General features: G+C 46.9%; 3 protein-coding genes across 10 annotated transcripts; 2 read left to right on the top strand and 1 right to left on the bottom strand.

Annotated features, from left to right (window-relative positions):
• Window positions 1-22,145: 22,145 nt before the first annotated feature.
• Window positions 22,146-56,648, top strand: LOC149330265 (serine/threonine-protein phosphatase 4 regulatory subunit 4-like). Of its 4 annotated transcripts, XM_089560866.1 has the most exons (20): window positions 22,146-22,606; window positions 23,292-23,340; window positions 24,042-24,150; window positions 26,318-26,391; window positions 26,723-26,829; window positions 30,674-30,781; window positions 30,938-31,059; window positions 34,147-34,257; window positions 37,222-37,379; window positions 41,716-41,835; window positions 44,337-44,519; window positions 46,397-46,573; window positions 47,152-47,251; window positions 48,384-48,503; window positions 49,912-50,033; window positions 52,649-52,736; window positions 53,428-53,473; window positions 54,233-54,310; window positions 55,388-55,427; window positions 55,947-56,648. In XM_089560866.1, exons 1-19 carry the CDS (start codon window positions 22,524-22,526, stop codon window positions 55,389-55,391), a joined length of 1,959 nt encoding a protein of 652 aa, XP_089416992.1. In that variant the 5' UTR covers window positions 22,146-22,523; the 3' UTR covers window positions 55,392-55,427; window positions 55,947-56,648. The 4 variants fall into 4 exon arrangements, with proteins under 4 accessions (XP_089416992.1, XP_089416993.1, XP_089416991.1 ...); XM_089560867.1 differs by lacking the exon at window positions 55,388-55,427 and having other exon boundaries at window positions 24,117-24,150; XM_089560865.1 differs by lacking the exon at window positions 55,388-55,427.
• Window positions 56,649-60,534: 3,886 nt separating this feature from the next.
• Window positions 60,535-74,983, bottom strand: LOC149330264 (uncharacterized). Its single transcript, XM_089559787.1, has 10 exons — window positions 74,863-74,983; window positions 73,957-74,149; window positions 72,179-72,431; window positions 71,016-71,084; window positions 69,494-69,732; window positions 68,191-68,368; window positions 66,544-66,920; window positions 65,166-65,301; window positions 62,687-62,891; window positions 60,535-60,765 (listed from the first exon to the last, which is right to left on the bottom strand). Exons 2-10 carry the CDS (start codon window positions 74,128-74,130, stop codon window positions 60,648-60,650), a joined length of 1,749 nt encoding a protein of 582 aa, XP_089415913.1. The 5' UTR covers window positions 74,131-74,149; window positions 74,863-74,983; the 3' UTR covers window positions 60,535-60,647.
• Window positions 74,984-75,360: 377 nt separating this feature from the next.
• On the top strand, window positions 75,361-134,071 carry Ehbp1 (Eps15 homology domain containing protein-binding protein 1). 5 transcript variants are annotated; one of them, XM_089560860.1, is made up of 20 exons: window positions 75,362-75,586; window positions 76,694-76,722; window positions 78,834-78,962; window positions 80,127-80,184; window positions 80,419-80,568; window positions 81,751-81,932; window positions 86,698-86,891; window positions 94,753-94,883; window positions 97,965-98,156; window positions 99,904-100,133; window positions 103,187-103,584; window positions 104,679-104,821; window positions 105,548-105,899; window positions 110,246-110,299; window positions 113,005-113,051; window positions 116,014-116,140; window positions 117,023-117,119; window positions 132,534-132,607; window positions 132,862-132,976; window positions 133,847-134,071. In XM_089560860.1, exons 3-20 carry the CDS (start codon window positions 78,859-78,861, stop codon window positions 133,926-133,928), a joined length of 2,730 nt encoding a protein of 909 aa, XP_089416986.1. In that variant the 5' UTR covers window positions 75,362-75,586; window positions 76,694-76,722; window positions 78,834-78,858; the 3' UTR covers window positions 133,929-134,071. The 5 variants fall into 5 exon arrangements, with proteins under 5 accessions (XP_089416987.1, XP_089416986.1, XP_089416985.1 ...); XM_089560861.1 differs by lacking the exon at window positions 76,694-76,722 and having other exon boundaries at window positions 75,361-75,586; window positions 104,679-104,809; XM_089560859.1 differs by lacking the exon at window positions 76,694-76,722.
• The last annotated feature ends 4,906 nt before the right edge of the window (window positions 134,072-138,977 follow it).

Genomic DNA, 138,977 nt, shown 5'->3' with positions numbered 1-138,977 from the left:
TTCGAGGACGCACCCGTACACTTGGTGGAGGTGCTTCGATCCCCGTCCCGGTGCTCAACCGAGAACTTAGGAGCGGAACGTTACTCGCACCGCAAACAATGCCAAATGCTCCGACTCAGCCATCGCCGGCCATTCCTCCCACCGTCCTCTGTTCCGGAGTCCAACGCCAGCGCGACCCTTCCCCATTTAGCGGTACGGATGACCAGGACGTCGACGATTGGCTGGCCTCCTACGAGCGCGTCAGCACTTACAACCGGTGGGACGAAGCCGTGAAGTTGAGCAACGTCCTCTTCTATCTCACAGACGTTGCCAACTTATGGTTTCGTAACCATGAAGCCGACCTTCCCACCTGGTCATCATTCAAGGCAAGCTTCGCAGACGTTTTCGGCCGCCCCGCCGTGCGGAAACTTCGCGCCGAGCAACGTCTGCGTGCTCGAGCCCAGCTACCGGCTGAAACATTTACCAGCTATATTGAAAACGTCGTCGATTTATGTAAGCGCGTGAACACTTCGATGCCAGAGACTGACAAAGTTAACAACATTCTTAAAGGAATAGCCGATGACGCTTTCCAAATGCTCCTGGCGAAAAATCCCACCTCCGTCAGTGCCGTCATCGAGCTGTGCCAAAGCATTGACGAGTTGCGCAAGCAACGCGCTTCTACGCGGCAGTCTGATGCGCCTACCGAGTCTTGCTGGCTTGGCCCTTGGTCCCTCGCCTTCGGACCAATCACTCTTCATGGAGCGCATCAAAGATTTTATACGCGAGGAAGTCGCCCGCCAGCTTTCTCTTCTCCATCACGTTCCAGACCCTGTGTGCCCTACTGCCGACCTCGCGGCCTCCCTTGCGCCGACTATCCGCGGTGTTGTTCCGGAGCAGGTCGGTGCAGTCCTGCCATCCAGCCCCCCGCCTCCTCCGGTCGCAGCGCCACTCACCTATGCTGAAGCCGTCACCCGGACACCGGGCTCGCTTGCCTCTCCCACGTATCGCAGCAGCCCTGCCTATTATGCTCCACCCCAGTCCATGCCACTTCCCCCAGCCTCGTTTCCTCGCACACGACGACACCCTACGAACCCTTGGCGCACCGCCAATAATCGGCCCATCTGCTACGCTTGTGGGCTTCCAGGGCACGTCACACGTGTCTGCCGTCAGCGCTTGCCTCGCTCTGGGGAGGCTGTGCATCCGTACGGATACGATCACGAGCCGCCCTTGACCAATAGCTCTTCTGGCTCGTCTATGCCTGGCCCCCAGTATTCTACTCGCCGCTCGCCATCCCCTCGCCACCGTTCAATTTCTCCAATGCTTCGGCGACCGGAACCCCTCCGAGAGGAAACCTACCGCAGTTCCGGAGGCAAGAACTGCGTCTTTTGCGAACTCGCCAAGTCCTCCGTTTCCTCCCGCCAACGTGATTCGGGCGATTTCCGAAGGTCTCCCTGTTCTCGCGCTCGTTGACACGGGCGCTGCCGTGTCTGTGATTAGTGGCTATCTTCGCGGCAAAATTCGCAAGGTGACGACGCCCCTGTCTGACTTTTCGCTCCGTACGGCCAGCTCACAGCTCATCCACCCCATCGCAGCCTGCACGGTACGAGTTTCTGTCAACGACGTAGCATATCTCATCGAGTTTCTTGGGCTGAGTGCGTGCTCCCACGATGTCATCCTAGGATGGGACTTCCTCTCAACCCACCGTGCAGTGATTGATTGTACTCGTGCTGAACTCGCGCTATCTTCCGTGTGTCACGTTTCCTTGTGCGGCCTGCCTGTGATCTCCGCTTAACTTCTCGTAGCTGCCGACACCGCCATACCTCCCTTCTCTTCTGCCCTCGTCCCGCTCCTACCTGACTATGCCGTCACCAGCCCTGTTCTCTTCACACCCACCACAGCTGCCACCCACCGACACCACCTTCTGATTCCTTTCGCCGTTCTCACGATTTTCGATGGTCACTGTGCCATTTATGTCTCCAACCCTTTTGCTTGCCCGTCCTCTCTCTGCGGCGAATGCCTCGGTCGTATCGAAGAACTGGACCCTGCAGTTGCCTACGGTATTCTCCGATCACCGTGCCGGTCTCGAGGTTGCTCTCCTGGACATTTGTGCGACCACGCCCGATCCGCTTCCCGTCGACGTCTTTCAACGAGCCATCGCTGCCGACCTCCCGCCCGCTCAACGTGAACAGCTACTGGCACTTCTCTAGCGCTTCAGCACGTCTTTTGACCTTTCCCAACCTTCTTTTGGCCGTGCGTTTGCCGTCTCTCACGAAATCGACACAGGTACGCACGCCCCCTTGCGCAAGCGACCGTACCGCGTCTCGCCCACAGAGCGCCGCGTCATCCGTGACAATGTCGACGATATGCTACAGCGCGGCATCATAAAGCCTTCTCACAGCCCTTGGGCCTCTCCTGTTGTCCTGGTGACGAAAAAAAGATGGCTCCATTCGGTTCTGCGTGGGCTACCGTCGCCTATACCAGATTACTCGCAAGGATGTTCATCCTCTACCCCGAATCGACGACGCACTCGATTGCTTGCAGGGAGCGGATATCCTCTACCCCGAATCGACGACGCACTGGATTGCTTGGAGGGAGCGGAGTATTTTTCGTCCTTAGACTTACGCTCTGGCTACTGGCAAATATCGATGGCTGCCGCTGACCGGCCGAAAACCGCTTTCGTCACCCCAGACGGCGTGTATGAATTCAATGTCATGCCATTCGGCCTATGCAATGCTCCAGCCACATTTGAGAGAATGATGGATAATATTCTCAGCGGGCTCAAATGGGAAACGTGTCTGTGCTATCTGGATGACATTGTCGTTTTTTCCAAACATTTTTCTTCTCATTTACTGCGCCTCCAGAGTGTTCTCACGTGCCTTACTGCTGCCGGGCTACAACTAAACCTGAAGAAATGTTACTTCGGTGCCACGAAGCTGACGATATTAGGCCATGTCATCTCCAAAGATGGCGTTCTTCCTGACCCTGCCAAACTTCGCGCCGTCGCTGACTTTCCCAAACCGACCACCTTAAAAAAACTTCGCAGTTTTATAGGCTTGTGTTTCTACTTCCGCCGCTTCATCCGGAATTTCGCCTGTATCATCGCCCCTTTAACACAGCTTGTTGCCGGCAGCCCGAATCTATCGTCTTGGTACCCCGCTTGCGATGAAACATTTACCACTATGTGTGCCATATACATATGTGTGTGTGTGTGTGTGTGTGTGTGTGTGTGTGTGTGTGTGTGTGTGTGTGTGTGTGTGTGTGTGTGTGTGTGTGTGTGTGTGTGTGTGTGTGTGTGTGTGTGTGTGTGTGTGTGTGTGTGTCCTCGAAGCTCAGGTCGGAGGCCGTATATGGCCGCTATAAGTGCTATCGCTCTAAAATAATAAAAGATGATCATCATCACACGTGTGATTGAGCCTAGCCGAATATGTTGCGTACGGTTTTCGTACAGGCTGTAAAGTTCGTGGAGAGCTTCACTGACAAGGCCGTGAAGCCGTGCGACGACCTCTACCGACACGTGTGCGGACGCTGGCTGCGCCAGGTTTCTAAGCCTACCAGCTTCATGGCCGACGTGGCTCGCAACTTCAGCATCCTCCGCGCCACGTCGGTCGCTTCCTACGAAAAGCGTTCCGGCAAGCGCGAAGCTGTGCTCGACGCCATCTCCAAGTACGTATAGATTCTAAGCGCGTATGCATTCATTTGTTTACCTACGTGTTTACTACGCATGCGCAATTTTACACACCTTCGTCACATGTAATTTGATGAACATGTAACAGTACCTTTTGCTGGGCTAGTTGGTGTGACATTGTGCTCAGGAAAGTAAAAACAGCGCTAAATTCTACACAAAACACACAGAAAGACGGACAGGACGGGCGCTGACTCCAACTAAGTTTATTGAAAGCGACATTTAGCATATATATAGCCCGAAGAAGGTGAACGCATGCGCATTCCTTACATGGCAAAAACACACACACACATGGACGATAACTTATTTTTTAACAATCTGTGCTCACTTCCTCGTAGGGAGATAGAAGTGGTGCTGACGCACCTGCCACCCCTCTCTTTGATAAAAAAGGCTTCTGCCAGTTCGCGCGCTAATCTATCTTTACTTGTGGTTAGAATTTTATTCTCCTCAAGTCGTGGTACACAGTTCTTTTTATTTTCGTCAATGCAAGAGCGGCAATGGGCGGTTAGGTTTTCGAACGATTCTGATGCGTTCCCTCACGACCTTCTATGTTCCCCGGCACGCTCGTTGACGCAGCGTCCAGTCTGGCCGACGTACACCTTGCCACATGTAAGGGGCATCTCGTAGACCACTCCCGTGGCACACCTTACATAGGGCTTTGAGTGCTTCTTCCCACACCCAGATGTTTCTTTCGCACCGCTGCTAATCTTGGGGCACATCTTGGCCAATTTGCAGGGGGCGGAGAAGACCATGGGGACTCCGTACTTGTTGCCAACTCGTTTCAAATTGTGGGACACTTTGTGCATATACGGTATCACCACTGGCTTGGCTACACCGAAAGTTTCTTTCCGGCGTTGCCCCGGAAAGGCAACGCCGGAAAGAACACAACATGTAACATTAACTGAAAAAATACAGACTGCACTTGTCTGCTTAAGAACGGAAACGCGAAAGCGTTTTCCTTTCTTCTTTCGTCCTCCATTTTTTTCTTTTTGGTCATTATTTTTTATTTTTATTATTTTTATTTTTGTATTTGTTATTTTCTATTTGTTTTCCTTTTTGCTTTTGTTATAATGTTTTTTATTTGAGTTTTTTGTCAAGACAGGACAGTTTAGCCAGTTTAGCCAGTGTATGGATTGTTATGCGGCTAGTGTTGGATTGGCTGTGGATCTGTCTGGTCGGACGAAGGCCAGTGATGTGCCAAGAAATGCTTTCGCATTAAAATCCAAAGGAAACGAGGGGCTGGTTATGACATACATGACGGAAGCTGACAGTCACCGAAAACCATAAAGCACAGGGGATGATTTTTTAAATTTTTGCTATTCATCAATGGGAGATTAATAGAGTAATATTTTAAAAATAATTGATTAGAAAGCAGAAGAAAAAACGACCACATGCAGTCGGTGAGATCGGAACCCACGATCTCCGAATTTCGCGTCCGGTGCTTTGACCAGGGTCGCACAAGCCCCACAGGTGGCAGCACCTGCCACCGCGGGGTAGTGGCGCAAGGCTTAACCCCTGCAACATTTCTCCAGGTGTGGTATGAAGACTCCCAGGGCTCTATGAATGTGTTGTAGGAAATGACGTATATATGGGAATTCACCCGTTAACGCTATCCCGTCATGCCCTTAGAACGGCGCTCAAGTCTGCCCTCCTGTCACCCAGACTTCGCGCACTTTTACGTGAGAAGCTCCCAGACACCCTTAGAGCGTGTGGGGGTACCGGTCTCGGACTCAAAGGAGATGCCCTCGACTCAGCGTGGCAAACTCAGCGGAGACCAGCCACCAAGTGACAAGAGGTTTTTGGGCGTTCGGTGCCCAGCTGGTCGCAAGCCAGAGAATGGGTCGGAGCCAAAGGTTTACAAAACAAAACAAAGTTTATACAGCAATTGAGACGATACAGAGGGTTTCACAAACACTAGTACAAAGACAAAGTGATTAGCCACACAGTGCAACTCGTGCAAAGTGAAACTCGAGAGAGAGTACAATACAAAGGCAATCTTGCACCTAAAGTGCACTAACACTCGAAAGAGAGGCAAACAAACAAAACACAATTTGTTCACCAGGCACTGCGGCAGTCCGACGACCAGAGTTGCACGACGATGCCGTCCCGCAGACTGGCGACCGTTGCCTCGTTGGTCCGATGCTGGCCGAGTGGTGTTTCCCCGGGAGTCGAACGGGCGCGCTTCGATGAAGCTTAAACGGCGGTCCGGACTGACTGTTTGTTGTTGTTGTTGTTGTGACTGAGAGAAGGATGAAGAGGAAATTGCACGGGCCTGCTACTGGCTCGAGCCAAGCCACCACCGCTGCCACGTGCAGATAGAGGAGAGTAAAAGATCAGAGGAAAGACAAAAAGGAAGGAAAAGACGCGGCCAACGCCCTTTTTTATAGGGAACCCAAGCTCAAGTTTGGGAGCGCGACGCCAGCGCCGCAGCGGCGAGCAGCGGAAACTCGGGGCGGCGCCGTAGCAGACGCCCTGCTAGCTTTGTGTGCACGCGCGACGGGAGAGTCGCGCGAGGCGCAATCTTCGCGTTGACAGACGCGGTCTCGGCGAAGCAAAAAGGAGGTAGTACGAAGGCCGTAATGTAAAAACCAAAGCGTATGTACACGGTGATCCACTCTTACCGCGAACACGCGAGTATGCGGCCGCGCTCTTCGGAGAGCCAGTGAGTCTGTCCCTACCATCCACGAAAAAAGTGGCAGACGACGCGCAGGCAAGTCGCTCGCTGCTCGATTGTCCAGCCTTGCGACTGCGAGTCGCAAGCCGCTGAACTAATCGGCGAGACAGTCGAGCTTTTGGCAATGACGCCGTCCGCGGACAATCGAGCTTTCGGCAACGACGTCGCCCGCGGCCACGCCGGGCGACGAGCTGCGCTGCTCCCTCGCTGCGCTGCTCCCTCGCTGCCGTAGTCGTCGCTAAGCCTAACCATTTCGCATCGATGCTGCAGCTGAGGGCACTTCGGAACTGGCCAGCGCTGTAATAAAGGTGCTACTCGCGTCACCGTTTTACTATGTTCACCGTCACATAATAAAACAAAGACGTGATCGATTTCCGTGATGCCTTTAACTGCGGAGCCAGGTGACAACAGGCGAGCAGCACTGGGCCTCAGCAAAGCGGCTTTGGAAAAGAAATATGCTTGTATCGCAGTTATCACTTCTACCAGCAGCTCGGTATTGGCCAACGATCCTCAAAAATGATTCATTTTTGACGTTGCTCTACTCCAGGGTTTGGTATGAACGCGAACAAGCAATATTAGCGTATTTTTCTGACGGCGGCGGCAGGCCGGCCCTGAGAAGAGCGCCGCTGTCGCTGTCATCATGACGCTTATACGACGGCGGTGCACATCAATACCGTCACGACATCCACCTGGTCGCCGTAGTGCATTGCGAATCGCACCGAGCGCGAGTGCAGGAGACGCGGTCAAAGCAGACGAAATTCTCGAAAGCGCGCAAGCAATGTTATTCCGGAGAGTTTTCGTTTCAACCGAGAAGGTGACTCGCAGGTCGCACTTGCAAGTGTGAACAATGGTGGTCAAATGTTTAGGGGGTTCCCCCAAGGTGGAGTAGAATGTTGACGAACTGTTGCCTGGTCGCATGTCCTTTCGACTCGCACGTAAGCGGATCGCCCTGCGCATCGCATGCAACAACTGACAACTACGATCAACAAGTGTCTCGCTTTATTTCGCAGAGCTGATAGTACTTCGCATATTTCGAGCACATAATTATACAGGGGACTTACCTCTAGTTACATGTCATACAGTACGACGTTAATACTCACTCGAGAAACGCATTTTACAGTCAAATGGGCCTCCTCATCGTCGATCGTCTGCTCCACAGAGTAGACGCGACTAATCAGTTTCCCTCCTTTAATTAAGTTTGCATTGCAGTACTGCGCGTCAGTCTGAACGATCGTATTGTGGCTCATGCAGGCGACACATCGCGACAGCGCTGGCGCGCGCACGTGCAAGAAAGCGCGCGTGCAAAGAAGCGTGGTGAAAGCAGCGCGAGCAGCGAGCAGCGCCCCAGTTTTTACTTTTCTCCCATAGATGGCGCTGCCCATCAGGCGCAGCAGCGCCACCCGGCGATGCTTTGGGAGCCTATAGATGGCGCTGCCCATCAGGCGCAGCAGCGCCACCCGGCGATGCTTTGGGAGCCTATAGCCGCGCTTGCACGTCTGTTTGTTCTACGCGCCAGAGTAGGCGCGCACATACACGCAGCATTGGCAGTGCTGTCTCCCTTCCCTCTTCTCACTGGCCGCGCGTCCCCATTGGTCAGAGGTCGGGGGTCGCATCTCGAAGTTTCGAGCGTGCTCTGGAATGGCGCCGTCGCTGACGTCCAAGTGCAGAGGAGGGGGACATGACTTAGTGCACGCAAGGCTACGCCCTTTTCCTCCGGTCAGCAGTAGAACCGACTCGCATGTTCGAGAATCTTCGGCGTGGATGACTCATTCCTTCGGCGCACGCCGTGGCGATGGAGAGAGAGGCACGCGCTCGGCGGGGGCTTTCCCTCTCTCCCGTTGGGCTCGCGCCGGCGAGACGCCGTGCGCGCGGCGGTTTTTCTTTGTTTGTTTCTAAAATGCGCCGAAGTTCGTGACACCTCCATTTTTATATTTTTTTTTATTCTCGCAGGTATTACCGTTCCTGTGTTCAATACTTCAGCGGAAAGCACGAAGTCTCTGAGACGGTGACTAATTTCCTCAGGGTAAGCATTTTAAAGCGCTTTACTTGCGGTGTAACTTAGATTGCATCGAACGATGAAGTAAAGTTCGCCGTCGTGCGACCCCGTACTCTGGGAAGACAACGCGTTTCATTACATTTTGACCTGATTCAAAACAGTGATAATGAGCGATAGACAGGATTAGGCAAGGCTACTTCAACATGGTCTCAGTAAAGTTGTTTTTTGGTATCACTAGTAAATTATTCCAGTGAGAATCGGGTACATAAGAACGGGGATTCTTGGACAATTTCACTGATATAACCATACGTTCCACTTGTAACATGGCTAACAGTTGAGGCAACAAACATCGGATATTTGAGAATGTGGCTTGGTCATCGACTCCAACAAAGTATCTCGGAGTCCCACTAGAAAACTACAGGGATAGTGGCCCATATTGGAGACAGCAGACAGAGCAGTTGAGGAACAAAGCAGAAAAATTAGGGCGAAACGTATGTCAATGTTTGCTTGCGCAACTGCGTCTGTTTTTTTTTTTTTTTGTGCCAGCAAAGTGTGGTATGTGTTGTAGGTTTTGCACTTTTCGAGGGTGGATGTACTAAAGCTACACAGGGTCTTTTCAGTGTTTATTTGGGGTTCATCATATGAGAAAACAGATACCTTTAGCATATCGTGTACCGTGTTACCGTTACTTTTACCGGAGTACCGGGAACCCACCCACCACCAGTCCGCACGCGCTGATTGGTCCCGATACGGCATCTGCGCTCACGCTGCCAGGAACCTGGCGCCATCTAGCGCTCTCCAGGTGAGCTGCTCACTAGCGGCGCATTGGTTCTCGGTACTCCGGGGACGGTAATTGTAACACAGTATACGGTATGCTAAAGATGTCTAATAAGTCGAACGAATCTTAAGCGCCGCGTGCGCTATGGTCTCCTTTCTTTGTCGCACTTATTCTCGCGTCAGGTTGTTAACCGGTTCGTCTTCTTACAAGATGTGGAGGGTCCGTTCCTACGCGCTGTTTGCCAGGCTCGCTTGACGAGAGCTTTGCACCACACCAACAACTGGCGAACGCTGATTAATTTGCTATGTTGTCGGACTGAATGGTCCATCTCACAAATCTAACAAAACATCTAAACAACATCTAACAAAAGCATTTCTGAACGGGAAAGAGTTTATGAGCGCAAGTTTTTTTTCATATATGGTAATACCTTGCAGTTTTCCAATATTAAAAAAATATCGCCACCGTCTGGAAGACGTTGAAGTAACGAGCGTTAGCTGTTGGACCGTGACGTCAATATTCGCACGCGGAAGGTAGTTGTAAAATTTCTACAATGATATTGTAGATAGCTCTACAAGTCTCAATACGAGATGTGCTGTTTTCTAGTTGCTGCCACAGATGGCGCTGTGATCTCAGGGTGGTAGCAGACTCCATGAAATCTCGAAGCGTGATGAGTAGTTGCTGCCACAGACGGCGCTGTGATCTCAGGGTGGTAGCAGACTCCATGAAATCTCGAAACGTGATGAGTAGTTGCTGCCACAGACGGCGCTGTGATCTCGGGGTGGTAGCAGACTCCATGAAATCTCGAACTGTGATGAGTAGTTGCTGCCACAGACGGCGCTGTGATCTCAGGGTGGCAGCAGGCCCCACGAAATCTCGAAACGTGATGAGTAGTGCTGCCACAGATGGCGCTGTGATCTCAGTGTGTTAGCAGACCTCACGAAATCTCGAAACGTGATGAGTAAGAGCTTACGCTCTTAAAATTTTCGTCCAAGACCGTTGGGCAAATTTCTTTCAAAAACCACATTTGTAGGTCAGACCCTGCAATCACTAACTAGGCGTTTTCTTTCGTTTTCATCAGAACCTAAACATAACTCCAACGACGTGGTTCCAGTGGGAGAACGAGCAACCAGTGTTCAAGGAACTTCTCCGCCTGTCAGTGGTCTACCAGCTGCCCAGCTTCTTCCTGGTGGGCATCGAACAGAATCCAGGCAATGCCACTTGGACCATCTACCGCGGCAAGGCATTCTTACATCGCATCACGGACGGCATCCACACCGCAATCGGCGGCCGGAACTCCGCCGATTACTTCCGTGAAGTGCTCAAGACAATCGGTGGGGCCCTTGCCACAGACTGGACCATGAAAACTATCATGGAAATCGACAACAGGACGTTCATGGACGAGTTCAGGAACGAATCTGACGGCGCCGTCCAAGCGCAGCTATTTGGCGAGCTTGTCTGCCACAGCTTCCCTCCAAAGGTCTGGCTGGGGACGCTCAACTCTATTCCGGGAGACAAACCTCAGGCGAACGAAAACACGACTGTGTACGCTCCTTCCTTCTCGAAAACTTGCCAGGACCTCAGCACGGCGCTCAGGAACCCAAACTCCAGGATTCGCCCGCTCTACGCGCTCGCTCTGATTGCCGCCGAAGTCCTGAGGTTCGACTACCAGCTCTCATCTGAAGATATTCCGGACGTGAGTATGCTGGCAGCCACGTGCTACGAGGCGACGCGGTTCGCCTACGAGGACATCTGGGTGCAGGCCATGAGCTCGTTTCTGTCGATGACCAAGGAATCCGAGAAGTCGATCAGTGCTTATTTTCAGTACATTATCAACGGTATATCGAAGTACACCTCATGGATGGATGAGGTAGATCGTTCGACAGTAGAGAAGATGCTCAGCTTTTTCAAACTGCTGAGCTTCAGCGCGGGAGAGCTGAGCGACGAGCAGCTGCGCTGTAGCCGATACGACAGCGAGACGGACGTCTCGAGCGACGACTTCATCCTCAACCGCGTCCGCGTCTACGACCGCGTCGTGGGAGTTTGCTTCGGAAGGAAGAGCTCATTTCCGGCGATAAATTTGAAAGAATTGCAGGTAAGCACGATTTTCATCAGTGGTTTTCTTAGGAAAGGAAATGGCGCAGTAACTGTCTCGCTTCTCGTTGGACCCCTCAACCGTGCCATGAGAGAAGGGAGGAAAGTGGGAGTGAAAGAAGACAGAGGCACGGGAGTGGTGGACTCAGGAATAATTTCGACCCCTGGGATCTTTAACGTGCATGGACATCGCATGGTACACAGGCGCCTTTTTGCGTTACACTCGGGTTCGAACCCGAGTGCTCCGGCTCAGTAGCTGAGCGCTCTCACCCCTGAGCCACTGCAGCGGGTATCGGTGTCCGCGTTTAGCGTACAACAGGTGAGGAGAGAGAGCCGCAACTTCATTCGCATGCCAACCCTTTTTGGGCTGTCTAAAGCGGGAAAGTCATGATTACCAGTAGCATATGGAAATTTAGAATCATGCGGTAGATGGCGGTAGGGTTCTAAAGGGGGAAAATCACGGTGCGCATTTAAGATATGGGAATTTTAAGAAATGTAATATTGAATATGGAAGATATGGATTATGGATCAGTCAGACACGCGCTCTCTGCCGATATCCGTTGACGCGCGCTCGCTTTCGACGCTACTTCCCGACTCTCCGAACTCTCCACTCGCTTAGGGACGTCGCTACGGCCACCTCGTCGCCTATGCCGATGCCGATTTTCCCTTTCGGCTCTAGTCGTGGGGCGGTTCTCGCGCTCGGCCCACTCGCGCTCGGTTTGTCCTCGGATCGCTGCATGCGCCCGAGGCTTCACTCGGCGGCCACTCAGAGACACACGCCACCATTTTACTGAATAGCACAGCCACTGCTAATGCAGTAAAAACGGATCGTACAACGACCCAAATACTCTTATATTCGCCTTCATTCGCCTGTAATGCACCTGCGCTGAGACGTCTAATTCCCGTCGTCAACCTCCCTGCTCACGTGCCGAAAAGAAAACACCTTTTCTCTGGTAGCGAATAATATATCAGGACATGTATTGTCCTTGTCTTCTCTGTCTTTGTTTCCTTGGCGTTGATAGAATCGCAACGGATTCGCCCCAACTACCCCGGGTTTAGGTCTCTTGCCGAAACTTTTGTCTTGTGTGCAGGGCACGAGGCTTGTGGTGGACGCGGTCTCAAAGCTCGTCGTGATTCCGCATATGTTTGGCGTTCCGCCCGTTTACTACGAGAAGCTGGTGGAGCAGTACATCAACTTCGCTCTACCAGGATCGCTTCTGGCTCGCCAGATCTTCCGCGTCGTCCACAATGGCACGGCGTGGAGGAAGCGCACGGTGGAGAAGGTGCAGGGGGCGCGCAAGTGCTATGCGGGAGCGCTCCTCGAAGTTCCACAATGCGCTGGACGACGATCACTTCAAAGAGGTCTTCAGCACTTGGCAGGTACTTAAAGCAGTGTCGAATGGCACCTGGACAACCGCATTTTGCTAAAGAGGACGTCACTCTAGCGGGAAGGACTCCTGGCTTCTCTCTTGGCTGCTAGCCTGCTGAATGAGCCATGCCCGGGGTCGTATCTATAGTCGGATACAACTTAAGTCTGCAGTGAAGCTCCGCCCACATTCAGCCTCCGCTCACAGAATTCCTCCATGAATAATAAGTAATCCACTGTTTAAACATTTCTTGGGACCTAAACAAGAAGCTTATCGCAAGAAAAAAATTATGACCTCTAGAATTTTGATGCATGGATTGTTTAATATAGTCAAACATTAAAAAGCTGGATTTCGTTCACTGTTACGATTAGCCAGCGGAGTAATACAAGATGCCGTGGACCGCGGCCAAGTGTTAGCAACTTTTTTTTAAAGTTGTATCCTACTATAGGAACCATACCAAGCATAGCCCCAACCTTTTCAAATGGCATTTTTCTCATGCTTTGGTAGCTGAGTGCCCTAAGTTATAACTTATACGATGCAACACACCATGAAAGGAGTCAATATTGTCATTGAGCGCTTAATTTCCTGAATAGATGGGTACAAAAGAAGGCTCGTATTTTACCATGGAAAACGAAATAACCGTATACGCTGATAACGCTGGGAATCGCCCAAGAAATCCGGCGACAGGTTTTCATGGCAATGAAGAGAAAGCTACAGGAGTGGAGCGTCTCTGTGTCACAGTGCGAGTACTTCAGATACTGGACCGCCTCTTGACAAGTTGTTCGTGGCGCGATTGCTTCGCTTCGTATGGATGGATGGATGGATGGATGGATGGATGGATGGATGGATGGATGGATGGATGGATGGATGGATGGATGGATGGATGGATGGATAGGAGCGCCCCCTTTGAAACGGGGTGGTGGCAATTGCCACCATGCTCAGCTTTTCTTTATTATTTTTTTTTTGTTTACTGTGTTGGCAATTCTCATTAAGATTCTCCATCACCTTTGCCTACGGTTTCCTACAATTCTAACCTTATGCCACATCTCTGCTTTTCAGTCACCAATCCTCCAATCGCTTTTTGTGACTGGTGTAGCTAGCGCCATCTATGGGTGCTTCGTTAACCGAACGTGTGTGATGAGTAATCACAAACTGCTCTTGCCACGGCGCTTTAACGTTGAAAATGTGCAGTTTATACGAGAAATGTCTTAAATAACTAGTATTCTAATAATCGTATCTCCTGTGCTCCTCTCCTGGCACGTTAGAATAGTCGTCTTCTGTGTCTCCTTTCTGGCACAGCTCTTCAGAATACTCATATGGCGCATTTTGCAGGCCTTCACTATTTGCGCACTGCTTTTGACTGTGTGCGCCAAGGCTTACTGTTTGCTGCTTAAGGCCGATTCACACGACTGTTCGTTCGCCCGCGGCCCGCGCATCACGTGTTCATGCGTCACCACATTGACAGGCGCGCTGTCGGCCGGCGGACTGGTCAAGCAAAAAAATTCAGGTGCCTCTCCCCTCGCGGGAATTAGCGGCGGCCTGTGAAGGTGCGTGCGCTAGCTCTGGCAACTGGGCAAACAAGACGGCCCAGGCCAATGAGGAATTAGACAAAGGGCCGCACCCGCTCCGAAGGACTTACTCTGGAGTTCAATAAAATTTTCCTTTCATTCAGTCGCACAGTCATGGGTCGGGAGAAAAAAATCAGTTCGACCAGCGTTGCCAGACACTTTAAAATAATCTGGCAACGGTGGTACACCCAGCGTGTCGTCTGCTTTTTTGGTGCTTCGCATCCGCTTGACGTCACCGGATCGCAGGAAAGTTTCTAGTGCACCATGGCGTATAAACACGTGATGCGTGGGCCGGGAGCGATCAGACAGTAGTGTGAATCGGCCTTTAATTATTGCTGCAGAACAATTTGCCTCCTGGGTGAATGGCCTAAAGTGGTCTCCGTTCTTTTAAGGCGAAAGCCTTTAATGGCTCATACTGTCGCCCGTTAGAAGAGGGTGTCACAGGTTTGGCAGCGTTTAGCTCGTGTTAACTCGGGACTGAAAATGATAGGACAAAACGAATGGTTGCTTCAGATAGAGGAGGAAAGAATGAACCCAGAAGCCAAGTTTGGTGAGTAGATTAATTAGTTAATTAATTATAGGCAAAAATGTCGAAATAGCGCGGACGTCGATGTAGCCACGGGAACGGTGTGAGGTCACATCTACCGGAAGTCGTCACGGCAGAGTGAAAATTGTCACAGAATGGTCGGAAAAACGTCGGATTTGTGTCAAATGAGATGGAAAAATGTGTAATTAAGCGTAATTAACACTTAAGATCCCCGAAAGATGTTTAATTTGGGTATCGATATAGCCACGGGAATGGTGTGACGTCACATCCACCGGAAGTCGTCACGGCATATTGTCCTCGGCTTTCGCCTCTCATAGTTTCCAAAGTGCCCTCGCAATTTTTTCTTGCGCAGGCTGTCAGGGCTGCCTTCAGTGCCAAGTTGACCTACGACCAACACAGTAGCGGCTACGAGCAGTCTCGCGTAGAGGCCACCAATGTGATATTCTTCAAGCGAGCCTGCCTCTCCCTCTGCGCTTCGGTGTTGGCGCCTCGAGGGCACAATTCGCTGAGCGGGCGTGCGGCCCACGCCGCCTGCCTGTTCGCGGTGGGAACCATGCCGCAGTTCCACACTGCCTTCAAGTGTACAGCGAAGGATTCCATGTTCCCCCTCCTCAAGTGCACCCTTACCTGACCTCGACGCCATCTCTCGGAAGTGCGGTCCGCTTGCAACAATGGTTTACTGATTGCGCGCATTGAGAAACGCTCGTTTAACGCGATATGTGTAAAGAAGAAATTATTTACTTATCCGTTCAGATGATACTTACATAGCCACAAGGGAATTATTGTAAGGGATGGGGGGGGGGGGGGGGGGGGGGGGGGGCAGAGCAGTACAAGCAGTACAGAGAGCAGTACAAGCAGTATTTTACAAGACACTTTGTTGAAAACACATAACGGAAATGAATATGTGAAAGGAAAAAAACAACTGAAGTACGCATGCCCGCGAATTGTTTAAGCACTTTCGATGAACTGGACTGTTTCTCCCTGTTACACGGCTATGTCCCTGTTCCCGGGTCGAAAGTGGGCACTGTAAAGCAGGTGATGTTTTTTTTGCGTAGTTGCCCTGTTTTATCTATGAAACAACTGGTCGCTGTCCATTAGTACAAAACGGAGCCATTATCTGTTGTTGTAATTACGTTGTTTTTTTTTCTGACAAATATCGCCCTCACTAGATTTCTGCCTCCGTATGTGCTTGCACACGATGGAACTTTCTGGACTCAGGACATGTAATATGTCCTTACGGCGTGATAATGCTACGCGTTCTTGTCTGCAAGTTCATTATGTGTGTTTGTCCATTATGAATACCACTTTCGATTTCAGTCGTTGAACATGCTGATAGCACGTGTGAATCGTCTCAGTGATGTGGACTATAGAAGGGCTGAAATTGTGGTCCCTGTCCGTCTTCTTTCCCAGATGATGTGTGTCTTTGACCAATCAGCATTGCCGTTGCTCTAAACGTGTTGAACTCCGTTTAGGACGAAACCTGTATATTAGTTTACGGCAAGGGAGCTCAACCGACCACCCCTCGAAGTTGGCGACATTAGAAGGACGTGGAGGACCCAAAGTTAGGGGTCCCTATACACTGTGCGTACGGCGGCCTTGCAGGGCGCACTCGCGAGAGGTGGGTGAGAGGCGGTCTGCCTCAGCTGAATTGGTTTGTGAATTGCATCTGAAGTGCGTTTTCCGCTCGCAGCGCCATTTCGGCTGAAAAACGAAACTCAGGAATGTCATTCTTCAAAATATATGCTTATCAACATCTTTAATTTCGGCAGCATAGACAAAAGAACTAAGTTAAAGGGACACCGCGATGATTTCCTCAGTACCGGTTAATATCATTACATAGATTCATCATGCGTTCCAGAGAGCAGGGCAAAAAGAATTACTGAAATCGGAGCATGCAAACGAAAGTTATTCCACTCCGAAAATTCGAAATGAAAAGCTCAGACGAAAATGCATTTCACTCGCGCATTTCACTCACCCAGTACCAAGATTGGGCGCTACCAATCAGAACTACGCCTAGCACACACGCAACGGAAGCGTGCATGCAATTGTTGCTCTGTTGGGGCTGTAGACAGCCGCGCATTTTGACGGCGGGGTGACACAACAAAGGAAGCTCCCCGATGTTTCTCTTTCAGTCGCACTGGAAAGCTGTCGGCCGTACCCCCCCCCCCCCCCTCCGCCCCAAACTCGACTCCGTCTCCTGTCCGGCCTTTCTTTTTAGAATTTTGGGCAAGGTGTGTAAACGGGCTTTTTTTTTTTTTCGCTGCCGTCTTGGTGTGGTTTGAGCCAACGTTTCTTGAACAGCGCTGGCCGCCACGAAGGTTTGAAGCGGAATGGAAAGTGTCGCCCCTAGCTGTATTCTTGTTAGTTTTCGTTCGCTTTCTCTGCTTATTTCCAGTTTTTGTGGCATGTGAAAAGCTTTCAGTACTCAGAGGCATAATATTTTGGATCCATTTCGCAAGCATAAAGGAACAATATGCAAACTGGACATACAACCAATCGGAGAGGCAGCGCCCAATCTGGATGCCATATCTCACTTCCGCTGCCGCAAATGGCCGCTGCGTTGCGACACCATCGGCTCGAAACAAGCATTTCTGGCGAAGATTAAAATATCAAATATTACGATTTCGGCGATCCCATTGCGCGTTACTTTGCATACAAAGAATAAAGACCTCATGCTTTATCTACGTCGCAGGGCACCTTTAAGGTCAACGCAGCGAGCCATAGAAAGAAAAATGGCTTGTTTTTAACATCCCAAAGCGACTGCTATGAGTCGACCACCTGCAGTTCTTTAACGTGCACTGACATCGCACAGTACACGGAAATCTTAGAACTTCTCCTCAATTGAAATTCGACCGCTGCGGCCGGGATCGAACCCGCATCCTTCGGGTCAGCAGCCAAGGGCCATAACCAATGAGCCACCGCGGCGGTGGAAAGAAAAATGATAGGTGTAACGTTTAGAGACCGGAAGCGGGCAGAGTGGGTGAGGGAACAAGCTCGAGTTAATGACATTTTAGTCGAAATCAGGAGGTAAAAATGTGCTTGGGTAGGGCATGTAATGCGAAGACAAGATAACCGCTGGTCCTTAAGGGTAACTGAGTGGATTCCAAGAGAAGGCAAACGTAGTAGGGGACGGTAGACGGTTAGGTGGGCGGATGAGATTAAGAAGTTTGCGGGGATACGGTGGTCGCAGCTGGCAAAGGACAGGGTTAATTGGAGAAACATGGGAGAGGCCGTTGCCCTGCAGTGGGCGTAGTCAGGCTTCTGGTGATGTTGAGATAACAAAAAATAATGAGTAAAGCAACGTATTACATGTAGTTCTTCAATTCAGTAGTTTCTAGCCATATTTTTTTCAAGTGAGTAGCATCAAAACGTTTTACATCCTGTGCCTTCTGAAGTATCTTCATGCAACCAAACAACGCGTATTCGTTAAGCCTATAGCAGCTGTCCAAATCAAGATGCAACCTCAAAATCTGCAGAGCTTTAGCTGTGAAACTTTGTAATCCTGTACCTTGAGACAATGTCCGTGCACCATTCATTTGCCTCTAATACGAAAGACAATGATGCGGCAGCGACGAATTGGTGTCATGCGAGCGACCCGTGCTTCGATGGACCCCGCCATGTTGGCCGGCCGGAGGTCCACGCTATTTCGCCATTGCACCCTGCGCATGCGCGCACAGCTAAAGATAAACCCTATAATTATTCATCTCCGAAGGCAAAATAAGCTTCACGATGGAGAACTCAATTTGTGCAGGGCACTTGTGTCCCAAAGTACATTGGATGGATGGAAAAAAAACTTTATTGTTGATAAATTTAAAGTGTTCTTGACCCTTACGGGTCACAAACTGCGCAACTGATTAAATCGGCCTGCGCACGGCCAGGCAACCAGTGGCCTTCACGATCGTTAGGCCAGAATATCGAGGAAGGGAAGTCAGGAGAGGTGGTTCCGTCACATTTTTTGAAGCCGGCTCCCCACTGCGCCCCCTGTAGTTGGCCGCCGTCTCAGCGCGCTTGCGCATGCGCAGTAGGCGTAGAAGCAGACGACACCTGTGCGACCAGCGTTACTATTGGCGGCGCCGTCGGCAAATAGTCCCAGTAGTCCTTGCGAAAGCACGTGACTTCCGGCGCAATTTCTGGCCTGCAGCTCGGATAGCGAGAGAATCTCCTCAGCTTTTCTTCCTCCATGGGCCAGAACAACAAATATGGCCAGAGGTTGTTGCTCTAACGGTGCAGTGTCTTAGCATATCAGACGCTGCTTTGGAGCTGCGTAGTTAGGCTGGACAGAGATTCCTCCGCCCAGTGCAATGCCCACCTTTTGTTGGTTCTTCATCTCTTCAACACCAAAAGCGAACCGACAGAACGTTAAATGCAAGCAACAAAGTAGCTTTCTCGGAGCATGCAAGACTAATGTAATGCATACCTGGGTCAGTTCCGACTGCTCCTCTAGGTTGCGCTTTCTTACACAAAACCACGCACAGCTCTTTACCATGGACCTAGTAGATGTTCTTATAAGAACACCTACTTTATAAAGTGACAATGAAGAGGACTCCAGCTGTAGTTGTTGTTCCGTATCAAAATTGTTGAGATAAAAATGTTGTTCTAGATAAGCAATGCTACGAAAATGTTTTTCGCTGTTAATGGGCCGTGTGTTAATTGGAGCAGTAAAAAGTACTCTTCAAGGTAGGTAAGGTACCAGTAGCCACCGGTTCTAAGCAGTTTGGTAAACAGTCAACAAATAATAAAAGGTAGTAGCGTTGTGACGTGGTTAAACCGAGTAGACGTGCGAAAGCATGTGTTCAGCCTGGCTGGTTCATGATTTTGCTTTGATGGGGCCTCGGCCCGTCTGGCGACGATAGGTTAATTAAGCTCTGATCGAGGTTAAGCTGATCTGATCTCTTCGTGCCTCAGGTGGAAGTTGATGAAGACGATGATACACAATACAAGGCCTCGATATACACGAGGCCTGATTGGCGGCGGCGATATCACAGTGCTCTCGTGTAGTGGCCGGTGAAGCTGATCAGTTCGCACTGCTGGTTAGAAACCCACTCGCTGCGATATTCCTTGCAATATTCATTACATGCAATACCATGTAAAGAAACACAACAGTGGCATTATCACCCGTCTCAACACTCGAAATTTGCCCCGAAAAACCAGTTACATGTTGCTAATTACTATACTGTGCTGTGTTCGAGTGAGTTCGCGAAACCGCCCGAGGTTTAGGTTGTAGTGATCACGTCCAATCACATCATGGAACTCCGTACGCGCAGATAATCGTTTATTTACGCACAAGCCCTCTTCCGCTCTGCCTGATCTCTCGACTGTTCCCTCGACTCTCACAATTTCCACTACTGCAAATGAGGACGAATCAGACATAGACATGCACCTGCTCAATCTCCGGGTTTTTTGTCGTCAGGCGGATCACTGTACTTCTCGTTACCACGGTGATCTCTCGGCTCTTCACGCTTCTTTATCGGGCTACCCACGTGCGCGGCGCTACGCAAACTAACTTGGCAGGCAACGCTGGGGTGCATGGCGTGCCCTACGCAGGGCAATCGATATCTGTGTCTCACTCCACAGATCACGCTTGTCAAGTTGCCGATTAGACAGAAAACGCATCACTTTAAATGTGGATTAATTAGATTCATTTATACCTCTACACCTCATCCCAGCTCCCCCGATCAGGGGACCACTAACCGTACCACGGCAGAGCTGCTGGCACCCATAGCAGGCATCAAAACTAACATTACTCCCAGGCAGGATGTAACTGCTTTTGTAGACCCTGCGTGATAATTTCAACGAAGTGTGGCGCGTCACGCCGGGAGAGTGTAAACATTCTGTCGTTCCAATAGCCAAGTCAGGTCATCCTCCGATATCGATCTCGGCCCTCCTCCATATGTCCCTCACGCCTACGATCTGCAAGCTTTGAGAACGCGTTCTCGCCGTTCGCTTGTCGTGAACTAAACTGCCCCCGTCTTACACCCATACCCGTGCTTCAGAAGGCTTAGCTTAAAACACTCTGTGAACTCACCGACAAGCATGAGGCGAATAGAGCTCTCAAACTGACTCTTCAACTTCATCGATTAAAGACATTTTCCCCATGGTCGTACGTCGGCTGACTGATAATAGTTCTATTGTTTCAGCGACGGTTTCAGCCGCGCATCTACCCCAAGGGTGTATAATGTGTACCGATGCATTACACACTGCACAGCAATCAGTCACCGCTCTTTACACGACCCACCATCCGGATACGCGCACCCCTCAGGCTTTGTAACTTCCCTTCCGCTCGATCCCACATTCAGTACAGTCACCTATACATCGGCCCCCACACCGCTCTTAACGAGCTTAAGGCTATTAATCGCATGTTCCCAACTACACAATCTATTCCTCAGCTCTGCACAAAGTACACATGTCATGTGCGGATACACTGGAATAGCACTTTTGTAGTTTGTTTTCTCACTTTGGGTAAAGCAGATTATCGTATGATCACCCACCAGTCTTTTCTAACGCAGTTCTCCTGGCAAATGTTTTTTTCTGATTTGACCCCCTCACTGCTTCTCATTCCCACCGTCACGCTATGGCATACTCGATGCCTCTATGCTTCATTAAAAAAAATAAATTAGAACCGCTTTCTTACTGCCGACGCCCTTCTATGTTCACAAGCCAGGCAAATTATCAAAGCGGTAGTAAAAAAGCAATGTCTAATGTAATGTGATTTGATCTGCACACAAATCTGTAGCTTAAAATAGCTGAGCGAAAGCTCAGCTTTTTTAGCCTTTACATGCGACAGCCCTTTTTCATCATCAGTAAGCGTGGGGATGACTGTGTTCGTTCGATCAACCTTTTATCAAAAGGAAGGCAGATATCTGAACTGCGCATGGTCCGTCACTACAACGTGAAAATATGACGCTTGAAGGCATACAAGATGTGTTTCCTTTCATATGTATTCAGTCCCGAGTCTGCGACTGTTGTGTGTACCTTCACGTCCTTTTTTTTTTTTTTTTTGCGTGCGCAGTATACTTTGAAGATAATAGCCGAGCGACACGGGTGCAGCTTGGTCGACTCTTTCGGAAAAAGACAAGATTCATCCGGCCATCCGAGCATCCGGTCGCCAGAGCGAGCTTCATGCATGACCCTAATCTAGAGATGTTGCCGTAAATAACTGCACCAACTGAGTCGCCGCCGCACGCTTTCTCAGTTGATTCAAACTGCGCTCCACGCGAACCTCCTTGCCCCAACCATTACGAACCCTCACCCACAACACAACAAAATACGAAGAAAGCCTTCAGCCATGACTTCAGCCTCTTCGCTCATACAGTCCTATTTCGGGCCTTTCACTTAGCTCTTTTACAGTTATTCACGACGACTGAGGGCCTTTTTCTATTGTTTTATACATATTTCCTTTTCGGCTCGCTATTGTCACCATCATCATCATCAGCGTATCTCACGTGCTGCCCAGATGTTTTTTGTTTTGTTGCTGTGCGCCGTACCGGTCGTGTTCTTTTCGCTTTCGCGTCAAGCCAGTTGAACGGGCGCCCGTCCTTGAATCGCTGGCTGCGCGTGATCTACACTTGGGACTCCAGGAAGAACCGCATTCACGACCTTATGCACCTACTATGTGCACAGACGCGGCGATAATTGCAAGTTTGTGAAACGCAAGCGAATATAAAATGCTTGCCGCATCGAAGCGTCGCGCGGGAGTCGCCTTGAGGTCCCGCGTTTCGCTCTCCCTTGCGACTCCGCGGACGGATGCGGTTGACAGCTGGCACAGCTGACGCGGTCTCGACCGTAAGGAACTCATCTTCGTTTGGGACAGTCTATGAACTGCACAACCAACGCTTCAGGCCATGATGCCAGCGAGCGGTTCGCTAGCTCCTCGCGAGCAGTCTTGCTCGTCGCCGCCTTTGATTCTGGTCGACGACGATTGCGGGTAATGTGCTTCTCCCACTTATTATTTGTGTTTTGTTCGTTTGACAGTTTTTTAGCCTGCGAGTTGGCTTCGCGGAAAGCGCGACTGCACCACTTTCTCTCGAATTCCGATCGAAAGTTGTCGACAAGTGATCGATACGTTCAACTGATGATCGTTACAGAGAAGACTGTCTCATAGATACCAGTGCGCAAGCTTAGAATGGTTGGGTTCGTAATTTGCAGCTGAGCGGTCGAGTCTAAACGAGTTCGTATTGTGAGGCGAAGAATCTGGCTGGCGTTTCTTTGAAATGCCTTGAAATCGTCGCCTACTAGCATTAATAGTAGCTGTGTACGTGCTCCTGGCTATTACAGTAAATTCGAGGAGGACGCTTGTCTAGAAGGTATACATTTAGCATTGGTGTCCATTGCTTTACCGTGGTTTGCGGAAACTAAAGGGGCATTCCCTATGATAATCATCTACTGGGGATAGAGAGCGGAAGCCCAGTAAAGAAATAAGGTAAATGCAAGTTCCAAAAACATTTCTTTGACCGTTTCGAAACAAGTGAAACCACTCAGACTTCGATTGATTCCAGTACTCTCTTGAGGCATTCTGTGGCTGGGAGACGTGCCTGTCGTGACAGTTGCAAGTGCTTCATATATCTGTTACACCTTTGAAGCATCTTTTTTTTTTTTTTTTAATTTGGCAGGTCCCCAGATGAACATGCTGGGCAGCCAACATTTCAGCCATCTTCACAGGTATGAGCATTTTGCTCGGCCTCTGGCAGGGCCACCGTATATTCTTTTTGTGAGCACATAATCTTAATTATTTTGGAACGTGAACATGCTTTCAACAGGAGCATAGCGTCGCTGTGCTTGAAATCTGCATTCCAAACATCACGCCTCTATCAGATGCCAGCAAGTTTTAATTATTGGATAAGGCCACTTTTGGCTGCAGGGTTTCCTGTTTTGGTCCTGACTGGTGTTGCCAACACACTCTTGCAAAAATATAAATATGGAGCAAGAAATTAAACGGCTGAAGACTACCAAGGCTTGAGGTTGTGCCTTGCATTCTGAAACTTTCGCACAGCCTCGTAAATGGGGCAAGCAGGCTTGGTGTGCCAGTTGTTTTTTCAGCTCCCAACTAGCTTGGGAAGCTCTGACCATGCATTTGCGTTGCACAAAGCACAGATTGCAGGAGTACCGTGGTACGCCTTGTGTAATGTGTTCCACTGGAGCAGTGTATGCAAGCAGTGTATGAAATCATTCTCATGCCGGAGCTATGAAGGTCGTGATGGTAAAAGGGATTTGCACATCCCTCGGCTATTGATGTAGATAGCTGGCTATCACTATGCTTCGCTTGCTGTAGTAAATATTTTCAAATATGCTTATATGGCACAGAACTCCCCCCCGACCCCCTGTACTGCCATTTGCTAAGTGCTTGCATAATGCTCTTGCAGGATGGCAAGCCTCTGACAAAGCTTCTCGAGGGCAGCACTTTGGTTTCTCAGTCATTTGTCCAATCACTCTTACAGAGTATCCTGTCCAGTGTAGAAAGCAGGGATCCAGGTATGTGCTGTTTATAAGCTTTTCGTCTAGTCTTTAGCTAGCAGTCTAGCTGGTTCTGGAAGCTCTGTTTAATTCACCCTGCTGCATCTGGAATTTTAATAGTTTATACCGACTGTTGCGCAAATCAGAGAAAATCGAAAAAAAATTCTTTCGGCTTAACCGCGCGTTTGTTTGGGCTCAAATTTCGCACTGAGGTTGCATTTAGTGGTCAGTTTTGTTTTATACTACATTTAGGTGGGGTACTTGCCTGATTCGGGCAGAATTATTTGGAAATCCCCATCGTCTGTGGCGACGGAGAACCAAAATCAAAAGATTTCGCAGCGATGGTACGCGTAGCGCCATCTCGCAGCCATCGGAGAAACGAGCTCCCCTTCTAGCCACCATACCACCGCCCTCCGCGGTGGAGAGCTCGTTTCTCCGATGGCTGCGAGATGGCGCCATGCGTACCATCGCTGCGAAGTCTTTTGATTTTGGTTCTCCGTCGCCACAGACGATGGGGATTTCCAAATAATTCTGCCCGAATCAGGCAAGTACCCCACCTAAATGTAGTATAAAACAAAACTGACCACTAAATGCAACCTCTGTGCAAAATTTGAGCCCGAACAAATGCGCGGTTAGGTCGAGAGAATTTTTTTTCGATTTTCTCTGATTTGCGCAACAGTCGGAAGTGGCTTGTCATTGATTTGGTAAGCCTCGGGCTATTTGGTTCATTGCTTGCATGATGTTTCGAACTGTGTGAAAACGATTTCTGATGATGAAGGAAACATACATGACACCTGTACCTGTCTGTGCTGCATGTCATCTTTAGTCAGTGTCCACTTTCGTTGAATTTTGTGCCGCATTTAGACAAATAGCCCTAGATGTCCTTTTTCTATTAGCGAAAACCTAGAACTGGCCCCAGAACTCTAGTCTAGGAGGTGTTCATAGTTATTAAAGCTTTGAATTTTTTGCTAGCCTTTTTTCAAACTGCGCATTTTCTTTACAAATTGATGGAAAACCAAACAAGGCTATTACTCTCTCCCATTCATGGCTTTCGAAGACTACTGGGTGAAGTTGTTGAAAAGAGTCAAATCAACTTGACTGCCATCATTGTTATTTATAAAAGAATGATTGCTGTTTCGCTGTTGGCTCAAAGAGTCCAGTGAAAGTCATGACTCATCCGTGCTGGTCAAAATGATACACTTTGCACCACGCCTACCAACAACATTAATTGATGGAAAGTGATTGGAAGCAACTTTGGCTAAGTTTTTGAGTTTTCATGCCACATGACTGCCGTGTATTTGCATGATATCTGTGTTGTAACTGTTCTTAACATTGATTTCTGACCTTTCTTTTTACAGGCACACGAAGTGAGTGCAAATTAAACTTTTGGTTTCATTTTCATACCATACCCGCTGCATCAGACTTGGGAGAAGGAGATGTGGGTCAAATAAATTTCCTTGCCGAGATCCATTCTAAAGCTACAAAGTTTTATCATTTGCTTCCATATCATGTGCATTCTACAAACACTGTGGTGCCGAATGATACCTGAGAATATGTCCGGCACAAAAATACAAGGCGAATTAAGTTTCTTGGCGATGAAGGAAGTTCTTGCATGTCATTACTTTTAAGTGAGTTGCTGTCAAAATGAACTGACACAGCTCTGGACTAGGGACGTCTCGCTGGATGGTTTGTGTCCTACTTGCTGTGTCTGATGGGTGGGGATCTGACATATATGCAAAGAGTTTGGTTTCCATGTCAACCTTTGTTGCACGGCGCTGGATGTTTCTCACAGACTGGGTATTCTTAAATACTAATACAATCAGTCTGGGATTTACTGTGCATGCCTTCTGTAAAACACAAGAGTGAAATTAGGAAGGTCGTATTTGCTAGCCCAGTTCATTTCAGTTTTTCTTAATCATTCGCCGGTGTGCAGTTTCAGTGCACAAACAGCAGTTCAGACAACTAATTAACGAGCTGTTCTCATTGCTTAGCATCAGCACTTTGGCAGAGATAAAACAGCTCTTGAACAGGATGAAGCAAAATAAGGTACTCAACTCTAAGCTGTTCTTTCTTTCTTCTCCGTCACATTCAAGCGCCATTTTCACAGTTCTTTTCTCCATTCATCACGCATTAAGCAAGCCCCCTTTGCACTTTTTTGAATCAACAGCCTTGTTTGTGTTTCCAGTGGTGGCAAATGCTTGGGCTGACACTCTGCTGGATGTTTTGGAACTACTTCCAAGAGCCACCATTTCTCAACAGGTGAGCGTTGCTTTTTTGCAACGTTGCATGCATGTTGCTAGCATCTGTAGAAAACGCAACTTTTCGTTTCAGTGTAGTTGGAGCAATACGTAACCGGTTATTCCTATTGTTGCAGGATCACCAATGAATTAATCAGTATAATTTACTAGCACATGTTCATACGCACGCTAAAACGTTGGCCATGTGCCACTAGCACGCATAAGTGTATTTGCCAACTTCAGCAGTGAGGTTTCGCTGTTTACACTGACTGAAAAAGATAAAAGGTGTTCTGTCTTGATGTGATGGGTACAGTGTTTGGCCTTGCTGCTGCTGATAACCAGACCTCACGCAGGTGCTGCAAGTTGCTGTGCAGAAAGGACAAGCCTCACAGTCGTCCTTATCTCGTCTCGTCTCTTGCCGGCTTCTGGGAGCATTGGCTGCATTATTGGAACCTTGCCTGTGAGTGCTTGCCACTTTTTTGTTTATCTTTTTTTTAAAGGGACACTGAGGAGAGCTCTATTAATATTTTTTTTATAGCAAAATCCGATAGTTCGGCATGTCATGGCTTTGTTGCCACTTGGCCGGCAGCGAAAGATGCATTTATTTCTAAGAAATTTGGATTCGAAGTTGAAAAAGTTTTTCCCGCCACTCTGATTCAAACTTGGGATTCTCTTATGACGACACAGGAGTAAGTGACGTGAAACATGACGTGCACATGACGTAACGCAGACTCCGTGATTTCTGACGGCCAGCAGTGCGGCCCAGCAGCAGCCGAAAAGAAAGCTACCGCCGGCCGCACGTTGAAGGCATCTATCAGCTATTGCGGCCGTCGCTTCGTTTACGTTTGCACCGGCGTTTTGCCAGCGTTACAATGGATCCCGTTCTCAAAGTCGTCAACGAAGTTCTCGCAAATAGACACCTTTAGCATACCGTGTACCTTGTTACCGTTAGCGGAATATCGGGAGCCCGCATACCGCTGTGAGCCGGCGCTGATTGGTCCCGGTGCTGCAGGAGCGTGCGTAGCTGTCGGGTACGTGGCGCAATCTGGCGACGTCAAGGAGATTTGCGCATGCATTTGCTGCGCCTCAGTGATTCGTGGCTTCTCGTGTCCTAGTGTTACTAGAACTATTGGTTCTAGCAACACTGTTTTGTCCTATGACGTCATGAAGCTTGTACTTGCCGAGTTTGGCCTGTGGCGGCGATACCTGTATTTTGGTTCTTGCTCTTTTCTACGTTACAAGAGCTTTGTTGTCAGTATGAATGGCGTTTTTGTAATCAGGAGCTGGTATTCTGTCGATAGAAGTCAACTTCAATTTCTCCTCAGTGTCCCTTTAATAAGTGTCATTCTTTTGTTCTTGTCTATATGTTTACCGGCTACATAGTGAAGCTAGTCACTTACAAGCGTGCCACTGTCGTAACGCAGTTGATGCTCTTATTATGGTGCTATTATTAGTTACACTAAGAACACAAACAGCTAGATCTTATGTTGGGTTTAGTAATCATAGTATATTGGGTTCTTTCCAAGAACCTGTGAAATTATTATAGTTGTCATTATGAGCTGAATATCAGCACCTTAGCATCTCAAGCATTGGAATTGTGTCACTTCACTAGTGAAGCTGAAAGACGGGTGATTGTTCATCCAGGTTGCTCATTAGTCAGTAGGTGAAGAACAGACTCATCGTCCAATATTTAATTAACTTCCAATTAAGCAAAACTGTTCTTTTCTCAATTCTATGGCATAGTCCTTGAATGTATGCCAAGCTAAATTGTACTCTGAACCGTGATTAAGCCCCTCTTCGGACGTATAATGTTCCCTCTCGTGACTAGCAAAAGTGTGTTGTGAAATACATCATTGTGTTTTGACCTTTTCTCCTATAATGAATTTTTCCTGTTGAAATCAGACCACTTTACTACCATGATAAATTGTTGGTAATGGGATTAAAACTTCCAATCCAGTTATGCAGCTATATCTTCTTTTTTGTCCTTTCCCCACTGGTTACTGATAAATACTTGTTGATCAATCTTCTCAGAAACCCGCACATTTACATTGCCGATCAAAATGTTTAAATGTGGGTTGTTTGCTGCAGTGCACTGAGCTGCATTTTACAATTTTTTTATTTCACAGCACTGGCTCTGAGGTTTTCCAACTTTTGAAAGAAACTCCTGCAAAATTTTGGGCTATCGTTCAGTCCCAAACGCATTTGCAGTAAAAGCCTTGGAATGTAATACGGTTGCTATAGATGTAATGTACCATATTTGCTCACCTAACGAATTCACTCATGCAGTAAATGCATCCCCTACCTAGTTCATGAAAACCTGGAAAGATTGTTATTGACCGTAGTGTAACTTTATTTTTTTTATTTATTTACCTACAGCGCCAAGCGGCATTACAGTGGGGGAGGGCATACATAAAAAAACAAACATAACATAAGCAGTGTCGGCCATGGGAACAAGTCTAAATTGCATCAAAACAAAGAAAAACAAAAACAGATAAAATTTCACAGAACCACGAAATTGAAATGGTTATTATAAGGTAGAAAAGAAAAAACCATTAGACATAATACAAGCAGTGTCTGAAGACAATTTGTTCCAATCGCGTATTGTTCTGGGAAAAAAAGACAATCGAATTACATCAGTTTTTGAGGCAATCTCCCGTACTTCGAAACTTTGGTCTACGCGGTCAGATATATAATGAGGTGCCAGTGTATACTTCGCTCTTTCAATGCCAACAGAACGATGATAAATCACATGAAAAAACTTGAGTCGCAACTTAACGTCGACGGATTTCCAAATGCTCCCATTGTAGTCTTTCTATCAAAGTTTCGGTACAGATATCTTTTCTGTGAATCCCTGACACAAACCGAGCAGCTAAGTTCTGAACCCGTTCTAATTTGGCTTTATCTCGCACCGCTAGAGGATCCCAAATTGTGCAGGCATATTCAAGTATTGACTTAACATTGATTTTATACAATAATTCTTTTGTAGATAGTGGAAAAGACCTGGCATTTCTACGCAGAAGGCCCAAAGCTTTCGCAGCTCTGGATGAAACATAATCAACCTGTTTCTGCCATTTATTTGAGATGTAAAGTAAACACCTAAGTATATGTATTCAGAAACTTGATTTACCATATTTTCCGGTGTATAAGACGCACCCGCCATATATGCAGGCTCTCATCGAAAAAGTTGGTATATAAGGCGCACCCAAATTCACAGTTAGGCTAGCAAGGCTTAATTATGCTTGTGCAACCATCACGCAATGCACCGTACCTGTGAGAAGTTCTTAAGCAACGCTAAGTGATCGAAAAAGGCAACACTCGCGCCATACCCGCCCACGTTTTAGCAAAAAGAAAAAAAAATGAAAGAACTCTTCTTATGTCCATAACAACATTTTATGTTTACTTAAAACCTTCGAAGTTTTCATCTTCGGATGCGCTTTCAAAAAGTATGTCCATTTCTGGAGGCAACACGGCTGAAACATTCTCTTCGCACTACGTACGTACTGCGTACACGGAGCAAACAAAGTTGCAAAGGGTGACTAAAAAAAAAAAACGCTGGCTTGTCATGGCTTGTCTTGACAATGGCGAGAAGCGCGATTGTTGCCATATTATGGCATTTCACATTACTTTTGCTTGGGGCCTCTGAAATGACCGCATGTTTATGATCCGAGAAGTTGTCATCCCCTCCGTTTCATGATAAAGTTCACCTAAAAAATTGTGCATGGGGGTTCCCGTATTGAAGTATTAACCGTGTTACAACCGCGTGATTGGTAGTGATAATTTTCCGGTGAAAAAAAGCTTGAACATGAACTTGAGTAATTTCTGAACTCGCAAAAAAAAACCGAAAAATTCACGTATAAGACGCACCCTTGTATAGGACGCACCAGCAATATTTTTGAAAAAAAGCCGCGTCTTATACACCAGAAAATACGGTAACTTTAAACCATGTAGATTATAGCTGCTTGAGGATTTTTCTTTCTGGTAAATGTCATACAGACAGTTTTATTTTAAGTTTAGTCTCAAATGCCATTTTACACACCATTTGCTGGTTCTGTCTAGGTCGTGTTGGAGAGCATGCACATCACTTGCACCTTTTATTTCGTTGTGCAGTACACAATCATCAGCGAATAATCGCATTTGGCATGCTTAATAAACACACCTCTCAAATTAGCACCAAAGTTTGTTTTTTTTGCCTGACAAAAAAGTGCGTCCATTGTGAGTAAATACGGTAATGGTGAAAAAAAAGTGTCTCTGTTTGTAGTGATACCAGCCTTGAGCACCATTACTGCTTGGTTCTTTTCAAAAAGCGTGCAGAGGGAGCTCCTGCCCCTGGCCGAGACCCTGTGCCAAGATCCCGAACCGGTCGTGCGAGCTGCCGTGTGTCGTCAGCTGGGAGCCCTCACGCGGTCCGCAGGGTGAGTCTGCCGTTTCTAAGTGATCTGCCCAGTCATTATTTTGTTATTGCCGCACTCCTCAGACAAGCTGACGAGCCTTTATCATTTACAAATAGAGCAGGCATATAAGAAAAACCGGGAAACATGTTTGAACACCACATTGTTGTGTTGTTTCAGGCTGGGAATGACCAGACAGTACCTTCTTCCATGCCTTGTGGAGTTGTCGAGCGATGGAGACTGCGCAGTGCGCTGTGCTGCCTTGGAGATGGCTGTCACTATGCTGGGCCTCCTGGATGATGGTTGGTATTCCTCTGGAGTGCCCTTTTAAGCATAAAATGTGTCTAAGCGTACTAAACTGGGCTTCAGATAAGGTCTCACAGATTCTCACACTTGCTCCTTGAGTCTGGCGGTTGTCACAGGTGTCTTCTAATACGTTTCCTCTGATCTTCTGTAAAAGACTATGGGAAAGCTTCAGTCTCACTTGCAGTGACTGTGTCACAGCAGAATGCCAATTGGACGGCACAACCTTCTGTCAGAAGAGAAATCGGCACCATTTAGCATGCTCATAGCTTCAGGTATCAAACGTGCCATTAGACTCAATGGAAACCTGGTGTGCTTTAGCCAGGCTATGGCAATGCGATGGTCGGGCTACTAGCAAGTTACTTACTGCTGTGCATTTCATGTCTAATACAGCTGCAATGAAACCTCATTAATTCGATCCCCATTTCATTGGAATATAATTCGGACAGCCATCAGAGTCCCGCCCAAGCGTTCATGTAGGCCTAGGCGTCAAAAGCTCGTTTATTTGGACAGGCCTGTCCAGTGGCGCCATATTGAGGTGTGGAGTGCTTGACTAGTGATTGTCCAGATTTTCGTCCTCAGGCCTGAACTGCATATCACATTGTTTCTTCTGGCCATCTGACGTGCAATTAGCAACGGTAGATGCGTTGATGATTCACAAGTCACCGTCTGTAGGCTGAGAGAGAGTCCAACCGCAAAGTTTTGTTTTCGGAGCTTCACCACCAAGCCGCGGTAACGGCGGCTATTTATAAGATGATTGCCTAATCACTGATCAAAGGCGCCTTGCCATTCCAGCGCAAATCCTTTGCTTTCCTCCTCATGGTATTTCCGTTCTTCCAACTCGCCGAAACGCGCTGTTTGTGTAGTGGAGTTTGAATGCCACATGTAGCGCCACATACCAATCAATTCCAGCGTTACTTTATTGCACACTGAAAGTAGAAGTCATGGAGACCCTTTCAAATGCTTTTTCCACTCTCTTAAAATCCGAATTAATGAGGTTTTAGTGTATTGCTAGTGCACAATACTCATGGTGTTTATGGGTGTGGATGAACCAGTTGTTCGAATTAAGGTATGTCACCACCTTTGAAAAAGCGCTTTTTTTGGAAAAATGACATTTTTTCTTTTTTATATTTTGGGAATCCCAAAACATTCAAAAATGTTTTGCAGCAAGAATAATGTTCGTATCTTATTTTGTTAAAAAGTTATAGCCAACTTTCGAACAGGTGGTGAACAGTTCTGAAACCGAAACTAATGTGGTTTGGTAACAGAAAATGATAACTCGGCAATAATCAGCGGCGTATATTGAAAATTTTTTGTTTTGTTTTAGTCTGATATGTAAAAGATTACTCAAAGGCAATTTTTAAGGCTTATTTTGTTTTTTAAAAATTGCTTTAAATTTCCGCAAGGGGGATGCATGAGGCTACAAGCGTCTGAGTTGTTTGCTTCGCGCTATCGCTTTGAATGCAAGTGAATTCGTCCTTCAGTGATGGCAACAGAAGTACAGCAGATATTTTGAGGGAAGCAGGCATCGAATCTGGCCGCCACACTCTCCTACCATGTTGCACCAGTGACCATTACCATGTGATGAAGGCCCAACGTCAATCAACGGGTGAGGCAAAACATCTCCGCAAAAAAAGGACGGGCAGCAACAAATGCCAAAAGAGAGCTCACATCAGCTATGGAGGGCCCTAGCTATGAACCTGAAGGATTTTAACTTCCTAGGGCATGATGATCTTCTTTCTACAAGGATTGAAAAACTTTAATCTTGTTTTTCTCAAAACTTTATTTCTTGCACTTTCGTGTTGCGCAAACAGTGACAACTTCGAAATAAATAAATATTTTTCAATGAAACTTTGCACGCTCTTTCCTTTGTTATTAGCCTGTGCAATGAACTAGGATAAATTAAATCGAATGGTGAGTTTTAATATAATCATGTTTTATGTCAAGGAATGCAGGCAAAAATGACACATTTTTTTGTTTTCTTTGGCATTTTTGCTATAACTTTTTTCCCAATTATCAGATGGCAAAGATCCTAGTTGGTTGCACAGAATGGTTAGTTGGCTAAGTCTGCGCCAAAAAGTTTAAAATTCCTGCTCTCCATTCGCTAGTTATGAATGTTTGCATAACAACCAAGTTTGGGCATTTTTTTGTGAATTATTAATACCAGCATGGCTTTTTTCACTCTTTCTTCTTTTTGAATATCATATAAAACGGTGCTTTATAACGTAAATGTGAAATAAAAATTTAATACTCAAAATTAAAAAAATTTTTGAAAAAGGTGGTGACATACCTTAAGCGAGTTCGAGTTAACAAGTGCCCACTGTAATGATGTCAGCAGTCTCCGTCCTGGTTTTTCATTGCTTTACTTTGGTATGCGTACTGTCTGTCACCCGTCAGACATCACAGTGCCGTTCCTTATTGTGAGAACTTTTACAGGTTGTGTGTTTGTGCGTGCCTATACTAGTGCAGATCTGGATCATGAGAGGGAAATAACTAGAAGAATAAGAATGGGGTGGAGCGCATATGGCAGGTTATCTCAGATCATGAATGGCAGTTTACCAATATCCCTCGAGAGAAAAGTATACAACAGCTGTATCTTACCGGTACTCACCTATGGGGCAGAAACGTGGAGGCTAACAAAGAGGGTTCAGCTTAAGTTAGGGACAACGCAGCGAGCTATGGAAAGGAAAATGATAGGTGTAAGGTTAAGAGATCGGAAGAGGGCGGAGTGGGTGAGGGAACGAACGCGGGTTAATGACATCCTAGTTGAAATCAAGAGGAAGAAGTGGGCTTGGGCAGGGCATGTAATGCGAAGGCAAGATAACCGCTGGTCCTTAAGGGTAACGGAGTGGATTCCAAGAGAAGGCAAGCGTAGCTGGGGGCGGCAGAAAGTTAGGTGGGCGGATGAGATTAAGAAGTTTGCGGGGATTTGGTGGCCACAACTGGCAAAGGACCGGGTCAATTGGAGAGACATGGGAGAGGCCTTTGCCCTGCAGTGGGTGTAGTCAGGCTGATGATGTTGATGATACTAGCTTAATACAACTGATTCTGAAAAAGCTCCACTTATCAACTCTTCTGTCCTCAAGCATCGTGCCGAGACAGCTTGGTGTCCCTGGTGGTTCAGTGGAGACGTCGTCCCGCCCGTGAGCTTTCCTTCCTGGCCACTCAGATGGGACCACTGTGCCACCTCCCAGCAGGTGAGGCACTGTTTCATGCCCGTTTTACTGCGTTGGCATCGTGCTCCTCTTTTGACAAAAAGGCCATGGTCTGTGTGTGTGAACCCTCCACCCCAGTGTACCTAGCAGATCGGGGCGCCCTCTGGGGAGCTTCTGTACTGTTAGGTACCCAGAGTGTACCCTCCAGTGGATGTGCCTCACCACAGCCATCGATAAAAATGTGTTTTGTTAACCCTTTGAAGGTTTTTGCCGTATATGTACGGCGGCGGTTTTCTGTCCCGCAAGGTCTTTGCCGTACGGGTACGGTTTCGATCTTCCGTTTGAAATTTTGCGCCAAAAGAACAATGCGTGCTCACTGGGGGGTGCTGCCACCTATTAGGACTTACAAGAAGTGTTTGAATTTTGTGCTGCCTTCTTACGGAGATAAGCAGAACTTATGTCTAGCTTTAGCGCCGCGGCACAGACTGCGGCAACACCCCTTTTGTAGTTTTGGTTTTGCCGCGTGATCGCAACGGAGTCGCGCAAAATTTGAGTTTTCTTTTTGTCAGCACTATCTTGCAGGGGCTGCCGAAGTTGATTTCTATCTTTATTGGCGCTGCTCTTAGCTTGCTTATCACCATTGCTCGCGAGGTATTCTCGCTCTCTGCGGCAAAGTGCCTACGCGGTTTTGATTCCGCCGCGGGATCGCAACGGAGTCGCGCGAAACGTGTTTTCGCTTTTTGGGCACTCTCTTGCAGAGGCGGCGGAAGTTGATTTCTATCTTTATTGGTGCTGCTCTTAGCTCGTTTATCACCGTCGCTCGTGAAATTCTATTGAATATTTTCCAGTTGTGAGTGATGCTGTCACCAAAGTACTGTTCATAATTTTTTTTTACTATTTATTCTCGATTATACCGTAAAAACCGGAATATAGGTCGGACCGGAATATAGGTCGACCCCCCCAACTCACCAATTCTAAAAATGAAAAACATTTTTTTCAATGGCAGAAGTACCGAAAAACACCCTTACCTTGAAAGAAACGCGAGTGTCTGCACATAGGCGACATTGTGTAGAGAGAGGAACTCGAGTGAGACACAGCGTGAAGCCTCGTGCCTGCATGCTCTGCCGAAGCGTGATTGGTGGCCCCAAGAGGGACCGTTGAAAAAAAAAAGCTCCCAAAGGAGCTTTGAGAGAAGAAGAGGAGGAGAGGCGACAACACAGAGAAGGGCACAAAGTGAGCAAGCTACTCCGAGTCGTCAGAGTCGGCCGAACTTGAGTCGGATGACGATTGCTTATCGCTGCCCACGTCCCACAGAGCGTCATCCTCTGTGCCGTCTAGCGCGTTGCTAATACTGCACTTCCTGAATGACTTGCGCACCATCTCTGCGGGCAGAGATTTCCACGCTGACGACACCCAGCCACAAACAGTCGCAAGAGGTGGACGTCGCAGTCGGCCGGTGGGGGTGGTGGGGTTGTCGCCCAGCATCCACTCATTGTAGAGTTCGCGCACTCTATCTTTGAACGGCTTGTTGAGCACAACGTCTAGTGGCTGCAGCACAGATGTCAGTCCACCAGGGATGACGACAAGGTCCGTCTTGCCATCGCCCAGGGCCCGCTTTACGTTGGCTGTAAGGTGACCTCGAAACGCGTCCAGAACGAGCATGTTTGCTCGCTCAAAGAGAGCACCAGGTCGCCGCTTCCACACGAGCCGGATCCACTCCAGCATTAATGATTCCGTCATGAAACCCTTTTCACTAACCCGGACGATGACGTCGCGTGGGAACTCCTCTTTCGGTAGTGTCTTCCGTTTAAAAATGATGAAAGGGGGCAGCTTGTACCCATCAGCTGTGCATGCGAGCATCACTGTGAATCGCGAGTGCTCGTTGCCAGTCGTTAGCAGCTTCACTTGCTTAGCTCCTTTTTCTGAAACTGTACGACTTGAGGGCATGTCGAACCAAACTGGCGTTTCGTCGGCGTTTCCGATTTGACCCATCATGTAGTCGCGTCGGTGCCGGAGTGCAATCACATATCTCTGAAATTCGACCAGCTTATCTTCAAACTCTTCGGGCAGTTTCTGGCACACAGAAGTACGGCGCCGTAGTGCGAAGCCCTTCCTCCTCATGAATCGCCGCACCCAGGATGGCGAGCCCTTAAACTGCGCCCTCGAGAATCCAGACGCACGCGCGATCTCTATCGCTTTCACGCGGATGTGTTCAGCAGTCACAGGCAGCGATCTCGCTTGCAGCTCCCGGACAAACTCCGCAACCTTTTCCTCCAGCTCTGGATAAGCTGCGGTCCGCCCACGAAATGATGTTTTTTTTGGTTGCTGCAGGTTGTAATGCGCATCTTCTGCCTCCGCCAGTATCGAACGCTCTTTTCCGATACTCCAAATTCGCGCTGTGCCGCCAGGTTGCCGTGAGCTTCCGCGTACTCTATCGCCTTTTTCTTGAAGGCTACGGTGAACTGCCGTCGGCTTCCGCTCATTTTGAAAAAAAGGTGGAAAGCAGCGTTTAGGGTAACCAAAATAACTTCGTCAACGGAAACGCAAAATGGCTGTGCCACGAAACACAGCACTGCTGCCGATGGCGATGGCGATGAAGGCTGTTGACTTCAGTAGCCCATTGTTGCAAGACTTCCATAGTTTTTCTGCCAATGACCGGCATATAAGACGGGGGTCGACTTTTCGGCATGGTTTTTTGAAAAAAAATTCGACCTATATTCCGGTTTTTACGGTATGCATTTTGTAGATTCAAGATCCGCAATAAAGTAATTTGACCACCTGGGAAAGTTTTCTTCAAAATAATTCGACCCTCGAAGGGTTAAAGGCAATCTTATCGAAAATTTGAGAGCAGTTTAATTGTACAGTTTTGTGCAGGCCAGTAACAAGAACTTGTTCAATCATCAAATGTATAAAATTACTGCCTGTTTGGATTGGGGCAGTCTTTAAGGGCCCAACGTTGTTTTCTAGATGCTTCTCTGACCTTGTCTCATCCTAAACTGTTTGCAGGGATCGTGGACAAAGGGGGATGGCTTCTGGAACTCTACCGGGAGTTGACTACTATCGGCTTGCGCGAATCCAGTCAGAGTAGCCCTGCCGTCATGGGTGCAAGCGCACGACAAGTCGACGGTGTCCTGTGTCGTCAAGCATGCGCCCGATTCTTTCCAGTAAGACTTGTCTCGAGGCTTTTGATTTGAAGTTTTCTACCCTTGCATCACAGGTCAAGGTAGGGTTCTGTCATTGTGAAATATTTTCAAATATCAGGCCATCACCTTCATCAGATGGATTACACTCCTTGAAGGACTGTGGATTGCACGCTCTCCCTATGCTCCCCATTTTATCCCTGTCCTGCGCTAGCCATGACCATCCTATCCCCAAAAAATATCAGATTGTATGATGATATATTTAATTCAGGCTTCGAATAAAGTAGAACTAATCAGCAACTTTGAATCTTTTCAAGATTTTTCTAAGTACATGAGAGAAGCCAACAGCCACAGAAACCAAGGAGCACAGGGGATTTTTTTTAATTAATTAATCTTTTTTTTTTGTGGTGTTGATCAAGTAAGAATATTACTGAATATGTTATCGCTTAAAGCTAATTGATTAGAAAAGCAGAAGAAAAAACAACCACGTGCCGCCGGTGGGATCCGAACCCACGACCTCCGAATTACGCGTCCGGTGCTCTACCTCTGAGCTATGGCGACGGCTGTCAATTCTTCTGCTTTCGGGGGTATTTATGTTTACAAACAACCTAACCTTGAGAGTGTTCATCAGCGCCACCCACGCTCGTAAGCGGCGGACGTGGAACGTCCTGAGTTACCGCTGGTGTGACGTAGAACGCCATCGAACGCCACCCACGCTTACGAGCGTGGGTGGCGCTGATGAACACTCTCCAGGTTAGGTTATTTGTAAACATAAATACCCCCGAATGCAGAAGGTTTGACAGCCGTCGCCGTAGCTCAGAGGTAGAGCACCGGACGCGTAATTCGGAGGTCGTGGGTTCGGATCCCACCGGCGGCATGTGGTTGTTTTTTCTTCTGCTTTTCTAATCAATTAGCTTTAAGCGACAACATATTCAGTAATATTCTTACTTGATCAACACCACAAAAAAAAAAGATTAATTAATTTAAAAAAAAATCCCCTGTGCCCCTTGGTTTCTGTGGCTGTTGGCTTCTCTCATATTTATAACGAGCCCCTCATTCCCCTTCCCTTGTTTGCTTAATTTCTAAGTACATGTGTGCCAAAAATCACACCTTTCCTTTCTGAGGGACAAAAGAAGCCTGCTTATTAGAGGTGGCAGCTAATTACGTAAACTGTATGTTAAATAAGCTGCATGGCGTATTGTAACTAGTGCCATAATTTGTTTGTTCTTTGACCGTCCCTTTTTCCATTTTTTATACAAGTGAGAAAACGTGACATGTTCCTATACATTATCCAGTACTTTTGAGGTATTTGTTTTCATTTACTGTAAAGGAAAGCGATGTCAGTGTATATAACGTGCTGTTGCGGTATAAAAAAAATATACTGCTGCCATTGAGAAGGGCTGCATTGTCTTCTGGAAGGAAAAAGCCTACTACAGGATGTTTTGACAACAACATTGCAGTTACCTTATTCTAACATGTTCTTGACTGCAGTGTGTACTTAGTTTTTTTGAGCAAGGAAAAAAAAAGAGAAGTATTCACTGGGAAGTTTTCTTTGAGGTCTATTTTAGAAAGCGTATTAGTCAGGCTTGTCTTCTGTACCACCATTATCCCACTACTGATTACAAAATATTAAGGCGAAAGCCTTTAATGTCTCATCGTTGTAAGCAGTAGCTGTCGACAGAAATGTCACGCTTTTCAGTTGGTCGAAACGGTCGTGACATCACAGTGCGCCAATTTCAAACCATGCAACCACTTGAAGGGATCATATAGTGATGCTCCAAGTAAGTGGGACTAAGCTTAGTCAATTGCTTAATTACCCAATTAGCCTAATTAACCTTTCTAGTCAGGCCATATAAATAAATAAAACCGAGTAGGAAATTGGTCGTGCTCGGGAATCGAACCCTGGTCTTCGGAGTGGGAGACGAGCATGCTATCCACTCCACCATGCCAGCTCGATGGTTTGGAATGAACAAAGGTGCGTCTAGTGAATATGGTGTCTTCGCTCACTGCCATCCTCCTCCCTTTCCTTCCGGCGAGGTTTAGGTGTCCACCGAGATATGAGAGACAGATACATTTCCTTTCCTCAAAAACCAATTTACCGATGAGAACCGAATGAGCGATGGCGTTCATGGACTCCTTGGCAGCGCTGCAAGACGCTGTCGCATTCCACTCCTAAAGGCGAAGCTTAAGCGTCATTAATTAGCAGTTAATTAGTAGTCAGGCATTAATCAGTAATTAACCATTAATTAGTGATTTGTCATCACTTGGTAATTAGTACTCAATTACATGTGACGTCTCTAGCACCACAGAAGCAGCGAAAGTGGTGCGGAAAACGCTTTCGCCTCTACGCACTTTAGACAGTCAAAGTGCCCCCTGAATTTTTAACTTTAGTCTGAGCGCATTTTAGAGGTTCAGTCATTAACTTCATGGTTAAAAAAATTAATTTGCACATCTTCAATGTTAGCAATCCATTGCTTGCCCAATATTTTTAGGAGGTAAAATTGTCATTTGAGAACTTTTATGCAGGATAAGCTGGAATTTTTACTGCATCAATGACAGCTCTCTATATTTATAAAAAAAAAAGTATCTGTTACACTTGTGATTAACTCCTATGCTTAGTTATTGTTCAGATTGATTTATGTGTTCTACTTTGTGTCCTGTCTTTCTTGCCAAATATGCAACTGGACTGTTCAGGATGGGCGAAAAGGTAATATTAGAGGTTTTACAAAGCGTGTGTCTATTGCCACAGTATCCCAACATGGTTCCTCCTCTTTTGTTTTTTAATTTCATTGCTAGCCGGACCCTTTCAGACATCGCTTGCCATTTCTATTTTTAAAAAATTATTTTCCACTTAAATAGCCCAAGCAGGCTCTAAGAAAGCTAATCAGATAGTAGTGACATGAAACATCAACTTTTAATTTCATACAGGCATGTAATAAAAAAGGACAGTGGGAAATTGTGTCAGCGAAACCACCAAAATTTGTTAAATATGCTCTCGAGGGATCGTGCAGTCAGAGCATGATTTCTTTTTTTTTTTTTCGAAGTGCACATGTTATCAGAAGCCTTAAATAAAATATTACAGGCTATGAAATCTTTCTGCATGAATGTGTCAAAAGGCATGCTGCCAAGCTGACTGTTATGAAAGATTTTTCCTACATTTGCTAACGCTAATGCAAAAAAAAAAGGCACCTTAGTTGTGATATAAAGCGGTTGAATTAACTTGAATGTAAGAAATCACTGCAAGGCGTGGCACATTCTCAGAAAAAGTGGGTTCATTATGGACAGAGTTGCACGCATAGGGGCTGAGAATTGAAATGCTGCTCAAGGTTGAGTGTTACACAATGTTAAGTATAGTAGCTGGCTGTTTGGGCAATAATAACGACGTAGCAACCTACGGATGTGGTAGAACGACTAGTTCTGCTGTCAAATGAAGATATTTAGTGTTGCTGTTATTAAGGGGGGACACTGGTCTTGAAAAAAAAAATTTTATTAATGAAGTCACAGTTACGAAATCTTCAGGGAATATGTTTTTGTTTTTTTTGTGTGTGTGCTGATTCTAAATATGTCATTTAATTTCATGTAAAACAATTCCTTGAGCACTTATGCACTCTTTATGCTAGTATTTTGCGGAGAGTTTTGAAGAAAATTTGCTGCGGGAAACTCACTGAAATGTGTGCCATCGGGTTCTCTTGACACCAAGGAATACAATAAGGGTGAAATTGTCTTCCTGCCTGTCATAGAACTTAAGTTATAGAGTTTTGAAGTTTTCGCTTCAGAAATGAGAAGGAAAGTGTGTATTCCTGTTTCTGAAGTGGCAGCTTCAGTACCCTATTACTCAAGTTCTATGAGAGCCAGGATGATAATTTTACCCTTATTGTATTCCTTGGTGTCAAGAGAACCCAGTGGCATACATTTCAGCGAGTTTCCTGCAGCAAATTTTCTTCAAAACTCTCCGCAAAATACTAGCATAAAGAGTGCATAAGTGCTCAAGGAATTGTTTTACATGAAATTAAATGACATATGTAGAATCAGCACACAAAAATACATGTGCCCTGAAAATTTCATAACTATGACTAAATTAATAAAATTTTCTTTTCAAGACCAGTGTCCCCCCTTAAGTACCACTTGATAAAAATTGCTAAAATAAGTGTCTTTTAGTAAGTGCCAAAAATTTAAAAAAATGCGGCTTCTCATGACGGTCCCACTTTTGCTTATCCAACAGTGAAATAACAGTGCTTACACTGATAGCATGCTTTTGTTTGGACATTAGCCTTGCTCTTGAAGCGAGGTTGTTTGATTGAGTTGTGTGGCATTTATCACTTTTCCTGATCGGTTTCACTCATGCTCTCTTTGTTTCCAGGACTTTGTACGGCTGGTTGGTGCGGAGTGTTTTGAAACCGAGTTGCTGCCCACATGGAAAGGGCTGTGCACTGATCCTGACATGTTTGTGCGGACTGCTATGTCGGAAGGGATCAGTCAGGTATGGGTTGCTCATATGTTTCGCTACTACAAAAGGGACGATGCAGGAGAAAAAGTTTGTTAAAGACAGACTGGCGAGTGGGTGAAGGACAACTATCTTGTATGCGTTCTTAGTAAAAATCGATTAAATGTGGCTCATTCTGGCTCTGTTTATGGTTATTCTACAGAGAAAAAAAATATTTATTGCTTATAAACTTTTAGCTCAAGTTGGAATAATTTTTTCCCACCGCTTGATTCAAGCTCACGACATTGATGACAACTGACAATAACGTGAAAACTGTGGACTCTGTGATCGCTGGCTGGAAGTGCTTGGTGGCATGATGGAGCCACGGAAATACCTGTACTTAATTTCTCAGCCTTTTCAAGCTTCTGAGAGCTGCGTTTACAGTGAAAGTAGCCTCTTTGCCATCAGTATGTGGTAATCTATCGATGCAGGCCAGCTTTAGGTTATCCGCAATGTCCCTATATTAATTTGAAAACTGTTTTACATTTGCAGTCACTTTCAGTGTGACAAAGAGTGCTATTTTAGAATTATTGGTCCGTGGATGAGCTCTAAATATATGCAAACTGTTCCAGTCTAAGAGTGAAGAAAAGCTGCTGGACGCCGGCATACACTGTAACACGAATAAACCCATGTGGGAGTAAGCTGTCGTCTAGCACACTCCTTTTCATGAAAAGGGGTGCATTTACTCCCTTTTTATGCCTTTCTGTTTAGAGCGTAGAGTCACTACGCTCGAGCATTTTTCATGGGGTTTTAGCAGTTGTACTGTTTCTCATCAGCTCATTCAGTATTCCAGGCCTCGACAGTGTGACATGCTGTCTCCAATAATGGGATGTTTTACTTTAGCTAGATTTCTTCATTCACTCCTTTAATACGTAGGAGTAATATTAGAGGCGTGAAGGGTATTAAATGAGAGAGGGTGCGCTACACAGAAGTTCTACTGAGTGCGTGATGAAATGATCTGTCAGTAGACCAAGTGAAGAACTTATGGCTAAGTAAGGCAGCTGCCTCCATCCATCTCTTCTGCAGGGCACTGCAGTGAGTTGCAAAATTTTTTATTTTTCAAAGAAGTGTATCGTAAATCTCCCGAGTTATGGCGCATCAAAGGACAAAGGACGGCAGACAAGAATTGGCACGCAATTCTTGTCCACCGTTACTTGACCTTTGATGCGCTATAACTCGGAAATATGAACAAAGTCTCTATGGCACTGATGTATCATCATCATGTCGTGTCACATGATGTATCTTCTTCAAAAACCCAATTACCCCCAGCTCAGTGACCCAACAGAATTTTGGCTATTTCGACGAGTCGCGTCCACTGGAGAGGTTGGTTTGCCTGCAAGCTTATCGAAAGCGGAGCGATTTGGGTGTGATGTACCCAGAATTTGTTGGGCCACAACGCCGAGAGTAACCGCATTTTCAAAATTGTAAAAACTGATATGGATATTACTTACGGTGGACTACACTCCTTTCGGTAATTAAGGAACCTAACAGTAATAGCTAAGAAGTTAACAATTCAATATTAGTGAACCAGCCTGCTAGTTAGCACATCCTAGCTGTATTATGATGTACCACACTGCAAACAATGCTATGCCAAAAAAGCGCCCTTCTAACTCAAAAAGCCGATTTCTAAAAATTGCAGAAAATCTTAGGTGAAATACCCAGTACATTGTGTATCGCAAACTGTATTGTGTATGCATTGTGGTAGATGCACTATAATTCTTATTTATTTATTTATTCTTCAAAGGTCCACAACGGACATTACGAGAGGGATGGGCTGACAAAGTGGTAATATTTCGGATATCGATGATCTTCAACAGCAGATTTGGAGTGAACGGGATTGACGATGGTCGCCACTTCGAATGGAAGGCCATTCCAGTCGTTGGCGGTTCTAAGGAAGAAAGGCTGCTGATACGTTACAGTGCGAAATTGCTCCATGAACTCTCCCCATTAGTCTATTTTTCGCTTGCAACCATGATGAACCGTTTTTTTTTTTAAGGCAAGAGCCTTTATTGCCTCATCGTTGTTGACAGAAGGTTGTCAGCAGAGGTGTCGCGCTTTTCGGTTGGTCGAAATGGTTATGACGTCAGAGTGCGCGGGTTCGAAGTAATCAGGTCACCCACGGATGCCTGACGCCCCCTTCTGGAGCAGACGACAACTAATAAAATAGTTGTCATCTGCTCCGACAGGGGGCGTACGGCGTCCGTGGGTGACCACATTACATACCTCATTACTGCGAACAGAGCCATGGATGCAACCGAACTCATTGAAGCAGAGAGAGAGTCGTGCAAAAGAAGCAGTCAAAGTGTGGAGTTGTAATGTGTAGTCAAATAAAGCACTAGTACAGCACGAACAGTCTCGCAGTCAGTGCCAAACAGTGCGCCAGGAAAGGCTTTCGCCTTGCAGCACTTTAGAGAGCCAAATTGCCCCTGAATTTTTTGTTAATTGTTTTTATTTGGATGAAGGCAGCGGAAGAAAGGATGGAATACTTGCACGTGCAGGTGGTAACGTTGCTCAGCGGCCGGGGCATCGTCGGCTGGCCGCGCCTGCTACTCACCGAGGCTTGCGAGTTGCTCGCGGAAGGCCTGCTGGCGGATGGCCTTTCAACCATTGCGCAGGCTCTGTTGCCTCTCCGTGCTTGCTGCATCTCATCGTGTCGGGCTGGCTGTGACAGCTGCTGCACAGTGAGCTGAATTCACCTTCATTGCGTTGTCAAACCAGTCCTTTTATTCCTGAAGCTGAGTCAAACCGTGTGTTTTTTTGTGACGGTTTCAAACCCATTTGCTGGCATACAATAAACCAGCAGTCACTGCAGTAGCTTGAATGCCAACGTCCTGAAAAGTCTTGAAAAAATTATGCACAGATGTGTAGCACGTAGTAGTAGCATCCTAATGATGACACGCGTTTTAGAAAGTGGTACAAAGCTGCCGCTGTGGTTCAGTGGTTATGGTGCTTGGCTGCTGACGCGAAAGACGCGGGTTCGATACCGGCCGCAGCGGTCGGATTTCAGTGGAGGCAAAATTCTAGAGGCCCGTGTACTGTGCGATGTCAGTGCACGTTAAAGAACCCCAGGTGGTCGAAATTTCCGGGGCCCTCCACTATGGCATCTCTCATAGCCTGAGTCACTTTGGGATGTTAAACTCCATGAACCGTAAGCCATAGAAAGTGGTACAAAACTCTTGTCCTTTTTTTTTTAAGGTGGCGACAATCAATAACTTACCCCATGCAAGGTGCCTTCCTCTTTCCAATATTTTTCACAGCTTGCATGCAGCCTCTTCCCGGTGAGCAAAAGCAAACTGTGCTAATTTTCAAACTCGTTTTCACCCATGAGGAAGTCCTCAAAGACTTTTTCTGACATCTAGTGAGCTTTTAGACAAATTAGGCTGCAAAAATACGAGCAGCTCTGTGTAAGATTTGGGCACCACTGAGCTGCAGTGCATGCTAAAGATTTCATTTCAAATAACCACTTATGGATGCAGGCTTCTGCAATGTGAAAAGTTTCCACATGAGAATGATTTTCGCTGTTATTTTTTTCACTGAAGTTGAAAGTATCTTGTGGTAATTATTCGTTCAGAAGAAAACTGTCTATCATAAAGGGAAAAAAATGTTCTTGTCTCCCATGCTTGTAATCATTGTCCAAATTTTATTGCATGTTGCTTTTCATATTTCTACTACCTGTACAAGACCCTACGGAAGTACGGATAGCACAACTAAGGGCAGCTTTATTTTTGGGGTGGTGCGGCGGGGTATATGGGGCTTAACACCCCGAAGCAGGGCATGACGGACGCTGTAATGCAGGACTCTGATGGATTAATGTAGACCAGATGTATTAATGGATTAATGTAGACCCCAGATAGATTAACGTTGATCATCTGGGGTTCTTTAACGTGCGCTAACATCCCACAGCGCACAGGAATTTTTGCATTTCGCATACATCGAAATTCAATCACCGCAGCCAGGATTCGATCCCACAACCTGCGAGGTTTTCGATAGGAAGATAAATATGTTTTCCTCCCTTAGCCGTGGCTGACTGGGCCACACTGTAAGGGAACAAAGGAATGACGCTGGCTAGCATGGAATGGCATTTATTGCTACAACAATATCGCTACCTAGCAACAAAATACGCTAAAGAATCTAAGTCGTTCGACTCTCTAGCAGGGTTACGAGCGAATGCTCACCCAGGCTTGGGCAGGGGAGTAGCTCCGAGGCCGAACTGGCCGAGCTCACGGCAAAATGTTCCCGTGAGACCTCTACCCGCTGGCAGAGCACCGCATCCAAACGTCTCCATGCGACGAGTTCCCAAACCGCATCAAACACGCCATCCATATCGCAGCGATGCAGGCGCCCTTCCTTGTTAGTTAATGCAACTAGAAAGAACTCATCACCAGGAACCAAATCAAAGGGTACAGAACGGGGCGAGTCTCCACAAACCTTGAGATCAGTAGCTGAATGCAAAAGCCTCTGAGGCGTAGTACAGGAGGCCCTTGGGCCGAGCCAGCGTAGCACTGAATGGTTCGGTTCATTTTATTTAGTTAAGCCTTCCTGTTTGGTGGTGTTTTAGGAGGGCCAGCTGGTTCAACTGGTGTCCAGTGCGGAGGCCTGCGTGGAGCATCTGGGCCTGAGGTGGCGTCAAGAAGCGGCCGTCTGGAAGGCGCTTGGCTGCCTCGCGGGTCCTCTCCTTCCACACAGCCTGCAGGAACAGATCACTCAACGCCTGCTGCAGCGGACTCAGGCAGCGGTCAGTGTCTGCCGAATGCCGTGCCAATTTGAAAATTATAGACATTGTGCTGCGATCTTCTCTGCTTCCTTTTAGTTCTTGAGACTATGCATTCTGTTTGAGAAATGTGTGGCATCACATTCTTCACTCGCTCACTCTCTGTTTTATCTTTCCTCTATTGTGTGAGCTCGTTGTAGCTGCCCATCAATTCAATTACGGGATCGAGTTGATCAAGTGGCTCACTAGTTGTGACGGGCAAGTTGCATACAAGTTGGCCAAGTTGTGAAGAACTTGTGCACAACAACTTCTGTAATGTAGGTTGTGGACAAGTTGGCCTAAATTAGGTACCTTGTTCCGGCAACAATAGGCTAGCTGTTGTGTAGGTTGTGGACAAGTTCATTAGGCCTAAATAGGCCACCTTGTTCCGGCAACAATGGGCTAGCAGTGTGCATAGCAGGCAGCAGATTGTGCAACTAGTTGCACTACGAGTTTAAACTGACAAGTTGGCCAAGTTCGGACAAGTGAGCCTAAATAGGTCACTTGTCGACTACCTAAAAAGAGGACTTCGGAAACTTGGGCCGACGCGTGTGTTTTTGCAGGGACCACTACCCTGTCGCATAGCCGCTGTCCAGAGCCTGCTGGCCTTTCTTCAACGCAGCCCCAGTGGCCTGGAAGAATTGATCAAGGACATCATTCAAGGTCAGCATTGCAACAAGGCTGCACCCTAGTCTTTCTTCTGGGATATGATTTCCAAATGCGAAAGTGGATGCCCAAGATTTCATTGCGGTTTGGTTTGAGGAGGGGGGGTGGAAGGCCCCTGTCAGTGGTTTTGAACTACAAATTACTAATTAGAAAAAAATTCAGGGGGCACTTTGTTGACCTAAAGTGCGGTGAGGTGAAAGCCTTTAGCCCGGTGTTGCTGTTTTTCGAGTCTTAAATGCCGGAGACACACTGGAGGGCGTTTGGGAGGCATCCATCTGATTCGACGCCTTTCTGCAAACACTCTCCAGCGTCCTAGACAAGGAGAACTACATACGCGTTGGCAGGAAGTAGCGTAGCCATTAGCATGCTCGGCTGCGGAACGGAAGGGTGGTGGTTCGAATCCCATCGTGCACAAAGATTTTTTTTCATGGTCTGACTAGAAAAAGCGTGACACCTCTGCTGACAACCTTCTGACGACAACCTTCGGTCGACAGCCTTCTGACGACAACAATGAGGCATTAGATGCTTTTGCCTTAAAATGCTCATGCCTAGAGTAAGCACATACATGCAGTTAACTTTTGTAAATCCAAACTCACTGGTTTTTTCATTTAGACTCACTCTTGGGTCCTGTCACTATCAAGCATATAGAAAGGCTCCCCGTGATTTTGAGCTGTGCACAATTTAAACAAATTTTAGGTCCGTATTGAGTTTTAGTCATTGCGAGTCATCTGTAATTTAATATTCTGGTGGAAATGCATAGGGAGACACTTGGAACATAGTGCCTTCTATGATGCTATGTAGTACGTTTGATTCAGGAATGTAACCAGTATACGTGTATAGTATTTGATTGGCTGATAGTGTCTGTCAAGGCCTTGTGATTCACTCGAGCTGGGAATGAGAATGATTCTGGCTTAATCGATTGCCTGATGAAATTTTGTGATGAGGTTGTGTGCAAAGTCGGCCAAGCCGCTTGGGGAAACAGTTGATTTGCTTATTTTATTAGCTGGTAATTGACAACGTGAGGTGCTGTGGTTTCATGGAGCTAGGAATGGCACGCGAGATTTGCTGACTGAAATTGACTGACATGGTGACGTAACAACTGGTGACGTTCCTTGCGTGGTGCGTGCAGATTTGGCACTGGGACGGAGCTGTCGCAGCCGGCTCATGTTCATCCAGCTGTGCTCCGCCACGGAAGACATTCGTGCGCTGGCGCAATGGCGTCTCCTGCAACACCTACACCGGCTGGCTGGTGAGGAAGGGCGCGCGGAGTCAGTGTGTGTTTTGAGCGGACCGATGATCGGAAAATAATCTCAACATTGTGTGATCTATGATTTCATAGAAAAAGGATACATAGATTATACGGTGCCTCATTGTATGTAACATCTGCAAAACAAGATTGACTGACATATTAAAATACTATCCAAGATTGATGAATGTATGACTGGAACATTGTCAAATGATTGCCTGTTCTCAGTGGAAAATTTCTGTAATGAATACTACAATACCACATCACCTGTGATACCCCTGTAATGGGCCTTCAAGGTATAAATAAATAAATAATCGAATGAATAAATTAGTCAGTAAACAATTGAATTGAAATATCTCCGATATTCCTGAGAGGGCTCTGTAATTTTTATTTCACCCGAAGCTAGGCTTTTTAGTTGCTCTCTCAGTGTGGTAAAAAAAAAAAAAACGCGAGGCTGATTTTAAACAGCAAGCCAAGTTGGCATATACTGACAGGTGGTCTTAGGTTTCATATTCTTAGAGTAACTGCAATCTCATTTCAGTTAAAAGATTGTTTTCTATATTGTGCTGCACACTACCACATATAAACGATGTAGTCGGCAGGTTTTCGTCAGCAAAGATACGGTATGGAGGTCTTCTAGCCTAACTTCATGAATGCCTCCTTTTGCATTAAAGGTGCACTGAAGAGGATTCTGAACTTATCTTTTTGCCTCGGGAACTCAGTCTACATGTTCCTAGCATTCTTAGAAACAGTGACTTATTGCCCTGTGTGGCCGATTTCCCCAATTAAAACGAATTAACGTCCGTCTCCCGCCTTTTTTTTTTTAATTCTGCCTCGTACGGTGGGCGGAGTCGACCAACGCGTGGAGCGCCTTTCACCCAGTCCCGTGGAGGCTTTGCTTTCGCTTTATTTTGTTTTCTAGGTTTCCATGAATAAATAGTTTCATTCGCAGATAATATAGCCGCAAAATAAGCCCAAAGAAATAAAAATACACGCGGACTGTTTGCTACTACGGACTACTACGTATTACTCCGCCGATGGCAGAGCGGCAAGCCGCCACGGGACTGGGTGAAAGGCGCTCCCCGCGTTGGTCGACTCCGCCCACCGTACGAGGCAGAATTAAAAAAAAAAAAGGCGGGAGCCGGACGTTAATTCGATTTAATTGGGGAAATTGGCCACACAGGGCAGTAAATCGCAGTTTCTAAGAAAGCTCGGAACGTATAGATTGAGTTCCCGCGGCAAAAAGACAAGTTCAAATTCCTCTTCAGTGCACCTTTAAGGTTGAGTGCTCAAAGAACAGTATATTGTAGTACTTGAAAGTTCTCGCACAATGCGTAGCTTGGATGCACCATTTTGTTGTTTATTCCCACGGATTGTTTCATCAACACTCTCTTTGCATTCACATTTGCAGCTGAGGACCCGGTGGAGAGCGTCCGTCGTGAGGCAAGTCGCTGCCTTGCACAGCTGGAGTCCATCAGGAAAGCCGAACAACGCGTTATCACCTCTCCCCTGACTGGAAAAGACAGGTTTGAGGTGCGAGACACTTGTCTAGCATAGTTCCAGTTTCTTTGAGAGATGTGCAAAATAGACACGCAATAAAAATGCTAACATGATTTAGGTGTGGTAATATACCTTAGACCATAGACTGAAATAACCTGCCATCACACATAGGTACTGGGGTTAACTTAACAATCTTTTCAGCATTCGTTGGAGCAAACCATGGACTTACAGATTTTCTATTTTTGTTGTATTACAGTCGACGACCGATTTTTCGGACTCTCTAGGGACCGCGAAAACGACCGAAAAATCGGGCAGTCCGGAAAATCGAATTTCACCGAAAAAATCACGAACTTATTATCACTATGCCGGAGAAAGCGGCCAATTGTATTGCACACATTCTAAAGCTCCTCATGACTATATTTCGCTGCGCGAAATACCGTATAAACGCGTATAAGGGCCGCACTTTTTTTTTTCCAGATTCGAGGGCCAATTTTCGGGGTGCGGCCCATACACGCGATATGCGGAAAAAATATGTTTTTTTAAGTAAAAACACACCAACCAGGGAATGAGCGACATTTATTCTACGTTCAATCGTCACTCGCGAAGTATTTAGACTCCTGAGCTGGTGCTGCGCTCTGGTGCACGCTCATGCCAAAAGAAGCCGCGCAGCATGTCCGCTGTCAACGCGTAGCCGTTGTTCCGAAATTCCATCATATAGAGGAGCAGCTCTTCTTCCAGTTCAGGAAACTCGCACGGCTTGACTCGGAAAGCACGCTTTTTGCAGCTTGTGTTTCTCTTTTGGTTGCACCATCATCGGACGCACTTCTCGGCCACGTCGAAATTCCCGCCCGCCGCACGCTTACCGACCGCGTTCGAGAGCTAACTCCCAGCTGTGTAGCTTAAGGTGCTTGCTAACGCGCTAAAACTGTGAAGCTCGGCAGCAGCACGCGAAAGCCACTATCACGGCGAACGCGCTAACACGCATGCTAACACGCCACGAAAGGCTGGAGCTGGCGATACTGATGCCGATGTGAACAGCGGAAAATCGCGACCGAGAAAAATGTTGATGATAATGATCACGGCGCCATCCATAGACGGCACTTGGAAGCTCCGGTGCGCGCGTGTGGCCTCCGCGAACGGCGCAGCGCCGGAGCAGATCGCGGCCGCGATAAGATCCGGCGGCGCGCCCGAAGCGCGCTTCGATCGCGGAGGCCACGGCGTGCGCGTAGCCTCCGCGATCGTATTCGCGTTCCGCGTTCGGAACTAAAGACTCGGCACAGATGAGTTCCGTGAACTCAGACTACGGTTCAAGTTCGTGCGGCGGAAAACATTCAAGGACAGTACGAATTCGAAAACACGCGAGCGCAATGTGCCGACTCGCGCAGAATTTCAGCGTCGCAAGAGGCTCCCTTTAAGCTTGAATTTCGTTTTGTTTGGTCAAGTTTTCGATATCTCCTGCAGTCTGAATTAATGAGGTTCCACTGTACACATTATATGGCGGCTTGGGTACTGGCGGCGAGTGCGAACGAGGTCCGAAAAATCGAGTAGTCAGTTGCGGTGCGTCCGAAATTTCAAGCGCTCTTACACATTGGCTCTATGGGCCATGTCGCGGTGCCGCGAAAAAGTCCGAATAATCAAGCATGTCCGAAAAATCAGGCGTCCGAATTTTCGGTCGTCGACTTTGTATTTACTGAGTATTTTATTCTGCGTTGTTTGTTGTTTTATTTGTGTACATTACTAGCTTTATTTCATACTTCATTATTACATGTATTTTATTTCAAGTGCCTGTGCTGTATTTTCATGCTTGTATCCCCCCCCCCCCCCCATCATGTAATACCCTCGCACGAGGGCCCTTAAGGGTATTGTAAATAAATAAATAAATAAAATAAACTGAACTGCTAAGGAATACTTCTCGAATCGTTACATATCCAAATGATACAGCTAGGGCAAAATTAACTCTTCTCTCGGAACACTCCTGGCAACTTAAGCACACAGTTTAAACGAATGCTAAGAATAAATTTACGTTGGCCAGTATTAATAAAGTACTTCTTTCTAATGATAAACGGGCTACGTTCACTGAAAATGGAGCTGTATAAAATGTATAAAATAGCTGTATGAAATAGCTGTATAAAATAGCTGTATAAAATGTATATAAGAGGTGTATAAAATAAAGGGGCTGTATAAAATAAAGCTGAAAATGCATTGAGACAGCTCTTTGTGCACGGATCCTTGAGGCTAAGCTTCACCGCTATTGGCGATGAAGGTGATCACGGAGTCCGTTTTGGTCTTATGAATGGAATGGCGAGAGAATTTTGAAATCCCGTTTTCTCAACAATAATTGTGTCTTTTGGTGCCGGACAAGCATCGACGCAGTCAGAAGGAGCCTGAGAGTCGAACTTTACAAGAACGAAAGCTGAGTATTGTTGTCCGTAGTTAGTGTCTCTTTAAGACTGATAGCTAAGTGGTCTCAAGATTTCAGTCCCACATGTTTTAAACCCAGCCATGCCTTACTTGTCGTCAGAGCCCTGATGCAAGAGCCAAGCTGACTCCGAAATGTTACTTTCTCTTCGCAGATCATCGGATTTGGTTGGCATTTTCTTTCTTCTGTTCTACATTTAGGGTTTAAAAAGAATTCCTGGTCCTTGCAGGGTGCCAGTCCGGGTGTATGCTGTGGAACCTGGCCGGTGCGCCACCGCTCTTCACGGCTGCCAGTCAGTGTGCAGCATTTCCAAACAGGCAAGTCGGGACGTTTGTACCGGTGTTGGCCAATGAAAGACCATGCAGTGGGCTTCCTTTGAGGCAGACTGTGTTAAGCTCAATAATCTGATAAGCTGAACTGTTCGGCGATGCTTTCTTGAAGCATAATACAAAAGACACAAGTCTGACTTTTGATAGCCGTACTTTTATCTTTACACATGAATCTAATGCATAAATTTTAATGCATTGTTTAACACAAACTCTTTTAGCATCATTTTCCATGTTGTGTCATAATTTCAAGCGTATTTTCATTTTTGCGACTCATTTCACGTCATTTTCTGCTAATTCTTTGATAATTTGCCATTCTGATAATGTACAGATTTTTTTTTTCGTCAGTCCCAAGAGTTCAGAATAGGGACCCTGTATTGTACAAAAATATGAAATTATGTTTCTACAATGTGCTGAAAACTGAGTTGTTCGTAGTGCACAGGTGCAGGGCATAGTGTGACTGGTTGAGGTTATGATAGCACATTCGTTAACGAAAGTTTAGCCTTGCTCTGCCCTTCTGTGTCCATGGTTTTTGTCTGAGTGCATGGCTAATTACCACAGAACCACTGTTTGTAAGACCCGTGGCAGGAAAAATGTGTATTAACAAAACAAAACTCGCGCAAGAGTATGATCAAAATCAGTGTGCTTAGAAAAGACTTTTTTCTTTCCTTTGGCTTAACAGGGAAACAGGAGAAAACTCCGTCATCACCACACCTACACAATGCAAGGTAAGCATGATAGTGAGACGGACCATTTATTCACTTTTAACTGTGTTATTTTCTTGTAAAGCTAAGGAGGAATTAAATTTGCCACGTTGGTCTTTCAAGTAGTCCAAGGTCTCAGCAGGAGAAATTTGATTTCTATTATTCATCTCTCTTGGCATTCAACAATATTACACGGCGCTCGGATGTTGCTACTTATTTAACGAGACTTGCCTGCTTGGAGTTGTAGTAATTAAAAAGTGAAATTCATGTTTTATTTCTCCCCTAACAGAATAAGTTTGTAAAAAGCTTATTTGCTCCTGCCTTTTGTGCACAATAAGTTTAATCCTGTGACAATTGAATGTCAACGCCTTACCTCCGCACCAGTTACAGTCAGAGTTTCAGCAGGTGATGAAGTTGACACATTGTGCGTTCAGTTTGTTTTTAAACATTTGTCAAACCCAAACTACGTGGTTAATTATAATGCAGTGCCCCTTGTTTTGAGGGAGTATGTTTTTTGTAGCTTATTAGCTTTCTTTAACAGTGCCACTCCTATAAGTTGGGGGCTGGGGCATTTTGTTGGACAAAACATGACACTTTATCATAGGATGGTTGCATCAATGTAAGTATAGCGATACATAACACGAACAGTAAGTGTTCTCATACCTACTACTGATAGGTTTACCTAGTGTGACACTGTTCCATATAGTGAAGAGCATGTCTACTATATTTCTTTTATTTCTGTGGCCAACACTTTTTGCGCTCAATTTTCGGGGTTCTGAACAGGGTACTTCAGCAACCTGGCAGACTGGCCGCACGTAGTGGCACATCGAGCCGCATCCCAGTCCTGGACTGCGCCTACAGGTACTCTTTATGGCTTTAATGTCCTTAGTGGCTCACGTGTCTTTTATGCTTCCATGCCTCTTTAGGGCCTGGTTTGGTTGTTGTCTTGTGGAAAAATCTCTTTTGTGCCATTTCGGACATTGTTGATTGTTTCTTGGTGAGTGAATGCTGCACCGTATCCCCCGCAAACTTCTTAATCTCATCCGCCCACCTAACTTTCTGCCGTCCCCTGCTACGTTTGCTTTCTCTTGGAATCCACTCCGTTACCCTTAAGGACCAGCGGTTATCTTGCCTTCGCATTACACGCCCTGCCCAAGCCCAATTCTTCCTCTTGATTTCAACTAAGATGTCATTAACCCGCGTTTGTTCCCTCACCCACTCCGCCCTCTTCTGATCTCTTAACGTTACACCTGACAAAGGACAGGGTTAATTGGAGTGACATGGGAGAGGCCTTTGCCCTGCAGTGGGTGTAGTCAGGCTGATAATGATGATGATGATGAATGCTGCACTCATATTTCGGTGTGTCTGGTGACGACATTCTTTGCAGTGGCTTTTTCTGTTTATCACTGTTTCTTGCACAAAATTGGACAGAGGTCACCCTGTTGTGGTCCGTTCTGCTCTGTGACTCATTTGCAGCTTCAGTACCTGCCTGGTTCATCGGAAGCTCAATCTTAAAAGTGCTGGTGTACTACCAAGCGAGCTAACCGGTATCCCCATCTGGCGAGAAAAAATGGAGCATTGCAGCTCAGTATAACTGGGAAATGCTAGCCTACATTTGAGAGCCAGAATTTTTTGTGTGGCTTTAACTTGTTATACCGAGCGGTTTTTATCTTTAACTGAGAAATTAACGTAGTCATGTATGTGGTAGGCACATAATTAGACAAGTGTGAGTAGGTGAAGTCGGTAATAGGACTAATTATTTGTACATTCACTGGTAGATTTTCTTTGATGGGGTGCTAGTTATAATGTCTCCAATTGTAGTTGACTTCACTGTTCTTTGGCGCTTCCTTGTGCACTAAACTACCCATTAAAGAGGTTGCCAGCTTTTGCAACTAGACACTGCAATTCACAAATTGTCTCTCGTCTTACCATATGCAGTTAATATGACCAAGAGATTTTGTCTGCATCAGGTTATTGGGTAAGTACTAACTGTCCCTCAATGCATACTTTACCCTGCTCCTCAAGGGAATGGGTGTGGAGAGGGTGTCGGCCAACCTTGACATCTCATTGTCTCATGAATAGGTCACCGGCAGTGGGTCACGCTGTAAAAACAGTAAGCTGGGTCACTTGTATTACCATTGCCACATCATTTGTCCATCGGAATGTGGCTGTCAGCTGCAAGGCTACTAGCGCCATCTTGTGAAGCATTAGTTAACTATGGTGTGTCAACTGTAACTTCAGTTGCAGCATTTTGATATCTTTGAGTGGGCAGCGGACAATTATGACTGCATTAAAGGTTATATCTTTGGTGCGCACTTTGGGTCAGGAAATCACCAGAGTGCAGTCACTTGGAGTGCACATTGTTACTCCTTTCACAACCTTACTTGACCATATCTCCACCAGATGTCGCCACCTGCGCTGCAGCTGAGGACCTCTGGTGGCATTGTGGTGAAACAGATGCCTGCATGACACTTAGTCTGGCATTGCGTCCATGCAGGTGCAAGAGGCAACTCGCAGAATCCGTCAGCAAAGAAGATCCAAGTTGAAGCCTCAAGTTGATGGCTGTGTGTGTGTGTGTGCAGTGTTTTTCTTTGTTTTTGTTTTGGTTAGTGCTTATTTGGACAAGCAGGTTTGGTGTGTGTCAACTCATGGCCTTCGTGGTAGAGCGCTTGTGGCGAAAAGCTGTTTCAAGCAAAGGACTGCCCTGTGTGTGACATTTGTAACGTGCCTTTAACAGTGCCCTCGAGGACACTACAGTTCCGGTGATACCACCTTTGTGCTGAATGGGAAGAAACTCTCGGAATTTTTCTCCTCTCCCGGTGCCAAGAAGTGCTGAAAAAGCTGTTGACTCACCCTCATGTTCATACGTTCGAGGCTTAGTTTAAAAATGTGATTTTCATTAATGATATGATCTGATGAACAAAATTGCAATTTTCTGCCAGATACTATCTGCAATGCAAAATGCTTTCTTTATGTAAGAAAAGACTTGGCTTCTCGAAATAGTTTGCTACCTTCGCAGAACCCCATCACACTAGGTTTCAAGTCTGCAGAAACAGCAAAGCTAAGACTGAAAAAATGCTCAGGTTTTTGCAAGGGCAATGTCATGTGCAGTTGAAATGTGCTGGGAAGCCACATTGTGTACAGGCTTACATGTTAAGCAACACTCATGAAGTCACGTACAGTACTGTCCAGCTTAAAAGGGAACGCCCTTAGCATTTAAGCAGTGATTACTCACAAAATTGAGATTAGACCAAGTTTTCTGGTCTGAAATGCTAGTTCTGTTTCATGTACAGGACTGTCCATCTTAAAAGGGAACACCGTAGTACATTTAAACCAGTGATACTAACAAATTTTTTAGTTTAGACCAAACTTGCCGTAGCCAAAAAGTTTTGTGTTTTGTTTCTCTACAGCACTGTTCAGTTAAGAAAGGAACACCTTTGTAACATTAGATTGATTGTTTATCGCAAATTTTAAGGATAGACAAGCCATGATGGTCTTAAATATAGTTCTGTTGTTGAAGAAATGAGCCTTGTCAAGCCAAGGATGTTTTCGACGCATTTACCACGCATTATTTTTTCCTTGTAAAACCAGACAGTATTAGTAAAGTCTCTCACTATGGCATTTAATGTGTTAGGGGGCAGTCTGGACGTTCATGGCATTGTAGCCTTCCTCAGGAATATTGTTTTCTTTAGTCTTTTAGCGTGTGCAATATACGTTGGTGCTTGAAAGTAGCTGTACTCCGGAAGTGCCTTGTTCTGTAAAAGACTGTTGCAGTAGTTGTTGACATCAGCCCCAAATGAAATTGGGCTGTTTTTTGTTGAAATGTGTGTGTTCGCACTTTTTTTTAGCAACAATAGTTGCAGAGTTACTCTGCAATCATTCCTTCTACAAATAAAAAACTTTTACCTTCCAACTTGCTGATTATTCTGCCTTCACGTTGAACGGGAAAGGGACCTTGAAGATAAATGCAGGCCACAGTGACTCGGTGGTTATGGTGCTCGGCTGCTAACTCGAAAGACGTGGGTTAGAGCCCGGCTGTGGCGGTCACATTTCAATAGAGGTGAAATGCTAGAGGCCCATATACTGTCCGATTTCGGTGTATGTTAAGAACCCAAGGTGGCCGAAATTATTCGGAGCCGTCCACTACGGTGTCCCTTGTAGCTTGAGTTGTTTTGGGACGTTAAACATCATAAGCCCCATTAACCCTGCCATTTCAGTAATGTTACCTTTTGCCGACAAGGTTAAATATACACATTGATCACATACAACTAGGGAGCCTTTTTCATACTGGTTGAGAGAGAAATTCAAAATGGGACCTTGTTGTAATGAAGTTCCCTTCGATGAAATAGTAGGACATACCTCAGTGCTGTGATGGGTGGCTCAATCACACTCGCAGCCACTCGCACTCATACTCATGTCCACTCACAATCATGACCTCGCACTCGCAACCACTCACTTGCACTCACAGCCAATCACTCACATTCACACTTATGGCCTCTCGCACTCATGTCCACTCGCAAACGCTCACTCACACTCATGACCACTCACAACCACTCATTCACGCAACCATTCACTTACGCACATGTCCACTCACTAATCAATGTTCACTCACCCCTAGCATAGCCTGTATCGCACAGAAGTGGTAGTGGGCCACCCAGTGCTCGTTCGGTCTCTTTTGCCAATTTTCACAGTTTCGATGCTCGAAGGAAGCGGTCACTTATCGCGAATCTTCCGTGGCTCGAGCCAATGTTACGCACATGTGTTTCCGCATTTGCTGTTGAGACGATAAGTGCCTGTTTAGCGTCGGCTATTATGCTTAGACACGTTTTTTAACTGTGCCCTGTATAAAGGAGGCTTGAGAAACCAGTGCAGTGTCCTCGCTTGAGGACGGTGAGTGCGGAGACCAGAACGTATCTGCGTAGGCCTAGGGAGTGCGCTAACACTGCACCTAGCTATTCTCCTGTAGTCCACTGCATTGTTGTTCGTCGAAGAATATATATGCAGCTAACTTGTGAGCCATTTTGCGGTGCATGCCCTTCTGAAATGGACGTTACCGGGAAAAAAACCTTATCCAGAAGTTTTTGAACGAAATCGTATACCGTCCGGTTCAAAGGATTCCTCATGCTGTTGAGATATCAGTGGGGCCAAAGCTCACTGCATTGACCGCGATTAAAGTTGAACCCTTTTCGTTAGCCTCCATGTTTCTGCCCCAAAGGCGAGTACGAATAATATTCAGCTGTTATGTACTTTTCTCTTGAGAGATACTGGTAAACTGCTCTTCATAATCCGAGAGTGCCCGCCGAATACACTCCACCCCATTATTATTGTCCTAATTATTTCACTCTTGTGACCCGGGTCTGCGGTTACTACCTGCCCTAAACAGATGTATTCCCTTGTGCTCTGCTGCCCATTGCAAACTGTTGTTTCTTCAGAGACTGCTTTCTCCTTGTTAATTTGCAGACCCATTATTCTACTTTGCCTGTTTTCTAAATCCTCAATCATGCTCTACAACTCATCCCCCAATTTACTTAGCTGGGCAATGTCATCTGTGGATCGGAAGTTACTCAGGCATTCTCCATTGAACTTTAACATGAGAGCGTTAAGGAGCTCAAGAGGCACAAAAGCCGGCGTCATTGTCACCACAGTCTAAGCTTGCCGCTGCTGCCATGGCTCTGTCTTGTCGTCGGTACCGGAAAAACCTTGCGCAAACATTCCACTTCTCTCACAGAGGCCACCAGGAGCGCTGTGCGTGAGTGTAACGCCGTCATTCGTCCTTGACAAAGTGGACTCGCAAGTTTCCATTGTGCACGGAGGCTTCAGGAGAAGTGCGGATTGATGCCGTCATGTGGATGGTATAAAGAGCGGGTGCTATTGCGTTTCACTCTTGAGATAGAGCTTAAATGTGTCCCAAGATTTTATCCCCAACTCTTCTCACTTCAATTTGCAAATAGATATCTCTCCCTTTCTTGAAACTCTTATATATGTATAATACATTGAACAAAAATTACTTTCAGTTTATCATAAGCAAAGCTCATGCGGCAAATCAAATTTATTGCAGCGCAGCTTTAAAGCACTGCAAATGGATGTATGATTAAGGGGGGACACTGGTCTTGAAAAGAAAATTTTATTATTTTTGTCATAGTTATGAAATTTTCAAGGCACACGTATTTCTGTGTGCTGATTCTAAATATGTCATTTAATTTCATGTAAAACAATTCCTTGAGCACTTATGCACTTTCTATGCAACCATTTTGCAGAGAGTTTTGAAGAAAATTTGCTGCGGGAAACTCGCTGAAATGTATGCCATTGGGTTCTCTTGACACCAAGGAATGCAATAAGGGTAAAACTGCCTTCCTGCCTATCATAGAACTTGAGTAATAGGGTACTGAAGCTGCCACTTCAGAAACAGGAATACACACTTTCCTTCTCATTTCTGAAGCGACAACTTCAAAACGCTATAATTTAAGTTCTATGATAGGCAGGAAGACAATTTTACCCTTATTGTATTCCTTGGTGTCAAGAGAACCCAAAGGCATACATTTCAGCGAGTTTCCCGCAGCAAATTTTCTTCAAAACTCTAAAATACTAAAATAAAAAGTGCATAAGTGCTCAAGGAATTGTTTTACATGAAATTAAATGACATATTTAGAATCAGGACACAAATACATATTCCCTGAAGATTTCGTAACTGTGACTTCATTAGTAAAAATTTTTTTTTTCAAGACCAGTGTCCCCCCTTAAGCTTGGTGATGTTTTCAGTCAGTGCCATCCACATGTATGTTTGCTCTCAACTGCAGTAGCTACATTGTACTGGATGTAAAATGCAATATGAACCATGTCCTAAAATTTTTGGCAATCTTATAATTGACCCCAGATGGTGGGAATAAATCTACAGTCCTTCACTATAGCTCGCCATCTAGCTGTCAATATTGCTTTGGTATGTAAAAATTAATTGGTCAATTAGTATGTTGTCATAAAAGTGTAGGGACGATTACATATACATGGGACTGACTGTATACCTTCATTGTTATATACCTTATCTACTAGTACTTGCATGATCGTAGCCACAAGACCACCAGTTGTTAGGAGGAGTATGCCAGTGATTTATTTATTTTACAAAGGGCAGTGCTGTACAAAAGTGCCGGGGGGAGAGGGGGAACGGGGGACCGTATATTTACAATGCGCGACTTGGCCAGGTTCACGTTTGCCCTGGGCTAGCCGGCGGAGAGTCACCGAGGGAGAGGATTCCTTGCGCCGTCAGGATCTTTCCGTGTCGGGTCTTGAGGTGGCGCTTATACGTGTTGCGGGTTTTGAACCTGCGGGTCAGAGGAATCGGAACATCTGTCATTACTGCTGTTATTATTCCCTAACTTCACCACACATTAGCACAGAGACAGAAAAGAAAAAAAAAGATGTTAAGCTCACCACTGAGAGTAAGGCAAATATCACTAAACTGAACTGTTAAAAAACTCATAGACTTCATGCAACTCAATATCATCATCATCATCAGCCTGACTGCTCCCACTGCACGGCAAAGGCCTCTCCCATGTCTCTCCAATTAACCCTGTCCTTTGCCAGTTGCCGCCACTGTATCCCCGCAAACTTCTTAATCTCATCCGCCCACCTATCTTTCAGCCGCCCCCCGCTACGCTAGCCTTCTCTTGGAATCCACTCCGTTATCTTTAAGGACCAGTGGTTATCTTGCCTCCGCATTATATGCCCTGCCCAAGCACATTTCTTCCTCTTGATGTCGACTAGGATGTCATTAACCCGCGTTTGTTCCCTCACCCACTCCGCCTGCTTCCGATCTCTTAACGTTACACCTATCATTTTTCTTTCCATAGCTCGCTGCGTTGTTCTTAACTTAAGCTGAACCCTCTTTTTTAGCCTCCACGTTTCTGCCCCACAGGTGAGTACCGGTAAGACGTACTGTGACAAAATTACCTTCCATCTACACTTTACCCCTTTCTTTCCTTGATGATCTGTTCCTCAATGAAACAGATTCTAAACAGATGCTTAATGAACTGCACTTGAACTTTTCATCCTAGAGGTTAAGGGGTCATCGGATGAAGGTCTTAAAAACCTTTTTTTTATTTGTTGACATATCTTTCTGAAACTTAGCATAAGAAGACATTTGCAAAGGCCCAAAGCACGTCCTAAAGCTAACAAAATGTCTGTAAAATCATTTTGTTCATCATAAATAAATAACAAAGTTGGAAAAAAAAAATGATGTGACAGTAATTTGCTAATATATCATGTTTAAAGTAAAAAAGGAAGCTTTAGGATGTGCGGTGGACCTTTAGAAATGCTTGCATATTCTTAAAAAAGCTTTCTTTAACTGATAAATTACTATAAAGGCCCGTAAGAAATGGCCTAATTTGCACGTTATTTTGTGATACATTTTCTTCCAGCTGAGATATTTGAAATCAGCCTTCTACGATACACCTGTGTGCCAAGTTTCAACAAGTTACGTCAACAAATAAAAAAAAGTCTTTCAGACCCTCATCCCCCCCTTAATAATAACTCCCATAACAATGCCTAGAGCATGAAACGAAAGCCAGAAAGCGCTTTTAACAATGCCAAAAAACCCACTTAAAGGTGCACTGAAGAGGAATCTGAACTCGTCTTTTTGCCGCGGGAACTCAATCTACACGTTCCTAGCATTCTTAGAAACTGCGACTTATTGACCTGCATGGCCGAGTTCCCTAATTAAATCGAATTAACGCCCGGCTCCCGGCCTCGTACGGTGGGCGGAGTCAACCAAAGCGGGGAGTGCCTTTCAGCCAGCTCCATGGAGGCTTTGCTTTCGCTTCATTCTGTTTTTTAGGTTTCCACGAATAAATAGTTTCATTTGCAGATAATATAACCGCAAAATAAGCCCGCAGAAATAAATATACGCGCGGGCTATTTGCTTCTACGGACTACTACGTATTACTCCACCGATGGCAGAGCGGCAAGCCGCCACGAGACTGGCTGAAAGGCACTCCCCGCGTTGGTCAACTCCGCCCACCGTACGAGGGAGAATTAAAAAAAAAAGGCGGGAGCCGGGCGTTAATTCGATTTAATTAGGGAAATCGGCCACACAGGGCAATAAGTCGCAGTTTCTAAGAATGCTAGGAACGTGCAGATCGAGTTCCCGCAGCAAAAAAACGAGTTCAGATTCCTCTTCAGTGCACCTTTAAGGGTCATCATGAACAGGGTGCAAGCGACCGTGGAAAAGGTGGGCACGCAGCTCACCTCTGATTGCAGTCTGTGCACTGGTAGGGGGTTTCACCCGTGTGCCGGCGGAGGTGCTCCTTGAAGTGGCTCGGGTGCCGGAAGTGACGGCCGCAGTCCTCGCACGCAAACCGGCTCTTGTTGTTGTGGATCAGCATGTGGTAGTTGAGGCTGTGCTGCCTCGTGAACGTCGCCTCGCAGATCTTGCAGTTGAACGGCTTGATGCCTGTCGGAAAGAACGGAAGCGGAGAGGCACATGGAGCGGTTGTACTCGCAGCCACACACAAGTTGCTCAGACTCATCGCCTGAACTGAGACGCCAATATGAGCTTGGAGTTGAGAGTTCTAGAAGTGGCATTCCAATTTCCAGAATATTAAGCTGAGAAATCATGTTCTGAGCTCAAGAATGTCAGTCAAGAACTTTCACTACCAAGTTCCAGAATATTACTACGTAGAGAAATCGCAATCCGAGCTCCAGAATGCCAGTTTAGAACTTTCACTACCAAGTTCCAGAATATTACTAAGTAGAGAAATCGCAATGCGAGCTCCAGAATGCCAGTTTAGAACTTTCACTACCAAGATCCAGAATATGAAGTCCAGAAATCACATTCCGAGCACCAGAATGCCAGTCCAGAACTAATTACCAAGTTCCAGAATATTACTAAGTAGAGAAATCGCAATCCGAGCTCCAGAATGCCAGTTTAGAACTTTCACTACCAAGTTCCAGAATATTACTAAGTAGAGAAATCGCAATCCGAGCTCCAGAATGCCAGCTTAGAACTTTCACTACCGAGATCCAGAATATGAAGTCCAGAAATCACATTCCGAGCACCAGTATGCCAGTCCAGAACTTTCACCACCAAGTTCCAGAATATTACTAAGTAGAGAAATCACAATCCGAGCTCCAGAATGCCAGTTTAGAACTTTCACTACCAAGATCCGACAATGAAGTCCAGAAATCGCATTCCGGGCTCCAGAATGCCAAACTGAACACCCACTACCAAGTTCCAGAATATTATGTCGAGAAATGACATTCCGAGCTTCAGAATGCTAGTCCAGAACTTTCACTACCAGGTTCCAGAATATAAGTCGAGAAATCACGTCCCGAGCTCCAGAATGCCAGTCCAGAACTTTCACCACTAAGTTCCGGAATATGAGGCACGAACAGATAGAATAAGTTCTAAAATGTAAGCACAGAACTCACATTCCGAGTTCCAGAATATTAAGTCTAGAAATCATATTCCGAGCTCCAGAATGGCAATTCGGAACTTTCACTACCAAGTTCCGGAATACAAGTAAGTTCTAAAATGTCAGCACAGAATTCACAATCCAAGTCCTGGAATGCACGTCCAGAATCACCATCTGAGATTGGGAATCTGAATCCCGATCACTCCGCAAGACAGTGTAAGCCAAGACTGTTTAAAACTGGCGCAAAGCAAATTTGAGTCTCTTCAAGTCTCACAAACTCTGGGTGAGCCAAAACTCGAGTGCGCCAAAGGTAATTTCATTGTGAAACGAACAAGTCAGTCCTAGCACACGAGTCTGAAACAAGTTCGAAAGAGCTTGGGTGGAAGCAAATTTGAATGAGCCAACTAAACTGCCATTTACCAAAAAAATACTGCAAATATTAACTGACAGGGTGCTCTTCATCTTCACATATCACAAACAACCATGCACGGTTAAAATTACATTAGCGGAGTATTTTCTTTCTCTTTTCATTTTTCAATTAACGTGTGGTGCCACCTGTTCTACAACATAAAAATTACACTCGCAGAATAATTTCAAAGTGTTTAGAACTCAGCTCTAGAGTACACGCACTAGAAGCCTTTCGCTGAATTTAGAATATGCCGTGTTGGCCCATGGAAATTTTACGCTTCCGCAATAGAAGAAGGAAAAAGCTCGCACAAACTGCTGCTGCAGAAAAGGGCAGGATAGGTCACTTGCTATAGCAGGGAGAGGCTATGTACAGGATGTATGGGAACAACTGTATGGGAAGTGTGGGAATGACTATGGGATGTATGGGAACGACTGTAAGGGAGGTAAGGGAATGACCGTACGGGAGATTTGGGAACAACTGTACGGGACGTATGGGAATGACCATACGGGACGTATGGGAATGACCATACGGGAGATTTGGGAATGACTGTACAGGATGTATGGGAACAAACCCCATCTAGTGTGAAAGTATGGGAGGTATGGGAATGACCGTAGGGGAGATTTGGGAATGACTGCATGGGATGTACGGGAACGACTGTATGGGAGGTATGGGAATGACCGTACAGGAGATTTGGGAATGACTGTACGGGATGTATGGGAACAAACCTCATCTAGTGTAAAAGTACAGGAGGTATGGGAATGACTGTACGGGAACGAAAGCGCACATTTAGTGTGAAAGCGCAGTGGCCATGGCCTCTGACCACACAGACCATTGTCGCAGTCAACAAGCGCTCATGCGGTGCATACAGTGCCAACTGGCAAAACGGGACCCAAGCTCGACTGACCTGCGTGGCTGCGGTAGTGGTACATCAGGGTGGCCTGGGCGGTGAACACTTTGGTCTTGCAGATCTTGCACACCAGAGGTCCACGCTCATCACGTCGCTTGCTACGCAATGCCTTGATGTGCTTGAGGGCCAACCTCTACAGTAGGAAAGAGGAACACATACAGAACCGTGAGCGGCAAGCCAAGGAACTCTAGATCTGTGTTGTGAGCACACTCTTTCGTAGCTACAACTCCTCGTCAAGGTTTCTGACACAGAAAAGCGAACTAAACAATCTTTAAAATTTAAATGCATCAGTTCACACAAAAAGCATACATCCAACTACAATTAAGACCTGAGAAGAATGATGTGTTAGAATACTTATGCTCTCAACATGCAAGGTAAAGAGTTGATACCACACAAACTGCCTCTGGCATATGGAACATCATGTGTTACAACTACATCAGTTTCGACAATACAAAATACAGAAAAGTCAACAAGAGCAGAAAAAAAAATTAATTTCTGTGCAATCAAGCAAACCGGTTTATTGAAAAGCCTGGAACATGAGAGGACATGCATGCTCCATGCGCTACAAATAAATTTCGTAAGCAGTAAACATATCTGCAACAATGCATTTGCCATGCTTTCGCACAAATTTTGTCAGATTTGGATGATACAAAATTTATCATGATACAATATGAATATTTTCGCGACCTCGTGAGATTCACATCATCGAGGTTCTACCGAAGTACGAGCGCACTGGGTAACGAGGCAACACAGCAATAATTTTTTTGTTTTACAAGCACCTACACTCCAAAAAGTTTTGTCTGAGACTGCGCAAAAAAAGATATGCTTCAGCGCCCCCATTGTAACACTTGGCATGCTTGAAGATCTCCGCAAGAAAATTTAGGGGGCACTTTGGCTCTCTAAAGTGCTGCAAGGCGAAAGGCTTTCTTGGCGCACTGTTTGGCACTGACTGCGAGACTGTTTGTGCTGTACTAATGCTTTATTTGACTACACACTTTGACTGCCGACTTTGACTGCTTCTTTAGCACGACTCTCTCTCTGCTTCGATGAGTTCGGTTGTATCCATGGCTCTGTTCGCAGTAATAAGGTGCGTAATGTGGTCACCCACGGACACCTTGAGCCCCCTGTCGGAGCGGACGACAACTATTTTATTAGTTGTCATGTGTGCTCCGAAAGGGGGCGCCGGGCATCCGTGGTTGACCTCATTACTTCGAATCCGCGCACTCTGACGTCACAACCATTTAGACCAACCGAAAAGCGTGACACGTGACACCTCTGCTGACGACAACCTTCTGTTGACAACGATGAGGCATTAAAGGTTTTCACCTTAAAACCTTTACTACCACACTGCTACTAAGCCTCAAACAAAACTTACCCGCTCGAAGCTGGTCTCGGCAGTCTGCGTCGTCGCTCCCCTCCGACCGGGCAACCGAGCCCGACCCTTGGTCACGGGCTGCTGAGGTTGCTGTGGCTTGCCTCCTCCGTGCTCTTCTTCTTCCTCGTCCTCATCTTCATCCTCATCGTCGTCTTCGTCCTCAGAGGACTGCAGCAACGGGCTTGGAGTGCGCCGCCTCGCGTGGCTGCCGCCGCTTCCGGGGGTGGACACCTCGACCACGGACGATGTGTTGGGCAACAATGGCACGTAGACGTATGGAAAGGCAGGTGTGGCGATCACCGATTGGCAGGGCACGACGGGTCTCCGTTCCACGCAGTCCCCGCACCACTCCTCCATCTCGCTGTCACCGGAGTCATCTGTGGCAGGGGCAACAAAGGGCAACCGAGGTAATCAGACAACAATACTGACAGCGGTACATTACTATCTCAGTGATACAATCACAGCTGACACAAATTTCAGTATGAAATAAATTTTAAAATTCCCCGGCCAAAGTACACAGTGTACAGCTGGCCAAATCTTTAGCTGGCGTGCACACCTTATCACCAACAAACAGATTTCTACAAATGCATTTCCCATGCTTGGCCTCACAGATTTTATTCATTTTTCTATATATATTTCAGCTGAAGAGAATGTCTTTCGCTACCCCGTGAGATTTGTATCATCAAGATTCTGCTGTAATAGTAATAGGGCTGTGCAAAAATGGTTTAGTTTGGTTTTATGGAGTTTGACATCCCAAAGCCACTCGGGCTCTGAGAGACGGTGTAGTGAAGGGCTCTGGAAATTTCGACCGCTTGGGGGGTACTTTAATGTGCACTGACATCGCATTGTACATGGGCTTCTAGCATTTCTCCTTTGTCAAAATGCGACCGCCACGGCTGGGATCGAAACCACTTCTTTCGGGTCAGCAGTCGGGCATCATAACCACTGAGCCACCGTGGCGGCACAAAAAAAAAAGGAAAAAGGAAGTCCAGCCACTGTGGTATGCAGTGAGCTTAATCTTTTGCCTGTGTGTCAAATAGATATACACAAAAAAAGTTATTGAAAATTTCAAAAGTTTTTGTTGCCTCTTCTCCTCTTTGAAGAAGTTAACATGTCACAGCCACCCCCCCCCCCCCCCCCCCTCAACCAACAATAGCATCCACTCCCAAGGATATGGCCCCTAGCTTGTTTAATAAAGTCAAACATAAAAAAGCTGATCTCATTTACTGTTGCAATCGAGCACATAGTAATACAGGACAGTTTGGATCATGACGCACTGTTAACAACTGCTGTTGTATTTTTTTAAGCTGTATCCTACTATAGAAACATGTGTGGCTCTTTGAAGGTCAAATTGCGGAGCCAGGGGTCATAAGCTGAAACTCACCAGAGGGGGGTCATGACAGGAGTAGAGCTATGGCTCTAAAACAAGCATGATAGCTGGCACCACTACCTGTTCAAAAACCCCACCTTCACTTCAACACTTTCTCATGCCACAAAGACAATACTGTGATGGTGTGATGAGACGGAAGACATAAAACGAAAGACGAGACAAAAAGTGAGACAAGAGGCAGGAAAGATGCCTAACCCTAACAGCTCTCCCAACACGTTTTGCGTCACGCCTTGTGCGGTATACCGCTCTTCACTCACCTACAGCCAGCGGGCATCCCGGACCCCAGTAGCTGTGGTCCTGATTGACAAGCTGTGATGAACAGCTTTCGGAGGCGACCTCAGGCTTCTCCTCTTTTATTGTGATGATGGTGCTGTTCAGCGGCTTGCTGGCTGGGACCTTGGTTTTGTTGGCCATCGTCAGAGACTTCACGGCCACCTGCACACAGTGCAAATGGGAGATTAACGCTTCTTCTGTCTGTCCACCAAGTGAAATCAGTAGAAGCGCTGCCCCGGCAAGTGGGGTGTGCGAGAGCCAACCTGTCTTGACAAATCATTAATTTAACTTTTACCTGCCATGGCGGGCAGGTTGTGATGATGTCACAATGTCATGTGACCTAGGTGACAGGTGGCCCACCTGCGTTTTCACTCACGACACCGAAGCCGGATTTTCAGCATAGTGCTGTCGCAACTACAAGAGAACACTGCTTTTAAGATTGACACCTAACATGTTTCACGTAACAGGCAGTGTAGCTTCGGAGAGAATGCATTATCATTTTCTGGTTGTACATGCCACAGAGCTTTAAAGAAACCTGAAAAAAAAAAAAAAAACTGAGCTGTTTACATAACGATTTCCTTCTGAAGTGAGTCAAAAGAACTACAATAGAATCTTGATGCTATGAACACAGTTGATATGAATCTTGGCCTGATACGAATTCGTAAAATTCCCCAGCCGGAGTACATTGCGCACAATGTTCTGGATGATCCGAAATTTCGGGTGAATCATTTTTCGCGACCCCGCCAGATTCATACTGTCAAGATTCTACTCTATAACGAAGACCCTGAAAGAAATATATTGTCACGTAGGTAAATAGAGTCAATATGATGCGGATATACGAGACACACAGAAATGAATAATTAATCGTCAGCGAGGATGGAATTTCATTCCATGCAATCTAGGCATGCTGTCTTCAAGAAGAACAGCACGAAATAGACAAAGGCTTAGGAAGACACATACAGACAGACATGCTCCTTGCCAAATTCTGAAAAATTTAAAATTTCCCTCCTAGAAGTAATCTTCGAAGGAAGGGGCTAGGCAAACTTTTAAACCACTTATACTTTCTTCCAGCATGAATGCTGTTTCTATTCCTTTGCAGAGCTATCCTAATTGGAAAAAAGGATTAATTAATTAATTCAATCAATCAATTTCTTGAACCAGACGAACATTCCGCAGTCTGGAGCTGCCCTAAAAAAGACTGAAAGATAATAAGCTACCAAACAAACAGGAAGAAATGCAATCCTTTGTGCAATGCGTAATTAAGCGGGGGTAAGAAAGATGGCAAACCTTGAGTGTCGTGCGTCCACTGTTCTTCGCTTCCACTTTGGGAGTGACAGGTGTGGCTCTGGCTTGGCTTTTGGATCGGGCTTGCTTTTTGCTGCCGCCGCCACTGCTGGCTACCATCGTAGTGGGAGCATGCAGGGACGATGGTCCGTTTGGCGTCCGCCGGTCATTCTTGCTAGAGCCGGACTGTTGTTTGGCCACGGGACGCCTCCGCTTCCGGCTAGCGGCACCACCCTCACTTTCTGTGGTGAGGAGGAGAAGGAAAGGGTGGAACAAGATTGTCAGCCTCGGTATTGGAGTTAAAAAAGAGCCTTTCTCTTTGTTGATGATTTCCAAACATGACAATCGGAGCAATGCATACATGAAATCAAAACAACAGTTTCAAATTATAAAGGCAGTGCTTAAACTATGTGCTAACTAGAAGACCAGGACTTATGCAGACAATGTGTGGAATCATTTCAAAGCATACCTTTTACCGTAAATTACACACTGGAGATAAGGGGCAGCTCTGAGGGTACCCACCACGATGGCTCAGTAGTTAAGGCGCTCGTCTAGGGTTTGTTTGAGCCGTACTACGGAGGCGGAACGCAAAAGGCGCCCGTGTGCTGTGTGATATCATTGCATGTTAAAGATCGCCAGGTGGTCGAAATTATTCGAGAGACCTCCACTATGGCACCTTCCTCTCTTCTTTCACTCCCACCTTCCTCCCTTCCCTTACAGTGCCGTTCAGGTGTCCAGTTCAGGTGCCCAGTTCAGGTGTCCAGTTCAGGTGTCCAGTTCAGGTGCCCAGTTCAGGTGCCCAGTTCAGGTGCCCAGTTCAGGTGCCCAGTTCAGGTGCCCAGTTCACGTGTCCACCACATATGTGAGACAGATACTGCACCATTTCCTTTCCTCAAAAAACCAATTTACCAATTTATTTAGCTCTGAGGGTTCATTTCAGATTTCAGGTTGATGACTGGATCACCTAATTTGGAGTCCCTGCACAACAAAACCGCTTCTGAGAATGCTGAGTGGAACTACTTCGAAACAGCGAACTGAAACTGAAACTCGGTCCATGGCCAGTGACAATGCTTCACTTGACAGAGTAAGGACATCGCAAACACAACCAAAAACACTTCTACAGGATTCGAATGGCTGAAATAGCGACTGGAAACGATGACCCCGCTCATTAAATGCCTTGACGACTTAATACTAGTCTCAATTTTTTTTTAGTAAGTGAGGAGTGGGCATCAAGGAGTGGGTAATATATCTGACGCTGCAAAACACAACGCTGTCTACTGAAATCTCCTGAACTAGAAGCCACTAAAACGGCGCACTTCAAAATCGATTCGCACAGGGATGAACTGCCACTAAGCTGTCAAACTTGGTGGAGATATTCAGGATGGGAAGAAAACACCTGAAGTAAAAGCTGTATTAGAAGCACATAGGCCTCAGAAAACCCCCCAGAGTTACCCTTTAGGATGGCTGCCCTCTACACAGCCAGCCACATAGCAGCTTCTAGACTACATCACGACCTCAAACTCACCTTGGAGACGACGCCTTCGGGCCTGAAGTGGTTCGGCAGTGAACGGCGGTTTGCCCTGTCGCCCGGGTGCTGCGTGGAGACATTCACAGACATTAAGCATTCACTTTTGCTTAGTCAACGCTTTCCACACTGTACGAAAGCTAGACCAGTGCGGACTGCCAGCAACACAAACTCCCCATGCTCCTGAGAGTCACAAATGCTTCCCAGATGCACCTTTGGCAAAACATGCACCTCAGACACGTTTCAAAGAGTAGATTTTAGGAGAGGCGTTAAAATAAACTACAAAGACAGCTTCGGAAAGGTTCGGTACAAATGGGAAGCGAAAAAAAAACCCAAGATCAAAAGGGTCAATCACCCATGATGGGGTGGGTCACAATATAGAAACTGCTGTTTTTGAAGGGATAGCTTCACTACACCAGCCACTTCACATTCTCCTGGACACCCCTCATCCGTTTGTAGAGGAAGGGAGGAAGTGGGAGTGAAAGAAGAAACAGAAAGAGGGGCGCAAAGAAAATGAATTTGAGGAAAGGAAATTACGCAGTAACTGTGAATCCAAGTTCAGGGGCGACGAAATACTGACTTTGCAATTCCACTCAGGGAGTTCCACAGGGCCACCTGCAGCTATCCAATACTCCAGGTTTAACTTGAGTTAAACCACAGTCAATTTTTTTTTTTCTACCTTGACATGGGCTGAAGATGCAGGTATTTTAGACAGGACTTTCATAATTGGTGAAAGGTGACAAAAATCACACTCGCTTACTATCAGCTAGGGTGCAACTAGTGATCAGCGCTTGCTGATTCGTGAAATGCTAACATGATAATGTCATACATGAGTGACGCCATCACTGATTACGAACGCAATTATCCGCAGGAGCCCACGAAATGATTGGACAAATTTGTGAATGAGGGGAAGTGTGTCTTGTATATCATGGTTCGAGCTAGGGCCTCAGGTTCCAATTCAGTTGCCCAAATCAGCCTTCGCTCAAGGGTGAGCTCCAGAGCGGAGTGGTCATAGAGTGGTTGCACGAATGCGGTTGTCTATTTTCTTGCTGCGGAATAGGGCATGCGCGGATGGGATGACATTGACGACGAAACCAGGAGAACTAGACTAATATAGTTGGCAATGTAATAATGAAACACCATGGATGGCAAAAGCCCCTCACCATTGGCTTCGGCCAGAAGCTTGGCTATGTGTGACATCAGGTGGGACTTCATCTGAAGACGGGCCTTGTTCTCGTTGCCGAAACTGGAGAACGTCTCTGCACAGACACTTGGCATGAGGTAGCACCGGTAGCTGAACGTCCGCCGCATCTCGTTGCTTGTAAACTCCGAGAACATGTCCAGCAGCATCCGATCAGAGAGGATGCGGATCTGGTCCAGCACCAAAGAATCTGCTTGCAGCGCTGACTTGCGTGCCTGAAAAACGGCAGTAATGCACGGTTTAAATATCCAGCCTGCTTCATCCATATCAGCTTGCTCACAGTCATGCCAGGGACCGTGTCCCTGACATGACACTGTAACACACTGTCATTCTTTCCTTCCCAAAACTGCTGTGATTGAAACCACCTGCCCACTTCATTTACCAGTATAACTAGCCGGTATAACTACAGATATTAGTTTGGGCTTAAAAAGAAATAAGAAAAAAGTGCCCTGCCCTACAGTCGGATACAACTTAAGTCTGCAGTGGAGCTCCGCCCACATTCAGCCTCCACGCACAAAATTCCTCCACGACGAAAAAGTAGTCCGCTGCTTAAACGTTCCTTGTTACCTAAACACGTAGCTTATCGCAAGAAAAAAGTTATGAGCTCTAGAATTTTAATGCACGGTTTGTTTGATATAGTCAAATATTAAAAAGCTGATTTTGTTTACTGTTGCGATTGGCCAGCAGTGTAATACAGGACGCCACGAACCGCGGCCCAATCTTAGCAACTGCTGTTTTTTTTCAAGTTGTATACTACTATAGTGTAGCACAACATACAATGGCCAGATAATACACACTTTAGCCATGGTATTTAAGTCTGCCACATCAATTACATTGATCAACCATGTTTTTTTTTTTTCATTACAAAAGCATTATAGAATAACCAGAACTTTATTTATTTGTTGCATCCCTTTTAACAGTTTTCTTTTCTGCATATTTTACCTCTAGTGGTTCACACTATTTTTATGCCAGTTGCATGCCTAGTATTGTTTTTCCCTTTTTTTTATATATTTTTCTCTTGCTCTGTACTTTCTAGAGTGGTGTATGCCGTGAAGGTATGGCCAACATATCCAGCGGAAATTTTTAGAATATTCAAGTGAGCTTCACTGCAGTGACACAAGGAAAGCACGCAACAAAAGTTTCTTAACTTTCATTTTATTTTTGGAGACCGTGACGTCAGTGCTAATGAAACCGTGGAACAAAGGCAAGCGCCCAAATTAATTATGCGCTGCAGTAAGCGCACCAGTCTGACTTTTTTTTTTTTTTTTGCACAAAAGGAAACCCAATGAAGCAGCGCAGACAGGTGATCATTGAAGCGATGGAATTTAAAAAAATGCGTAGAACTTCTAGACAAATTTGCTTTCGAATTTTTACACGCGCTTTTTTTTTTTCATTTTGCTAGCATTATCCTTTCGTTTTACGACGACGAACTGAAAAGGAGTCGTTTCGGAACGCCATTCGAAAGCAAAAGGCGGCGCCACAGGCGCCCGCCATGTTGGTCCGTTAAATTCTGCATTTTTCATGGCGATGTGTTGCGCTCGTCGAGCGGCCGCCAATCGGCCTGCTCAACGCGCATAACTAACTTCACCAAAGATACGAAACCGAACACACCCAAGCGAGCGACAATAAAAAACTTCGTCCAAACTCGACAAGCAGACGAAAGTGAACGCAGCGCACGGCGCCTTTCACTTTCGTCTGCACGGCGAAGAGCGCGCGGAAGCCCAACAAAACTACGCTCACCTTGTGAGTAGAATCCTTCAGCAGCACGGGATCGCTCTTGAGTGTAGCGGAGGCCACTTCGGCGAGCATGTCCAATAGTGGCACCGAGCCGAAGTTCTTTTTTGAGTTTTCCTCGTCCATCTCGGCATCCGCGCCGCCTCCGTTCACCGCCTTGCGCGTAGTGCTCGGAATCATAGCGCACGCAGCCTTGTTTCTGCAACAATACGAGGAGCGGTGAGCGCTTTTCGCTGGCGCGACGGCTAAATCTTGTCATACTATCGACGCAAAGCGACCGAGACGCGGTATACATGTCGCAGCCTCTGCGCTGCCGTCACTGCGGCGGACAAGTAGTTTCGAGGCGATCGCAGGCAATGGGGAACAAGTAACCGTGCGCGCTGCGATGCAGACGCGCCATGTCTTCTGCACGAAATTTCAGGCCTAGCGAAACAACCAGCAACATTAGGCCTAACATTCTTTCGGCCTCGAACCGCGCTGGCGATCCGAGCCGAAGTAATCGAGATCACTGCGTTCCCCGTGTCCGTGCGAATGCAACGCGTGTTTGCGTTCAATCGCGCGGGTTTCCCGGCGGTCGCGAACGTAGACGAAGCGAACAATGAGCCGCTGTTTTTCGCAAGCAGCGCCTAGCAGTCGACACACAAAAACATTCCATGCCGAAAAGGTTGTACGGGTGTACGAGGGCGCTGTGCGAGCGAAACTGAACGCTAGATCGAGACGGTCCTCGCTGTCTCATGTAAACATATCGTCACGCAGTGCGTACGCGAGCAGTTTGGATGCATTTCGCCAACGGTTAGCATCGCAAACGACGCCATCGTCTGTCATGCTCGTCTGCTATCTTGGCGCGCGTCACTGCCGCCCATATTTACACGCACACAGCCGCCTCATTGTCAAGCGTGGAGAGCCACTCACCTTCGAAATATCCTTCCTGTTAGCGGAATCGCATATTCTAAACGAGATAGTTGCTACTACGTTATATTGCGTTTAAAATGAACGATTCCATTACACTTGTTTCTTTCCGGCGTAGTGAATTATGGGAAGGTCTTTGACAGAAGACGCTAGTCGGTCCAAGACGAGAGAAAGCCATGACGAAGACGTTTTAATGCGAAAAATTGTTACATGTAAACAGTAAGACAAACGTGTTAGTCTTTTACCTATTAACTTTCTGAATAAAACGTATTGCATAACAATTATATTAGGCTGCTCTAAAAATTCAAAGTGCTTGTCAAAACAAAAAGCCAAATAATTAATACTTTTGAAACTGTGTAGTGTTTTGCAGGTTTCCAAATTTTTAGTTTAGATTTAGTTGTCTTTTCAAAGAACATTAAGCACCTTTAGAATTGTTTTAACAATTTGTTTTGACATTCGCGCACTTACCAAAGTGGCGCTGTTGTAGCGCGTCGCAGGAGGTTCTCAAAATAGCCGTAATGTGACGACACTGTGCAGGGCGAGATCTCTGTTTGTTATTCGGTTTTCTTGTGTAGTGCGGTGAATGCTTCCCAAGGTGGTGCCTATCCGACGCTAGCGGACGACAGCAGCAAGAGCCTGTGCGTGTGGTGTGTGTGCGGCCCCGAACATTCCGACCCCACCGCGGCCCGTCTGGGATGGCGATCTGTTGACGATCAATGTGATGCGAGTAAGCATGCTCCGAACTGCTTGGCTTCGCATTTCGATGCTCGTGTCGTCGCCTCGCGGATCGCCCATTCAGCGGTGTTTCCTGCCTATTTAGACACAGCGCGACGATAGTAGATGCCAGCCCACCCACACATTCTGAGAGATGTGCGTTGTTTTCTCGTCGCGTCGTTGTCGAGCAGGCTCTCTTCCGACGATCAGAAAGCGTGGAAATTCGAGAGAGCACGGTCTCATTTCGTCGCGGCACAATTTCTCTTATGAGGCTGCTAATTGGTACACCTTTCCCGTCAACGCCTGACGAAACGCGCCCCGCGGCCTGTCAGAAGGTCTTTGAGTAGACGGGCGAAACCCCGATCTGCGAGGGATATTCGGAACCGTTCTCGGCTGGTTGTGTCGGTAGGAGTTGCCGGATATTTTATTGCGTTTCTTTTACGTGTGATAAGCGGCTGGGTAAGTCCATATCTCGCTTACAAGGAAACGGGATGCCCCGGCCTTCCCCTAAGAAACAAATAGCGCGGGCGTCAGTGATCGCTACGCACGTCTACAGTGACAGCTACACTGTGGCGTACGTCGAACGGACCCCTGGCGCGCTTTTGGAGGTGACGTACTGATACCGAAACTGACGTAGTATCAGCCGTTACCCCCTTCAAAGTGTTCGATGCCATTGTCTTGGTCTAATCGACGGCTTCTCGAACTGGAAACCCGTTCGTGTCTTGCAAGGCGTTTGCGTAATACGATCAATAGGTGAATGCAGCGAATCTGTATCCTCCGAGGTCGTTGTTTCTGACTGGCAAGTGTGGTTGAAAATAACAGTGTACTTCTTTTGGCAGGTGGGCATGACACGCTAAAAAATCAGCCGAACAGGGCGCTATGTTAAGTATGAACTAAACTGATAACCTAAACTATGCACTGTTGGTGTAAATATCTGGCAAAACTGGTTTAAAAGATGCTGGCCTGCTGTGTAATGTGGAGAAGTTAACAATTCGGAGACGTGATGATCACATGCATATGTTACATTATGAATATGCGTTGTCTTTTATTTGTCGGACCCGTCACAGAGGATACACCGTAATGAGTTGCTTGCTTTGTTGTGGTCTTTCGTTCATTTCAGGAACCGGGTTCGGAATACAACTAGAGAAGGTAGGGAAAACACGAAGGGCTTTTGCCTTTTTTAAACCTAATTGTTAAAAAAAGACTGTCCGGGAATAAATTGATTATCTATGCTTTTGTTTCCATTACAAACTACAGGCACCGAAATGTGCAAACTGTTAGGTGCTGAATGCAAATAATATAAATACAATGCACATATTAGTTGTTGCACTGGTGGACTGAAATCCACATGATTAGTTTGCAGTGACCGTCCTCTTTGATGCGTTTCTTGTGTCAATTGCCGTGGTGGTTGTACAAAGGAGTTGAACATGAAGTTAATACATGAGTGGTGCAAAAAACGTACTTCAATACCAGAGACATGTCAACAGTCAGCTATATACATATTCTGTTATATCTTGTCACTTAAAAGAACACTGAGGATGACTGCATACAATTTTTGTTCCGAATGAAAATTGATTTTATGATTCTTTCTGGTTATGTTGACGTTTGTTTGGCAGTGAAAGACCCATAAATTGCTTAAGAAATTAGATTTAAAAATGAAACTTATTTTTTCCCACCACTTGATTGAAACTCATGACGTCAAGACTGAAATGAACTCTGTGATCACTGTTTTGAAGTGAATGGTGGCATAGCCTAGCCTCAGAGATCTGTGAAATCAAAACTATCAACGTCACCGCAGTCAGTTTGCGACAACAGCTGGTAGCAGCGATGCCTGCATTTCAAATTTTTTTTATCTTTTAAACACTTTTTGAAATAAGACTTTTCATCGGGACTTTCTCGAGTACATGCAAAAATGATGTGCAAGATTTATTACATGTGCTGAGCTAACTAACCTGTTTCACGTGTACGAGAATTCTTACTATGGATTTTGATGACATAGCACACAACCAAACACGAAGGTTATAAAAGTAGGTCAAAGTATGAACTTGTGTCTATCAGTTTGTGGAAATTTCCTTGGGGACAACTTTTAAGGTGAAAGCCTTTAATGGCTCATACTCGCGGCCACAGCTTTGTCCATCCATCCGTTACATGTTTGTGATTTGTGGCATTGGCAACAGATGGCGCCACCTATCCAAATAGTACGCCGACTTCCTACCAACGCATGTGCAGTTCTCCTTGTCTAGTGTAAGGACTCTGGAGAGCGTTGCGGGAATTCTTTCGCCTCACCACACTTTAGATCGTCAAATTGCCCCTCAAAATTTTTTATGCCTTGAATATTAATCTCACACTCAGCTGCTGATGCCACTGGAAAGATTTTTCGAGGAAGGGTGGCTTATAGCCAGAATGGTACTTGCACTGTTGACAAATGGTTCCATGTTATATCTCTCCTTATGTTTTCTGTCATAAAAAAGTATGCATCGACATTGCAAAGCACATGAGCATTTTCACTTTCCGATGGAGGAAAAAAGCAAGTCTCTCATATTCCGTTCGCTTTCAATGCATATTAAAGAACTACAAATAGTCGAAAAATTCCAAAGCCCTGCAATGTGACATCTCTCATATCTGTTTGCAAACATAAGGGTGTGAAAATGCCTCACACCATATCTATTCTGTTTTTAGTATGTGGACAACATTCTCACAGGACCCAGATTTGCACAATAATCCCAAAAGTAAATGCACTCTATCTGATATTCAGAAATATGTAAAATCAAACTTTTATGCTCAATGACGTATTTCGTTTGGACACATTTTTTTCTAGGCTGTGACAGCATTTTGCACATTTCAAGAGTGGAGTTGTCAGCCATTTATTACTCAACTGGATAGGATGTAAGTGGAAAAGATGTCTCTGCTTACTGCGTTGTCATCAGTGTGTTTATTTATACCATGTCAACTGAAGCATGCTTCTCTGTGCTGACACCAGACTACATTTGTGCCATCTGTAAGCATTCTTCCAAACTAGACAGTGTCATGAAGCCTTCACCAGATGAATAAGCGTAGTTCCTTTGAACTCAAGTGTATTCATCTGTAATCGAGATATGCACATTCATTGAGTGTGACAATCACAAGATACAGTTAAGGCAACTTTAAAATCATGGTTGTGCGTGTTCATACAAAAGGGTTTATTTGTGTGGAAAAGGCGGCAAGTTGTCATTTTATGGGGTAACGCAAATCATTGAGCTTTCCTCTTCGGTGACGTGCAGGTTTTGTTGAGTGGCCAGGCGCGGCATGAGTTCGGTCTGGAAGCGACTGCAGAGAGTCAACAAGCATGCAGCGAAGTTTCAACTGGTGGCATCCTACCGGGAGCTGATCGTCACCGGTAGCAAGAAGTGGTACGTACGGGGCGTTGCATTTTAAACGAGATGGTCAAATGATGTTGAGGTGGATATTTCTTGATAATCTCCTATAGTGACATCGATCACTTCCAACTTACTTTCATTGTCAGTTCTTCTTTGAGGCAATGCTAAGCACCAATCCAAGAGATGGTTTTAATTAGTCATCTTTTGAGTATACCACCACCTTTTACATTGGCATTCCCAGTCATGACGAATGTGTGTTGTGTTATCAGTGTGTATTTTCCCCTTGCTTGGTTTCATGAGGTCACACTATATATTAAGTAAATAAATAATTCAATCAATCAAGTGTTTAGATCTCACCTAGAACAGAGCCTGGCCAATGCAGAGCACTTGTGGGAACTCATCCGGCACTTTTTCGTGCTACGAATGATAAACGATTTAGTCACAAGCAAGTTCATGGGCTTAGCCTGGTGTATTATGCGTAAAAAATAACAAAACAATGCTATTTGGAGCAGCATGAAGTAATAGTTTGAGACTTTAGGCATTGCTTATTTTTATAAAATGTTGCGGTTTTTTCCTTACTTACACTCTTTGAATCACGAGGTGCGGTTTTCAGTGTAGACTTTATTCACATTAGGGGACGTGCTGCAGAGCGCATAACTGCTCATGAAACTTGAGACATTTCGGGGGAAGTAAAAGAGATGTATTTAACATTTGTATGCATACCACTGCAGTATAGTCACCGAATATATGTGCTTATGTGCAGTCACATGATGGCATATGCACAGACAGCTCATAATATCAAAGTTTCTTCCTATAAAGTAGCCTCATCTTAATTTATGCTATTTTCTGCAGGGAACTGAAATCATAACTCCTTGTCTAGCCGGTAATATCATGTTGCATTTATATTGATAGAGGTCAAGATATAATAACCATAACCGTACAGCCCGTTTTGTTCATATTTGTTAGGCCTCTAATTGTGCTTATATATGAGACGCCTTTGATTTTCTAAGAGGCGTCTTCCAAGAATGTTCTTGGAAGAGCGAGGCTGCAAGTTGATCAAGAATTTTATTTTTTAACCTTTTACACTATTTGCGGGAAGAAAGTGTGTGTTAAAGACATGCACACTATTGTGCGTAGTTCATCACAGTGTGTTGTCATGGTGGTATGTCAAGATCCTCTTTTTTTTTTTTTTTGCAGGCAGCCACACAAGTTGCTGGTAATATGGACCCGGAGAGGACGCCGTGTGGCCTCCCAGGTAAGCGAGCACTGGAAAGAAGTAGTGGTATTCTGCCGTATTTACTCGCATGATGAACGCCTTTTTTTTTAAATTTTCTTAGAATTAAGGGATGCATTCATTATGCGGATTAAAATGGTCAGTGAAAGATTTGAAGGAGTGAGCAAATGGGAGAAAAGCTAGGCTGCCGGAATACCGGCTGCTTCGTCCGGTATGACTCGCCTTGTAAATAAAACAAAACGCTGGTGCATGCAGGCACGGTCGTGGGAGCCGACCATTCGCGAGCCGTACCGGGGGCGCGTGGTCTGGCCCGTGCCCGAAAACGTAGAGGTGGCTGTCACTCTGTTCAGGGAAGCCAACAGCAGCGTCTTCGAGGACAAGGACTGGAGCTTCGTCATTGAGGACGTACGTACCCGTGCCTTTCTTCTGTCTTAGTATGCGTAGGGTTTAGTGTCCCAAAGCGGCACATGGACTGTGAGAGACTCCAGATTAATTTCGACCACTGAAGATTCTTTATCATGCTCTGATTTTGCACATTACACGGCCATCTTGCATCCTACCTCCATCGAAACTGGGCCACCATGGCCAGGATTGTAATGTCTGGGTTTTCTTGGAGTGAGGTTTGTGTAACAGCCTTCCTTTTATTTATTTGAACCTTATGGATGGGGAGGCTTTCAGATCAGGGCCTATGTTTTGGACTTCTTTATTATGACGGGAAAACAGCACTGAGGCATTGTCAGCATTGCCTTTGCAAAACATTTGCCCTTTGCATTAAATATTACTCGCTGGACATACTGAGTGTTGAGTTCAGAGCAAGCCAAGTTGATTTTGTTTGTCTCATTATCGTTCTGGAAATCCTCTTTGTTTTTCACTTTGAATGCCTTTGTCATTGTTGTAAGGGCGTTTAGTTAATTTCTTGGTCTTTGTAGATTTATATGAGCTTATATATATATACAGACTTATGTGAGCCCTTTGCTGCACTTTCCCTCATAGCTTGATTCAGTTTGGGTTGTTAAATCTTACAAAACAAACCTTAAAACCAGACCTCTATGCAAACTAGTGCCTTGTTCACGCTATGCACGGCATGTGAAGTAGCATATTCTAATGTTTTTCTTGATGAGTATTTTAATATTGACACTTGCTTGGATTTTCCAATATCAGTCAGGAGCTGATGTTGTGTGTGTCTTGCACAGAAGTGAGGCAAAGGATAGATTTAACAGGTGGCGCCACCTGGCAAACTTAAACAGTAGTGCGAATTAATCATCGACCGCACTGCATGCTCCTTGCGCCAGTTTCTTCTTTTTCCCAGCAGATGGTGCTACCTGTAAAGTTCTCTGCTCATCTCCGTCGCAAACAGGTTTCATAGATGGCAACAGTATCTCATTAATTCCAGCCAATCCAAGCAGGTGCCGATGTTAAATTACGTTTCGAGCAGAACAGACCATAACGCTCTAGTTTATGTCGGATCTTTGGACACAATTAGGTCAATAATCTACATGAAGGATAAATTGAAAATCCTCTCGCCAAAGATAGAAGACCGCGCATATTGCGTGCTCGTTGATTCCTAATGCGGCGTGGTTGTTGCAGATCTCGGCGCAGGGCAAGCGGCGGCATGTGGCCGTGGGCATGGTGAATGTGGCCAAGTTTGCGCGGCCGGAGCCGACGCAGACAGAGCTGGTCCTGCACATGCGGCCCCTGACGCCCAAGTGCACCGAGGCACAGCTGTTCCTCACGCTCTCCTGCAGCCTGCTGCGGGAGGGAAAAGCCACGTACGTCACCTTCGCTCCTTCTTCTTGCACTCTTCACGATCCAAGTCTTATACCAGCCATGTTATCCGTATATAGTCCCATCATTTCATTTCATTCCCATCATTTCATTTTTTTTTCTCACTTGCTATACTTTTGCGTTTACTTCCGTTCTTTTCATGCCTTACACGTACAGTGTAGTATTTTTGATTTCCGTCAGGCCTTATTGTCTTCTTCAAACCTATAATTTGTGTTATATTGTTTTCTATCGCCTGCTTCTTAATTTACTCCATTATGCTTAATTGTTTTCCATGTTATATGTGGCCTGTTTATTGTTCATTTCCTTGTTAATTGTGTTCCTTGTACATGTACTTTTTTACAGTGACCCCTCCCCCCCTTATGTAATATCCTCGAAGGAGGGCCTTTAGGGGTACATTGAATAAATAAATAAATTACACGGAAACAGTAGGAACCGCTAGCAAGAACTGTAGCCGGGATACACCAGTTGCTTGAAATCTGTCATTGTCCTCTTCGTGCTACTTATTTTATGCTATTTGTCGTCATTTGGATATGCACTCTTTCATAAAATGGGAATGGGTCACTGACCAAATCTGGGATGTTAAAATTGACTGAAAGGGTCTTAAATCGTGTCAGAAAGAGAGTGAAAAGGTGTTGGAAAGAATTTCAAAGTAAACAAAATTTTCTGACGCGAAATCTGGTGGCAGTTTGCTTAGTCAAGTACTCCACTTGCAGGATGAGAATAAGTACAGGGTGCTAAAATGACAGAATGGGCATTTAATTGTGTGAAAACGTTGTCAGTGTGTGCCCAAGGGTGTTTAAGATTACAGGAAGAAGGTTATTTGGCTCTTTCTTAAGACACTTGCAAGAAGCCGACTTTCGTTACCTAATTTTCACTACTGCAGTATACTTCCTTAATTTCCATTACTGAAGTAGACTGAATGTCCTATCTGGGAGCCCTATTGTACGACCAAAATTAGTTTTTTGAGCCACTGAGACAAAGAAATGTTGTGAAAACAGAAGAATAGGCAATATAGTTACCAGTGATTGTGAGAACAGAGCTTTTATTATAAATGCAACAAATATTAAATGAGTTGGATTTCTTTTAACTAATCTTTCCATTGTGCCACTGTGCTACAACACTCGAGTTGGGAACATTTTCTTCTGGAATTGCTGGGTCCCTAGAGAGGCGTGATGCAGTTCATATATTGGAATTGAATTATCTCTCGCGGCTTCTACCCAATCTCGTCACCCAGCCATAAAACAAATATTTTTATAAATCTAAACTAAATGTCTAAATACACTTTTTTGGAGTCATCATAGGAGGTTTTTAGTTATTATTAAAAGCCTAGTAGCGTTGTCTTGAAAGACTCTTGCCTTTTGTACGATTTGCTGTCACATTTTTGTAACGCTCTGGCAACACTGATACCACTAGCGTTTCCGTCTTCTTTGATATGGAGATTACAAAATTAATACGCTTGAAACCAGACCGATACAATTTTTAAAGTATTGTACAGACTGATATTTTACTGCTTGCATTAAAGTTCAGGAAAATAATGTTTGTTCATGCCTTCATGCCGGGAACGTATGCCGCACAAAAATGTGCATTGGCGCTGCTCGAAGCAATGCTAGCAACCTTGGGCAGTGCTCGAAGGCTCTTGAAATCTCGATAGAGCTCCACACTGCTCTGTTGACTCGATGGCCATTGAAACTACCCGTGTAGCAGCACTCAATGGCCTTTTGAGTTGATAGTCTATCGGTTCGGGGGCCTTTGAAACGTCCTTGTGACAGGGGTATTCGTCATCGTTGTTATTGGTTAAGTTCATCACAAGGTCTTTTGGGCCAAAGAGCATCGGGGCATGGTATAAGGTCAGTGCTATTGGGAAGCCAGTATTGGGTAAGGGGTAAAAGGTAAAATCTATAAAATTGATGTCTTAAAAGAGGCTAGCTGTTGGTATACGAGTCCCCATAGTGCAAGCGAGGATGAAGTTTCAAAGGTAAACGTGAAGTTAGTGTGAATCATTGCCATGCAAAGAGCACGAAAGATTGAAATGCAAGCAAGGAAGTAGGCGACATTGTTCTTCTGGCATCTACCTCCTCTTTCGTCCTCTTTTATGTTTAGTCTTTCCTGCCGTTTCTATCATGCAACCTTATCAACTTGCCCAGATTTCCCCTTTTCTTTGTGATCCTGTTATTGCCACCACAGGAAAGGCAATGCTTGTGGAAGGCTTCAAGAAAGAACAGAATCAATATTTGTTGTTGATCTTGGGATGATAGCCTTGCTATTTTCTACCCTTTTCTCTGCACAGAGCTGATTGTAGCTTATCTGGCTTTATCACTCCTGTCAAGGTGCTTGCATTGTGGGTTGAGTGTGGTGTGATTGGGACAGGCGGATGATAGGTTGTCAAGTGTTTGTGCGCGTTTGTGACACTCCCAGACAGAACCACGGTAGTACATATTCTTTGTTGTATCGTCTCTTTCAATAGTTTCTAGGCCGTTTTATTTGCTTGTAGGCCTTTCAGTACAGCTCATATAGCCTTCCCTGTGCATCAGATCTCAGAAATGTGAACTAAAGTTCCGTACACATCTTGTAAGAGAACAATGGTTTGTGATAGGCAGTGAAATATTGAAAGTTGTTAGGGGGCACGTCTGTCTATTCGTAGTAGTTACTGCAGAACAAGACTATGAGAGAGAAATAGCCAGGAGACTAAAAGTGAGATCCGGTGCATTTGGCAGGCATTCTAGGTCTATTTACAACAGTTTACTAATATTCCTGAACAGAAACGAACGTGATGTATGTATCCTGCCAGTACTTGCTTAGAGGGCCAAAGTTTGGAGGCTTAATGGAAAGGAATTAAATTGAGGATAGGGTAGCAGGCGACGAAAAGGAAAGAAATATGGGTGACATTAAAAGACTGAGGGAGAGCAGACTGTAATTGAGAACAGGCTTTAGTTAATGACATCCTAGCTGAGAGTCAAGAGTAGGAAGTGAATGTAGGCGGGGCCATGCCGTGCTAATGTGCAGATAACTGATGGTCCTTTACGGCAACAGAGTGGATTTCATGAGAAGGAAAATGAAACAAGGAAGTCTGCAGGGATAGGGTGGCTGCAACTAGCGCAGGATACTGCTGACTGGAGATCAGCAGATGAGACCTTTGTCTTGTAGTGGACATAGTTGAGGGAGGGGGGGGGGTGTTGACTAGGATGGACGAGGGTCCTAGAAAATAATTTTTATTGCTGCGTAGAATTTGTTAAAATGTGTGCCATTGATTTCTCTAGGAATCAAGGAATACAATAAGGGTAAAATAATCACCCTGCCTGTCATAGAAGTTGAGTTATAGGCTCTTGAAATAGCCACTTCAGAAACGGGAAGAAAAATTTGTATTCCTGTTTCTGAAATGACAATTTCCAAACCCTATAGTTCACCTTCTGTGATAGGCAGGTTAATAAATTTACTCCTATTGCATTCGTTGATGTTTAGACAAAATCAATGACATGCATTTTAACAAGTTCTCTTCACCAAAGTTGCTTGAAAGCTCTCGGCAAAAAGTTACCCAACGTATTACATAAGTGCGCAAGGACTTGCCTTACATAAAATTAAATTATGTATTTGAAATCAGCGCACAAAAATACATGCTCCCTGAAGATTTAGTAACTGTGACTTCAGTGATAAAATTTTTTTAAGGACCCTGAAACCCCCTTAAGGGGGGACACTGGTCTTAGACCTATTTTCCTTATTTTTAGTCCAATCCTGATAAAACTGTACCACCTTGCTCAGTTTTTTATACTGATTTTAACAATGAAATTACCTTTCTCATAAATTAGTCGGTTCCCAAGATAATCCATTTTAATTAGTCATTCATTAGTACCTCGGTGCAAAAAAAAACTGCTCAATAAAAAAATCATTTTAATCCATGGCTTCTTAGTATGGTGAGTAAAGAGTGCAATAATCAAAACCATTTTTCCATTTTACCCTCATTAGTAATTTTACAGCACTTGGAATATCAATGTTCAAGGCATGAATGTAATGCATCAGTAAACTTTGCAAAGTTATAAATTTTGAAGTGCGATTGAACAAATCTGCTTTGATTATTGCGCACACTGTGCCTTCAGCTTTCCTTAGCAAACAGTATGACATCTCTGTCTGTCCTAGATGTTGAGATATCACCATACTAAGACAGCCAGATGTCAAAAATATTCATGCCATTAAATTGTCTGCTGCTGTATAAATTGAGCCCACACGATGATCTGAACTTAATATTATGGTCAGAAAGTTGATTTCTTGAAGGAAAAAAAGATGCCCAGGCTTAGCTTGGTTAAGCCAGGAATGCGTTGCATATTGCGCGGTCTTTTTGCGCGAGGTATTGCTTGGCGGCACTCGATTTTCTCAGCAGCTTTTCCTCCATCACGTATGGATGGATGGATGGATGGATAGGAGCGCCCCCTTTGAAGCGGGGCGGTGGCAACCGCCATCATGCTCAGCCGTCTTTTTTTTTCTTTTTTTTTTCACGTGGTTTGGTGCTGTGACGTGACGTCACGTGGTTTGGTGGCTGCCCGGCCGCGCCCAAGGGCTGAACTGAGTGATTGCAATATGCTACGCATAAAAATTGGTACAGTTGGAAAATAATTACTGTAGATTCCACAAATGTCATTTTTTGAAAATCAATTTTTTGGTCATTTTGGTCAGTGTCCCCCCTTAAGATTGTACATGGCTCCAGCTGGGCGTTTGTGAGCGTGCGTGAATTTAGGAGTTGTGTGCGTGCATGCACAGGGATGAGGACATGCAGAGCATAGCGAGCTTGCTGAGCGCCGCACCCCTGGCACCTCCGGACTACGGCAACCTGGAGGACTTCGAGGAGGAGGCTTCTCCGCAGGCCTCCGCCCAACTCTCGCAGCTGGCGGCCGAGTGCTCCAGTCTGCTGGGTGGCGACAGCCCCGTTCCCCCGGCCACCAGCAATGACATCGGTGAGTTTGTTGCCAGGACCAGTCTAGAGCACTGCCCAGTGGTGGTACTGTACCCCACAACAACTTTTCCTGGCAATGGTGCTGAAGGTTACAGCCTCCTCTTGCCGTTTGTGGCTTTCACTTAAAACATAGTATATTGTTGCTGCTCGTTATTTAAGGCATATTTCTAACACAGCCGCCAACTTTCAATCTCGAAATTCAAGGAAAAAAAACACGTTTCTTAATTAGATCAAATTTTCTAGGCGCGTCTAGTTACAAGAAGCCTCCATAGATGGCGCCAGCTGTCCCAGTGATGGAATTAAGTCGCCGGGGAGGAAACAATGTGCCAGGAAACCGGGCGCACTGTCGTGGGCCCAAACTTATTTGGCAGAATGGCATTGGATGCTCCACCATTGTAGCTTCCCTTCGTTGCTGTCACTGACTTCTATAGTATCACCTGTGATTGCAGTACTTGTACTTTTAGTACTTACAGTATATTGGAAGATATCTATAACGACTGCACAGCTACCATAGTTCTCCATAAAGTCAGCAATAAAATTCCAATAACGGAGGGTGTCAGGCAGGAAGACACTATCTCGACAATGCTATTTACATGTACTATAGTATCACCTGTGGTTGGTTTTAGTACATGTACAGGTGCCGTCAAAAGTAAATGGAAGGCAATATTGCCACGTATCATTGCAGTGTTTGTTCGTTCACGCTCAAGGCAGCAGGAAAGGGTAGTTATCACTTTTGTTCGTGGCGCGCGAAGCGACCAGACTAATCTCGATCGTTCGCAGCCATGAAAGGCTGCATCTAGGTTTTTCCAGATTACCGTAGATGATTTTGACCTGTTATCTGGAAGTTTCCTTGCCGGCTTTAAATTGAGCGATGCCGCGAGCGGCGGACATTCGTAGTTCGACGACCGCCGAGAGCGCCTGTTGCTTACGCCGCCGCCGAGTGATTCAGTTCTTTTGAGGGCGCAAGTCAGCCCAAATAAAGAGCTTCGTTTGCAAGTATTTCTGGTGTCTTCCTGACCGCTGGACTGCCGTCACTACAACGTGACATCTGGTGGAGGTGCTGGGTAGCCTTCCATGTTCCGGACACCCCCTACAAGTCGAGACGCCAGCCCTTTGAGTCATCTACCGCAGGACCTGAGTCCAGTCCACCGCGCAAGCCGACGCCTGCAAGGGGACGCACCTGAGTTCGGGACCCTGCCGGACCCTACCCGGAAGCGAAAGCAAGTACCAACGTCCATCATGACCTTGCCCCAGACGACCACTCCAATCATTCTGCAGCAGCCCCGGGTGCCACCAACCTTCGACGCTTCGCCTGGCGCCGACCCCGAGGAATGGCTGGAGCAGTTCGACCGTGTGGCTGTCTTCAACAACTGGGACGACGCCATGAAATTTAGGTACGTCTTCTTCGCCCTGGAGGGACCAGCAAGAGTCTGGTTCGAGAATGAGGAAGCCAGCCTTGCCAACTGGGAAACCTTCAAGGAACAGCTTCTGAAGACCTTCACAAACGTCGTGCGAAAGGAGAGAGCCCAGCAGCTGCTACAGTCTCGCATACAACACCCAAACGAGACCGTTGCAGTGTATACTGAGGAGATGAAGCGTCTCTTCCGGCGTGCCGACATGAACATGAAGGAAGAAGAGAAGGTGAAGTTGCTTATGCGAGGAGTTAAAGAGCAACTATTTGCCGGCCTCGTTCGCAACCCACCGAAAACTGTCGCTGAATTCGTAGAAGAGGCATCCACAATGGAGAAAACTCTCGACGCCCGAGCCCGCCAGTATGACCGCCAGCAGCGCTTTTTGTCAGCAAGCTGCATGGACACCGTTAACAATGATAACCTGCGGGAGGTTATACGTGAAGTTGTGCGAGAGGAGCTCCGACGGTTGCTGCCAACGGGAACGCAGCCGCAACTTTCATCGCTCACTGACGTCATCCGGGACGAGGTTCAACAGGCCTTGGGTGTGACGCCGACACCCACGCAGCCTCTGCAGCCCCCAGCCATGACTTACGCCGCAGCTGTGCGCCGTCCTGCACCTCGACGACGGGACCCAAGCCCCTATCGCCCTCAGCCAGCTGCGTTGGACCGCCGCCCACTCGCCCCAACCCGCCCGTCCTACGAGCGACGCGCGCAGCGGAGGAAATGCGACGAGTGGAGAACTCCCGACCAGCGCCGCCCACTATGCTTCCACTGTGGCGAAGCCGGTCACGTCCTCCGGCACTGCCCATACAGAAGACTGGGCATCCGAGGGTTCTCTTACGACGCTCCACGACCCCGACCCGGCCAGCGACCAGCCGAAATCGAGGAGTTTTTACGTCGGGAAGAATACTCATCGCCGAGCCGCCTATCACGTTCCCCGTCGCCATCGTCCCCGCGCTTTGTTTCTCCTAGCCGAGGTTACGCCGTGCGTGGACGCTCCCCCAGCCCACGAAGGTTAAACTAAATAAAGCAGCCTCTGGAGGTGAGGTTGCTTCTAAGCGCAATGACAAAGATCCTCCATCGACGAGTACTCAAGACCATGCCTCAACTACGACGACAACACCGACGACGACAACACCGACGACGACAACACCGACGACGACAACGCCGACGACGACGACACCGACGACGACGCGACCGACGACGACGCGGCCAGACTTGAAGCTTTTACCGCTGCCCAGTGAAGTAACGTCGCAGTACGCCCACCGCAGCCTCACTACTCGACGAAGCCGAGATCGGACACCGAAGACAACGTACAATACCAGAACGCGAACAAGTGACCTTGAAGTTACGGTCGACGGTCACGCGGTTACTGCCTTGGTGGACACGGGAGCTGACTACTCTGTCATGAGTGGCCCACTCGCTGTCCGACTCAGGAAGGTGACAACAACCTGGGATGGCCCGCTGATCCGCACCGCAGGTGGCAACCTGATTACGCCGTCAGGACGCTGCACCGCGAGAGTTACTGTAAATGGGAGAACCTATGCGACAACCTTCCTGATCCTACAGCAATGCTCGAGAGACGTGATTTTGGGAATGGACTTCCTGAACGAACATCGGGCGATCATCGACCTTCGATCTAAGTCGATCAAGCTTTCCACGGAAAAAGCCATACCTGTTGCGACGAGCGCAACTCATCACGTTGCCTTAAACGTCCTCGATGAAGCATTGAGCGTGCCGCCCCGATCAAGTGTTCTCGTCGGCATAGGTACTGGAGACATCGAAAATGCCGAAGGTGTTATCGAGGGGAACACCCAGTTACTCCTGGATCGAGGATTGGGCGTCGCGAGGGGAGTCGCCGAAATCCGAAATGGCCGAGCCCAGGTGTTGCTAACCAACTTCACCGAAGAATACCGGCATCTAAACAAAGGTACGACGATCGCTTTCCTCGACGAGCTGGCAGACATCAGAGACGTATTTGCCCTACCCGACCAACCTGCAGAACTATCTGAACAAGGCCATCAACCCACGTTCGACATCAACCCAGCATTACCCCGGAGCAGACAAGACCAAATACGCAGTCTTCTTCAAAGGTACACCGATTGCTTCTCATCAGCATCGAATGTGCGACGAACCCGGCTTGCCAAGCACCGCATTGTCACAGACGAACACGCACGACCACTGCGACAGAGCCCCTACCGCGTATCGCCGTTAGAACGCCAAGCTATCCGCAAGCAAGTTGAGGAAATGCTTCGTGACGACGTCATCCAGCCATCGAGGAGCCCCTGGGCAGCACCGGTCGTCCTAGTGAAAAAGAAAGACGACACCCTTCGCTTTTGCGTCGATTACCGCCGCCTGAACAACATTACGAAGAAGGATGTCTACCCCCTCCCCTGCATCGACGATACACTGGACCGGCTGTGCAACGCCAAGTACTTCTCATCGATGGACCTGAAGAGCGGCTACTGGCAAATTGAAGTCGACGAAAGAGATCGCGAGAAGACTGCGTTCATCACGCCAGACGGACTCTTCGAGTTCAAAGTGATGCCATTCGGCCTCTGCTCTGCCCCAGCGACGTTCCAGCGAGTAATGGATACGGTGCTCGCAGGCTTGAAATGGCAGATTTGCCTAGTCTACTTAGATGACGTTGTTGTCTTCTCCTCAAGCTTTGAAGACCACCTCAGAAGGCTTCGGATAGTGCTGGAAACGATCAAGTCTTCAGGCCTGACACTGAAACGAGAGAAGTGCCACTTCGCTTACGAGGAGCTGCTGTTCCTTGGTCACGTCGTAAGCAAGGATGGAGTTCGCCCAGACCCCAAGAAGACGGCTGCGATCGCAGAGTTTCCACAGCCTAATGACAAGAAGGCTATACGCAGATTCCTTGGATTATGCGCCTATTACCGGCGATTCGTCAAGAACTTTTCGCGCATCGCTGAACCTTTGACCCAACTTACCAAGGCTGACGTGCCTTTTAAATGGGAAAGGCCGCAAGAGGAAGCTTTCAACGAACTGAAGCGCCGCTTACAGTCCCCTCCTGTGCTCGGGCACTTTGATGAAAACGCCGAAACCGAAGTTCATACCGATGCAAGCAGTGTGGGCTTAGGAGCGGTCCTCGTTCAGAAAAATGGCAGACAGGAGAAGGTTATCGCGTACGCTAGCCGTTCACTGTCGAAAGCCGAGGCCAACTACTCGACCACCGAGAAAGAATGTCTCGCCATTATTTGGGCCACGTCGAAATTTCGCCCCTACCTGTACGGACGACCATTCAAGGTTGTGAGCGATCACCATGCTCTGTGCTGGCTAGCCAATTTGAAAGATCCCTCCGGCCGCCTTGCTCGTTGGAGCCTGCGCCTTCAAGAATTCGACATAACTGTAGTCTACAAATCTGGCCGCAAGCATTCCGATGCAGACTGCTTGTCGCGAGCCCCCGTCGACGCAGCACCAGAAGAGGAAGACGACGACGCTTTCTTAGGACCAGTAAGCGCGAGCAGTTTCGCGCAGCAGCAGCGCTCGGATCCTGAGTTGCAAAGCCTGGTTGATTATCTGCAAGGCAAGACCGCATCGCCTCCCCGAGGGTTCAAGCGCCAACTGTCGTCCTTCGTCCTTCAGAATAATGTCCTCCTGAAGAAGAACTTCGCGCCCAACAGGACAGTGCATCTTCTTGTCGTGCCCAAAAATCTCAGGCAAGAAATTATGCAGGCATGTCATGATGAGCCGACTGCAGGACATCTCGGGATTGCTCGCACGTTGCACCGCATCCAGGAGAAGTACTATTGGCCGCGGCTAGCTACCGACGTTTCGCATTACGTGAAAACGTGCCGTGAGTGCCAACGACGCAAAACGCCTCCGACTAGACCAGCCGGACTCCTGAACCCCATACCACCGCCAACTAAGCCCTTTCAGCAAATCGGGATGGACCTACTCGGCCCCTTTCCTACTTCATCATCAGGTAACAAGTGGATCATCGTGGCCACCGACTACATGACCCGCTACGCCGAAGCAAAAGCGTTGCCTAGTGGTACCGCAACAGAAGTTGCAAAATTTTTTGTCGAACAAATTCTCCTCCGACACGGCGCACCCGAAGTACTCATCACAGACAGAGGAACAGCATTTACAGCGGAACTGACGCAAGCCATTTTAAAGTACAGCCAGACAAGTCATCGGAGGACAACTGCCTATCATCCGCAAACCAACGGACTCACAGAGCGTCTGAACAAGACCATCGCAGACATGCTCTCCATGTTCATCGACGCCGAACACAAGACGTGGGACTCTATTCTGCCCTACGTGATCTTCGCCTATAATACTGCCACCCAGGAGACAACCAGGTTTACTCCATTCCAGCTGGTATACGGCAGGAAGCCCACAACAACACTCGACGCAATGCTCCCGCACGTTTCCGACGAAGACAACCTCGAAGTCGCCGCCTACCTTCATCGCGCCGAGGAAGCCCGAAGACTTGCACGGCTTCGCATTCAAGACCAGCAGCACACCGACGCCCGACGCTACAATCTGCGCCGACGAGACACGCATTACAAGCCAGGTGATCGGGTTTGGATATGGACGCCAGTTCGCCGCCGCGGATTGAGCGAAAAGTTGCTGCGACGCTACTTTGGCCCGTACAGGGTTCTCCGTCGCATCGGTGACCTCGACTATGAAGTCATCCCCGACGGCACGACAGCATCTCAGCGACGCCGCCCACGCCCGGAAGTCGTACATGTCGTACGCCTGAAGCCATATTATGAACGCTGAAGGACTCGAAGTTTCATTCTCCGTGTTTATTTTCATTTTAAAGCATCGAGACGATGCTTCTTTGGAAGGGGGGTAATGCCACGTATCATTGCAGTGTTTGTTCGTTCACGCTCAAGGCAGCAGGAAAGGGTAGTTATCACTTTTGTTCGTGGCGCGCGAAGCGACCAGACTAATCTCGATCGTTCGCAGCCATGAAAGGCTGCATCTAGGTTTTTCCAGATTACCGTAGATGATTTTGACCTGTTATCTGGAAGTTTCCTTGCCGGCTTTAAATTGAGCGATGCCGCGAGCGGCGGACATTCGTAGTTCGACGACCGCCGAGAGCGCCTGTTGCTTACGCCGCCGCCGAGTGATTCAGTTCTTTTGAGGGCGCAAGTCAGCCCAAATAAAGAGCTTCGTTTGCAAGTATTTCTGGTGTCTTCCTGACCGCTGGACTGCCGTCACTACAACGTGACAATATTCAAGAAAAAATTTAATCATTGCCCTCTGAATTCATACATCCTTGAATACATATGTGCAGACTAATTGTGACTGTGCGAATTGCAGTGCGCACCAACAAACATGGACCATTATGCTTTAGATTTAAAGAGATTAAATTTTTTTTGACAAAGTCGCCTTCCATTTACTTTTTATGGCGACTGTACTTTATTATTTGCAGCATTTGCAGGCACTTATTGTAGCAGTGTTCGCTGGTACTGAGGTCGTACTGGCTGAGGAGCCATGTCCCTGTCATTCTCATGCTCTTGCTGATAGTAAAACTGTTAGTCTCAGAGGCTGGGCATCATCTCTGCTTTAGGACAGTCATGTGCTCATCCTGAATCTCAAAGGCTATGCAGTGATAAGAGATCGCACCCACTTCGATTTCTGTCGACTAGCTTTACAGCACATGTGCATTACAAGGTGATGGTTGTGGGACTCGATAGTGCAATGATCGTGAGAACATTTGTGCTGATCTTGCACACTTAGAAAGTAGCGACCAGTGGTATGTTTGGGGAGCAAGGAAAATTGTGTGCTCTCATTGTGGGTTTGTGGTTTTCTGTGCATAAACAAATTCCTAGGCGAAAAGTGTGTGGCGTCATTCCAACTGAAATTAAGGTTATTGTTTCTCTCCTATGACACATCAGGCGTGTTCTTGTCTTCCATTTTCTTTTTTTTTCCATTCATGCATTCTTCTATCGGGGACTGTGCCTGCAAACAAACCTGCTGGTATTGAGGAGAGCAAGAATGATTTTTGAGGATGTAGGCGTCATTAAAGACCATGTGTTATGTGGGTTTAGCCAAGTTGTTGCTGTATTGCTTGTTTGTACTACATTTAACTAAAATTGCCTGGTCTGCCAAAGTTGTTGCTAGAGTCGGCCGCACAGGTCCGAAAACAGGGAGAGTGTTTCTCTTCTGATATTGCCACTTAAATGTTTTTGATTCCGGGTAATCCTATAAAATGTGTGACAAGGAGCATGATAGCTCATTACGAAATTCGCATTGCTGTGGTTTGGCTCTGTCCAGTGCCATACATTACATGGACTCGAGGGGCGTATGTAAGTTAGTGCTTTGCGAGATAGGGTTCCTTGTGTGAGCGACTTGAGTGGGATGATGACTGTGCTGTGGAGATGTTGTAGTGCTTTTAGGGGACTGCATTTCTTCTGTTGAAAAAAAAAAAAGACGTGATTTTCATCAATGGCTGCTTCTTCCCTTTTGCAGACCTGTCATTGCGGGAGCAGTCTGCTGTAATGGTTGTAGAACAGCCGCCTCCGCCGCCGGAGCCACCAGAAATCACCGAGCCTCTGGAGGAGCCAGCCAAGGACCCACAGGAAAAACAGGAAGCTGCGACCGTGAGTATTTGTGCATGCAGCCATCTTCATCATCATCATCACCACCGTGGACCTCTCAGCCTGCTGTTGAAACTTTGACCTCTGCTGCACGGTTCCTCAGCATTGGTGGATGTGCCTCTTAGAAAGCCGCTACTCTCACGCTAGTGTTCTTTGGCTGTTTTAAGGCGAAATCCTTTAATGCCTCATCGTTGTCGACAAAAGGTTGTCAGCAGAGGTGTCACGCTTTTCGGTTAGTTGATATGGTTATGACGTCAGAGTGCGCGGATTCGCCGTAATGAGGTCACCCACGGATGCCTAGCGCCCTCTTTTGGAGCAGACGACAACTAATAAAAATAGTTGTCGTCCGCTCCGACAGGGGGCGTAAGGCGTCCGTGGGTGACCACTTTACATACCGCATTACTGCGAACAGAGCCATGGATACAACCGAACTCATCAAAGCAGAGAGAGAGTCGTGCTAAAGAAGCAGTCAAAGTCGGCAGTCAAGGTGTGTAGTTGTAATGTGTAGTCAAATGAAGCACTGGTATAGCACGAACAGTCTCGCAGTCAATGCCAAACAGTGCGCCAGCAGCACTTTAGAGAGCCAAAGTGCCCCCTGAATTTTTTTCTTTATGGTTTGTACAGAGCGCTGTTTTGTCCCTGTTTCCACTTGCAGTGTTTCTGTAAGTGCCGTGAGCAGACACCAAAGAGCAACGAGGCACATAGCAGCACGTTTCAGAGTCTTAAGCCGTCCTGATTGGTTGATGAGTTCCTTTAGCTTCCGTAGTGCTGCAAGGCAGTGTTGACTGCAGTCACAAATCAGAAGCAGTTGTTCTAGGTCGAACTAGGCATTGTGGTGAGGGGCCACTGTGTTGCACAACTGACCAGCAATGTTAATAAGGTGGATTGTTGAGCTAGTTGGTACGTGATCAATTAATAGTTAATCATGATCAATTAAAAGTTGGTCCTTGTCGTGTGTGTGTGTGTTACTTCTTGGTCTTCGTTTCTCTCTGCTGCTGTTTTTAATTGGTTTGGTTTGGTTTATTTGGGTTTAGCGTACCAAAGCGACTGAGGCTATGAGAGACGCCGTAGTGAAGGGCTCCGGAAATTTCGACCACCTGGGGTTCTTTAATGTGCACTGACATCGCACAGTACACGGGCCTCTAGAATTTCTCCTCCAAAGAAATTCGACCGCCGCGGCCGGGATCGAACCCACGTCTTTCGGGCCAGCAGCCGAGCACCATAACCGCTGAGCCACCATGGCGGCTTGTTTTTAATTGACCGGCAACACTAGTGCTGAGCTGTGTGTATGATTGCAGCATTCGCAAGCACAACTGAAGCTGTAGGCTTTTACAGCCAGGGCTGCTAAGGGCGCGTTTCCTGGTTCTGCGGCATTGGCATAAGATTGTGCCGCTGGCAGTGTTCCACTCGGGGGAATTTTCCCTAATTTTTTAGGGAATTGGAGTGGTAAAATTTGGGAGAAAGGTCATTTGCACAGGGTTTAGGGGAATTTGTTTTAGAACGGAAATTTTCTCACTTTTTCCCAAATTTACAGAGTTTTCAACCTGCTCTAAGGAAAAAGGGCCTAATGTAAGGAGTTTCGAATATAATTGACTGGATTTTCGATTACCACATGTGACATCACTGTTTGCCACGCTGATTGATCAGCATCCAGCGATGCCACTGCAACACAAAATGCTGAGTGGTCCAAACACAGTGATGTTGCAAGCAACAGCATAGTGACATCTTGTGCACTCTGCTAGAGAAGAAGGCAAATAATAACGAATAACTTATAAGCAACAATGTATTCGCCACCGCAAGCAGCTGTCAATGAATCTCGTGTTACAGAGTAATAATCATCCTGTGAGAGTTTCTTTTTTTTTTAATAACACATCTGCCCCCTTTACGAGTTCCCCTCGCATTACCTCTGGGTGTACCTGCGGAAAGTGCGCCCATGCACTTTTTATAACTGCACTAACAGCAACCAGTTTACTGTCAGTACAGTTTTATTCCGAGACACTCGCTGTAGTGTTCAGTCCACAAACACATCAAATCATCAGTGTCTCTGCCGTTTTTCTGAGCTTCATGTTCACTGTCGGTGATTCTCCATCTTCCGAGTCATTGAGCTTGTTGCTAGTAAACCTCTTCTTGAACGAAGCTTTTGAAGAAGAACGAAGCTTTTGAGCACCAAATCCACAGAAGTTGACCTCTATGCTTCAATGATCCATCGGCATATTACTGCATCGGTGACTAAGGGAATCATTTATGCTCCACGGGACAGCGCATCGCTGTCCAGCAAACCTTCGCCTCCTCCTCTTCTTCTTCCAAATTTGCATATAACCCGCACTTCCTGCACTTCTCAATCACATTTTTTTAATATTTAGTCCAGTTAAAGGGCAACTGCACCACTTTTTTTAGAATTACGCGATATTCAAGGATTCAAATCTATATAGGCTGTAGGTAAAGCATGCCAGGTGTTTTTGCACTAGCATTTAAAACAATGACGTAAATTGACGATTGAATTTTGCGCTTCTCCTCAATACACTGAAGGAGTGCAGAGAAGTTCAGCGTGACATCACGGAAAGTATAATTTCAAATTACCGCTGTTGTCAGCCACACCCTCCCCCAACTCGTTGGACGCTGCCAAACAACTCTGGGCAGAATTTGCCTTCGGTGGCGTTGGTTTTTACCTTCAAAGCAGGCGTTTGAGCGTTGGAAATGTACCGCTACCTTCGATGACGTCATCATGCACCCCACCCCCCCTACTTGGCGGTATGCACTGCTGAGAAGCTTGAAGGGTGTTCGGATTTTAATCGCGATTACTTCACTTCTTCAAGTGCTAGCCCAAAAATACTTCGCATGCTTTACCTGCAGGTTTCAGGCATTCGACCTTCTTAAGCTCATTGATTTTTAAAACCTACGCAGTTTCCCTTTAATATGTTGACAACAGAGTGCTCTCATGACAACACTATCGAAGGACAAATGCAGTTCACAACTTTAAGGTGAATAAAGGTGAACTTTAAGAGTCTTTAAGGTTAATAAAGTGAAATGAACAACTCTGCTGCTCCAGCATGTTGACTCCCTGTTCTGGTTTGTTGCTGGCAGGAACCCCCGAGCGAGGACCTGCTGACCTGGTGCCAGCGGATGACGAGTGGCTACGCGGGTCTCAAGGTCACCAACCTGACGACCTCGTGGCGCAATGGCATGGCCTTCTGCGCCCTCATCCACCGCTTCCACCCGGAGCTCATCGACATGGACTCCCTGTCGCCACACGACATCTCGGGCAACTGCAAAAAGGTGGGTCACGCCCGGCAGCTTACGTGTTGGCCATAATCGAAACCATAGTGCGAAATAGACAGCACAGATTGGGGGGGCCAGTTAGTTGGGCATAATAATGCAACAAAGAATGTAGCTGTAAAACATAACACACAGAAAAGGCGTGGGCAGGACGGATGCTGCAAACATCTTTCATACAAACTATGGTCACCTATCATGTGCAGTTGGTAATGAAGCAGGTAGAACTTGCAGCTTAGCGAGTGGAGCATCATCTGCCACTGGTGACAAAAAATGCTTCTCACGTTTCACCTTTTAGTAGGTGCTTTACCGTTTTAGACATACATAGTTTTTCTTATGCCACATTGATAAGGGTACCTGTAAACTCCAAGAAACGCCGGAATCTTGTAAATCACCAACTTGGAAATAGTTCTCTTGGAACTTAGCAATAGCTTTAAGTCGAACCGGCATGCAAATTTTTTACAGTCTGTTGCAATTTTAATTCTAGTGAATTGGGCAAGTATTTGCACAGGAAATTTCGATCTGATTTAATTTGACATCTTTGCGGGTCTTGCATGTATCCAGTGATGAATGTTTTGATCTCATTTTTGTGCATCTTATTTTCATGCATAAAATTTGAGGAACAAAGGAAAAAAAGTTGGTACATGCGAAGGGTGACCGCAGCTGGCAGAGGACAGGGTTAATTGGAGAGACATGGGAGAGGCCTTTGCCCTGCAGTGGGCATAGTCAGGCTGATGATGATGTTGATGGTGAAAAAAAACAAACACGCAATTTTACAACGTACACATTCCTTTCCATCCAGCTTGCTCCTAGGAGAAACTGCACTTGTTGGACTGGAAAGAACCAAATCTTCTGAATGAACTGTGACATTTTAGAAATGTGTGGTTCTTTAACGCAAAAACAGACATTCAACACTGTACATGGTGGCCTTATCTGCTTACGAGCCATGAATCCAGCTCAGCAGCATTGCCTGTTTTAAGGTGGAAGCCTTTAATGCTTCATCGTTGTAAGCAGAAGTTGTCGACAGAACTGTCACGATTTTCAATTGGTCGAAATGGCTGTAACGTCACAGTGCGCGAATTTCAAATGGGGCCAATTGTACTTTGGCTAGTAGCCATGCAACCAATTAAAGGGATTGTATAGTGATGCTCCAAGTAAGTGGCACTGAGTTTAGTTAATTGCTTAATTGACCAATGAGCGTAATTAACCTTTCTAGACAGACCAGATAAATAAATAAAACCGAGTAGGAAATTGGTCGAGTTGGGGAATCGAACCAAGGTCTCCGGAGTGCGAGAGGAGCATGCTATCCACTCCGCCATGCCAGCTCGATGGTTTGGAATGAACAAAGGGGTGTCTAGTGAATAAGGTGTCTTCCTTCACTCCCATCTTCCTCCCTTCCCGTCCCATCTTCCTCCCTTCTGGTTACAGTGAGGTTCAGGTGTCCACTGAGATGCCAGACAGATGCATTTCCTTTCCTCAGAAACCAAATTACCAAGCAAGGCGTAGAGCCAATTGGGCGATGGCGTTCTGTGAACTTTCTGGCAGTGTTGCAAGAAGCTGTCACGTTCCACTCTTAAGAGGCGAAGCTTAACATCTTAACCACGCATCAGTGACACAAGCAGCAACACCGTGCTTAAGGCTTTCGCCTCACCGCACTTTAGGTCAACAAAGTGCCCCCCTGAATTTTTTGAGCTAATGGCACTCACTGAAGGGCATTCCTCGAAGGACGTTTCTCGCATGGCTCTCGCAGGCATTTGAGGCGGCAGCATCTCTAGGTGTGTCTCGCCTGATTGACCCGGCCGACATGGTGCTGCTGACGGTCCCCGACAAGCTTGTGGTGGCCACGTACCTGCACCAGTTACGGCACCAGCTCACGGCGCCCCCCGAGTTCCAGCGGCCGCTGCCCGAAATGCTCCGGCCCGCATCCTCCGCCAAGAAGCAGCAGGATGGTGCAAGCCCCGACACTGTGGAGCAATCGAGGTGGGCAGCATACGCTCTAGCACTTTGGAGCAAAAGCTTCACTTTTTGCATACAAACCTTGAAGGTCATGTTATAGCACAGATATGACCTTGAAGCGCCCTTGATTAATAAAAAACAAGAAAATTGTGATGTAGGTGGAAATCGAACCCGGGCCTCCTGCATGCGAGACTGGGGCGCTTCCACTCTGCCACAACTTTTCGACTCTTGGAAATGAATGAAGGCACGTCTAGTGAATGCACAGATGTCTAAGAAATGTACCTGCGAGATATGTACTGAGGCATGCATATATAATTTAATTGTGAGCACGTAAATTACACGTATCCCAATTAAGCGAGTAGCGAAGTATGTTTCCGGTGAATTTCCTTCGTGCCTGGCGTGCAGTCGTAGCACCATCATGCAGCACCCACTGAAATACCAACACGCAATGGACGGCGATGGTCCAGCAGATGACGCGCGTCTAGTGAATGCAAGGATGTCTTGGAAACGTATCTTCAAGTTATTTACTGAGGCGTTCTTGAATAATTTAATTTTTAGCATGTAAATTACAGATGTTGCAACCGAGCTTTCGCTCCAACTAACCAGGTTCAGCTGAGTTGAACGACAGCTGAATTTTTGACGTTTTTATTGTTTTACTTTACTGCTAATAGAGTGTAATGTGGAACCTCATTAACTGAAGTCACGCTTTATGATGTCAACATCAGTGGTCAATAAGTCTTCTAGACTAGTGTGTTCATTTTCGTTCATACTATCAGCAACATATGAGACATGAACAGCATACTTGGCATGGAAACACAAGAACACAAAGATATTAGCTGGTGGAAAAGAAATATGCTGGCAGAGTGCGTTACCACTTCCACAAAGCTGTCTTCTTGCCATCAAAGTGAAAATAAAGTGTGCTAATATTCATTCTTCCTGATCTAAAACCATCTTGCTTTGCTGTTCCTGTTTTGTTTGTCTTGTTCACATTGCATGTGTTGCTGATAGTGAATATGGTACGTGTCCTTTCTTTCATCTTCATCTTTCCTTTGAGGTTGTAACCAGAATCTCTGACCTGTGAAATCACGTTGTGGGGGGAACCAATGCCGCCCTCTGTTGGAGGTTGGTGTAACTGAGCCAGCCACCCGGTTGGGTCTGATCTTGTGCATCAGTGTGAGCATTGCACCAATGTGTGCAGTGCAGAGTTCTGATGTGGTGACTCGGTTGTTCTGTGGTCAGCGTACAAAGCATCTTTGCTCAATTGTGCATTGACATATGGGTCGACTTGAGCTCTCTGAAAGAACATGAGAAACGTCAATGGTAACGAAAAGAGCACATGTGAGAATAACGAATGTTAACCAGCGGTGCACACTCATCAAGCAGAGCTACACTGTCAGAGGTGTGCAGAGAAATATGCTAATAATAATAGCAATAGTAATGAAGATTGGTTGTATGCTGCTGTTGGGCAAAATCATAAGGTAAAGGAGCCGTGCGTACAACTAGTGCTGGCATTTGCAGCATCTTTCGATGGATGTCTGGTAGCTTCTTGCACATTTTTTTGTGTTTTCTTAAATTTATAATGCTTTTGAATACTTTCCAAGTAACTAATAAGCACAAGTAATGAATTGCTCAACTTACAAGCACATTACATAGTTATCGCTGTACTTAGAGACGGGGCTATCCGTTTCTCATCATACCTGCTATCGCATGTGTGTCAGAGGTGCGTGAGTGACTCTGCAGTGTGGGACACAGGTTTTAATTAGGGCTGTTTCGATGATCTTCTTCCGTGGCAGTCATACCGTATTTACTCGCATAATAGGCGCACCCCTAGTTTGGGTGCGAAAAATCAGATTTTTTATTTCCGCGCATAATAGGCGCACCCTGAACCCCCCCGCCCCCCAATCTTTATTTTAACAAAGTTTTTGCTGAAGTGACTACTAGTCCTCACTAGTGCTGCTGCCGTCGCAGCTGCTGCGGACCCACAGCACCTACAGCGACATCGCGTAGAACAGCCGCACACAGTTTTTTTCAGGGATGCTCACTTTAAACGTCTGTTTGGCAATCTTCATCTCCAGCCGGAAACGTTCCCGACCTAGGCCCGCGAAAGCCTCGGCGCTTGGAGTCGCGTACGAAAATTTAGGCACGCCGCAGTCGCAACAGCCGCACTTCTCGGCCATGTCGAATTTCCGACCTGCCGCACGCTTGCCGTGTTCGAGAGCAAACTTCCAGCCGTGTAGCTGTTAATGTGCTTGCCCATCGTGCTAAAACAGCAACGCTCGGTGGCAAAGCCCCGATTACGATGAACTGACGCACTACCGCAGATCCCAGCCCTTGGTAGCAACAACAAAAAAAAAAGCGAGCTGGTGATGCTGATGGCAATATAGATAGCGAAAGCTCGCGGCGGAGGAAAACGTTGATGATGATGATGAGCTTGGCCTCGAGCGTCCTCCGTGGGCGGCGTCTGGAAGCTCCTGTGCGCGTGTGTGGCCTCCGCGATCAAGCGCCGGTTGCGCGCAGCCGGAGCTGACCGCGGAGGGCTCGGCGCGTGCATTTCTAAGGCTATTCCCGCGTGGGTCGTGGAAAGTTTCGGTGCAGCCCTTAACACGAATCTTTTTTTTTTAATATTTTCTTCGGGAAAACGGGGTGCGGCTCGTACACGAGTGCATTTATGCGGTATGTTCAATTTTGCAAGTTGAAAAATTTTCGGAAATTTTACCCCGCGTAATAGGCGCACCCCGAACTTTGAGCCAGATTTTCTGGAAAAAAAGTGCGCCTTTTATGCGAGTAAATACGGTATATGGACGCGATTTCGGAACCTGTTAGAATTGACTGGTGAAAACCCGTAACGTCCAAATCAGTGAGCGTCCAATGCCGTAGGCTTGCATGAGCATTGATCGGCTCTGAGCCGACATTTTGAATTGTCCAAATTTCCGGAGTAATGTGGGCCCAGATTAATGAGCTCCTAGTGTCTTAAGTGCATGCAAGAAAACACATCATACTGAGGCTTGTAGTTTGTATAATCTTTTGCCAATGAACGCTGGTAGTAATTGTCCAATCCATATGTCTCCTTTTTTCAGGCCTCTAAGCAATAACTCCGGTGATGTGCCTTCCTCCCCCGTCTTAGAAGAGTGCCCGGTGAAGCCAAGCCTAAGCAAGCAAGGCTCGACGGAAAGTAGTCTAAGCAAGCGAGGTTCGGTGGAAAAAAGCTTGAGCAAACAAGGTTCGTTGGAAAAGGGTCTCAGCAGACAAAGCTCGACGGAAATAAGCCCGGTAGAACAAACGCAGACGGAGAGGAGAGAGTTGAGGAAGAGCCAGGCGGAAGGGAAACCATCCGCCAAGGAGGAAACAGCCAAGGAAAGGAGTGCCAATGGAGACGCAACGCGGAGGGAAGGTGGGCGGACTGATCAGCCGCTCATGACGAGGCAGCAGTTGATGAACCCATTCGACTCCGACGAAGAGGAGACTGAGAAACCAGGTAAACATGCGTAAACTGCTGTTAGCTCGAGACTCACTTTTCTCAAAATACCGGTTAAGCTGAAAAAGGCTGCCACTGTCTGGAAGACATTGAAGTAATGAGCGTTAACTGTTTGATTTACTAGAATTGATATGAAAAATTGATACGGTTGTTTCTGCAGTGCTATTGTAGATGGCATTACGAGTCTCAGTGCGAGATGTGTTTTCTAGTTGCTGTCACAGATGGCGCTGCGATCTCAGGGTGGTAGCAGACCCCACGAAATCTCGAAACGTGATGAGTAAGAGCCAACGCTCTTTAAATTTTCGATGTCTCACAACAAACTTTAAATAGGTGTTGTTTACTTGTCATTGCTCATCTCAAAAAAAAAAAAGGTTTTTGTGTTGAAATTCACATATCTCGAAGTCTTGTCTGTGAAAACTTGTTAAAGAGGGCCTTTAGACAGCGGTCCGTGTGGCCGACAGGCCATGCTGCAAACCAGCGACTGAGTTTGTGCAGGTGCTCTGTTGTTCATGCAATGCTAGAACATGGCTTATATTCGAATGGCAACCGAGCAGATGGGTATGAATGCCTCACATTACCTATTGATTGATGAGTCATTTCGCTTGTTTATTCTAACCTAACCTAACAGCTGCTCCTGATAGTCCTGTCTCTTTACGTGAACCCCCCGGCGACTTATTTCGACTTGTCACGTAGTAGTGATAGCAGTCCAGGCAGTGAGGAAGACAGCGAAAGAACGCTTCCAAAAGAAACTGTTTACTAGGCTGATCTGCGCCCAAGTTGAACTGAATGACTGAGTGGCGGCGAAAGCAACAAGCTTGCTTGGCGGTCGTCAAAGAAAATGCCAGCCGCGCTCAATTTGAAGCTCACAACGAACGTTCCAGATAAGGTATGCAAAGTAACCACAGCAGTCTGGAACAACATAGAATCAGCTCCGCCTTGGTGCAATCAATCGAGATAAATCTCGTTGCGTCTTGCATCACAAAGAACGATAAAGCCTCGTGCTGGCAGCTTTGAAGAACGAACAAACAAAACATGAAAAAGTTTTGCATCAATGTTTCTCTTTGATGATAAGAATTGCACGCTGTCGCTTGCAGGTGCCGACACGCAGTCGAGCGTTCCCGAGAAACAGGATACACGAGTGGCTTGCCGAGTGCTCGACCTGTCGCCCACCAAGCAGCCCTCGCCACCCGAACCACTCGTGTCCCCGCTTATCGATCCAAAGAAGGCAGGTGTCACTGTGAGTCTTGCCGACCTTGGTGGGGACTCTCTGACACCACTTCTCGATATTTTGGGTTTGCCGACCTTGTTAACTTGTTGTACGGGTGCTTAGCAGTGCAGTTATGGCGTGTTAGTTAGGGACAAAGGTTTCAGGTTAAGGTCAGTGATTTTCTTTTTTTTTCTCTCTTCCTATTGGTTCGATAACTGACAGCAATGGTTTGTCACCTAGCCGATGTAACAGAGCTATGGGATAGATGTTAATATGTGCTAACTGGCAAGGGTCATCAGCAGAAGTAACAGGTTATTACCACTCTTAGATGAAGAAGAAAACTTTTTAGTTAGGTGTTACGAGAGACTGCGTCACAGCGTCTTTGTCCTGTATTTTTAGTTTTTGTATACTAATCACGCTTGTTTGATTTGTTTAACTAAAATTGCCTAGTCTTCCAAAGTTGTTCTATAGTCAGCCATAGTAGGATCAAGCTTATTAGGCTTAGCTAACAGACATATGTCATTAACAAAGAAGGGCTAGAGCAAGCATGGGAAAAAAGGTTTATCATCAGCAGAAATGACAGAGGTATGTCAGCATTTGTGAACCACTACTGGAGTGTTTGACGTTTTATAGCAAAGCCACTTATGAGTCATAAAGTAAGAAACTGCAATGTTTTGCAGCGACACTCGTTTAACTGCCTTCAGTTATTGAGTCAGTGAACATCCGCGTGACTACCGTTTCCACAACCGCGTACAGAGACCGTCCACTCGGCTGGCCGAGCTTCAGGAGCGGGCGCGGAAGCTCCTCGAAGAGGCCCGGCAACCGGCCGCCACCCGTGAGCTCAGCCCGGGCTCCGCGGAGGAGCGGCAACACCAGGAGGAGCTGCGCGAGCGGGCGCGGCGCATCATCGCCCAGGCTCGACAGGGCCACCACAACAACAACAACAACAACAGCATCAACAGCGTCAGTGAGCCCGGCAGTCCCGACACCCTGGTTCCCAGCAACGGCCAGCCGGCCAATGGCCTCAAGGAGGCGTCTGAGGATGCGGCTAGTCAGGAAGACCCCAAGGCGCGGCAGCCTTCTTCGTGGAGCGTGAGGCTCTCAGAGGGTGGGTATAGTTCACAGAGTCCCTCGCTCACATGTCATCGTCTTAATTTCAGTTTGCCGGTAGTGGCAGTGTGCAACACTGTTTTCATGCAAATGTGGTCAAAACTGTTGTCAGGGACAACTTTTTGTGGTGATGCTATAAAGCTGTAAGGACCAAGCAATTGGATGTAGAGTCTTGTAGTTGGCTCATAAGTGTGTGAGAACATTGTACTTGTGGGAGCTGTCGTAGCTTATGCTGTCATAATGCATTGTGCGTTGAGCAACACATCGTGTACTCTTGCCTGGTTTCACTTCCAAAACTGTCGTTTTCTGTAGCATGGGCTTTTACAGGGCAGTTATTGTCTCTCTCCAAAAAAAGAAACTATATCAGTGCTCATTCCCAAAGTCTCATCACACTTTAAAGTACCTAAAGCATTGTTAAGGCATTGTAGTGACTTTAGCCAAGGGCAGAATCAGGTGCCCCAACCTGCAATAGCCAGGTGTTATTCAGGGGCAAGTGGGCTCCACAGGAAGCTAGCGATACTTCACTCAGTGTCCTTTGCTCAGTGTTCTTTGACTGGTAAGATGGACAAATCACTTTTACCACCCATATGAACGACAAGTTTGTTGGCATCGGTTATTTTGCCCGTGAATATGTACTGAACAAGCTCACAGTGGAACCACTAGGTGTCATTGCATGCACATCAATCCTGCCTAAGGTACGTACGGGAGCACAACTTGCACTTGTGGTAAAGAGCACAGACTTGCACCCAACTGGAATGCCCAGTTTGCACGACTGAAGCATCGGGAAGGTTTGCGTCCTCCTCTGATTTTCATGCAGCACATGCTTGCTGGCACGTTTATTGAAAGATGTTATTAGTTGCACCCATGCATCTGCATGTGGTATAGTACCAGGATGCTCATAAGCACGAGGCTTCATTATTACCATGATGACTGGCACTTGAGTTATTTATATGAACTCGCAAGGAAGGGGGGGGGGGGGGGTCAAGTCGATTATTCAAGCAATAGAGCTACTTTTGATAAGGAAAGGAGATCCGTACGGCTTACTCTCTTGCTCAGAGTTCTCACCTTGTCCCTCAAAATGGCAGCTTGCATTCTTTCAAGTTCTATTAAACTCCCAGACTGATGCCACTGAAAGTAGAGGGTTGCACCTGTAAGCCAATTTCTGTGTAACGGGTGTATTGCAGTTCTCATGAATTGCAATCCTCACTTCAGTTTAGGGACATCTATAAGTGCAGTAAAACCTCGTTGATACGTTTTTTAAAATATGTGGGGAAAAACGTGCTAACCGGGAAAACATATGATCCGGACCATCCAAATGTCTTAACCCTTTCACCGCCACTCCCGAGATAACTCAGGCTACCACATATGCACACCCCCTTGCCTCTCCCGAGTTAACTCGTTTTGGCTTTTTAACTCACCCCCTGCTGCTCCCGATAATACTCGTGTAAAAAAAAACAATGCAAACATATAGCGCCATCTATGGAGAGACGCTACAAACTCATAGATCCTGTAGGGTAAATTTTACACAACAGATAGCGCGCATGTTTCCACATCCAAGTCGCTTCGTTTTGGTTTCCGCACAGGAGCCATGTCAGGCAATGTGCCACACTCGTCCGTGCTTTGATGGACGAAGAAATTCAAAACTGCTTGTGAATTCGGAGTCCAGTGATAATGAGAACGAGGAAGGAGCCCACCTAACTGCCTTGTCGAGTGATGGCAGCGATGAAGTCCCCCTTCCACCGAAAAATCCGCTTAAGAAGAGGAAATCCGACAGGCACAATTGGTGCTGGAAGATTTGATTCGGTACAACTAATATCTATAAGATTATCCTGAATAAACATGTCTACATGCCCTGCAGAGCATTTTAGTGCGTTACTAGCAGAAAATTTCCAGGAAACTAACATGCAAAAAAAAACCGGCAGGGTGTGTGCAGCTGTGAGTAAACAAACCTGGCAGTGAAAGGGTTAAATAGAAGTATTGAATGAGGTACGAAGACATTTATTAATAATTTCACTTTACAGAAATGTGATATAGCATTTCTGGCACAAGGTCAACAGCTTCTTATCTAGTGCTCACAGAATTCAGGCTGCATTTACATTGTGTTAAATTACATAGGTCCCTAGATGGCAATGTCGAAAGTAACAAAAATCTTTGTCAATTTTTTTTGAAAGCTTCTCCCCCTTGCGCCTAAACGATGCAGGGAAGCCACCGCAACGGCTGACTGCCACAGCGTTTGTGCTTTTCGTGCTGCGTTCCCCAGACCCTATCCGCTCGTATGTAAATACATTGTTGTAGTTCTCAAATGCTTCGCCTCCTAGCATTTAGGCTCCACGAAGAAGCTGGTGCATTTTTTCTCTTCATTTAGCGTCCCTGGAGGAATGGCCCACTTGTGGTTTAGTGTACTAGTTTTTCTTTTTTCTTTTTGGTGCATTGCTTTCTTGCACCAAAGCACTGCAGAGAAGCCAATAAGGCAGGTGGCTGCTGCTGCATTCTAGCTCATACTGTGTGCCTCCATATTTGGCCCACTTGTATGTTTTCACATGTGCAATTAGTCAGTAAACATATTATATGTCTTGTATTTGTGGGAATTTTTTAATGCAGTAGTCAGGAAATCATGTTATCTTTGAACATATAAACCAGGACAAGAATAGTGTTGCTCTAGGGAACATTTTTAATATTTTTAGAGTATGAACCAGGGAATCATGTGAACCGGGAACGTGTCAATGAGGTTTTGCTGTATATGTATGTGTTTAAGTCAATGGAAAAGCCTTTGTCGTACAGTGGACATATGCTGGCTGCAATGATGACGACTTCTTGTGTTCTTGCAGATCATATTCACGCATTTTTTTTTGTTGCTTTTGAGGAGGTAATGCGCATGTTTTAATGCTGTATTTCCAAGCTATATATGGGTTTTAATTTTTCTCAGTTGGGACCCCAGAGCACAGGCTTTTGCTAACAATGCGCTGATTTGTGCATTAATTGAATTCACACATGAGGTGCAATCTATAACTTTGATGTCTTACTCAGTCTCACAAATTTCACCCCGTGCTCCAGAAGCTGTTTTGAGCCTGGTGGTCTGTTTTCCAGAGGTAAACCTTTCAACCGCCATTCACTGCACTACATGGCTTTCAAGCAGCCTCAGTTGTGGCATTAGATTCTCTGCCTGAGAAATAATTCCTCAGCAGCATATTCGGCATACATAAAGACGACTAAATTACAAATCGAAACAGCTTATGTTAACAGGTAATGTATATTTATTGACAACCCATTTTGTGGCACACATGAATAGATGTGTAACAGTTCACAGTCAGCTTTTCTAGCACAGTGTGAAGTTAGCGAGACATTTAAGACTCCAGTCATAATGTTTCCATAAAGTTCATTACTACGTATTAATGCATGCTATATGGAAGCCTCCCGACAAAGTAAGGACCCTGTGTGCCAGCCACAAGAACTTTCCATGCTGCAGTCGAATCTTGACAAAGAGGAGAATTGCACGTTGATTTTGGTCAGATTTGTACGCGTGCATTAGTAATGGACCATGTAAAATCTTGGTTTTCCCTTTAATCATGGGACACGTCACTAGGTTGGAAGAAGCGAGTCGCCTCTGCAGCAGCCCTAGTTCTCGTGACTGTGACCTGCAGTGGTCGCACTATGGGGTGACGGTGGATTCAGGACTGGAACTAGACCTGTTGTAGCTTTTGTTTTTTTTTCGTTGCCACTTGCACTGCTATTAGTAACAAGTGTAAATGCCTCTCCTTCCAATGTCACCGGCTGAACCGTGATTTGTGGTGGACCGTATTGAAAAAATGGAAAGAGTGGTTCATCATTGCAGGAACATTGGAGGAACCGAGAATTGCCAAGCCTAACACAAGCGAGGTACAATTGTTTCTGAAAAAAAAATGTAGCGCAGAGCGCACTGCCTTATACTTTGTTTAAGTTTAAATAGTATTGCACTACATTACAATTCGTTTTAGCCAAACCAGTCGTACATGTCACTGTGCTTGGTACAGGTCAGACCCACCATTAAGCCTCACCTCTGTACGATACATACAACAGCGGTATTTTGCAATTCGTTTTGGGTAAACCAGCCACACATGTCACTATGCTTGGTACAGGTCAAACCCACCACTGAGCACAGCATCTGTACCAAGTTTGAGTACAAGTTTGATGACAGGCTAGGCAGGAGAGGCATTTATACCGGTCTCTAATAGCCACTCGCACCCCGTATAACAACCCCGCATGATGCACATGCATGTCCATTTGCTGCACTGGTGTAATAAGGTAGGGGGAGGGGCGTGGTGGAGGGTCAGCGCATGCTCAAGTCTGGTGGTCTGGGTTCTCCAGGAAGCAGCTTTCGGCCGACCAGGTTTTACCAGTTCCAGAAGCGCCATCTGGGGGGTGAGTGGACCATCATGCTTGCCATGTGCATTGTACCACTCCTGCATGCTTTTGCAACCTCATCTCTTTTGATCCAACAGTGTGGTAACAATACCTCTGAAAATATTGACGACCTGTGCACTTTGCAAGGTGCTGTGGGGCTCTTTCGATCATTTTCCCTGTTTCTTCTTGAAGCTTTCTTTCTACTTGCAGTATTTCACAAAAACGGGACTCTTGACTGCAGTCATCTCTCTTTGCTCATGTTAGGTTTTACGTTACTGTATTTACACGATTGTAAGTCGACCTGAAAGTAAGTCGACCCCCCTCATTTCATGTCAGGAAAAGAAAAAAAAAAAGAGGGGCGTACCTGTGGGTACCTTCCACAATGAAAATTTATTAGTCACTGGACAGCTCATCCACACTTACTGCCGTCGTCATCGCTGCTACCGGGGCCACGGCATGTTGTCGTCCAGGGAAACCCCACACTTCGCAAATAACCACACCATGACATCGCAAGGAACGAGGGAAAAATTATATTCTCTTCAATGGCCACACCTCCACTACCCGCTCCGAAACATCGAACTTGCGGCCCGCAGCGCAGATTCTTTGTTTTATGGAATGACAGCCCTCTTGAATGTTGCCGTGAACAAGCGCCGAATACTTACCGGACTTGGAGCATCCATGATGATATGATTGACAAATTAGGACAGTAAAAACTGTTGAAATGTGGACGGCAGTCAAGTATAATGCGTCAAACAGAATCAGAGAGGAACTATGCATGAGCGATGTTAGCTCTTCCATCAGCTACCATTAATCCCTGGAAACACTGTCGTTATGAACGGCGCTGCAATTGGAGAAATGGCCCTTCCATCAACTATCGACACTCCCCATGAGTGCCGAGTGTGCAGTAAAAGCTAAAAAAATTTAAAAATCCTTCTAAACAAGCGCTCGGAATAGCTGAATGCCGCTGGGTAAAGCCATAGAGCAAGCATAAAATTGTAACCACACTGTAGTGTCCCTGATATCTCGTTTGTCTTGCCATTTGGTTGTAAGTCGACCGTCCTCACTTCGGATTTTTAAATTTTGAAAGATGTCGACTTATAGTCGTGTAAATACTACGGTAACACCTCTGCCATTTGTTCTATCAGGAGAAGTCAGCTGCTGATAATATGATACTAATTAATCCTGTTCATAGAACAAGATGACTGAGCAGTTCAAAAATTTAGGAATTAAAAGAACGAGGATGAGAAGACATCATGCTGTACTGTGTGGTGTCCTTCACTTCGATCTTGCTCTTCTTCTACCTTTGCATCATTTTCCTGCTGTTCTGCTGTCGTTCACCGTGGGAAAATCACTTGCAAAGAGCATTAACTTTAAAGGTGCACTGAAGAGGATTCTGAACATGTCTTTTTGCCGCGGGAACTCGATCCACATGTTCCTAGCATTCTTAGAAACAGTGACTTATTGCTCTGTGTGGCCGATTTCCCCAATTAAAACGAATTAACGTCCTGCTCCCGCCTTTTTTTTTTTTTTTAATTCTGCCCCGTACGGTGGGCGGAGTCGACCAACGCGTGGAGCGCCTTTCACCCAGTCCCGTGGAGGCTTTGCTTTCGCTTTATTTTGTTTTTTAGGTTTCCATGAATAAATAGTTTCATTTGCAGATAATATAGCCGCAAAATAAGCCCGAAGAAATAAAAATACGTGCGGACTATTTGCTACTACGGACTACTAGGTATTACTCCGCCGATGGCAGAGCGGCAAGCCGCCACGGGACTGGGTGAAAGGCGCTCCACGCGTTGGTCGACTCCTCCCACCGTATGCGAGGAATTAAAAAAAAAAAGGCGGGAGCCGGACGTTAATTCGATTTAATTGGGGAAATCGGCCACACAGGGCATTAAATCGCAGTTTCTAAGAAAGCTCGGAACGTGCAGATTGAGTTCCCGCGGCAAAAAGACAAGTTCAGATTCCTCTTCAGTGCACCTTTAAGTGCTTCGTGTATTCACTGGTTCATCTCTCTTTCAGCAAACCCAAACAACTCTACCTTCCTTTCATTTCTACTCTCGTGCCCAAGCAGCTCGTTTTAAATTTTGTCCACTTGTTTTGTTTTTTTTCTCATTTGCAAAAGAACAGCACATGCAGTGTGACCGAGGGCGTGGGTGCAGAAAATGAATGGATCGTGAAATTTCCTGGTTTGGACAAATCGAGACTTACCTATATTATTTGTAGGCATATAGCTCTCAGGGTGGCATCAAGAAAGGTGAAAGCAAAGTACCTCTAACTGTTTCTTTGTTAGCTTTGAAGACTCAGGCTTTCTATTGATAGCCTGTTAACTTCCAGAGAAATTATTTTGGATGGATATCCACGAGTTGCCAGAACAGTTTAGCTATTTCGTTTTGTTGAAATATTCTCTAGAACTGCACACAAAGAGGCTTAGGTGGAAGGCGAGTTGATTGCAAAGTATTGTTGCATTGTGCAATTCTGAGTGACTGTTTAAAAATTAGTGGTGGGATAAAACTAGCTCTAGGAGTATTGCAAGCGAGCTGTACAGTGACAAGTAGAAAAAAAATGCAATGCAATTTGTGGTTTCAATGCTTTCTCTCTCTCTTTTTTTTTTTTGCTCCACAATTTCGACCGGGTCGCTATCAATCAGCTTAATGTATCGGTAACAGGATCTATTTTACTGCTGTCACGCAACACTCAAACACGTGACCACTGTATTTGTGCAGGCTCTGAGGACTCTGAGAGGTCTGAGGAGCTGAGCCAAGGAAGTGAGGTGAGTGTCGCTTTCATCAGGTACTCCCATTAAAGGGACACTGAGGAGAGCACTATTAATATTTTTCTTATAGCAAAATCCAACAGTTCGGCATTTCATGGCTTTGTTGCCACTTGGCCGGCAGCGAAAGATGCATTTATTTCTAAGAAATTTGGATTCCAAGTTGAAAAAGCTTTTCCCGCCACTCTGATTCAAACTTCGGATTCTCCTACGACGACACAGGACTAAGTGACGTGAAACATGAGGTGCGCATGACGTACCGCAGACTCCGTGATTTCTGGCTGCCAGCAGTGCGGCCTAGCAGCAGCCGAAACGAAAGCTACTGCCGGCCGCACGTTGAAGGCATCTATCGGCTATTGCGGCCGTCGCTACGGTCGCTTCGATTACGTTTGCACTGGCATTTTGCCAGCGTTACGATGGATCTCATTCTCGAAGTCGTCAACAAAGTTCTCGCAAATACACACCTTTAGCATACCGTGTACCTTGTTACCGCTAGCGGAATGCCGGGAGCCCGCCTAGCTAACGCCAGTGAGCAGGCGCTGATTGGTCCCGATGCTTCAGGCGCGCGCGTAGCTGCCAAGCACGTGGCGCCATCTGGCGACGTCAAGGAGATTTGCGCATGCATCGGCTGCGCCTCAGTGATTTGTGGTTTCTCGGGTCCTAGAGTTGCTAGAACTTTTGTCCTGTGACGTCATCACGCTTGTACTTGCGAGTTTGGCCTGTGGCGGCGATACCTGTATTTTGGTTCTTGCTCTTTTCTACGTTACATGAGCGTTGTTGTCAGTATGAGTGGCGTTTTTGTAATCAGGAGCTGGTATTCTGTCGATACAAGCCAACTTCAATTTCTCCTCAGTGTCCCTTTAAAGCTAAAGTCAGTAATTAAGGCAGTAACTTAGAGTCTGTGGAGTTGAAGCACTGTGGAACTGCGGTGGATGCTTGCAGTGGTGGTGCACCGTAGTTTGCAGCGATGCGTGAATAGTGCTTTTCAGAAACCGAATTGGGTATCGAAATGCAAATCCAATAGGGAAAGGACTAGATCGAATACAAACAAAATATTTGTGGAATTATCCGCTACAAGTGTGAATATTTGTAGGAAATGTCCACGTGAAACAGTGAAACGCTAGCGGTGATGAAAGAAGTCATGCAGTTACAGCTGCAGCTTTCGAAAGACACAATACTAATCTATGTTAGGGGGCACGCAACATTAAAGGAACACTGAGGAGAAATTGAAGTTGGCTTGTATCGACAGAATACCAGCTCCTGATTACAAAAACGCCACTCATACTGACAACAAAGCTCTTGTAACGTAGAAAAGAGCAAGAACCAAAAGGCAGGTATCGCCGCCACAGGCCAAACTCGCAAGTACAAGCGTGACGACGTCATAGGACAAAACAGTGTTGCTAGAACGAATGGTTCTAGAAACACCAGGAACCGAAAAGCCACAAATCCCTGAGGCGCAGCCAATGCATACGCAAATCTCCTTGACGTTGCCAGATGGCGCCACGTGCCTGGCAGCTATGCGCGCTCCTGAAGCATCGGGACCAATCAGCGCCTGTTTTCCGGCGGTAGGCAGGCTCCCGGTATTCCGCTAGCGGTAAGAAGGTACACGGTATGCTAAAGGTGTCTATTTGCGAGAACTTCGTTGACGACTTCGAGAACGAGATCCATCGTAACGCTGGCAAAACGCCAGTGCAAACGTAATCGAAGCGACTATAGCGACGGCCGCAGTAGCCGATAGATGCCTTCAACGTGCGGCCGGCGGTAGCTTTCTTTTCGGCTGCTGCTAGGCCGCACTGCTGGCCGCCAGAAATCACGGAGTCTGCGGTACGTCATGCGCACGTCATGTTTCACGTCACTTAGTCCCGTGTCGTCGTAGGAGAGTCTCAAGTTTGAATCAGAGCGGCGGGAAAAACTTTTTCAACTTTGAATCCAAATTTCTTAGAAATAAATGCATCTTTCGCTGCCGGCCAAGTGGCAACAAAGCCATGAAATGCCGAACTATCGGATTTTACTATAAAAAAATATTAATAGGGCTCTCCTCAGTGTCCCTTTAAGTCATCATATTAATCTATGACTGCCATGTCATGCACCTAGGAAAACTACCTTGGGAAATAATGATGAAAGCAAACAAACTAGTGCTAGATCTCAATTAGAGGGACAAGAGTCTGAGTCGTGGCCTCCAATATCAGGCATGATTATAATCAGGCATGACATAGTCATGAATATAATTGCTGCTTTTACGTTCGTTGTCTTTCCGGCTCTGGATGAAGGCTGGCTTCAGCACTGTAGTGAATTGAAACGATGAAGTAGCGATTATATCATGGTTTTTCCATACCTCGCATGACGTATAACCACACTTTGGCGTCACAGCCATTGTTATTGAAACCGAAACAGCCTGAGAGAAAAATTTGTTTACAAATTATTTAGCAGATGTAGGTGAATACCACATGGTGGCTCTAGTACAGTAGTGTCTTGCACATCATTGTAGAGAAGAAGACATGCCACCAAAATTAGGTATCTATACTCCTTTAATAACTTACACTAAAACTTGCGCCGCCGCGGTGGCTCAGTGGCTATGGTGCTCGGCTGCTGACCCGAAAGAGGCGGGTTCGATCCTGGCCGCGGCGGCTAGAATTTCTTTGGAGGAGAAATTCTGGAGGCCCGTGTACTGTGCGATGCCAGTGCACTTTAAAGAACCCCAGATGGTCGAAATTTCCTGAGCCCTCCACTATGGCGTCTCTCATAGCCTTAGTCGCTTTGGGACGTTAAACCCCATAAACATTACAAACAAACAAACTAAAACTTGCATCACATTATGCAAATTTTCCTTCGGGATTTTTTCACTGCAAGAAGCAACTGCTGGGTATATAGTGAAAACAGTGGTATTGATGTGGTGCAGCCACACAATTGGCCAACATGGTGGGCGCATTTTATTCTTGATGTCGTCCCGGGTCTCGTGCAGCTGTCCAGCACACAGCGGAAGCAAACGTACGTGGAGCTGGAACTGGAGGCCTTGGAGCGTGAGCGGCAGCGAGTGGACGCCCTGGCCGAACGCTTCGAGCCGTACCTGCGGCAGGTCATGAAAGGCGGTCAGTATCGTCTGTTCGTGTCCTTCATTCTTTGCTCCAATATTGCCTCACGTTGCCCAAGGAGGTTTACAGCTTTTGATCACACTCATCTTCACTTGGACAGACACTGGCACGGAGTGACACTTTTGACGGAAAAAACGAATTCGCGACGTCCTTTTCTAGGCACGATGCTACTCTATAATGCACTGCCCTGATCACTTAGTGGCTTGGGCATTTGCTTTGTATGGACAATTTGCAGAGTTTTAAGAGGCCGGAAGCGGGCAGAGTGGGTGAAGGAACATACGCGATTTAATGACATCCTAGTCGAAATCAAGAGGAAGAAATGGGCTTGGGCACGGCTTGCAATGCGAAGGCAAGATAACCGCTGGTCTCTAAAGGGTAACGGAGCGGATTCCAAGAGAAGGCAAGCGTAGCAGGGGGCGGCAGAAAGTTAGGTGGGCGGATGAGATTAGGAAATTTGCGGGAATATGGTGGCCGCAGCTGGCTAAGGACAGGGTTAATTGGAGAGCGGCCAATCATTAATCTCGCAGCCGATCATTAATTTAACTGCCACCCAGCACGGTGGATTGCTTCTCTGGGGATTTTTCGTGGATTTCTCGCTCATGGTCAGCGACGACGATGGCGGCTTTTCCATGACACGAGCTCCTTAACGCTGCCGCATTAAAACCTGCAGTATCAAATCTTTTTCACAGTTTTTTTGGGGACACTCTTAAAATAGCTCTGCAATGAAGCTGAGAGGATCAGACATCAAGTTTAGTTGCCCGAGATTTAATAGGAATGCTATATTTCTTTTTTGTCAGTGTCATTCATTGTCCAGCACCTTGCTTCCTTTTGTGCATGTGGTTGAAGGAACTTGACCATATTTCCCATCTCATTTTGCAGGCAACGAGGAAGAAGAGGACCGCTGTATGCAGCGGTGGTTTGCCTTGGTCAATGAAAAGAACGCTCTGATACGACGGCAAATGCAACTTAATCTGCTGTGAGTTCTTCTGTTGATGATATCACTGTGACGTCTCTCGCTTGTCAGGTCTGAAACAGTCATTTTGAGCCGGAGTGGATTTGGATCCGAGAGATGTAGTGAGAAAGGGAACTGCGATGCAACCCAGTAGAACTGTGAGTGACATGGGAGCAAGTGTTTTGTAAATTTACTTCTCACAACTTGCGGAGCAACATCAAGAACTTCCCTGATTGGCTGATTGGTAGTTTGCCTGGAGCTGAGGCTGCTCTGGCTCTGAGCTGGTAAGTACACTGCGTTTTTTTTTGGAGCAAGCAACTTTATATATATTTTTTTTTCTATATTTGGAAGGCTGTATACTCACCAAGAACGTGAATATTAAGTACGGCATGAAAGATCGCTTCGCCATTAAAAGCCAAGCGAGTATATGACTTAGAAGGAGACAGCCCCTGAATTGCATTGAAGTAGCAGCGGTAGCAAAGCGTTGCTTTGAGGTAGTGAAGCTAGCAAAGGTAGTTTTACATATCAGGACATAGACTGCACAAGAACAGTAGATGGGAGGCCATCAATAGAGGTCAGGAGTAGGGGTAGTAGTCAGAGGGAAGATATGGACCGTGCGATCCAGACTTTGCAGATCTGACTTGAGCTATGTGGGGAGGATATGGCTTCATCAACTGGAAAGCTGAACCCCAAGTCTTGTTCTGAGTCCACTTAACTAAGCTTTCTAGAATTTTCAGTTAAGTACAGTATTCCAGTTTGTTGTCAAACAAAAAGTATTGCCGTATTTACACAAATATAAGGCTAGTTTTTTTCCTTACTTCGTCTGTTTTGGGACGCACCTGCCGTTATATTTGGAACCAGGGTACGAATATACACAATTTTCTTTTGCTTGGTGCTCAAGATAGCTACAGCAGCCTTCACTACCACGCTCGTAAGCAACAAGGATAAGTAAGCTTTTCGACGGCCTTAGAGCCACGCGGCACGCACTGGTAAAGGTGAGGGCAGCCATGAACATGGAAGTAAAGAGTTCGTGGGCCATACAAAAAGAGAAGACTGAAAAATTACAGAGAATTTTTACCACATTCGAATCAGTGCGCAAGCACTGATTTGTGTTATGTAGAAGACGACGGTGAGCAGGCAGTGCCGCCGGACGGAGCACATTTAAGTTGATGAAGACAACGCTCTGCAGTGCACAGCGAGAGAGTCTGCTGCAGCCTAGCACAAGGCATGTTCATCTGTGGCGATGGTGTAGTGCTCTCGCACAACGGCCTTTAAAGCTGATCTGTTTGTGCCGCGGAGAGTTCGACCACCCCCAGTGGTGAATATTGATGTGATTTTCTTTTTCTTTGTTTTTGCTCTCTGGTTCTTCTGCTACTCAAATATCGGCAAGAGACAATTTTGCTAGGCTCTGATTGTCCGGATTAGTGCATCCGTACTAAAAGCTGAGTGTAATAGAGACAGGAGTAAAGGGGCGAATGGGCACAGAACTGGGTAGCCCGAAACAAAGCTCCGGTGGCATGTTTATCATTTATCTCCCTGTCGAATTGGGCTCTTTAATAGTAACTGAATTTCTTCTCTCATGTACGAGGGGGTACCCAAAAGAAACCAAACTTATTTTTGTTTGAACTTATTTGTTCACATTTTAAGCACAGACCTTCAATCTCCTTCAAAGTATTCTCCACTTGCAATGATACGCTTGTCGAATCTTTCATTCCATTTTTCAAAACATTGTTTAAATTCATCTTTTTTGAGGCTTGACAGTGCCTCCGTCGTTTTTTTCTTCACCTCAGCAACATCCAGCGAAAGGCTTTCCATTCACCTGTCTTTTCATTCTAGGAAACAAAGAAAGTAGCACGGGGCAAGGTCGGGTGAGTATGAGGGTTGAGGAATAGGGGTCATGCCATTTTTGGTCAAAAATTGTCATAGAGACTGGGCTGTGTGAGCAGGGGCATTGCCATGATGGAAAAACCAGTCACCCGACTGCCACAAATCAGGCCGCTTCCGCCGCACACTGTTGCCTAGTCTTTTCAAAACATCCAAGTAGAAAGCCTAGTTGACTGTCTGACCCTGCGGAACAAATTCTGAATGGACGACTCCTCTCACGTCGAAAAAACAAATCAGCATTGTTTTGAGGTTTGGTTTCACCTGACGAGCTTTCTTGAGGCGAGGTGAATTTGAAGTTTTCTATTGGCATGATTGTTGCTTTGATTCAGAATTTCATTCGGGAACACTTGAGTTGTCCCCATAGCATCGTACTTGTACGTCTTTCTTAATATTTCAAGAGTTTTCGTTCCACTTTTTCCGAGCAAAAATCAGAATTTCACTGGCGCACACTGTTCACGAAAACCAGCCATTGCAAAAACGACATTCACACAAAAAATTCGTCACTATAAAACTCTGTTTAAACTAGTCTGACCTCCTTCAACGACAGCACTCGGCTTACTGACTGTGGAATGTTCGTTCTATGCGCTCCTAGTGGCAAAACGCGGTACCACACAAGCTTTGCCGACCAAAAAAATTAGTTCGGATTCTTTTGGGTACCCCCTCGTAGTTTTGATTTCAACAGCCGAACTGTGCCTGTGGCGTCTCAAGTTGGATTGAGGCCACGCACAGCATACAGAAATTATTGTGTGTAATACTTGTTTCTTCACTTGTTGTATATATATTATAACACCAATAATTATACTATGTACTAATTGTGTGGTATATGATACTTGGTTCTTCATTCGTCACCAAAACAACAAAGTGACAATTGTATCGCCGTTCTGTTTGCCTCGGATGAACCCCCCCCTCCTCCCTGCCACCACTCTACTTGGGACGTCACAGCCGTCATTCGGTTGCTGAAACCGAAACTACACGACATAGGAAATTCAGTTGTAAATTATTCTCCGGGAGCTAGTGAATTCCGCGTTGCGGTCTCCTGTGCGTTGTTGCGAAGAAACCTAAAGAACGTAGCAAATATCTGGGTTCCCTACTCTTTTTAATTGCTTCCGGAAAGGCGGTCGCCTGCTAAACAGTACAAGAAGGGCGGTCTCCGAAGACACGTGCGCGCGCGAATGCGGGCCGCGGCCATGATCGATGATGCACCCGAACTGCCCAGGCCGTTGTTTGTTTTTTGTTTGTTTTGTTTTCCGCGGAGGCCAAGACGCGTGCGCACGCACACCGGAAGCTCTGCAAACGAGAACGGGGCGAGAACTGTCCGAATCAGGCCTGCTTGGCCAGGCACGTATCTTTAATAGCTTTGTTGCCGCGTTTTCTTCTGCACCGCTTTATATTGCTGTTCGCTGGTTTTTTTTTTTTTTTTTCTGCGCTGGTCGCATTGACTTCCGTTCAGATATTGAAACCAACAGGACTCTTATCATACGGTATTGCAGTTTCGGTCAAAAGTCCTCAGGTCACAGGGTCGGCTTTGCAGCGGTGTAGCGGAGCACTTACGGCGGCTAGAGTGCTTGAAGACATAACTTGAAGCAAGCTTGAAGCATAGCGCGCACCGTCACAGCTGCTGCTTACCGCGGCCCTCAGGGCGGTCTCTGCGCTCGCGCAAAGGTTTTTATTAGAGAGATTTGGCATAGCGCGACCCACTTCCGTGGGAAGCCACTGTGCATTCGCAGATCGTCCAGATGGCGCCACGTGCCGGCCAGCTGCGCGCACGCCTGCTGCGTCGGGACCATTCAGAACACGTGCGCGGAAGCGGATCGCGCTATGCTAAATCTGTCAAATATAAAGTTATATTCATAAAGTGCTTTCTAATTTTCGCTAGGTAAGGAGTGAGAAGAGTTCAATCGCCTAAGCGTGCTCTGTATTATTATGGAGTGAGAGCCACTAGCTTGACCCTCTGCGCTAAACTCTGAATGGTCACCCTGTTCATACTGCACCTGCGGCTGTGTATACAGAGACGTGAACCTGGGTATACCTAACTCGAAGGGAATCGCGAAATAGTTCGTTATTTCGATAATTCCCTATATAAGAAAATTGCAAGGGATAAGCGTATGTGTAAACTGGAAGCAAGAATACAGTACAACCACGCTCTTATTGCATCAACGTGCTAGCCGCCGGCGTGGTGACAACTGCACTAGGTGTCGTTATACCTAACCTGCTTCACATGGAAGCCGCAGCGGGCAGTTCTTTCGAATTAGCCACTGCTTATCACACGATGTCTAGCTAATCCTTATATATCATGAATAGAATAATCGCACATTAAATTTAAGGTTTGGTTTATGGGGTTTAACGTCCCAAAGCGACTAAGGCTATGAGAGACGCCGTAGTGGAGGGCTCCGGAAATTTCGACCCCCAGGGGTTCTTTAACGTGCACTGACATCGCACAGTACACGGGCCTCGAATTTCTCCTCCAAAGAAATTCAGCCGCCGCGGCCGGGATCGAACCCGCGTCTTTCGGGCCAGCAGCCGAGCACCATAGCCACTACAGCTGGTTTCCGCGACGCTTTCGGCAGCGAGGCGAGTGAAGCCTACCAAGCGAAGTCCGCTGCTATAGGCTTCAGTTAGTAAGGTGGGCTTCACCCAAGGGCGTCCGCAGAATTTTTTGCAGGGGGGGGCCCCATTGGCTGTTGGCGCCGGAGGGGGGGGGGTTATGTTCGTAGCAAAAAGGCACTATTTGCGGAGTAAATTTATTTATTTATAAATAAATAAAATAAATAAGTAAAATACACACATGAAAGAAAAATTACAAACAGCAAATTAAAGCGTGGCTAGGAGAGATACATTGGAGTTTATCAACGAAGAAACAATTAAAATTAATAAAAATGCAAAAAGATACTATCACTTCGTGGAGAAGAGTGCTCAGTCTTGCTGCATACGGGTTCTCGACACACCCGGATTGATGACCAGCACACAGCACAATATGTTCACAAACACGCAACGACAGTCAGTCAGTAAACAGCAACTGTAGACGCCTCGGATTTTTCTGGGCGAATGCGTGATGACACGGGTGATAAATTCATTCCTGTGCTTCATTACACGCTCTCGGTGCACACTCATCATACAAAGGCCGTCCAGTCTGTCGTTTGTCATCGTTGAGCGTAGCCACGTTTTCACTCTCCTCATTGTACTGAAGGAGCGTTCGACCGTACAGGTAGTAACTGGCAAAGCCAGAGCCACCTCAATGGCTTTTGCAACACCAGGGAAGAATGTCTTGGCCTGATGTAGAAGCTCGCAGTAAGTTATTTCTGATGGGTCCCCAGTTTTGTTGCACCACATCTCGTACCAAGAGATGGCCTCTTCCTTGAAGTTGTCGATGCCGTAAAAGCACTGGAGTTCTTCGGCGAGAACAGCGAACTCAACACGGCTCAAGTGCTTCATTTTTGATGGATGCAGCTGGAGAAGTTTGAAGCTCCTCTCATTGCTTTCAGAAAAGCGCCGAGCTAAAGAAGCAGTGAGGGAGTCCAAGTACGGCACATATATTGCCACACGGTAGTATTCCTCCGGCGACTGAATCCCGTAGTTGTCTCGGTGGGCCTGACGAGAGACTTGTCTTGGCACAGATATCACCACATTTAAGTGATTGGCTGCCTCCATTGCTGCATTCATGATGTTAGAGAACTCCTCTACAGCGTTCGTCCGGTGGCCGCGAAAAATACGTTGCAGCTCAGTGATGTGGTCATGCACAGAATGGAAGTCCATGGATACACCTTGCAGAATGTTCGTAACTGGTTCGAGCCGAGCGCTGTACTTCGCTACAATATGCAAGCAGACGATGAAAGATGAGCTTGTTGTTGCGCAGTAGAGGATGTGAGCTCGTTGTCTAGTTGCAGCGTTCGAGCATGATTCCGTGGACGCGAGCTCCTCGAGTGCTTCGACTATGGCCACGTAATGCTGAGAGAAGATCCTAATAGACTTATATTTTGCAGACCATCTTGTCTCACACAGCATCGGAATGTTCGGCACCAATTTTCTCCGGAGTACGCTCTCGCGGAAGAAGTTTATGGTTTGTTTGATTATGCCAATTGTGTTTCGAATTTCAGAGACGTCGTTCAGATCGTTGATGACGAGATTTAGTTTGTGACTTGCACAGTGGAAAAATAGTGCCTTCGGGAACTGTTTTTGTATAATTTTGTTCACTCCAGCTTCTTTTCCAGCCATTGTAGAGCATCCATCGTACCCCTGTCCAACGAGGTTCGAAAGAATCAGCCCGACATTCGTCAAAAACTTCAAGATTCCCGCGGCGATGCAAGCGGAGTTTAATTGCTCCAGCTCTACAAATCCCAAAAACTGCTCTAGAACGCACACTTCGGCTCCCGCCTTGTCAATAAAGCGAACGCCTATAGACATCTGCTCTTTTCCTGAAATATCTGCAGTTTCGTCAGCAAGAACGGAAAAAGCAAACGCTTTGTTAGCTTCGGTAACTATCTGCTCTTTCAGGATGTCGCCACAGATTGTGATGATCTCGTTCTGGACGCGGACAGAAGTGTACTTGGCATTGCCAGCAGAAGAAGCGAAGTGCTCCTGAAGTAGAGTATCTCCAGCTTCTACACGAAAGTCAAGCAGATCATTGAAGACTCCACTATCGGACTGCTTGCCGCGAATTGGCAAGTCATGCGTCGCGCAAAAGACAATGGTGGAAACTATTGGAAATAGTTTCTCACGTTTCCTTTCAACTTGCGCGTGGAGTGCTCTGTTCAGCTGCTCTACAACGGGTAGCTGCTTGCCTTTCATCACATCCATAAAGTTCTGTGAGGCCGTCATTGCCTCCTGGTGCCATTGGGATTTTACGTGATCCCTGCACGCCTCGTGCATTTTTCTGTAGTTACTGAAAGCGCGCACGATAAAACTTCCTTGAGTACCCCGGTGAACACGTGGAGGAAAAATGACGCAAAAACGACAAATAGCGCCTTTCGCTGTCGCTGAGTACGCAAGCCAGGGGGCGTAATCTCCCAGCCATTGATGTCGAAAAGGCCTCTTTCCAGGTGTTACATCCTTCTTAAAATCGTATGTAACATTTGGTGACCATGGCTTAGTAAGAAGACGTAACTTCAAAAAGTCCGGTATGCCAGTGAGTTTAGCTTTGCCTAGAAACTCTCCTAAGTCATATTCTTGAGGCAAGTTATTTGTTTTCTTGATGTTGACTCCGGACTTCGATCCCAAGCAAGGAGAAAGGGAATCGTCTCGGCTTACTGCGTGACCGGAGCTCGCTGGTGAAGTTCCTTCCATGGAGACGACGACGTCGGCTACTGTCCGGTGATGAAAGGTTGCATCGCTCTGGTCAAATCCGGACTTAAATCCCAAGAAAGGAGAAATGGAATCATCTCGGCCTGCTGCATTACCTGAACTCACTGTTGACAGAGTCCCTTCCATGGAGTCGACGACATCAGCTACTGTCCGGTGATAAAAGCTTGCATCACTCTGTTCAAATGCTACACCGTTGTCACATATCACACCAGAATCTGCAGGGGCGCATTTGGATAACGCTTCGTCAGACAACCGCTGACGCTTGAAGAAGCGCCGAATGTCCATCATTCGGAACCGCGCGAGACAAAGCTGGCTATGGAGTTCTTCGGGGTTGGTAGTGTTAAAAATATATACACATTGATTGAAAAAACGGTTGAATGCGTACGTTGAAAACAAAAAATGACTATATATACAACGAAAACTTATTTACAAGATAAATGCACGCTCGCAGCTTCATACACCTCGCTCCATCTTGCTCGCGCAACCGCACAGTCGAGTATTTGCACACACACTACTCGCCGCTCGTCGTTTTCTCGTCCGCTGTCTTGATTGTTCTCAGCTTCGTTGACAACCGGCCACTAAAAATACCGAAGCACAAACACAGAGGCGCGCACACATGCAAGGGCCTACTTGCCGCAGTATCCCCGAATACGCACTGTTGGAGTTGAGGGTTCAGGACAGGAGTGCCGCTGAGCGAAGAGGTAGATGGCGAAAGGAGAATAGGTTTATTTACATTTTACATTGGTGGTTAGAAGTGAGACGATTCTGCCGCATCCGTTGTCGAGTTTTATATCCTTCTTGTTCCCTAAAGTCCCTAGGTTGAGGACGCCCTTGCCGGAGTGGGAGGGGCCTAGAGCTTTCACCTGTGCGCACACACACGACACTGCACTCATGGTCACGCCCCCTTCACATGTGGAGTCTGAGGGAAAGAAGGTTGTCGTCGAGGTAGCGTTGACGGCGGTAGGTGATGGCCTCCGGCCAGCCGACGGTTTCTGCGGGTCACCGACATCTGTTGATCATCAAATGCCACCCGCCGCTCGAGGCCAGACGCGAGGTCACGAAAACGCCGAAAGTGGTTCCTCGTGCTTGGGTCGGAGATGAGGCCCGCCAGCTTGTCGCGGTGCTTGGGCACGCCAAAGACCAACAGGAGACGAGGCCCTTTGTTCCCTGGCACGGTCACGGCAAATGGGGAAGATAACGTTCGTCTCCCCGAGGCGGCGGCGGCGTTCTACACGTGCAGGCACTTTATGAAGGGGGTCTGGTTTTGTTCCTGCACTCCAACCGGGCAAACTCCGTAATTGAAGTCAGCTGGCACCTGGGTCCTCTCGGTGCTTGTGGTCCATGGCGGCAGGCCCGAAAGCAATCACCCTCAAGTCGCTAGCAGCCATACACAGTAGAAACAGGCGTGCTGGCGGCCACCCGGCGAGACTTGTTGTCGTCGTTCCTAATAGCACTTTGGGGGTGAAAGGAACGCCTCGCGACTTCCGAGGGGAAGGGACACTCGCCACTCCGGTCGGAAAATTTGTTTTGTGTGTTTTTATGGGGTTCAGAGCCCCAAAACGACTCAGGCTATGAGGGACGGAGTAGTACAGAGTTCCGGATAATGTCGACCACCTGGGTCTCTTTACCATGCACTGACATCGCACAGTACATGGGCGCTGTTGGGATTTGAGGCCCAGCCAGAGGTGACAGGCGAGCCAGGCGAGCCAGGCAGGCGCCATCGGGCTGCCTTGACCAAAGGCGCTGGCTTCCGGAGAAGATGCAAGGAACGCTGGTGTGGGGGCGCCTCTGGAGACTGCGTCGCCGTGAACAAAAGCAACTGCTAATCCCCTTTGCCGAAGATTCTGAAAGCGGCGCTTCTACCGAACTGCGCTCTCCCGTGGATCGGAGGAGACAGCGAGCGGCGGCGACGCCAACTCATCGCCTGCTTGCCCTTGAGCAGCCCGACAAAGCGGGGGTGGACACGGCTGATTTGTCCCTCCCTCCTGAAGAATTCATCGGTGGCCGGATTGTGCACTGTCTGCCTCCGTGTGGCTATCTCTCTAGAGATCAAAGAAACAGGCACCCATCTCAAGACGCCTCGAAACACATGCTCGCCGGTGCCGCTGTATGCCTGCAACGACGCGTCCCCGGACGCGGCACTTCGCAGATGTGACCCAAAGCTGGAAGCGGGGCCGCTTTTACTCTTTTTGCTGAGCGCACCGCCGCCCCTGGTGTGCGGCCATCACTCACGGTTAGAGTGAGTGATTTTCCAGGGGGGTGCAGCCGCCCCCCCTTGCCCCCCCCTCCGGACGCCCATGGCTTCACCGCATGACAGCGATGTGAATGAGTACAAGAGATTGAAGGCCACCCTCAAAGCACTCTTAACGTTCACCTCGTCACGTGGTTTCACAGCGCTAGCGCCACCATTTGGTGCTCAGGACCGCACAGGCGACCCATATGCGTATATGAGAAGTGATCGAAAAGTGCCGTTAAGCCTGTTTCACATGCAAGCGAATACGCTAGCGAATCCTGCCGCCGCGACGGAAAAACCTTTCTTGAGTCGTCGCTGCGACGAGCGGCGAGGTTTCAACAAGTTGGAAATTAAATTTTCGCTGCGACGCGCCGCTCAATCGCTCAGTCGCTTGCATGTGAACCAGCCTTTAGGAGATTGCGCCTCTCGAGGGGGAGCGGCGCGCAGTTCGATATATTGAAAGACCGGCGAAATTGGTGTTTGATGTGCTGCGCGACTTTCCTCTACTTTTAGCAGGATTTTCGAAGGGGCTAATCTTTGTGTTCGATGTAGCCGATAGTTTGAAATATCCGGGTTCTGTATATCCAGGCTCTACCGTCTTTGATCCGCGGTACGGTCATGCTTATCGAAACCGTTCGGTTTCATGGCTGAGGCAAGTGCGTTATAGGGTAGAAACTACGAATTTCTGCTCCATTCAAGGCATGGGGCGTCGTTGGCTGTTACGCTGTCACTGCAAAGGACGTCTTGGTACCTTCTTCGCCTCCGGTAGATCTTGCACATGCGTATTTGTGTACCCGCTGCTTCAGTAAGGGTTGCACAGTACACGATGTGCTAAAGTGACTTTCAGCATAGCGTGTATTGCTCCCGCGTGCCGCTCACCGCCGGTACAGCGCCGGTACCAGTGCGTGTGGGAAGATGGCGCTAGGTGTCGGCACGTGGCACCTCAGAGAGAAGGATCAGCGCTGCACCTGTGATGTCGGCTGCGCCGTAATGAACTGGGACAGTTGACGTCATGGTGATCATGTGATCACTACTCCGCGAACGGCGTTAACTCGAACCTCGGAGAAAACCGTCTCGCTACACGGCTCCCTGCGGGAGCATATTTAACGGCAGTCCGCTTCCAGTGAGGGTTTGCTGGGCGTCGCCATGTTGTTCGCTGGGCTGTTGTGTGTAGCTGGCGCTCAACGTTTTTAGATCCCTTTCAGTTTGAAAGCTGCGGTGCGCGGATTGTCGCCTTTCCGTTTCCTTCCGTGCGGTGGCGCTCGCCACGCTGTTTGCCCGACCAGCGTGGCCCTTCGCGTCTACGCCATGGTCACCGCCGCCTGATTTGGAGCAGCCAGCAGATATCAGCATGGAAGATATCAGCTGTCCTGTGCCAGTTGTTGGCAGTGACGCTTATCTTACAGTATAAAAAAGCTTCAAGCAAGGGTGCTTAAAGCATCCCACCAAAAAATTGCTAGAGTTTACCAACATTGTAAACAAAGCAATCCCGATTTCTTTGAAGGAAGGTCCCGTTTTTGAAAGGGACGTTTTTTGGGAGCTGCTAGACGAGCTTGAATTGCAAAACCTTGTTCGGCTTGGATGTGCAGAGCATATGGCCACTTTTACATGCCAAGTGCTGCATTTTGTCATAGTGACACGCATCCACTTCTAGGCGAGAGACGTGAACCGTCGGCTAGAGAACAGAGAAATATTGTCATTGCAAATAAAAAAGCTCGCCTTCAAGTAGCCATTCCCTCCGTGCTTCCGACTTAGTGTGTCTGCATTTAATGCTTGTCTGTGTTCAATGAAATTAACATTCTAAAAATGAAAGTGCAGTACGCTGCTCCTGTCTGTGCTATCATTGCAAATAAAAAGCTCTTCTATAGTTATTCCCTCCCTGCATCCAGCTAAGTGTGTCTGCATTTATACTTGTGTTCTCTGAAATTGGAATTCTAAAGAACGTGCAAAATGCTGCTCGCATGTGCGGTGCTTCGTTGATAATATAGCGCGGAATTTCGTGACTGATCTAGAAGCGGAACATCGCTAGTTTTATCCTTTCATTAATGTTTCGTGCATTCTCCCGAAGAAATATTGATAGCTCTACTCCAACATACGCGTATCATCAGCGCTAAACGTCGCCAACGTGATGCGATAAAGCGCAATGCAAACGATTGGTTTTTTGCGAACTGGCATCAGCCTGCTCTTTATCTCACCCTTACTAGCCAGGTGAAACATTTCTTTAACCATGAGGCTGAAGTTGCAACGTGACAGCTCCAAAAGTACAGCAAATTTGAGTTCGACGTGTTCGCTCCCAATGTTATCGCGGATGAGAACAGGCTGTCACAGCAACTGCCAAGCGCGAGCGCTCCGGCGCCTCCGGGCCGACAGCGGCAGCAGCGCCGCGTGGTGAGTGGAAGCGGACGGGGGCCGCTTTCTCGGGCGCGGCGCGGGGGAGCTTGCAAACTGAAAGGGATCTAAAAACGTTGTAGCTGGCGCTAGCATCTGGTTTGCAACATTTCAGAGAAGAGGCGTTTAGACATTTCCCTCGTGCTTTGCGGCGAATCTGTAGAGAACAAATGGGAGGAGGGGGGGGGGGGGGGGGGGGAAGGCTGCTACTATTGCTGATGTGGTCGGATACAACTGAAGAACGAAGCGGCTTTTCCCCTTCAGAGGACCCCCATTCCAGTCGGCCGATTCTTATGACCCCGCTAGCGTGACAAGGCAGGGAGGGAGTTACACATGAAATGGGATAGTATAGCTCCCTTTATTGTCAGGCTACGTGCCTGAGAATGGGCCGACGCCATTGGCTGGAAGGGGGGTCCTCTGACGGGGAAAAGCCGCTCTGTTCTTGAGTTGTATCCGACTGTAGTGTCATGCATGGGTTCTGAAATAGTGTTTCGTAGTATTGCGTGTGTATTTTGTATGTGTTGCAATGTTGCACACGTGTTTTGTGGTATCGCGTGTGTGCTTTGTGGTGTAGTTCGTGTGCGTTAGAGATACGTACTGCACACATGTTTTGTGATGTTATGCGTGTGTGTTTGTTTTGCTATGCCGAGTGTGCGGTCTGTGATATTGTCTACGTGCTTTGTGATATAAACTGCGTGCATTTGTATATGCGCCTGCGCACGCGCATCCCACAAAGCGTACTGGGTCTCATCAAAGTCGCTGGTGGTCGCCGTCCTTTGACTCCCGACATTTCTGCGGCTTGTTATTTGCCTTTATGTCCTTAACTAACACTCTTACCGTCCTCTTTCCTTCGCCGCTGCTTCACGCTTCATCGAGAAGCTTGCTGGGCCAGTTACGTCGTAAGAAGAGCGAGGTGGGGGGGGGGGGGGGGGGCTTATTATTGAGTGGCTGCCGGAGAGGACAGGGACTGGCGTCGCGTGCAATGCAGAGGCAGCTCGCGAGACGGCCTACAAGGAAGTTTAAGAAAAAAAAAACTAATATATTGGGGGAGAGGATGCATGAAGGTATATATTTTGTATCGACACTTCAGGAAGACGCCTAATGCACGTGCATTGAACGAGACGCCGTCTGGTCGAGGTTCATGTCCAACAATTTCGGACAAAAATTTTCAAAATCGGAAAATTGTAAGATACTTGATATGTATCATATGTATCAAAATATTTCTTTTAAAATGTTTCCATCGGTAGCATCTAACAAAATGGGGAACGCTTTTGACGACAGCAAAAACGTTCATAGAAAAAAAAAATTCACGGCTCCCGTCGGGTATTCTGCAGATATTTTGATTGTTATAGTGATTTTAATAGTGAAATCTTACATTATATGAAAAATTGCATGCATAAAAAGTTTTCCGCTCACAGATGCTTTTGTCCAGAATTGTTGGGCACGTCAAGAAAAATGGTCGGCGCGCTTTCGTACGGAGCCCTTGTTCACAACGAAGCATTGTGGGCTAAGGCGGTCTGTATACACAGCTTCAGGAACTTCTCGTTGTGATCTGCCGTATAGGTCTCATTGGGATTTCCGCCTATTCGGTTCGGTGTGTGGGACGTGCTGACCAGTTTCATTCTATTGCCAGTGTCGCTCATTTCTTCTCAGTGTATTTCGTGTCCGGTCGCCTGCACGCGCTCTGCAGTAGCGTTGGATGTGGCACGTGGTTTCCCCCGCATCATCCCCTCATAAAAATGCTCTATAGACTCTCTATAGACTTCTTATAGATTCTATGCTCTATAGACTCTCTATAGACTTCTTATAGATTCTATTGCCCTCCTATAGATTTTTCCTTTTGGCTATTCATAGTCTGTACTGAAAGTATACGGCCATAGATCATGGATTGTCTGTGGTCTGTACGGTTTCTCTTGCCTATAGACTAGTCTGTCGACAAAAATCTATTGATAATCTATAGACTATCTAAGGAAATTTTTGTGAGGGGTTTTTTGCAATCGAATACCAGGCATAGCGGCTGCATTTCAGTGTACACGAAATACGGAATATGCCGGTGCGATGCGCGATGCCAATGCACGTTGAGGAACGAACCCCAGGTGGCTTGGAATTAATACGACGCACGGCGCAACTATATCGCACCACGCGCAACATCTCTGCGACTAATTCGCGCCGCGAAACGCCGTATAAAGTCCGAGAGCTTTTCCTCGTACAGTGAGAGTACCTATCCCTTAATTAACCATTAGCGCTTATTTTGGACTGGCGTCCAGTGCACAGGTAGGAGTCCTACATGTTAAATCGGCGAAAAAAAAAAGGCATTTTCAGGCCTTGTGTATATTGCAAAAGCAAAGCGACGAATAAAGAAACGAACGCGTACTCTAATGAGGGCGAGCGAAATCGGAGGAAAAAGGTCCCCTAATGATGGAAGACGTTGCAGGCAGCCACGGAGGTGCGCGGTCGTCGTCCCTATTATATTACGGGGACACAGTAAAAAAATATAACGAGGCTATGGCTCCCTAATGAGCACAGACTTCGTTCACAGTGTAGCAGACATCGATACAGCTGCGGGGAAGTGTCAGGTCAAGCGCACCCAACGCACCGGGCTTTGCAGATAGGCCGCCTCCAAAGTGGATCGCGCGCCCTCTGGTGTTGACCTTCGGCGGCGCGCACGTCACGAGCGCCCCCTGGGATTTGCGTGCGAATGTGACGTGTTTGTATTAGAGGAGCATGGCGGCGGGGACAGGTTCAGTTGACGGACAGGGTGTTGATGTCACGTCTGTTGTTGGTATAAGTGCAGTCCCCACCGCTCCAGTATTCCTGCGGCATCCGCGTGTCTGGTCGATGGCCCCTGCAAGACACTTGCCTAGTCATCCGCCGTAGTCGTCGTTATGAATGTTCCCTGTTATCGCTGTACCCTTGGGTACACGTCAACAAAAACGGTCGGCTCTTCGGCTTCCGTACGGAACCCTTGCTCACAACGAAGGGCTTTGGGCTAAGGCGGTCTGTATACACAGCTTCCGGAACTTCTCGTTGTGATCGGTCTGGTTGGGATTTCCGCCTAATCGGTTCGGGGTGTGGGCCGTGCTGAGCAGTTTCATTCTATTCAGTTTCATTCGTGTTGATCGAGCTTCCAAGGGGAATTGTCATTACTTCGTTATATCCATTGTTTCGTTATAAACCGTTTCGTTACAACGAGGTTCGACTGTATATTGCATTGCTGGAGCCTCTTGTGTTTCCATCAAGAGGCAGCTTCTTTTTGCGCCTCGCGTTACAGCTAGCACATCGATGTAAACCGATCTCCTTCTTCCCATATTGCGCGCACACACCACGGTGGTTGTTGCGGGTCACGTGAACCAGCGCGTACTGCAGCACGCGACGCGGCACCGCGAAAGAACGAGAGACGAGGAAAATGAAAAAGCGCGCGCTTTCTGTTTTTTTTTTCTTCTTTTCCCCGCGCTTTCTCCGCTCAGGGGTTGGCGCGAAAAACAAAGCGCGCGCACGCGCGCAGTGGAGGTGAGCTCCCGGTTCGGAGCCCTGTCTCCGAGCGCGCGCGCGCTTTCGTCCGCTTTTTGTATATCTCGTCGTGTCTGCTTGTGTCTTCAACATCATCATCTTCTTCTTCTTGGTCTGTTGCGCAGGGAGAAGGAACAGGACCTGGAACGGCGCTTCGAGATGCTCAACGAGGAGCTCCGGGGCGTACTGCAGCTCCAAGGCGAGTGTCTGCCTTGCCTCGGCTTGGCTGTGTGTGCGCGCGCGCGCGAGCGCGGCGTCTCGATAAGCCGCTTACGGCTAGCGGAGGAATCAATGGGGCCCGCTAGCGCGGGTATATGGTACAGCGTTAAGGGACGTGGAATAAAGAAAAAAAAAGGTGGAGTGAGGAAAAAGGGGAGGTCGGTCGGTGTTGGGTGGCGGTGTGGGAGCTGCTCGCTAATGGAACCTCGCCGCCGCCGCTGTTTCTTCGCGCAGACTGGCAGAAGACCGACGCGCAGCGCAGTCGCGAGGCCCTCCTGCTTGAGGAACTGGTGGCGCTGGTCGACAAACGGGACGAGCTGGTGCAGCATTTGGACTCCCAGGAGAAGGCGTACGTATTGTTTTGCTTTCTTTCTTTTTTTTTAATCCGCGTGCGCGTGTGCATTCCCTGAGCTATAGCGAGCGAGCGTCTTTGTCTCTAATGGAACGACGACGAGGGCCGATGACGTCACTGGCGAGGCCAGATGGTGGACCGGCGCCGGCCGGGAGTTCCTCCTTGCGATTCGGCGTGGGCTGGGGAGAGACACTGACGTCGGTCTCGGCGCTTCTTCTTTTTGTTGTTTCCTTTCTCGCTCGCCCTGTTTTTTTTTTTTTTTTCCTTTTCGACGCCTCGATCGATCTATCTAACTCTTGTTGTTTCTTGCGAGAAAGAAAGGAAGGTAGAAAAAAAGGCGTCGCTGTGGGGCAAAACCGCAGACACGTCGCTAAACTGCAATAACGGAATGTCTCTGCAAGGCATAGACTTTGCTGAATGGTGGGGCACTGGTTCCGAGGGAAACTTAAGACTGGAGTGGCTAGGTCGGTTCATCTTGGAAAGCTATGTGGAGATCGCATTTGAGTGAATTGCAAATTTCGACATTGCATCTGGCTTTGACTACGCTGGTAATTAAGGAAAAGAAAGACTTTCTACAGTTTCTGTATGTTTATTTCGACCTTGGAAGGATATGAGGTGTACTAGAGAGGCCGAAGGTCCGTACCATAGAGGCCTAGCGTTGTTTTACGTTGGTGTAACATCCGGGCTTTCAATCTATATGTGTGTATGTGGGGGAGGCTGAGGGTAGGGGGGGCGTGATGTCCTCGTGGTCGTAGTTAACTGGCACAAACTCCGAAGAGAGCGCCGTTTCCTGTCATATGTGCAGGCAGGGAAGGTCCTGTCAAACGTCTCTTTTTTCCCCCGTGTCTGTTTTTCTCCCACACGCAGCATCGCTGAGGACGAGATGATGGCGCTGGCCACTCGGCGGCAGCGACTGCAGCCCGAGGGCAAAAACTGCCGGCTCCAGTGACGACGACGAGAGGGCGAAGATAGACAACAAAGCGGCGGCCGCGGAAGCAGTGCCTCCGGCCGCCGTCGCTTCCTTTTTTTGCCGCCAGGCGGCGCGCGCAGCAGCAGCAGCAGCAGCAACAATAAACCGTCAGCAGCCAATTAGCGGGGCGTGAAACCCGAGTCGTCATCCGGCCGTGGTAGCGGCCTGCCGCCGCCTAGCGGCGTTAATTGGGGAGGCGGTGTATGGTGCTTGTGTCTCTGTGTGTGTGGAGCGGGGGAGGAAGCACCGCGCGTCCTGCCCATATGGAAGGGTACGAGCGAAAGTACAGTACGCTCTGCCCCGCGGCACCGGAAGCGCGGCGCGCGGCAACCGCCGCGGCGGGGCGCGCTCGTCGCTTTCCCGAGCGCCCCCACACACACACATCTGCGCTGCTGTGGCGGCGTCGGAATGGAGCGCAATTAGCGGCGCTGAGGCGGCGACGGGTACCGCCCCGTCGCCGCCCTCCCCCGTTCTCGCCTTCCCGTGTCTCTCACCTCCTCCCCCCCCGCCTCCTCCCCCCTTTCGCATCCATCAACGGGAGGGTGGCGGAGGCGCGTGCCGCGAACGACGCAACCGCATTCCAGCGGCCATTGTGGCGGCGCGGACAGTGATGAAGCGGTGCGCCTTCGCTCCGTCGTCGTCGTCGTCTTCTTCTTGGGGGCCCTCCTCCACCTCTGGTTCTGCCGAGAGTCATCCGTCAGCGGCCTAATCTCCCCCTCCCCCACTGCCTCCCATCTTACCGCCACCCTCCGATCGATGCCGCCGCCGCTACAGGCCTGCCGATGTGCCGCGTCTGTCTGCTTCTCCCTTTGGGATGCGCCGCCATGCAAATGGCCGTCGTGCCGCTATATAGGAGAGAAGGGAGGGGAAGAAAAATAACGCGGGCTGGGAGTTGGTTTCCGATTACTAAGCGCGATAAACAAAAAGAGGCGCCGCCCCAATCTCATTGCGGCGCAACACCTCTGGTGCATGTCAAGTTTGGATGAGAGACGTTGCCGATGCGTGTTTTACCTCCGTTTTTGGATACAAGGGTGGTGGTGCATTCCGGCTGACTTTGGAGTGAGTGGCGATTAGGGCGCTTGCAGTTGGGGAACTGAATGCATTGGTGTTCCCTGGGTCTGTTGCCACGAGCTACTGCTGTACAAACACCTTGCGGCGCTAGTCTCGGTGGTTTTCCGGCATCTTCGCGAATTTAAAGAGCCGCTTTACCTCTTTAGTTTACTGGTTTTTTTTGCTACTCCGTTTCGACCTGTCTCTCTCGCACAATCTTATTAGCAATGTCCGCCGTTTAACTTTCTGGCGATCGCGATCAGATGCGAGTCACTCCAAGCTGTGTTTGGAGGAGCAGTGGCCCCTGAAGTATTGTTTAGCAAATGCGAAGTAGTGGTTGCATTGCTGCAGTTGGGAACATTTTTTTTGTGGAATTGCAGAACATAGAGCATAAACCACAAGCGTGAGCCGTTATCTTCCAGGCCAGTCTGGTCGGTTGGTGAGAACTGCGCCCGCTAGAGGGAGCCACCGCCTTCTTGCTTTGACTTTCTACGGCATAGGTTCTGAAAGTTGTCTTAACAATGTGTGTTTTTTTATTGCAGAAATGTATTCTCTAGAGCTCGGAAGCTAGATTTTCACCCACTTATGCCGCTGCACTGCGGTGGTCACCCGGGTTTATTTATTTCAATACCCTCAGGGCCCGAGAAAGTTACAGAGGGGGGTGGGGTTACAATGCAGAAGAAAAAAATACAAAAGTACAACGTGCAGATTTGTTAACAATCACAATGGTGCAATTACAAAACGTAGTCAATAAGCGCTGATTTGAAAGATGGTGGATCCACAATTGAGACAATGGAGGGGGAAGGCGGTTCCATTCAGTGCAAGTTTTGGGTAAGAATTAGTTGAAAAGAACATTGGTGCGGCAACAGGGAATGGCGACCTTAAACGGGTGATCAATGTGAGATGATACATACAAAGGCTGAAAAAGAAGCTCGCTTTTCAGTGATGGGCAAAAGAAGAAAATTTTATGGAACAATGCGTAAACAGCAGCGCGGTAGAAGAATGTGTCATTCGGATGAGCTGTAGGAAGAATAAGAAGTGCTGACAAATAATATAGCTGAATAGAACTTCAGAGGCTTCAGTGTTCAATCGATGAGAATGCATTGCTCTAGCAGTTTCACTAGGCATTTCGCTTGTATATCCGCATTTTTTTGTTTTGTTTCTGCGTCCTCTGTCTGCTGTTAAACCAAAGCCGTCAAACTCCAAGTGGTTCCAGGCTGCCGGCCGTCTGTTGCTGGCAGCGGGGCGTAGGAGACAGACCTACCCCCCCCCCCCCCCAATCACCCTCAGCCCCCTCTTTGCTCCCTGTGCCTATCCTGGACAGACCCTTACATCCCCCCCACGTCCCGTGGGCGTCCCGTTGCCGTCTACAGGCGACAACGAGCGGGCTGGCTTTTTCCTCCCTTCGGCAGCAGCCGCTGTTTATTCTGGGGAGGCCGCTAATGAGCGCTTTGGTGGAGCCAAAACAAGGGAGCGCGGCCGTAGCGCCCGCTCTTGCAATAACAGCGGTGCCGTGCGGCCGTCAATATTTGCGGAAGGGGCAGCCAGAGAGAGCCCTGGCGCGGCGCTGCGCGCATCTGGCCCCGATCGATTCTTCCGACCGGGGGTTTTCCTCCGTCTTGGCTGCTGCTTGCCGGTTGCCCAGCAACGGCCGGTCGTCGTCGTGGACGCCATCTTGGCCTTTTAGCCCGGGACTCGGCCGTGGGCCCAGATTGGTCTGCCTTGCCCTCCAGGCAAACGAATTCTCAGCACGCCATACCCTTCTCTTCCAGCTCCCTTTTCCAGCACCTCCACCCTTCTATCACCTAACCCTCCTTTCTTTTTCTGTTTATTTATTGTGACTCTACCGTCCTTTCTCGTTTAGTGCAAAACGCTGTAACGTTGGCTGGCCCCGTCGGCGCCATCATTGTCGATTTCGAGAGGCTTTAACGCCCGCGTACGTTGTTTCGGTTTTGTGTGCCCCGCTGCGGGAAGCCTGCGCTGGGAAGGAGGGAGACTAACCGTAGTCTCCCCTTTCAGTCCCTTCAGCCAACGCTAGCGTTTTATCTCTACTACTTTAATCTTTCCTTTTTTTTTCTGCGTCCATTCGTTCTGTTTGGTTAAGGTGGCGGAGAACCGAGGCGGGCGTCGCTGCCATTGTCGCTCTGGAGTGGTATCACGCCCGCGGTGCGCCTGTTTCAGGTGACTACCGTATATGCTTGTACTGAGGAAACAGGTAAATACTAAAAGGCGGAAAGCGTTAACCGATGGTACTCTGATGTAACGCAGTGATTGCTGTCTTGCACTTTAGCTCTTTCCAATTTGCATTGCGCAGCATTTGCCGGACTTTTTGCAGCCTTCTGGTACGAAGGAGAGAGATCAATTTCCGTACCACACCCTGTACCATACCCTCCGCGAGAGATATTTAATACAAGTGGCACATTACCAAGAGGAAGCATTCTCAGTGAGTGCGGGGTGAACGCGGATGTTTTAGTCTATGATGGTGGTCCCGCTTACTCCAGCAAAAGTCCTTCGCTTTTACTGTGTCGCCGGAAAATGTTTTTATTAAAGGCGCTCTTTCACAATTGCAAACAATGGCTAGTTTACCAATAGTTAAACAGTGTCTCATAAGCTCTCAGAGTTCTGCGTCAACTATAATCTTCCCATTAGTTTTCAGTTTTATCTTACTTGCGAGTGTCTTTGCGAATGTCCGGCTTGTATGGATAGTTCTGAATAGTAATTATCTTCGCAATCCTATCTTCCTATCTTCCCTGTATTTTGTCCTGCCTGTCATCCTCGCCCTCTCTTTTGTTTCCGCTGACTGCAGCTGCCAGATGTCCAAGAAACAAGCGAGTTTCCATGGCCGGAAAACGTCTTTCATCTTCGTTCATTGTGCTTATTTAATCAGCCACTAAACAACCACCAATGCGATTAACCTTTACAATATTCTTGGTACTTAGGACAAACTGTAGTAGAATTAGTAGAATGCAACGTAAATTACGCTGCGGCAACCACCAACGTGTTTAACTTTCTTGGTTCTTGTAACACACTGTAGCAGCACAAAAAAAAAGCAGTTGGTAACAGTGTGCCACGGGCCGCGATGTCCTGTATTACTCTGCTAGCCAATCGCAGCAGTGAACGAAATCAGCTTTTTAAGGCGAAAGCCTTTAATACCTTATACTGTCGTCCATCCGTTAACAAAGCGTGTCACTCACGTTTAACTCGGGAACTAAAAAAGAAGAAAACCAAGGGTTGCTTCAGATATAGAAGGAAAAAATGAACCTAGAAGCCTAGTTTGGTGACTATAGAGTAAATAGTTAATTAATGATAGGCAAAAATGTCAAAATAGCGCGAACGTCGATAAGCCACGGGAACGTTGTCACGTCCCATCCACCGGAAGTCGTCACGGCTAGTGTCCTCAGCTTTCGCCTCTCAACACTTTAGTTGCCAAAGTGTCCTCGCAATTTTTAATGTTTGGCTATCAAACAAACCATAGGAATTAAAACTATTGTGATTATAATTTCTTTTTCTCGCGATGGTTGTTTAGGTAACGAAAAGCTTCAACAAAGGTCGACGTTTTGTCATGGAGGAATTCTGTTCGGCGGTCCTGAATGTGGACGGAGTTTCATTGCACACTTAAGTTGGATCCGACTGCATGTATCTACATGCATTGTTACAGCGTAATTTTTGGCGCCTTGTTAATCATTAGTGGTCCTTTTTACGCTCCAGGGCCCTGCATGGGCTGGGATTTTTTTTACTTAAAGTCGTTTGACTATTAATTTTTTTATTACTTGGTAATTACGTGTGACAGGCACAGTTCTATTTCCTAACTAGTGGTTCTCTTGTATAATATCCAAAAGTCGTTTTTTTTTTAATTTAGTGAAGAAATAACCATAAAATTTGCAGTTTTGTGCCAAAAGTGTGTCCCCGATATATTCCTCACAACTGTACAGCCCAATCTTGGTACAAGAGAGTTTTCACGCTTTACCGCCTTCCTGT

The sequence above is a fragment of the Amblyomma mixtum genome, chromosome 9 (genome assembly GCF_055824585.1).
Source record: "Amblyomma mixtum isolate Tamu chromosome 9, ASM5582458v1, whole genome shotgun sequence".
Lineage (NCBI taxonomy): Eukaryota > Metazoa > Arthropoda > Arachnida > Ixodida > Ixodidae > Amblyomma > Amblyomma mixtum.
The sequence above is the reverse complement of the archived record's forward strand: the minus strand, read 5'-3'. Positions and strand labels throughout refer to the sequence as shown.

Coding starts and splice junctions, on each gene's coding strand:
- Ehbp1 (XM_089560859.1), top strand. CDS start 78,859: ATGAGTTCGGTCTGGAAGCGACTGCAGAGAGTCAACAAGCATGCAGCG. Junction 94,884..97,964: donor AAAAACAGGAAGCTGCGACC/GTGAGTATTTGT, acceptor TGTTGCTGGCAG/GAACCCCCGAGCGAGGACCT. Junction 110,300..113,004: donor CCAGAAGCGCCATCTGGGGG/GTGAGTGGACCA, acceptor GTATTTGTGCAG/GCTCTGAGGACTCTGAGAGG.
- LOC149330264 (XM_089559787.1), bottom strand. CDS start 74,130: ATGATTCCGAGCACTACGCGCAAGGCGGTGAACGGAGGCGGCGCGGAT. Junction 72,432..73,956: donor TGAAGGATTCTACTCACAAG/GTGAGCGTAGTT, acceptor GCCGTTTTTCAG/GCACGCAAGTCAGCGCTGCA. Junction 60,766..62,686: donor TGCACAGACTGCAATCAGAG/GTGAGCTGCGTG, acceptor TCTGACCCGCAG/GTTCAAAACCCGCAACACGT.
- LOC149330265 (XM_089560865.1), top strand. CDS start 22,524: ATGATGCCAGCGAGCGGTTCGCTAGCTCCTCGCGAGCAGTCTTGCTCG. Junction 26,830..30,673: donor GCATTATTGGAACCTTGCCT/GTGAGTGCTTGC, acceptor CTTTTCAAAAAG/CGTGCAGAGGGAGCTCCTGC. Junction 53,474..54,232: donor CCACACCTACACAATGCAAG/GTAAGCATGATA, acceptor GGTTCTGAACAG/GGTACTTCAGCAACCTGGCA.